This window comes from Dipteris shenzhenensis, chromosome 1, assembly GCF_047967505.1.
Source record: "Dipteris shenzhenensis isolate YYH24624 ecotype China chromosome 1, Dip_SZ_1.0, whole genome shotgun sequence".
Lineage (NCBI taxonomy): Eukaryota > Viridiplantae > Streptophyta > Polypodiopsida > Gleicheniales > Dipteridaceae > Dipteris > Dipteris shenzhenensis.
In genome coordinates, this window is record NC_141596.1 from 44,717,244 (window position 1) to 44,861,422 (window position 144,179).

General features: G+C 42.6%; 4 protein-coding genes across 8 annotated transcripts in view; 1 reads left to right on the forward strand and 3 right to left on the reverse strand.

The window, feature by feature from the left end:
• Nucleotides 1-14,468: 14,468 nt before the first annotated feature.
• On the reverse strand, nt 14,469-17,004 carry LOC147905907 (FRIGIDA-like protein 3). Its single transcript, XM_087375376.1, has 4 exons — nt 16,904-17,004; nt 15,808-16,787; nt 15,261-15,436; nt 14,469-15,092 (listed from the first exon to the last, which is right to left on the reverse strand). The coding sequence occupies exons 2-4, from the start codon at nt 16,781-16,783 to the stop codon at nt 14,598-14,600; spliced, it is 1,647 nt and encodes a 548-aa protein (XP_087231502.1). The 5' UTR covers nt 16,784-16,787; nt 16,904-17,004; the 3' UTR covers nt 14,469-14,597.
• A 13,886-nt stretch (nt 17,005-30,890) lies between these two features.
• Nucleotides 30,891-50,366, reverse strand: LOC147905908 (ATP synthase epsilon chain). The gene is made up of 2 exons (XM_087382277.1): nt 50,047-50,366; nt 30,891-31,126 (listed from the first exon to the last, which is right to left on the reverse strand). Exons 1-2 carry the CDS (start codon nt 50,243-50,245, stop codon nt 31,086-31,088), a joined length of 240 nt encoding a protein of 79 aa, XP_087238403.1. The 5' UTR covers nt 50,246-50,366; the 3' UTR covers nt 30,891-31,085.
• Nucleotides 50,367-66,254: 15,888 nt separating this feature from the next.
• On the reverse strand, nt 66,255-81,247 carry LOC147905909 (T-box protein). 3 transcript variants are annotated; one of them, XM_087375406.1, is made up of 8 exons: nt 81,107-81,247; nt 80,577-81,075; nt 70,909-70,986; nt 70,655-70,797; nt 70,478-70,544; nt 66,729-66,777; nt 66,483-66,575; nt 66,255-66,379 (listed from the first exon to the last, which is right to left on the reverse strand). In XM_087375406.1, the coding sequence occupies exons 2-8, from the start codon at nt 81,057-81,059 to the stop codon at nt 66,297-66,299; spliced, it is 996 nt and encodes a 331-aa protein (XP_087231532.1). In that variant the 5' UTR covers nt 81,060-81,075; nt 81,107-81,247; the 3' UTR covers nt 66,255-66,296. The 3 variants fall into 3 exon arrangements, with proteins under 3 accessions (XP_087231532.1, XP_087231515.1, XP_087231524.1); XM_087375389.1 differs by having other exon boundaries at nt 66,670-66,777; nt 70,474-70,544; nt 81,107-81,246; XM_087375398.1 differs by having other exon boundaries at nt 66,670-66,777; nt 70,474-70,544; nt 80,577-81,246.
• A 21,445-nt stretch (nt 81,248-102,692) lies between these two features.
• Nucleotides 102,693-144,179, forward strand: part of LOC147905910 (RING/U-box protein) — a 42,501-nt gene continuing 1,014 nt past the window's right edge. The window contains exons 1-12 of one of the 3 annotated variants that reach the window (XM_087375432.1): nt 102,693-103,112; nt 103,224-103,306; nt 103,419-103,509; nt 117,611-117,699; nt 117,860-117,929; nt 118,087-118,199; nt 118,433-118,498; nt 123,175-123,996; nt 124,583-125,360; nt 125,661-125,780; nt 125,976-126,050; nt 126,191-127,246. In XM_087375432.1, coding sequence (XP_087231558.1) covers nt 102,993-103,112; nt 103,224-103,306; nt 103,419-103,509; nt 117,611-117,699; nt 117,860-117,929; nt 118,087-118,199; nt 118,433-118,498; nt 123,175-123,996; nt 124,583-125,360; nt 125,661-125,780; nt 125,976-126,050; nt 126,191-127,246 — 3,483 coding nt within the window. In that variant the 5' untranslated portion in view covers nt 102,693-102,992. Of the gene's footprint in view, nt 103,113-103,223; nt 103,307-103,418; nt 103,510-117,610; nt 117,700-117,859; nt 117,930-118,086; nt 118,200-118,432; nt 118,499-123,174; nt 123,997-124,582; nt 125,781-125,975; nt 126,051-126,190; nt 127,247-144,179 lie in introns of all 3 variants that reach the window. The other 2 variants (XM_087375416.1, XM_087375425.1) reach the window with 2 other exon arrangements.

Here is a 144,179-nt window from a genome sequence, read left to right on the forward strand (position 1 = left end):
ACAACAACAGCCGCACAGCTCTTTACCAAATTGACATTCTAAGGTTTGCCATCGTTGGAATATCGTTTCAAAAAAAAACAAACCCGATTAAACGACCACCGTTAAAGAAGATCGTTTGAATGTTAGGACAACAACTTCCTCAGCCTTAAACCAATGAGAGGAAACACCCACAGGAGATAGAGGATTGAAGCAAACAATCACAAGAAGAAAGGCCACTGAATCTTGAAGCTTCCACGATTGAAACACCGCCAAAGAATAATATGCTGCAGCAACATGCACCGCCAAAGACACAAAACCCATACCAAGAAGCTCCAGAATAAGTTCCCTCAAGCAACGATCCGCCAGAGACAGGAAGCTCTAACTATAGACTGCCAGAACGCATGCATATCCACCCGAGCATCTCATAAATCACACAAACAGTAGAGCCATCTTATATCCTGCAAATCACCCAATGAACGCTTCCTTCATTGTCATGTGCACTTGTGTCAGTATAGTAGCCAATAGGGAGTTAAATATTTATTCTAAGTTACAGAATGCACATTTTTCTCTCCCAGAGGGAAATGACTACTAAGGCCTACCCATTGGGGGCAGGCCAAAAAGAGAATATGGCCGGCCCCTTTGTAGCACTAGATTCTATAACCTTGTATTTATAGCAATCAAAATTATCGACGAAAACCTAACTTGAATCCCCTCCCCATGGTCCTCCACATGGGGAATGGGCCGTGGTCTCCATTTTCAAGTCAAAAAGTGCTCAACCCATGCGATGGCCCATTCCCTTATACATCATTTGTGCAAAAGTAAGCTCTTGATGTGGATGCCATAGCCATGTAGCTTTCTCCCCAACCCTACCCTACACTATGCTAACCTCTGAAGGGGTCACAACACAAGCCTTTACTCATGACCTAACTTAATGATGGTACATCAAGAGATGACAATACATATATATATCCACACACATGTGTACATACACACATACACATATGCCTACACATATATCTACATACATACATACATACATACATGCATGCATGTATACACCATAAGTTTTAGACGAACTCCTAGATAGGTGTAGCTAACAAAGACACCACACACCTACTGCCACTGGGGGCAAGGTGGCACCTAGCTAGGTGTGTGGTGCCTCATCTACCTAAGCTCATGATTTTGAATACTACATGGGGAAACAAAGGGACAGGGTCCCTTTTCCACCAATGAAAATGTCTGAGACATCTTGTGTCATAAGCTGTTGTTGCAGGTGGCTATAACCATCTATCGACCTACAGTTGCTTCAAAGAAGAGCAAGAGATATGTAATAAAACTTTTTATGGTTTCCATTCGAGAATAGATGGATCACAATTTTGAATTATGAATTTAACACTAAAATTCTATTATTGTTCTTGTATGCCCAATGATAGTTACCATAGGTTGGGTACAAGAATAGGTTGCCTTAGGGAGGGTTCAAGTAGGGCGGCAACGAAACTCCTTTTGGGAGGATTGTGGCCAATGTATGATGCTCACACACAACAGACGTGTGCATGAGCACTTATTGAGCAAGTAAGCAAGCACATTGGAATATTGGCCATCTACAGCCACCGAATTCTGCAATTGGATAGTTGAGTCGTTTGGGCGGATGGGGGGGTGCCAAACAAACCTTCCTTCCGCTGGACATGCCCTTTGGTCAAATTGCTAAGGACCACATTAATCAACACCCCTTCTGGATGGATGGCATCCACACTGTTTGAGCACAGCCTCAAGGTCTTTAAAATGCTAACCCACGAGTGCCCATTGTTGGGACACTCAACAAAATTTGGATGGCCGGGTTGTTATGGGCAAAGCCTTTATAGATACACTACCCACCCGAAGAGGCATACTATAAAAAACTACATGTCCGTATATTCAACAAAGAACAAGGACAAAGAAGTACATAGTAGCATTGCAAAGCTACAAAAAAGCAAAAGAGTGGCTCCCATCCATCAGCAGCCAACATCGAGGCTACCCATGGATGGGCAGATTGAGGGCTTGATCTTTCTTTTTCCTTAGAACATATTAATGCTTGAAAAATAGTCCAGGAAAAGAAAACCTTCTGACACCCAAGAGATCCCCTAGGAGGCACTGTTAATGACACTCCAACTACTAAGGATACAGGCACCTCATTATTTTAGAATTGTGTATTCAATTTGGTGTTTTTTAAACAATAAGTGTGGACATATACAATATGAATTTGTTGAGCCAGGTGTGGGGAAAAGATATAGGGTTGAGTTTATTTTTTCAGGGGAAATGGTATTTTTTAAAAGCTATAATATTTCATTAGGAAATGGCCCAATCCCCACTAGGCAAGTGGTGACTTGTAATGTCTAAAATACAAGGTCTAGAATGTTGGACAACTAAATGCAAGATTAAAGCATAGGCAACTCTACTAAGACTTGCCATTTAGGTTCTATTATTGTTTCACACAATTTTGATCTTCTTTACAAAATCCAACATAATGCTCTTGGACTGGATTGTACAAAGTCTTTGTAGGATGACATGGATAACAACTATACACCAGTTGAGAACCTTGTCTTCCCATTGCAAGCTAACTTTGGTTGTTTGAGATCGATGGTGGCAGGTGAATTGGTGTACTTTTCTACAAGGTTCGCATGATACCTCCTTTAGATGCTATGGTTGGATCTAGGTGCCACAATACATTCTACTTGCAAGCTATTTAGAATTTGTCTTGACATTGGATGGAATTAGTCCCTAGTAGGAGGACTACTAAGCCATTACAGTGTTTGGCACATTGTAATGGACTCTTGGATGATACTTTTTTGTTGTAGTCTTTGATAAATAAATTAGGAGCTCTATGCAAGAACAGTAACTTGGGAGCATCTTTTATTATGAATTTAATGTTCTATTGTGCCTTAGGCAATTGTTTCAATCACTATTATGGGGATATGTACTCTACTGTTTGGTATAAAGAACTGCCCTTTCTTGTTACTATTTTTCAATAATTTTGGTAATCCCAAGGCAAGGATGTAATGGGATAGTTGCAACCATGATTGTTAAAGAAATTATGGTAATTTTTCAATAAAAATTGATAGAGGTAACCTCTCTACTTGAGATTTATAAGCATCAATGTAATATTTTGTTGCATTTATTCATTGAGGTATTGATAATGCAATATACTTTTATCACTGAAATACTTAGCTTGGTCGTGCTTGCAATTGGACTTTGATCCACCACTTATCACAAAAAATGGGTTGAAAAATGGATTATGTTGGACTGGAATGGTGTTGGAATTCTTAGCACTAGTAGGGTAGTTTTGGATAGGTTAAAACATACACCTAAGATGTGTGCACACACATGCACATGCACGTACGCACACACATGCATGCATATATGTTCTTGAATTAATTTAGATACATGGTCTCACCATATAAGTAGACATGTAAATTTTAGCTTATGATGTTTTCATCCATGTTGACCTTTTTGAAAATATGCAATAAATTCTTTCTACGTTAAGTGGTATGGTGCCCTATGAGCTAGATTGTATGAGTATTTTTTTTAAAGATGCTAGTTTGGGAGAGACTTAAATGAAATCATATGGTCTTCACACGCAGTAGTAGGCTGAATGAAGAGGAGGTGGACTACTTTTTTATTAGCCTTGTCTTTTAGTGCTAGCCTTTGGCATGGCTGAGTCTTCCCTTCACCTTTAGAGTGTTGATAGAAACTCAATACGAAGACCTTTGTATAAATGGATGCTCAAGTATGTGTGAGTGTGTGGATGTGTATGTGTGAGAGCATATGTTTATACTATGGTCTACACCCATTTCTGGGTGCTGATAACCTCATAGGGGATGTCATAGTAGCTAGTACCTCTTGTGTGATGGAGTTTATGGTTTTCAACCTTGTGAGTTGCTATCATGAGATTAAAATAGCACATTGTGTTGTGCTTTTGGAGGATAGGTTTGGGCATGTTTTGGTTTCATGGCACCAAGATGGGATGAAAGCTACTGATATATTGGAGGATGCATGTGAGATGAGGGAGTTAGCAACTTAGAAAATTATGGCAAGAGTTAGGGGCAAAAATGCAATTCTATAGACATGAAATAATCCAATGGATAGTTATAGGGTGTAGAAATACCCTTGGGAAAGATATAAAGGCATCAAAATGAGAACCAACTCACATGATCTAGAGGTGGATTAGGGAAGTTGGGCAAGCCCTAAAATGAGCAGCATGTACTCCTAAGATGTCGAGCCTATGCACACATCAAAGAACAACAAAGACAATCTGAAAAACTTGTTACAACGGCCAGCTACAAAAAAAAGAAAGTTATCTAAAAGGAGCTTCGGAACAATGCAACAAGATACTTGGACTAGCACACAATCTAGCTCATGAAGTATAAACTACATAACAAGTCTACATTTTCTTTCATCGGATCTGAAAGATCACTACTTGTTGATAGTGATCATTAGTCCCATAGATCCTAAAGGGTATCAAGAGGACTTTACTACAACCATGTCATATCATTCTCTCTCTCTCTCTCTCTCTCTCTCTCTCTCTCTCTCTCTCTCACACACACACACACACACACACACACACACACACACACACACACACACACACACACACACACACACACACACACACATCACATCCCCTTCATGAGGTTTGTGATTTTGAAGTTATCGATATTTGGATAACCCATGCAAACATTATTGGCTTTGATCCCATGTCATTGAAAGAAATACCTATTGATTTCTTATGCCCGCTAGTGGGATTAGACATATTATATTATACCCCTCAGATTATTTGTTGACCAACTATGCATGCCCATGATCATGGGAACCCTTCTATACTTTAAACTATTCAAAGTATTGATAGACCATGAAAACATGTAATCGTATTGAAGTCCCTCAGGAAATATTTGAGTACCCATTGAACTTCCATGGGTAAGTGCTAAAATCCAGGTCCACTGGAGTAACCTCTAGATAATGAGACCCTACTAGATATTTATTTCTTATAGAGATGATAGGCTGGCCAGCATTGAGGAATGGACTGTCCATTGACATAACGTGTAGTATGGAATACATAGAAGGGTATAAAGGAGAGTGGTGGTGAGAGTGATAATTTAATGACCATGGCTGGCTGCACATCTTTTGAGATCTTAATGGACAAGAACATCCATGAGTACAAAGAATGAATAGTGAAATTACATCCACTATTACCCAATTAACTGAAAAGCTAAGTGGAACAAAAATCGATACGGGGATAGCTCACTCTCCAATAGCTTAATGATTTGCAGGGAAATTACAGTTTTTCCCAATGTAATCTATTGGAGAATTGATTACCTTGGGAAGTACATCTTCCCCTCCATTTCAACCTTGGTAATTGTTCTACTACCTTATGCTTGCCTCCAACCGCCTCCCCATAACTCGACCACCTTGAACTCCTTCTCATCCCATGGTCTATGACCGTCTGACCACTTACCTCCAGAGATCGTGAAAAGAGCTCTAGGATGGAAGACGTAGGAGATAGCACACTCTTTGACTTTTGCCAGTCCACTATCCAACTCGAACCTACATTAGAAACGCTCTTGGGATGGTGGCAGACTTTGGGGAGTTGGACCTTAACTAGGTAAGGGCTCTCACAAGATCTTGATGATAGTAAGTAAGTGCACACAAAAAACTTAGGAGATCTGCCAACCCACGACTTTTTGAAGCGTTTGTGCCTGTTCTGGACTTTCGTTCATTCCTAGATTAGACTACAAACCCACTACTATGCAGTTTTGCATCACAAAAGCTTCATTGAGACTAATCACAAGGACGTTTGGCTCGTAGGCCAGCTACATGTGCTATGCGCTATTTGGTAGCTCTTCACACTAGATGGGCTTTAGTGCTATCTAGTATGCACATTCACGGAAGAAATCGTAGGAAACAAAGCTATAGTCCTCCTCTATAGATTTGGATTTCAGCTTCCCAATAGAATAGAATACTCCTTTTACTATAGTTTACTGCAAAGCATCCACTATAGTGAATGTCACTGCTCTTTTCCGATAGATATTGTGTCATTGATGGCCTGTAGAATAGTTGTGTTGGTGTAGGCAGAAAGCTTGCAAAGTATGAGTGGCTTTCTGGGACTATTGTCGAGCACCCCTGCTTATTAATACACTCTGGGAATAAATGGAACCTTATACTGGGCTATATAAAACAAAGTTCTTCCAGATGGTGGAGCTCTGCGAATCTACGGTGCTTGTAGCTAAGAAGATGAGTCGTAGGTTCACCAAGCTCCTTATCTCCAATGGGTTCAAACTGGATGCGATTTGGCCTACAAACGGCCAAGATATGAACCCTTGAAGATGGAGCAAAAATGGCCACTTTTTTAATAGAGGGCCTTTTTTTTTGGGGGGGGGAGGGGGGGGGGAAGAGGGGGGGAGTATTGGTTAGCCTCACCTAAACTAATTTTCCTAACTACCTATGATTTGTTCCCTTTTTTTTCCTTTTTTTTTGTGGTAGAGAGGTTAGCTAACCTAAACTAATCAAAAGTAGTTAGTTATAACTAAAGCTAGTTACTATATTCTCTCTCTACCTATCACTCTACCCTAGATTCTAGACTCTAAGCTCTTGATCTTATATACTAAACCCTAAAACCTAAATCCTTAACCCTAAAACAATAATCATAAACCCTAAATGCTAAACCCTAAACCCTAGATTTTTAACCCTAAACCCTAAATCCTAAATCCTAAACCCTAAACCCTAAAAACATAATCATAAACACGAAACCCTAAACACTAAATCTTAAATCCTAAGCCCTAAATCCTTAACCCTAAATACTAAACCCTAAACCCTAACCCTTAAATACAATCAAAATTTTATGATTTTTGTCAATTTGTGCAATAGGTTTGATATATCCTCCAAACTGTTGCAAGTCGAATAGGTTAATGGTGCACTCAACCTATTATAAATATCAAGGAATTTTCTTGATTTGTGCAACAGGTTGGATATACCCCCAACCTGTTGCTTGTGTTTGTGTGGAGTTTATGAATGTTGTCTATACCACTTGCATAGGTCTCTGGTTTGACGAGATGATTTGGTTATGAGGTTTGACAATTTCTTTTACTTTTTGTGTGTCTTATGTATTTTTTATTATCATGTTAATTTAATCTGTTTTAGAGGAGGAGTTCTTTCCAAATAATTTTGGCCGTGCAAAGGGTCCCATGGGATGGTGTGATTACTAGTTTGCTAATTTGTATAGATATTGGAAAATAGTTCAAGGTGACTTCTTTAACATTAGTTTCAGGTGTTCTAATTGTTAGTTTAGACCTTGGTTAAATGTTGTTATAGGTCTTTAACTTTTTTTTTCGCTCTTCTAGTTGTTGCAAGAAATCAAGGCGAGAAATATCATGCAATGCATGATATAGCTCATGGAAACACAACACTATTTTCACCTCTTTGACATAAACCAGCTCTAAATGCTAGATCTGAGCAAATGCAACGAAAGGATGATTGAGGAAAGGAAAGCCAAATTCAAGGATCATTTTGGAGCTCGCCCAAGAGAGATGGAGATCCTCTACTACTATTCCACTTTAGTATGGAACTCGCTTGTGAAACACCACATGCCACACAATTAGCCGACGACCCATAGTAATGCAAGGCTAGAACAAATGAGCACTCGATGCAGAAAGAAATGGGTGCTCAGATCATTCCATCTTCACTCTGTTATATTGTTGTCGCTTTGAGCTTTGGAGATGGCAGATCATTGACTGTCATGTCACTGTCTTTCTAAGTAGTGTAGACTTGTCAACAATCTAGCAAGCTATTTTGACAGCACTAGACAAGCAAAGGTTTCGCAAGAGAATCCATAGTTCCTTCACAACCTGAGTGACAAACCATAGACTCCAGGTGGCAGGGTCTCCCTCCAAGTGTTCGTCTCAAACTGTCGCATCACAGATAGCCTAAGCGCCTGCAGGGTACCAATGTAATTAATGTCTCACGTAATCCAATTCCATACAAGGACAACAACAAAAAATTGACATTGTGAGCAAGTTGGCTCTTACAAACCAGCCTACATGGCATGAGCATCCGACAAGCAGAGGCAGATAATGGTGTCCAAGTTGGAGGTGGATTGTACTTGTCCTTGCTTTGAGAAGCTATGTAGGGCATATGAGTACAAGGAATGCAAAAGCTGCTAGCAGCATATTGAGCTTTGAAAGCGTCTGGTGATTCTTCTTTTTTTTCCCGAGAGAACAACAACTATGCTAGCGTAGGACCGAAGACCAATGTTGTCTCCCGTAAAAGTCCCACGTTAGCTGAGATCAAATCTCTACAGTTGAATCAAGCCATTTTCAGAATAGGAATACGGTAATTCCATGACCTAGTCCACAACAAGTACCTCCCAAACTCTCACAACACATTTTTTAAAATTCCAATCGCCTCCCCAGGACCTTTCACGTGGGGGAATGGCTCGTGGTGGCCCATTTCCGAGTCATAAAGTGCCCGGCCAATGGCTTGCGGTTGTCGGTCGCTCATCATTGACTGGGCACTTTCCTTGCAGGAAAGGTCTCCCTTGGCCCCCTATACGTCATGGTTAGCTTCCATCTTGTAGGAAAGGCCACCCTTGGCCCCCTATACGTCAGGGTTAGCTTCCATCTTGCATTTCCCTATGTCCTCACAATTGTCTTTAAACAAATGGTTATAAAATCTCCTTTAACCTAACAAATTGTATGATAACTTTCCTTAATTTCTTCATTTGTAAGGAGCGTCGTTTGGTGAGATATGGTGCCATGTGCACATATTAGAGGCTAAGGTATGGTTAAGGAATGTATTAAAGTAGCCACCCTAGGATGTGGACTACATGATGTGAGGATGTGGATTGAGGACATCCACAAGGAGAGATGTGGATCAGAGGATCCCATAGGTGTTGACTATTCAAAGGGCTCTCTCTATATAAGAAGCCTATTATGTATTGTTGATGATATAGATTTGCAATAGATTGATTCGTAGTTTCTCATCATCTCTTTCATGAAGTTTCTTCTATGCTTTGAGCCTCCATAGTTCTTATGCTCATCTAGTTGCACTAGGTTTAGCATGATCTTACATTCTTTGACATGGTATCAGAGCTAGTTTAGCTAAGCCTAGATTTGTTTCGGAATGTTTCTATATTGTAGAGAGAGAATAGAGTCCATCCATTTCTATGCATTTGAGAAAGAAATTTCAATCATTTCTTCCATATATTTTAGTTAGTGTGAGAGAAATCTTAGAGTTCTTCTCTAATTGAGAAAGGTTGCCTTGAACACGGCATAACCTTCTGTCCTCTAGAAAAGTTTGTCATTGACTACATGTGGGTTGAATGCTTCAACAGCCTTCTGCATTCCTATTCCGATTGCAATAGAAGGTTGCGGAGCCAGAATTCAAGGAGGCGACATGTGAGAATCGTGAAATTGGGAAAACCTAGGACACTGAAGATCAAGCACCTCCCGAAGCTTCAATTTTGATGGATCTCTCCTTTTGCTCTATTGGCTAAGTTAAGGGACGCATACGTTAATCTTCTCTTGGCTGCTTCGTTGAAACTCAACTCCACAGATGCTCCAGTGTGATGGGCTCTACCTTTGGAGCAATTCAGCGTGGGCAGTGACCTAGCACATCGGCCAAGCCCGAGCCCAGACAACCTGGCTTTGTGCTCAACGACAACACCTGCTTCACCACCCACGGCCAACGACCTACAACGCTAGCGCATCTACGAGCGCCTAGCACTTCTTCAAATGGGTTTTGTCCTCCAAGCTTCACTGCAATAGCTTCATGGCATGGCACAAGCATGGAGGCTTGGGATCATCCAGTTGGTATAAGCAGTTTTGCTGCGAAACTATTGGGTTGCCTCGGGTACATGAGCTCTGTTGGTCGTGAAGTCAACCACATTGGCCATGGTTAGGTTATGGGGTTAGTTAAATGCATAGTGCACAGAGGCCCTTACTAAGCACAGTTTGGAATGCACCATATGAACCCCTGTGCCACATCATCAATTGCCCCTCTTTTTCACAAAAACTTCGACAAGCCGTAACTTTCAATCCATAAAGAATTTGCATGCGCTCCAAAAAGGAAAAATAATCGATTTTTCGAGCTCTACGCTCTGTTAAGTCAGAATCATTGTTAGCAATTAGCACTACTAGATTTGAAAGTTTTTTTAACTGGTAAGACCTTTGCAATGGCAATATGCACCCCAATTGTTGAGAAATTCACTGGGGAAGGATTTCCCACCTGGTCTACACAAATGAGTTATCTCTTAATGCATCAAAAGCTTTGGAAGACTATAAAAGAAGATATACCCACTGTACAAAATGATGCCTGGAAGGAAAAAGACAAAGCAGCACTATCACTCATTGGCTTGCACTTGGGTCCAAACATAATTCATCATAAGACTGAATTCTATGGTTTGCACGTGAGCTTCAATGAATCCATGGCACAATTTGTCAACAAAATCAAAAGCATTATGAGCCAACTAGAGGCATAAATGCAAAAGTATGGGAAAAAGATGCACTTGCAATCCTCCTTAAAAGCATGCCTACAGAGTACAACGCACTGACAACCACTTTAAAGAATCTCCCAGATCCAAAGTTTGAGGAATATGTATCCTCTCTTCTTGAAAAAGAAAGAGAGTTGAAGGCATCGACATCAACATCTACATCAAACATGCAACATCAATAATTAAGAACAAGCATTGTTCAGTAAAACATCAACGAAGTGTTACCATTGCGGAAGGATGGATCACTATCAAAGTGACTCGAGACTGAAGAACAAACCAAAGTGTCACCATTGCAAGAATCTGGGACAAAAGGAAGAAGATTGCATATTGAAGAACTAGCAGGTCAACTACGTGGAGTCATCATCAAGCCATGAGCAGAATGACAAGAAACAACATGTATTGAGAAGCAAAAACCTTGCCGCCTTTAGCTCGCATGTTTGTAAATCAAGCTTGACCACTTGAGACCAGGGGAGGATTTGATCTTGTAACTCACATCTGACCACTTTGCAGTAGCCAATGGATCATGGCATCAAGGGGAGGTGTTGAGATATGGTGCCATGTGCACATATTAGAGGCTAAGGTATGGTATAGGAATGTATTAAAGTAGCCACCCTAGGATGTGGACTACGTGATGTGAGGATGTGGATTGAGGACATCCACAAGGAGAGATGTGGATCAGAGGATCCCACAGGTGTTGACTATTCTAAGGGCTCTCTTTACATAAGAAGCCTATTATGTATTGTTGATGATATAGATTTGCAATAGATTGATTCATAGTTTCTCATCATCTCTTTCATGAAGTTTCTTCTATGCTTTGAGCCTCCGTAGTTCTTATGCTCATCTAATTGCACTAGGTTTAGCACGATCTTACATTCTTTGACATCATTGCCCTTCCATTTGCATAGCTTGGATGCCTCAACTTTACATTCATTGACCTCCCAACATTCACTCTTTCATACAACTATTTTTTTCAATATTTTGTAGGGATATGGATTGATGTGCATGCTAGATCACATTGAAATATTAAAGAGAAGAAGAGAATCAAGGGAGATATACTATCTCAAACATTTTGATGGAATTGGAAGAACAAATCTCCATAGTTACAAGTACAAAGCTATATAACCTATTAGATTTCAATTTGTTAGTTGTTTCTATATTACAAAAGTCTCCCACATTACAAGCACCTCCTTAGTAATGGCACCATGTCTCACAAATGCTAGACATAAATAGACTTTTACATGTCACAAATGTGGTACATGTGCAATAATTACATTTAGAGATATAACAAGGGAATAATAATTGCTAATCTCATTGCAACTTGCACTCTTATAAGAGGGAGTAGCATTGAAAGGAGAATGTTGTAGTGCTCCCTTCAAATATTTTTTCATAAGTGTCTTATTTATAAAGTATGGTGTGTATTGGCTCTTTCCATCCCTTTGATTTCATTTAATTTTGCTAAAACATTTAAAACTGTTAGTCTTTTCAATTCCTCAACTAATTTTTTATTAAAACCATGGTAATTTTTAGTTGTAATAGCTACATAAATACTGTGGAACATGTAAGCATACATTTTCCCCCCTTTTTGATAGCTAGATGTTTTTATCACACAAAAAATGATATTCAAATGTTCATAAATTTTTACATCTAAACTCTTTAACAAGGAGGCTTTTTAAAGTTAAAAGATGCTTATTTGTTAAGAGCCTTATCAACAAAAATGTGTTTAGAAAACATGATGTAGCTTTGTAAGATAAGGCTCTTTATGTGCCAAGTTGTAGATTGATTTTCTTTTTTGTGATCATATAATTATGTTATGTGTGCCAGTACCATGGGTATACGAGCTAGTTACCAAAGCATAACTTCATCATATGTAACCAAGCATATGGTTAATCAATGATTACATGAACCAAGTGAAACCTTGAACCATGAATCTTATGCCAGAGTTAGAAAGCTAGGTAAGTTACTTATGCTAGTGAGTTAAATATATTAGCTAATCAATTAAATGCTTGTAGTCAATGAGAGCACGTCGATGAAGTGGTTAGAGAGAACTCTTTGACCAAAAACTGTAAGCTTGGCCAAGTACTTACTACTATTTCTTCAGCTCCAAGTCAAGTTCTTGGTAGATCAACTCTAAGTCAAGTTCTTGGTAGATCAACTCAACAATTGAATTAGTTGCCCTTTTCAAACTTTTACCACGCATATTTGCGTCCAACCAATAGTTGAGTCTGTATTGCATTTTCTACTTGTCAAAAAATGATTATAATATCTTTATCCAATCAAAATTTCATTTTAACTTAAAAACTTTGTTCTATTTATTTATTGACAATGTTATTAAAATAGAATAATCTTAAAATATAATGGTTATAGGTGTTTTATAGGGCTGAAAACTAATTTTTTTTGCATTTTTTTGCAATAACACAAAATACTCATGGGATAACAAATTTTAGTTTTTTCCCATTGAAGTGTAGTATAATAATAGTTTCAAACACACCTTGGTCTCATTTATGAACCTAATGCTCTGAATCGTATGAAACTTTACGAGACATACTCAATGGAAACAACTAAATCTATTTATTAGCACTACCTTCCAAGCAACGCTATCGTCACATTTTTCTTTAAAAAGTGTCCCACACCATTTTTTGCCACGTGGCCCCCTTCTATTTTGGTTCTCTCTCTCTCACTCACACACACTTTCTTTTTTTAAGAACTCTCTGTCTCTCTCTCTCTCTAACGGAGTTTGCAAATCATTAGAACTTTCCTATACACAGGCTTCCATCACAAGTGTTGCAAATTAATCATTCATTCATCTTGATAATTATTTTCCTTTGAGAGAACCAATTGAAGGTAGTGCTCACAAATACTTGTACTCACTTGTTCATTTCTTAATATCATGGCAAGAATACTAAAAATTTGAGAAGGCCATTGGAAAAACAATTACCACTCAAAATTTTCCAAAATTTGGCTCAACAACAATATCTTCTTCTCTTTAGAAGAATGTCATTCACAGTCTACTTCAAGCATGAAAGTCAATACTTTTTTGAAGCAATTCATCAAGCATAGGGTAATGTCTACTTAGAACAAGGTGGGGATCCCACTAATTCCACCAAACTAAAATGTCTTTCTTATAAATGAATTTGCAAAAGTTCGTTCCAACATGGAGAGATGCATATTTTAATAGCTTCGCAATAATGCATAACGTGACTCCCTTGAAGTTCTCTCTCAAGGTCTATCATAAGAAGGAAGGAGAAGGTTGCTATTGTAGCCTCCTAAATGTGTATGTAACAAGAAAGGCCTATCTTTGAAAGATATTGATATGAAGATAACAATTGAGAAGGGGACATTACACTTTGAAAGATATTGATATAAAGATAACAATTGATAAGGGGAGATTACACGCAATGACACCAAGAATGGAGAAGAGAAATCACTCAAAATCAGGATGATTAATGCAAAGAAAATTAATGGGAAAGGGAGAGTTTGATAGTAACCAACAATAAGAATGCCAATCAAAATCAAGAACATTCCAAAATTGAATGTGATAACTTACATTTCACACTACCATCATTGTGCTTTGTTGGGTATGCAAGCACCATAACATCCATATATACTGCATTAAAGAGCTCATACAAGATTTGAAGTAAATGAACTCATACAAGCTCTCCCCCTCAGTCAACAACAAGCCCCACACATTATCATATTAATGTCTATTCATTCACAAAATATGATGAAAAGGAGATTAAATCGTTAAAAGACATATACAGCCTAACCATATCTACAAGTACTTAAAAGCAGTTTACGAGAAAAGCAACCAAACACAAGATCCTTTTTATCAAGCCCCATATGTTCCCTGTTAAAAGCCTCCCTCCTACCAATGGAAGCATTAATCAAGGCTGCTTGACAAAATTATGATTGCTGTAGCCTGAAGAAATTTAGAACATCATAACATTGCTTTTGGCAACCCAAAAATAAGCTTCCATATTCTAAACCGACATTTCCTTAAATTCTGTTTTAAACGATTCAGATGGCAGGTAGTTAATACTTGACTACTGTAGCCTGAGGAAATTTACATCCGTGTTCACCTACCACAAAAGGTTGTGCTCCAAACTTAGTGAAAATACGATGGTGCATAGGCAGAGGAACTGAGGAGCTCATCTCCATACTGGTAGCTACCATATGAAGCAGATGGATTAGAATAAGCAGAGGCTGAATAAACTGATGGACCAACCAAATCAGCAGAATAGGGGTAAGACAGTGAACCAGGACCTCTGCTATCAGCTCCATATAAAGACCCATAACTAGGTTGGGGTCGTCTCTCGTAAGTGGTTTGACTACCAAGCCCATAAGATGAGATTGCAGCCCCACCAAACCGTCCTCGATCCGATGTTGCAGCATGACCTTGGCTTCCACTTAAGCGTCGTTTCTTGGTTTGAGGTTGGATCTTGCCTATGGTAGCCGCTTTCTTCCTGTCTGCCTTTGCTTTCTCCAACTGCCCTGCACGTCTCTGCAATGGCTCAGTGGGGTACTGAGAAGCCAGATTGTACTCCTCAATAGCTCGCAAAACCGCTTTAATGGCAGACAGCTCCTTCATCGAGGACTCATTCTGCTCCAAACATCAATTGAAATAAAGAATATTTAGGAGCTGCAAGACTCTGAATTGAGAAAAAATAACAAAATTGTACCATGCAGTGGTATTTCCTTACACCAGTTACAGTTCCAGTACTTCTAATACAACGATATAACCCTCAAAACTTGAGCCTGGGAGTGAAACCTGAGCAGCAGCTGGGTTTGCTGCATTCTTTGCCAGAGACTGGGCACCCTTACGGGACTCTTTGAGATAAGCCTTCAACATTTGCACGGGCTGAACTTGGTCCATGATCCCGAAAAAGTGTGCAAAATTTAACGCTTCGATCTGTTTCCCATCCTTGTTTAAGCTGTCCACAAGGTCTGACATCCAAATTTAATCAGAACGTTCCAATTTCCGCCCCGATAAAATTGACAGCACAAACAATCAGTCAAATAAATTTAGCTTGAATAACAAAAAACACGCACACCCCTCAACACAATAGAGCTCGCTTCGGTATGAAGGTTAATCATATACTGTCTGCCAAGGTCGATACAAAATGACCTGGCACCACTTCACGTAAGAGGACAAAGCAACATGGCTTTAAAGATAGAATTAAGAGGAGGGTAGCCCCATCTCAATCAAAGCCATCAGGAGATTGCAGTCTTTTAACACTATACCGTGTTTCAGACGTGAACAACGCTCGAATCCGGGCTTGAGTCTTAGTCCACGACTAATTGACAAGAGAACCTACCTGGTATTTTAGCCGTCAGTCCAAGGGACCGGCAGAGAGCAGGCGTCTGCTTACGACGAGCAACAGCAGAGACAAGTTTCAACAGTTCGTCATCGTTAAACTCCGACGCAATACCAAACGTTGCCAGCAGCTGGAGAAAAGCCTGAGCGTCCAGAGAATTGTCATTCGCTGCATCTGCGTGGATATCCCTCTTGGATCTCCAGAGATTAGCAACCTCCTTAGCTGAATCCTTAATATTGGAGGGCACCACGGGGTTATCCACTCCCAAATCGGGATCAGCGAGCACCTGCGCGAGGCACTCCAAGAGCAAAATGCATGCACGACGGTTAGCAGAGGCTCCCGTCTCCTTAGCATGACTGGGGTCGAGCTCTAAGAGGTGGTACCCCTCCAAGGCTTTCAAAACCAAGCGGGAAGGATCAATGGCACTCTGAAGTGCCAGAGGCATCTCGTTCCGGAGAATCCCTATCTCCTTACGACGATCGACAATATACTTCACGAGCCCTTCGCCATCCATATTCTCGCACAAGGATTTAATCTCTGGTCTCACCTCTCCCGTTGCGGGTTTTGCCTTGTCTTTAGGTGCTCCGTTCGCAGCCTCAGCTTTAGACGTAGCATTTTCTGACTCGATGGTAGCAGCAGAGGTCTTGTCCTCGAGATATTTACTGCGCTCGCCTTCCAAAGCAACCAAGGCAGCATCTTTCTGTTCCTGGACCCGAGCTAGCGACGCCTGCTCTCGAGTCGAAATGGTCTCTTCCCTTTTCTCCAACGCTTTGGCCGACTCATCGTTCTTCTCTTCGAACGCCTTCTCCTTTTCGGCTAATTCCTCGAACTTCAGCTTGAGCGATTTGTCGATCTCAGAGACGTAAGCCTCCAAATCTTTCCACTCGGAGACATAAGCGTTCAGAATGTTCTTACAGGTATCGATTTCGGAGAAAGCCTTGTGGACGCGGTCCTTGGTGGAAAGGGCAGGCGCCATAATTCTGAGAAAGTCCGAACCGAATTACAGGAAGGGGATGCAAAATGGAAGATGAATTAACATGCAGAAGATGTGGAATTTACGGATTAAAAGCAAAGACCAGAGATAATCTTGACATACCTGAGCTCCAGCAAAGAACGCCAAGATGGAAGAAGATGACGGTTTAGGGTTCTGTAACGGAAGTGGATTTCACAAAAAATATAAACCGGCTCGGTTTGCGTTTAGGGTTTGGTAGAAATTGTGCAGGGCTTAATTGTGGATTGTGGGTTTTGTATATCTGAGTTCAAGACCCAGGGTCAACTCGCTTCTGTACAACGCAAAAAAAAAAAGTCATAAGACCCCACATGTGCTCGTGGTGCTCACCCAACCCCACTAGCCCGCAAAAATCAAGTCCCCCTACCAGTGGCTAAGACTGTGTCAGCAAAAATCTCTGTGGCAGCTTGGTGATTTTCCGCCATTCCAGCCCAACGCTGGACTGGGATATCTAGTGGTAGCGCAAAAAGGGGTGGTGGCGGCTAGTGTTAGAGAATGTGGCACATAGCAATATAGCAACTTAGCCAATCAATTGACTCCCCATTGCCAATAGTGGTGCGAGGAAGCCCTCTAAACCTATGCTAAGGAGATTTCTACCAACCAAAACCACATAAAACTGTGTATTTAGCAATGCCTTTACCTTTAGGGAGGCAGTGCTATAGTGGAGAATTGGATTCTCCTCTAAGTGATTGTTTAAAAAAGTTAATGTTGGGTAATTCTAAGGCTAAAACTCCCTTTTAGTAGCCCAAATGCACTAAAAAGATTATTTGCTCCCTCAAAAGCACCGCTTACCACTATATCATGTGCACTTGTGCAAGTCTCTTGTTTTAGTCACATGATGGTTTAGCGGGGAAGAGGTGTGTGTGAGAGAGAAAGAAAGAAAGAAAGTCCACAAGAGAAAGAAAGAAAGAGAGAGATAATCATTCAAAGACTATAAGGGTGTGTGTGTGTGTGTGATAATCGTTCATAAGGCTTTGCATTTCCTCTGTGTGTGTGTGTGTGTGTATGTGTGAGAGAGAGAGAGAGAGAGCACGCAAAGAGATGCAGGCTGATCGTCGTCGCTGACGAAGGTGGGAGTTAGCAATGACCTACTGTCAGAATGCAACCTTTATCTTCCACCTCTAAATTTTTCAGTTTACAAATTTTCTTATGAGCTTTTCTTCCCTTTCATGGATTGTCATGCGGTGTTCTTTTGAATGGTGTTAGACTAGCTTTTTTATGCTTTGTTGTTTGCCTTGCAGTAGTTTCTTTTGATGCTGTTGGACTTGTTATACAAGAGCAACTTTTCTGCGGTTCTTTGTTTGGGCATTTTCGTGTTTTTTCGTGTTTGGATTGGCTTGTAGTCATTTTAACCCCTGCCTTGTTTGTTTAGTATGTGCTTTTCCACATGTTTCATTGGGGATTTGTGAATTACTCGTGAGGTGTGTGTGGTTAACTAAGAGTAGCGATTCACTTACCTACTCTTTTTCTTGCTGTTATCTTCTCCTAAATTTTTTTCGACTGCTCTAATCGTGCAAATCATCCCTATTGTGTACCCTTTTTGGGGCTTTTCTTTCCCCTACACATCACCTTGCTACTTCCCTACTTGCGATATTTTTTCTACAAGGGTGACGCTACGGCATCCTCTTCCACAGTTGTTGCTGCTGCTGATAAAGCATATGGTCGATGTGATCTTTCTCAAGAACCTAACCATTGACATATTGATGCTTCGAATGAAAACTTTCCACGTATGGATGCTTAAAGTGTGCCTCATGCCAGCTCAAATGCGCAATTTATTTATGATGTGCTATATGAAGATTTTGACCAAGCCTATGAAATGGGGCGAGTCTATACCAACTAAGATTGCTTTGCCTTCTTTTTGTTTCTCCAGTTTGGCAGTAGTCAAAAAATACCATTCTCATATCTTTCCTAAGGAAGATGCCTTTAGCGAATGATGGATAAAATCTCTCTTGTCGAGATATGTGATTGAGGGCTTGTATTCTGCTGCACCACTGGGGTTTTATGAAGTGCCCTTATTGAGCCTAAACATTAGAACGTATTACTTGAGACGTCACCATTGATGTTTGGCACACACGTACATGTGTTATCATGCCTCCTGCAAGGGATTATCAAGGTCCTAGATGCCATCGTTGCTCGAGGAGGTAGAGGTAGTTAACGCCCTTGAATATATGCGAAAAGATCTTTCTTTCATTGTTGCCTCTCTTGGTAAATTGGTTTGCCCTCCTTGTTTAACAGAGAGTCAAATAGATTTTGCATTCTACAGGACACAGATAAACCCAATATCCCTTTTGTTGCTATAGAGGTTGAAAATGTAAACATGGTGCTAATATCTTGAACTCAAATGAGGTGTATTTACATGAGCATGTTACAGATATCACAAGTTTAACCATGTGCCCTACAAAGTGCCCTCTTTTGTTGCATCAACCTTCCCCTATGGTGGCAATGGTACAATCGCAAGTTAATGGCTAGTAATACAATACATGGAGAAACATATATGAACTTGCATCTGGTTTGTGGTTAGAGATTGCAACTTATCTGTTGCTCAGCAATGCTTTCCTTTGTGGAGATTTCAATAATGCTCTGAATTTGGCTGACAACACAACACATCGATCTTGCATGCTAGCACCTCATGGGCTGATATGCTTTTTGGCATTCATGCTTATGATCTTTGGATTTAGTCAAAGCCCCATGACAAAGGGTTTACATTTCATCACGATGCACATTCACAGTATTGGGGGGCTGACATGATAGGCGGTAACTGATTCATGCTAACATGATGATTTCACAGGTGATATGTGGGTGGATCACTCGCTCCTACTTTTTGATCATTCACCCCTTTAGACATGACTCTATTTTTTGGTATGAGTACGGATGCTTCCCATGCAAAAATTGATAATCGTTAACAAAATTTATATGGAACATCGTGAGTTTGTTGAGATGGTAAAACATGCACTCATGCCTTTGCTCCTTCAAGCTAGTAAGGATATGAATGTGGACTAGTACTCATTTGCCATGAGGATCCAATATGTCATAAAACAGTATGGCTAACAATAGATAGGGGAACAAAGACAACATGTGGCAATTAAAACAGAAAATACAAAAAGAGTCACAACTATGTCAGTTCAAACCATTGCAAAATGTTGAGAGGCTTGATTTTCACCAAACAAAAATGGCAAATCTAAGCACAACAAAAATCTTTGAGGATAAGGGTTGCTCATCCAAAGGTTTCTTCATTGCATGTGAAAAGTAGTAGTGATATAATTTTTTTTATTGCAAAATTGACATGATTCAAATGGTGCAAAATTTTCAATGATGTGATATAGTCAATTCTTTACCTGATTGGACATCCATAGAGTGCAATGGGCACCTTGCATTCTTCTCTTGCAATGTGAAAAGAAAAGTTTTGTGGCCCAAGCATTCTAGAAAAATATTAAATGAAGAGGAAAAGGATCTTTGAATGGGGAAAAAGGAACATGCTTTATGTTAGTGGGAATATAATAAATGAAAAGGAAAAGGATCTTCAAATGGGGGAGTAGAGACATGCTCTATGTTCGTGGAAACGGCATTTTCCATGGTCATTTTGGAATGGAAGATCCCCTTGCACCCACATTCATACAAGATGTCTTCACTTTTGTCTGCAAGATGATGATCAGAATGCTAAAGAAAAGCTGATGTAGGCATTGAAGAAATTTTAACTCTTCAATGGTATGAGAAGATAGCTAACAAACGAAAACATAAAGCGGGGGTAGAGGAATTAACATATTAGAGATGGTTGTGATCGTGCTCTATGTTAGTGGAAATGGCCATTTCCATGGTCATTTTGAAGATGGAAGATCCCCTTGCACTCACATTCATACAAAATGTCATGACTTTTTCCTGCAAGAGGATAATCAAAATGCTGAAGAAAAGCTAGATGTAGGCATTGAAGTAATTTTAACTGGTGAATGGTATGAGAAATAGCCAACAAACAAAAACATAAAGGTGGGTAGAGCAATTAAGATGATGGGAGATGGTTGTGATCATCCTTTGCTTGAGAATTAGAGTAGGACTCAAAATAGCACGCAAAGGAGTACGCCTTGTAGATCATTGAAAGAAGAGCATCGAATTCAATCCACAAAAGTGCAAGAAAGATCAGAAAGAGAAGACAATGTGAGAGAAGAGGTGCTATTCAAACTCTTCCATAGGTTATTATTCAAAAATTGTGAGTATTTATTTCAATATGATATGGGCCAAGATGACAATGTCCCATATCGCACCAAGCAATATTTTCCCCAAATTTTCCTATTCTTAATACTTAATACTTAATTATTAGTATTAATAGTTATTATAATTAATTTACATTAATTATTTGTCCTTTTTTTTTGGAAAAATGATGGTCATGCAACAATGTGCAAGTGGGTATCACATGGGCCAATATAGCATCGCTTTCTTGCCCGCATGCACATGGCTTGTTGTTTGATGGGAAATTTTCCTTTCCTCATGTTTTCTATGTGCCTATGCCTTTGTGCCATTTAAGACGTACGTGCTACTTGCCCATAGGAAGTCTACACTTAGGAGGAGAAGCAAACATCAACTTAGTGATTAGTTTGTGCTGCGACACGGTGCATCGGCATATGAAGATACTTACATAATATTAGAGCATGCAAAGAATATGCAAGAAATGGACAAAATACAAAAGATTTATAAATGAAATGTTGTTGTTGTATGAAAGGGACTCTCAATTTGTACTTGATTACAAGCATATTGTGCTTTGTGCTAACACTGCTTAGACAATGTGTGTGTGTGTGTGTGAGACAATAATCCAGCTCTATGGCTCATCCATGTTCATCTCACCTCTTGTATGGATAGGAATTTAACTAAATTGAACTATTTTTGTTTGAGGAGCTTTAAAAAGCATCCAAGTGCATCTTCACAAGCATCAATTCTTGAGTCACATATTTGCATTTTTTAATGTAGCCTCGAACTCCGAAATCTAGTTCTATGGAATTAAGATTGCTACTTGCTAGATTAGTTGTTTGGCCAATCTAACTAGTCTAAGGTAGTTGTGGGGCGTTTGGCTTTGACATGAGGGAAGGATTCATCGAGTCTACGTCTACATCTACATCTGCATCTGCCAAAGTCATTTTGTAGGGAAAATTGTAGAAAAGAGAGAAAGAGGGTGATCCCAAAATATGTCCTTGCAACAAAAACTGATGGGGAGCAAAAATTCAGAAGGCATAATAGTCGAATTAGCATTAAGAGTCAATAAATCTATGACAATCTTTAAATTATGGATCTCATGCTCTATGCAAAACTCCTAGCACCTTGCCATACACTAAGAGTCTTTTAGAAATGAGGCAGTTGTAAACTGGCATGCAAAAGACGCAAACGAATCCAATGTCCTTAAAAAGTTACATTAAGGATATATCAAGCAAATCAATCCACATTTGGAAATCTCCTAATGATTGCCATAAAGTGCTCTTGGGCAAATCACAAATTTTGGATCACCTTCTACTCAATTGCAATTGGTCATGATGCTGAGTTGTAGCAAGCATCACATCTAAATAGAGCCCAAATGCAGTAAAATAGCAAAAGCTCTTCTTCTACAATTAATGTCGATGAACCAGTGTTAAGAACATGCAAGAATTGACCTTTGCAAGTGTCAATAGGTAGGACTATGCAAGAATGCCCTAACAATGGAGTAAGTGCATAAAATGTCAAGCAAATGCAACCAACATCCAAATCGCCACATTAGCTTCAAGAATGTGGGTGGCTGCTGTTAACAAGCACTTGGAGCTTGCACAATAGGTAGAGGTGCTAGAAATGTAAAAACATCCCTAGAACTGTGACAGCAGCACCAAGATGCTTTATGCAACCATAAGCTATCATAAGAGATGCAGACAGCTTAGCTTGATTTGCAAGAGCATGCATGAATTCTTACAAAAAACATGCAAGAATGAACAAGGAAGTTCGAACATGCATGCAACCCCAGTCTCAACAATAGAAAGTAGAAAAACCTAGACAAATATGAAAATCAATTGAAAAGCAAAAATATCTTTAAATTTAAATATATATTTTAACTTAGATAAATTATACTATTTTTACTAAATAAAATTTGACTTTATTATCTATCTTAAGTGGTGCATTGCTATATCAACTCTCTTTCTAATAATTTTTTACTTAGGAATGGTCGTGTTAGGACAAACTAAGATGAAAGACTTTAGTCTCCACATCAAGTAGTTGTAGCTTCAATAAAGAGAATGTGAACTACTTTTTAATTTTTATTCTCTTTTAGTGCTATCCTTTGTCACAATTCAGCCTACCCTTTACCTTTGGAGTGCTAATAGAAACTCAATACAAAAACCTTTGTGTACCTCAGGTGTTTGTGTGGATTTGTTGTTGATATATCTTTATAATGTGGTCTATACCCATCATTGGGCATTCATGGTGTCATTGGGGATGTCATATAGCTAGTACGTCCTTGCTATGCATGATAGAGTTTATGCTTTTCAATCCTATGAGTGACAACCATGAGATTGAAACTACTATTTGTTCTGTGTTCAAAGGATAAGATTAGGCATGTCCTTTGGTGGAGGGCTCACGGGGCAAGTGTGTGTGTGTGTGTGTGTGTGTGTGTGTGTGTGTGTGTGTGTGTGCGTGTGTGTGCTGGGGTGTGTGTACGTGTACCTGTGCATGTGTGTGTGTGTGGAGAGAGAGAGAGAGAGAGAGAGAGAGAGAGAGAGAGACTAACATCCTTAGGTGGCCTCGCAAGCCTATGGGACAAAGTACACCAATTGAAAGTAACTCATACAAGCCTCAAAGGGTGGAAGCAAAGCGCACACTAGGGCCCTGGTTGCTATTCTTTTAAGTCCAGGGATGGCTGGAGTACCCAAGTCAAAATGAAGGGTAAGCAGAGGGAAGACACTTCCTAAAGATGCAGTGAAATGTCACCTACATGATAAGCATCATATAGGGACATATGCAAAGAATGCTTGAAAAATGCATAAGTATCGAGAGGGTAAGTCAAGGATATGTGATGGTTTCTATCATACACAAACAACATACACACATGCACACACACCATACAGAGAACACACAATACAGGGCCAAACACTTTCCTCATACGAGAAACATTAGTGTCATGACTCTAGTCAGGAAAAAATGAACAACATAGGCCAGCGACGAGCAGGAACAAAAGCCTACTCTCTTGACACAGACAAACTCAAATAAAACCAATGAGAAGGGATAATTCACAAAAGAGGTCCTTTAAATAGGGTAGAGGGAAAAAACACATGACTAGAGAGAGAAGCTTTGTGGGAAAAGGGAAGCCAAAAAGAAACAAGATTGGAGGAAGCGAGAGAAGAAAGGGGCTAAAACGGTCTAACACCTAAGAGACCATGCTTAGACACCCAAAAAATGGGAGAAGACAAAGGTAAACGAACTAAAAAGAAGGAGAACTTCATCAACCAAATAAGGAAGCCCCCAAGCCAAAAACTTGGAAACTCCAACGGATGCAGCAGACTACCCCATTGGATACTCCACCGAGCAAAGGCAATGAGCCAAAGCTTAAGCTTAGAGAAGGCCCAAGTGATGAAATGCAACAAGGAAAGGATAGCATGCTGGACAAGCCTGAGGAGAAAGTAGCAGGAGCAAAGAAAGAACACTCAAATGGCTAACAGTAGAGTAGGTAAAGGAACAATGGGCATGCCCAAATTCCAAACAGATAAGGAAGCTTGAGCAATGATGCAGAGGAGGTGCCTCCATTCAGGAAGAAAGTGTAGGGGGGATGGTCCCATGGAAGACTTTTCGGGAAGGAAAGCGTTCAAAATCTCACAAGCAACCAAAAAACATGAGCCATATTTCGGGCATTTTTCGACTTGGAAAGTCCATTCCTCCACATGAAGGGCTAAAGGATTTCCTTGGTTAGAATAATTGTGGGGGGTTTAGTCTCGTTCGTCGCCATTTGGGGGAAGGTTTATATGGTTGGATCAGACATCGAAGATTTAATTCAATACCAAAATCAAAGAGAAGAAAACCATTAGAAGAATACTCTTTTTGTACTTACGAGCATGTGCACCTCTTGGCATGTTAATTCAATATATTTAAATGATATGGTGCTTCTTCAAATGATATAGTATAGTGATCAAAGCCATAGATGTTTCATGCTAGGGAGATTCTATATAATGAGACCAAGTTTGGATACTCTTGTTTGCATGTAAGAGCATGCGAGCTTGTTTTTTAGGTCTCCTTGGCAAGTTGATTTAACCCATTTAAGTCTCCAAAATCCATTGGCAATCTTTTAGTCATTGGTCCAACTTGATTTTTGTTAAATCATACTATCATGTGGCATTTGACAATCCAATTCCAATTGTTATATTGGCATCTCCTTAAAGGATACTTTAATGTGGTCACTACCAGTGCCATGCCCTCTTTTTGGTACGATACTAAGAGGTACTCTTTCTCAAGTCTAGTCATTATTTACCATGAGAAATGTGTAAGGTGGGCACCTTTAGCTAATATCATATAGTCATCATCAGTATCATCATATGCATCTGTTGCTAATATAGTGATCATTATTATTGTCTTTAGCCATGGTACCATATATCTACCTCTAGTATAGTTTCCTCTACTAAATTGGATCCCTCCATCTACCTCATCAATATCTTTCTTTTAGTTAGCCTAGTTTGCCTATTTGCTAAGAATTAAGTGGTTCCTGTAAGCTTTTTGAAATACACTACTACCTTGGGTGTATTGAGTGGCATGAACGACTCCAAAGGGTCTTCAGCAAAATTTGCTAGTGCAATGAGCACAAATACTTTGGTGTAATGTAAAATGATTGATGCATTCAGCCCTATTGGTGCCTGACAATAGAGAAAGAACGATTGAAGGCCGCTTTGGGAGGCATTTCAAGATAAAGTAGGCTTAGATTACTCATCATGCACCATACTATATGATCAAAGCATAATGTAGTAGCATCATATGTTCCGGCATCCTAACATCTACATTATATGTAAGGACATCTGACATGTAAGATGTCTTTTACATATTTGAAATTAGTTTTTTGTTTTTAAAATTCTACCTTTACACTTTCCAAATATTATTTCTTGTTGGTTATGGTCATTCATCATCATCGGGAAGGCTTCTAAGATTTCTAGATTAATAGTACTCCTACTCTCATCTAAGCTACCTAGTTTTTTCGCATTCTACCCTTAGGTCCTTTGTGAAGCAAGTAGATTCAAGAAACAACCAACTGAATGGCTTAGTTTCATTTATCATCATCGGGAAGGCTTCTAAGATTTCTAGATTAATAGTAATCCTAACCTCATCTAAGGAACCTAGTTTTTTGCATTCTACCTTAAAGTCCTTTGTGAAGCAATAAGATCACCAAGAAACAACCAAGTGAGAATGGCCTTGAACCAAAGATCCAAAGAACCAAGGGCCACAAGCATGGTGGTCCAGATGAAAGTTAGTTAAATGTAATTGATTGCAATTAAGTACGATTGGCATCATTAAATTGAGTTAAAGTGCATGAAGATTGCCACCCTCATCTTCCTGTACACTTTATCATATACTCACCTTTGAAAGCTTGGACACACTACTATCTCTATGCTTCTACATGGTATCACCTTGTTATCTAAGAATAGTGAGTCTACTTAATCGATATCATGTACCCACTTGTTGGAGCTTTCAAAATGATTCGTTATCCATGTTGTGACTGAATTGGTTTGTAATTGTATATGATCAAATTGTTTACAATAGCCAAATTCTACTTGTCATGCCACTTGCCCTTTGGACAGTGGCTCATGATGATGCATCCTCCACTAGGAACCAATGCTATGCTAGTAGTAGCAAACTATAGCTTGCACAAGGCCATGTGTCCGCCACAAAAAATCGACAGGGTGGTGGTAATAAATACAATCTACATGGTGCTCCTAGGAATTCATGATGCCATTTGTGAAATTTTGATAAGCGCATCAATTATCAGTAGTGGTAGTGAGGGAGGATACATAGATAGCTCAAAGCATTGCCAAGAGAAAACGAGTGCTTGTTAGAAATACATTCAAAATACTCCAATAGAAGAAAAAAACAATTGTGTAACCTTAGAGGACTATGGCTTTATTGTGACAACCATTTCAAAAAAGAAGATTAAAGTAGATTGAGATACCCTTCATCATCTTCACTAACAATACATCCAACTATAATTACATCCCTAAAATACTAAATCTCATTTATGAAGTGCACACTACTACTTCTAACTTGGATATCAGATGCTGGAAAATAATGCTCAAAAAAGAAAAAGGCAAAGCCTTTGTTGCAAACTCTTTCTTTGCCCATTTTTATCTTAGGTTATTTTATCTCCTTAAACAACCTTTAAACAAATGGCTAATCTGAAGCTCCATTCCTTTACACTTGCATTAATCTTAAGCACCTTCAAAACAAATAGCTAAGCTTAAGCACCATTCCTTCACGCTTGCAATAAAGATATAAACCTATAAATTTTCATAATTAGTAGATACTAATTGCATAGAAGACCACACAAAGTTATTGATACAATATCATTCATTAACTTGTAATAACCATGCAAGTTCAAGTCTTGACCTTTTCATCCATACCTTATCAAATGTGTGGATTACAAGAATGGTTGATTGATTTATTTTCCCTTGTATGACATGATAATATCATACATGTAGGAATTCTTACATTATTTCATGCATGTAGGAATAATTACATGCATTTTATTTCCTTGTATTACATGATAATATCATGCATGTAAGGAATTCTTACATTATTTCAATTCTTACATTATTTCAATTACATCATTCATCTACATATTGTCTCTTTTCATCAACTCTTAGAGGCTCTTCATGCTACATTTAAATATCTATTTCTAAATAAGTGCCCCGTCAAAAGCTTCCAAACATTCAGCTCTTTGTGTATTGAAACCTGTAAATGGATACACCGAATAGTCCATGCGAGGAATCATTATAGCTTAAACCACAAAGAGCAAATGTTATTGAAAAGGTGTGATGCCACTCCCAAAACACCACGTCATAGAATATCAGTAGCTCATAGATGCCACGTTTTTCAATATCCAACTCTCATGTTTCCAATTATTTTATGAGTTACTGTATAGCTCATAGATACTGCGTATTTCAATATTCAACTTTCATGTTTCCAATTATTTTATGAGTTAGTATTGAGCTGGTCCAATCATGAAGAGTTAGTGGATAGACCGGTTTCAATCTCTACTACAATATCTGTTAATGAAATCTCATATATGAAATGTTTCAAGTGCTATGAATGATGAGCATTTCTAACTCATGTTCACAATAAGAGCATGCATGACATTTAGGGATGATTGTTTCATGGTAATTCCTTTAAGAATTAGCTAAGATTTGCTTAGTTTCAAAGTATATATTCTATAGATCTTAAAATTTGATTTGAAACATTCTTGCCAAATTTTGAAAAAAATAAAATTGGTTGTTTATTTTCAAAGGAAAGAGAGAAGAGAACTAACCCAAGAGTGGCATGCCCTTTCTTGGTCATAACCAATGGGATGCAATACTTATAAAGCACACAAGCCAACAATTGTCAATAGAGCTCTTCATAGTGAAGGTTCACACGATCCATGCCTAATCTAAGGTGCACATGCTCTGGATCATTCCTAAAAAACAGCCATACTTCATATGTTTTCATGCTCAATAATCAATGGGCACTAACTACATGTATGCATTATGTGCCATGTGCCACGGGTAGTTTTGCTTGCCATTTCTTACAATACATGTCCATCATTTAGGATGCCAATGGAAATGACCTAAACATGCATGAACCAACATCCAAACAAAAGTCACTTAACAACATGCAAAACAAAAAGATATTTGCATATTGAGCAATAACAAAGTTAAGACACTAAAATCACTACCAACTTGAAATCATGTCTCGTTACATATCCATGTTGATTCATCATTCTACTATGCTTTAAGCCATTGATTTGATCCTTATAGTGCATTGTTATAGTTTACATACACATTGGAAAGAGCATGTATAACTTTCCTAGATTTAGGGCATGGTTTGAGTGAGTGAAAGCTTCTAATGCAAGAAAGTACAACCACTATAGGCATGCCTTCATCATTTATTCCATCTTTTGGGCATTTTCAAATTTCTCATGGAGGGCCGTATGCTCAGACAGCGGACTCACATTGGTTGGGCACAGTGGAACAGTGGTCCAGCAGGGTCCTTTGGCCATTGGAGCAAACTACCTATGGAGACGGAGGCGAGGCTTGATGCCCTAGCGCATCTGCGAGGGATAGGGCAACGGATGGGTGAGATTGACTAAGCCATTTCGGAGTCCTGGTGGAAAGGACTTCACGTTTAGAGAGACAGCAGATGGTTGGGGCAGTTTTCCCATACTAGTGTTTCCTCGCGGATGTTGATGCAGCACAACATCACGCACCCCGGCTTCTTCCATGTAGAACTTGGAGGCCTACTTCAACCACTCACTTAGAGTGATCTTGCGATGGATGGAAGTCTTCGTGGGATACTAACAGATGATCTGAGTGGTGGGACGTTTGGGGAAGGAGTGGCACATTGACCCTCCCAGTATTTCAAAGCAAGACACCTCTAGATGGCACCTTTGGCTGTGGGAGGGTAGACCCCTGAGGGAGGTCTATGGGATCCGAAAGAGTGGTTTTGGCCCTCCAAGGGTGGCCTAATTCAGTAGGGGGATGAAGTGCCCTTCTTTTCCTACAGCACATGGATTGGCAAGAGGCTTCAGATGGACTCGTCGAGGTGGACCCCTTCGAGGGAGAGACATTAGGTGACCCAGAGAGTACACTCGGATGTGCGCTCTAGATTTTGGACACAATTGTGGTCCAACTTGTGGCCGAGGAAGCTCTCTTACTTATTCTAACTGGCCGCCCATGGAGGCTTGCCCATCGGACCGTGGTTGGAGCAGATGCAAGTGGACGGACAATGCCGTTGTTGGTCTAACGGTGTCCTGGAGACTATCCCGCATTACCTGTGGAGCTATCGTAGCGCACCAAGGATCTGGATGGGAGTCCTCAGGATCATGACACGTATGCAAAGTCTTCATAGAGACCACCTGGGGGATGGTGGCTTGGTTGACACAGGGAGGATACACGTTTGAAATTGATGAGATCTCCCCCACCTACCGGATACAAGGTTAGAGCATCCAAAGGATCGCACTCCACGAGACAATCTCCCCTGACAATCTATCTCCTCCTCCTAAGGAGGACAGTGTTTGGGAGGTAGTAGCCAACATCACAGCTTGGAACATTTGGGTGGCTCGTTGCCATCTTGTGATGGGTGAGCACCCGGTTCCACGCGCAGCTACCCTAGTTGCCATATGACAGGATATCATCTACGCTCTATGGTCCACTTGGGAGCGCAAGACTCCAAGCTCTAGGACGACTATCGAGAGGCGTGATCGTTTCTGCAAGGCTTGACCTGTTGGTGTTTTCTACATCTTCACTCCGCGAGGGATTCGTTGGCTGTATAGTCCCCCTACTTGGCTATTAGCCCTGGTTCCAAAGATCCCCTAAGCAGTGAGCTGGGGTTTCTCAAAACGCTAGCTTTTCATTTAGCTTTTTCCAGGGTTTTTCCATACTCAGCACCTTCGGGGCTTGTATGAAATCTTTCAAGCATTAATAGAAGGTTCATTTCTTTGGAAAAAAAAACAAAGCAAAACATTAGATACCATTGTCTAGATGTGATCACCTATCTTTGTATTGATAGAGGCACACCAAATAGCTCATTTTATTTCAAGAATTATTACATGCGAGTGTGATTGGATCACACTTCCATGTAATAATCTTGCATTTGACAAACAACTTAACATGATCTAAACTAACAAATCCATCAAATTGCAAGAAAGTAACATGTTCAAGCTAAGATAATGTACTTTGCTCCATGTCGTCCCTTTAGAAGTGCTGTTTCGACAAGTACAACCTGTCATTGGAGGTGTGGCAAAAAATTGCACCGCAAAAAAAAAGGGAGATTCGATATCAAAAATTTGAATGGATTCGAAATGGTCAAGCTTTACCAAAAAGTCGAAAGCCAACATGACAACATGCCAAATATGAAAAATAGATCACATCAAGAACCCTAAAGGAGAAGGCCCAAAATGACATTAATGCAGCACATCACAACCTTGAACAAACACCTCCCCAAAACCACCTTGCCCATTATACTAAATGATTGCGTGAGATTAATGTCTTTGGCAAATGACATACTTAATCCATCATTTTATTCATGTTCTCTGAAAAAGCAATCACTTTCCCGCAGCAGCAGTGGCTGTGACTTCACGAACATCTGCAAAACCATATCAGTGCATTAGTATTAAGGACTTAATCATACACTTTTTCTTTTTTTTTGGGGGGGGGGGTGGGGGGGGGTTTTGTATGCTCAACTGAAGTAAAAGCAGGAAAGGTGGCTTTCAACGGGTACCATCAACTCCACCCAATGATGGTAACACTTATTAAGACATTGCATTGACATAACACCACCCAATCTGGGTGCCAATCATTGCACAAGGTTGTGACCATCAAGCATCACCGGGAAAGCTATATTTTACTGGCCATTGAGGGAAATAATAATTTGTATGATTTCCTTACATGTTTGCTGTAGTTTGAAAGATCTATTGAAGGATACAGTTGACATTGTGAGCAATCCAAATCTCGTGATGAAAGCTTTCAATATACTACACTAATGACTAGTTTTGTGTAGGCTAGTCATACGGACAGGATAATATGGTCAGCATGCTGTCCAAGCGTTGATAATGAAATCATCATTATTCCTTGGCATTTTTAACACATACAAACAATTCCAAATCTATATGCATTCATATGCGATGCCTCTACTTACTCAAATCACCAAAACGTATACCTCACGAGTTGAGCATGTGTTCACTCCATATGAATCAATGTGAATCTAAAAAAAAGCTTGTCAATAGATTTACAAATGATTTTCTCTACCATTTAGGAGGTTTGTTCTCCCATCCAAAGGGTCCTCACTTTCTTTCTCTGTCTTGAATGTTCTGTCTATTGCATGGAAGATGGCTACACTGATGACATCCGTTCTATCCCATGATCTAATAAGTTTCCATTTACGTTAGGGCTTACACGGAGTTGCATTGGAAGATTCCTGCTAGTATCGCACTACATCTATGAAGGTGCTCAGAAATTACAGCCATCTTCATACTCCCATTCCCCTTTTATTTTGAACAGTATCCCATAACATTGCATTTAAGGCATAAAACAAAACCAAAGAGCCCAAATGAAATTCAAATAAAAATTATCTGCAGTTGTGCTTCAGAACTTGTTCTGTTAACAGGAGCTAGGATGACTTGTAGACCAGATGCAGCAGCAAACTGAAAACAAAACCTCACATGTACGCATTCATCATTGCACAATAATAGAACTGCAGGGGCACCTTCCAGGACATTGCCTCTACCCTCATCTAAGCGGTTGAAGGCCCTACATGAAGAATGACAGAGCACCTCAGCCATGTCTATTGCGGTTCTACTGTATATACCTAGATGAATCCAGGAACATTCTGTCACCACAATGTAAATATCCTAAGTCAAAGTATAGTTGACCATTTATATGATCATAATTAAAGAGTTTTCATATGTGTTGATTATGGTCAAAGAGTTCTTTTAACAGTCAAAGAATTGACTACGGTCAAAGATACTTGACTCTGGTCAAGTAAGCCTGACTTCGGTCGGGGAGACTTGATTTATTAAGAAGAGGGTTAACTGCGGTTAACCAGAGAACCATAGAGCTAACTACGGTCAGAGTGTTGACTTCGGTCAATGAGACTTGGCATGCGCCAAGAGGGTTAACTACTAACCAAGTTGTGCCAACTTCGGTTGGAGAGATGTGCCAGCTTCAGTTGGAGAGACTTGGCCATAATTAAGGCGCCACGACCTTTGGTCAAAGCTCCTTAATTACGACCAAGAGGGTTGACTTCGGTCGACCAAGAATTGTGTTCTATCATCTATGTTTTGTTCACATGCTTGTTCAGTGGGGACGCCCACATGTGACTAGGATTAGTCCATAGTTTATTATATGCATGCAAAGCGCTAACAATTAATGGGTGCCATGGTAGTGCGCTTTAATAAATTATTGCAGGTACTATGAGGGGCTAAAGACCCAAGTAATTTGGAGCGTAGTGAGTATTTCGGAGGCCACCAGCCTGACCACATGTAATAGGATTTAGTCTAAATTTTTGACAAGTGGCATGTTGCCATTTTGGAATGAGCTTGAAGCTCTTGTAAAATGAATTCACGTTTGAATTTGTATTGGACAGCTCTACGCTGAGCTTGTATTCCTTCTTCTCTCAAGTAATAAAATCCTTCCGGGGGGTCCAGCCCGACGATTTGTCTTGGGCCCTAGTACTGTGTAGAGTGAGAGAGTGAAAGAGAGCTTGAAAGAGAGAGAGAGAGTAAAGGCAGGTAGAAAAGAAAAACAGCCGGGAGTTTGCATTGGTATCAGAGCGTAAGGATATCATTTCCTTCCTTGGAAATGACAATATAAGTCAGCAATTCAATCGCCAGCAAATAAATAACCAGTTCTACCAACCACTAGGAGTTTTGGGATATGCACGAGAGCGCTAAAGCTTTCAGTAGCTCGATAGAGAAGGCAAAAATTCCCATCCGCAGTAGGGACTCGTTGCCTTGGATGATCACGACGCTTCTAAATGTAGAAAGGGAAATTTTTAGTCGAGACGAGATAAGTAGCAGGTGCTTCTTTGTCAAGCTATTGTCCTCTCTGCTACAAGGGACCCTTGGCTGTAGATGATTGACGAAGGACCCTACGTATGGCGAAGGGAAACCGGCCAGACAGGGGTGCACAGGTAACGTCTCCACGCAAGCACATAATCGATGGAAGGATGATGGTGATCATCCATAGCAAGACACCTCCACGCAGAGCAATACAATCTTTATGCAAAAACATTTCCTTCAAGATGGCACACGACGTGAAGCTTCTGTCCAAAAGCAAGCGATGCTCGGTGCGTTTTTGTGATGTAGATTCGTCATATGCTGGTTAGGCACACGCAGAAGGTCCCACGACACGCGACGCTGATGGTCTCTGGTAGGCGCGACGCTGGACGCCGTAAGAAAATCCGTCACCTGTCTTCAGCCCAAGGATTAACCTTAGGGTGACGTGGCTTTTGTGACGTGGCAGACACGTATACAGAGCAGACGTGGCAGCTGATTTGGCAGATGTGCATGCTTGTGTGACACGTGGTAGATGACCTGGCAAGGATGATGTGGCGTAAGCATGTGCAGAAATGACATGGCAGGCAGATGACGTGGCAAAATTGACATGTGGCAGTGCAGAAGCAGTACACATGGCATCCAGCTCAGAGCTGACGTGGTGCACTGACACGTGGCAGCCAGCCTGGAAGACCTATGGTTGGTATGACACTGGTCAAGTTAACTGCAGTTAGCTGACCCTGGTTAGAGATCTGGTCAGAGGACAGCCTAACTAGACTAGACTGGCCCAGTTAACCAGTTTGGTTCAGTTAGTGGCCAAGTTACAGACTAACTAGTCTGTCAATCTAAACAGACCAAAAACCAGCTAGTCTGGTTAGTGTAACCAGCCGGTTACCCATCCAGTTACTGTCACACACACACAAAAAAAAGAAAAAAAGAAAAAAAAAGAAGATAGTTGTAGAGACAGTTCTGGCCATCAATTTTCACCTATCTGTGAGACTTTTACTGTCAGAAAAGCAGCGGAAACATAGTAAAATAAGAGATTTGCCACAAGTAAAGAAATGCATGCCTTTGTGCTCAGAAAAAGGGAATCAGATGCATTCTCAGTGCTTTTTGCAGTATCCAGAAAAGGGGCAATACAGTTGTTGATGCTTTGGCAGCATTGTGGGTTTATGCTTTGAGTTAACAGTCAAAGCTTCGTATGGTTGGTTTGCACTTGACTGGTACAGCCAGTGCATGGTGGATAGCTAAAACAGCCAACTATGTTAGTCCCCAGGAAATGGAAGGACTTCAAGAAAGCTTTCTATAAATAGTTTATTCCCAAATAGTTTCGGGGTCATGTCCTTGGTTGGGAGAGCATTCATATGGAAGCACAAGATACAGTGGAGTCTTACAATCAGAAATTTTGGGATGCATACTTGCAAGTTTCGCCTTTCAAGACTCAACTCAGGAAGTACAGGGCCAGACTCACTCCAAAGATACAGGCCCAAGTGAATACCAAAGATATTAAAGAAATATCAGATCTCATGCATTCAACCAATGTGGCTAGTCTATATGTACATGCAGGATCCTACTAGTGTGACTTCACTACAGGCAAGGTTACCGGGGGATTAAAAGCCAGCGACCCCCAAATTTGAAACAAGAGAGTTTCCCAAGGCTTAGAAGAGGGGATTTCAGCCTCAGAAGCCAAGGGGAAACCAGGTACAAAAGCCCTATAAGAGAAGACCACAATTTACCCCTGAACAGATTGAAACTTTCAGGAAAGAGGGTAAATGCTTGAGATGCGGCAAAGAGGGGCATGTGGCTGCCCAGTGCCCAGAAAAGCCTTCTACTTCGAAGGGAAACGAGGCAGAGAAGCCACGGGGACCGTACAAGCCAATGGCAGGAGGCATTCTTGACATACTGGGTCATGTTTCCCCAGAGAAACAAGAATTGCTGCTATCATGGGGCAAAGTCAGAGACCAGCAAGAGCTGATTTTATTTGATCCAGGGGCTACTGATAACTTTATATCATAGGATCTAGCCTTGAGGCTGGGATTAAAGACGGAGGAGTTGGGCAAGGCTCTGGATGCCGATCTGATGTTCTGTGGGAACCCTGTGCCAATCACTCCCTTGATAGGGAAGCTCCGTCTTCATGTACAGAGTTATGTGGATGAGGAAGACTTCTTCATTTCTCCACTAAAACATCATGATGTAGTCTTGGGTATGCCTTGGTTTCATCACAAGGCAGTGAAGTTGACCCTTCCTGAAAGAGTGCTGGAGTTTGCACATAGGGGCAAAGTACATCGTGTGGTTGGTAGGAATAGAGGGGAAACTATTCCCATTGTATCAAATAGTTCTGTCCGAAAAGAAATAAAGTTTGTTGTTTCAACTTACATGATTTTTGTAAAAGAGAGAGATGTGGAAATGCATGCTGAAATAAGTGAGGCAGATCAAAATAAATTTCAATTTCTTGAAAATTTCAAAGATTGTTTTTCTGACGCTTTGCCAGGGGAGTTACCCCCTGAGAGACTTGAGGATCATGGCATAGAACTCATTCTTGGCAGCGAGCCACCCAATAAGCCCCCGTACAGAGTTAGTGCAACTCAGCGAGAGGAGATTATGACTCAGGTGCACGACTTGTTGTCCAAGGGCCTGATTCAGCCCAATTCTTCTCCTTTTTGTTCCGCTATACTGCTAGTACAGAAGAAAGATGGCTCATTCTGTATGTGCGTCGATTACTGCGCACTGAACAAAATGACCATCAAGAATAGATTCTCTATTCTGCGCATTGATGATGTGCTGATCAGTTGAATGGCGCTTCAATTTTCAGCAGGATAGACTTAAAAAGTGGCTATCACCAAGTGAGGATACAACCTCAAGATGTGCACGACAGCGTTCCGCACTACTTTTGGGTTGTATGAATATCTGGTGATGCCTTTTGGATTGACAAATGCCCCAGCTATCTTCAATAGGATGATGGATCGTATCTTCCCACCCTATAGACAGTTCACAGGTACCTTCTTCCATGACATAATTGTCTTTTCTAAGTCCAAAGAAGAGCACAAGGAACACCTTGCTACAATGTTTCAAGAGCTGAAAAATCATCAGCTCTATGCAAACAGCAAGAAAAGTGAATTCTTTCTGGAAGAGATCCATTACTTGGGGCATATAATATCCAAAGATGGGATATGGATGGATCTGGCAAAGATCCGTGCCATTCAGGAATGGCCAGAGCTGAAAACTGTGCATGAAGTTCGAAGTTTCCTAGGCCTGTGTTCTTATTATTGAAGATTTATCAGGCATTTTGCAGATATAGCCGCTCCACTCCACGATCTTACTAAGAAAAGTGCAACTTTCAGATGGGGAATTCCTCAAAAGACAGCATTCATCACACTCAAAGAGAGGCTGACCACAGAGCCAATCTTAATAGTTCTAGATTTGTATCAGCCATTTGATATGGATTGTGATGCTTGTGGGGAATGTGTTGGGGCTGCATTGCATCAGAATGGTCATGTAGTGGCTTATGAGAGCAGGAGGCTCCGGGATGTAGAGATATATCTGGGAATCTATGAGAAAGAGTTGCTGGCTGTAATTCATGCCATTCATACATGGAAGCATTATCTTTTGGGTGCAGATTTTACTGTTAAGACAGATCACCAAAGTCTGAGATACTTTTTGACTCAGACAAATCTTTCCGAGAAGCATATGAAATGGGCAAATATGCTGTCAATGTATCATTTTCAGATTGTCCATACTCCAGGAGTTTGGAACAGAGTGGTAGATGCTTTGTCCCAAAGACCCCAGGTCAACAATGTGACTATTGATTATCATCGGAAGATATGAGAGACCAATATGTTAATGATGCAGATTTTGGTGAGATTTTACAGCAAATGCAAGAGGGCCAGCTCACCAGTCAATATTCCCTGAAAGATGGGTATCTAATGAAAGATGACTGCCTATGCATCACCCAAGAGATAAGGAAAAGGATTTTGAAAGAGTGCCATGCACCTCCCTATGCTGAGCATAGAGGAATTACAGCAACAACTCAAGCCTTAGAGAGGTATTTCTTTTGGCCAGGGATGCAGAAAGATATACATCAGTTTGTTACTGAATGCCTTACGTGTCAAAAAGTGAAGTATGATAGACGGAAGGCACCTGGCCTACTTATGCCTCTTCTCGTGCCTCGGGCACAGTGGGAAAGTATTGCAATGGACTTCATTTTTGATTGCCAAGATCAAAGTCAGGGAATGATGGGATTTGGATTATCATTGATAGATTCAGCAAGCAAGCTCATTTCATTCCGGTTCACAAAACCATAAAGGCAGATCATATGGCTAAGCTTTTCATGGCACAACTCTTCAAGCACCATGGTATGCCTAAGTCCATTATCAGTGATTGAGATCCCAGAATGACCACTCTATTCTGGAGAGCCTTATTTGATAATATGGGGATGAATATGAATTTTTCTTCTTCTTTCCATCCCCCGACAGATGGTCAAAGTGAAGTAGCAAACTCTACAGCATTGGATATGCTGAAATGCTACATGGGTGAACAAGGTTCAGACTAGGAAAAGTACCTACCATTGGTGGAGTTCGCTTACAATAATATAGTACACAGCTCTACAAGGAAAGCCCCCTTTGAGGTCATCTATGGGAAGGTGATTCTGCCACCTATCCTAAGGACCAAAGATGAAATATTTGCAGCTGATCAGTTTGTGAGAGACCTCCAGACAGCTTTCAACCAAGTCCAAACAGCAATTGAAAGGTCTCAAGAGAAGCATAAAGAGCTGCAGATAAGCATAGGAGACAATTAAATCTCCAAGAAGCGGATTGGGTACTTTTGAAGTTCGAGAAAGCTAGGCTCCGCAAGTTTAAAAGCAAACAGAAAGTGTATGCAAAGTTATCTTCCAAGTACTATGGCCGTTTCAGGGTTACAAATAACGGTCAAAGAATTGACTACGGTCAAAGATACTTGACTCTGGTCAAGTAAGCTTGACTTTGGTGGGGGAGACTTGGTTTATTACCAAGAGGGTTAACTACGGTTAACCAGAGAACCACAAAGCTGACTACAGTCAGAGTGTTCACTTTGGTCAACGAGACTTGACATGCCAAGAGGATTAACTACAGTTAACCAAGTTGTGCCAACTTTGGTTGGAGAGATGTGCCAGCTTCGATTGGAGAGACTTGGCCATAATTAAGGCGGCACGACCATTGGTCAAAGCTCCTTAATTACGACCAAGAGGGTTGACTTCGGTTGACCAAGAATTGTGTTCTATGTTTTGTTCACATGTTTGTTCGGTGGGGACGCCTACCTGTGACTAGGATTAGTCCACAGTTTATTATATGCATGCAAAGCGCTAACAATTAATGGGTGCCATGGTCGTGCGCTTTAATTAATTGTTGTAGGTACTATAGGGGCTAAAGACCCAAGTAATCTGGAGCGTAGCGAGTACTTCGGAGGCCACCTGCGTGACCAAGTGCTACAAAGACCCCAGAAATTGCCCTTAGAGGCATGTAATAGGATTTAGTCTAGATTTTTGACAAGTGGCATGTTGCCATTTTGAAATGAGCTTGAAGCTCTTGTAAAATGAATTCACGTTTGAATTTGTATCGGACAGCTCTACGTTGAACTATGTATTCCTTCTTCTCTCAAGTAATAAAATCCTTCAGGGGGGGGGTCCAACCCGACGATTTGTCCTGGGCCCTAGTAGTGTGTAGAGTGAGAGAGTGAAAGAGACAGAGAGAGAGAGTAAAGAAAGGTAGAAAAGAAAACAGCCGGGAGTTTGCACATTCCCAAACTCATCCTCTAAAAACACAACATAGTGCAGTTTCAATCTCACAATAGTCACTCATAAGATTGAAAACCATAAACTCCATCACGCATAGCAAGGACTAGCTACTATGACATCCCCACTGATGTCATCAGCGCCCAACAGTGGGTGTAGACCATAGTATAAAAATATGCTCTCACACATACAAATCCACACACCCACACATACTTGAGCATCCATTTATACAAAGTCTTCGTACTGAGTTTCTGTCAGCACTCCAAAGGTGAAGGGAAGACTCAGCCATGACGAAGGCTAGCACTAAAGGAGAAGGCTAATCAAAAAGTAGTCCAAAATCTCTTCATTCAAGCTACAACTGCTAGTGATTTCATTTTAGTCTCTCCCAAACAAGCAATCAGTCTCTTTCAACTCCCAACTATGGAGCCCACACTACGCCCTTCTTTCAATTTGGAAAGCGTCTTGGAAACCACAGGTGGCTGCCACCGCACTCATCCTCTAGCCACATGGTTACCTTGACTAACTTTGGGTGTAGGTAACCCTTAAGTAGCTAAGATATCCCCTCACTAACTTCTAATGCTCACCCCAAGGCCCTAACTTAACATTCATATGCTAAGCTTATAGCCATAGGTCTAATCCATGATTTACTACACCTTGGCCTAGTCCTAGGGCAATAGTCCTAGGGCAAACCAACAACCTTTTCAAACCCTTTCCCATGTAGCATTCCATTCTTCCACTCGACAAAGGGCAGCTCCTTTTATGGACCTCTTGAAGGGTTGTACATCTAGGGGAGGTGAAAGTCCAAGAAGCCTTTTTATGGTGAAAAGAAGCGCGGTTCATTTTTGAAGACAAGAAATTTGCATTGACTCATGCCCCTATGATGGTATGGCCTTATTTTTCAGTCATTCATTGTGCAGGTAGATGCTAGGGGCAAAGACTTGGGGGCTATTCTAAGGCAGTAGCATGGTCTAATAGCTTTTGAGAGCAGAAAATTTGATGCCAAAGAGCTCACCTACCATATTTATGATCAAGAATCGTTGGCCATCCTACATGCCTTCAAAAATTGGCATCACTACTATGGGAGAAAAGTACATGCAGATGAAATAGAGTATTTGGAACACATTGTGTCTCCTGAGGGAATTCGGGTTGACCCTAAAAAGGTCAAGGCCATAATTGAATGGCCAATACCCAAAAATATACATGAGCTGAGATCCTTCTTAGGGATGTGTAGTTATTATCGCAGATTCATTAAGAATTTTTCACGTCTTGCTTCTCCACTAACAAATTGTTGAAGAAGCATTCCTTGTATGAGTGGGGAGAGGTTCACCAAGTAGCTTTTGAGGAGCTTAAGAGAACATTGGTCACTGCACCACTATTAACACTTCCGGACATGGACAAAGAGTTCTTTGTTGTATGTACGGATGCAAGTGGTACCTCGATTGGGGCAGAAAACTTCAAGGGGCTGAATTGAAATATATCACGTATGAGAAGGAGTTACTGGCAGTCATTCATGCTTTAAAGTTATGGAAGCATTATTTATATGGTTCTGCTTTCAAGATTAAGACTGACCATCAAAGTATCAAGCACTTGTTTTCTCAACCCATTGTTTCTTCAAGGCAAATCAAATGGGCTGAATATATTCAATCCTTTGGGCAACCAAATATTGAATATCAGCCGGGAAAGGAGAATTTAGTAGCTGATGCTTTGAGTAGACGGCCCCAAGTTAATCACATTTCTGTGATTAAGGAGAAATCATTAGGGGCAATGGTTGAAGCTTATCCTTTAGATGAGGACTTTGCTGACAATTATGGGAAGATTCAACGTAATGAGGTCGGAGGTTTAGAGGCTTATTCCATCATGGATGAATACTTATTTTTGGGACGTGCCATATGTGTACCTAAAACATTTCGGTATCTAGTCATGAGTGAGTTACATGCGAGTCCATATTCTAGACATAGAGGCATTAGAGGGACCATTGACAATATTGAGAGATACCCCAAGGTTGGTCAGTTTGAGCAGATTTTCACTGTTATAGATAGGCCGAGTAAACAAGCTCATTTTATTCCCTGTAAAAAGGAGTTGTCTGCTCCTGAAACAGCAAAGTTATTCATTAGGGCGGAACCAAACTGAATTTTACTACAGCCTTCCATCCTCAAGGAGATGGACAAAGTGAGAATGCCAATCAAACCATAATGACTTTACTTCGAGCTTATGTCCATGACCAACCTAGAAGGTGGCCAGAGTTCTTGTTACAGTTTGCTTATAATAACATTGTACAGACTTCCACCAAGAAAGCCCCATTTGAAATCATCTATGGGCAATGTTTACCCACTCCAATAACACACTTGGGGGAGCGAATTTTTACTGCTGACCAGTTTGCTGAGGATATGTCACAGGTGATTGAGTAGGTAAAAGAACATATTAAGAAGGCCCAGGTTCAACAATCCAAGGCAGCCAATAAAAAAAGAAAAGAAGTTTATTACAAGGAGGATGATTGGGTTTTAATGAAGATTGATAAAAGAAGAATCAAGTCAGTGAGAGGAAGTACAAAACATGTCAAGTTAGCACCAAAGTTTTATGGTCCATTTTAGATTTCAGCAGCTTTATATCCAAAAGAAGGATCCAGAGCATATGAGCTGAAATTACCAGCCCACTGGCATATGAAGAATATCTTTCATGTGAGCAATTTGAAGAGATACCATGGCGATACTTCTGCGTTTTTGGATACTAAGCATCAAGAAGAACCTGAACTTGAAGATGGGACTGAAGTTCTTACTCCGGAACAGATCGTGTACCATAAAGAGAAGAGTACTCGTGGAAAGAAGAGATATATGTATTTACTGAAGTTTAAAAACCAGCCAGCTAGTGATGCACAATGGATGGAAGAAGAGTTCTTTACAGATTTTCCACAGATACTCGCAGATTATAAAGAGGCGATGCAATTGCAGAAGTAACAAGAGAAAGTGCACGTAAGAGGAAGAGATAAGCAATAATCCAGAAGAAGACTTCTGCTCATTCAAGCACGAGGGAGTGTCATGACAAGAGAAATGATTATTTAGTTAATTAATAGTCATTAGAACCTTATTATTGTTTAGCGCCAATTTGATGGTGCGGTTATATGTTTGTATTTATGATCGATCAAGCGGTGTAAATAGTACTGCCAAAACTATGTAACATTGGCCAATGATTAGTAATAAAGATGTGCACACGCATGTCTAGGTCATAGGGGCAATAGGAAAAGGAAAGGGTGCATTAGAGTGCATTGAATGGTAGGTGCATGGGTCATAGGATAAGGGTAGGTGTAAATGGGAAGATGGAACTTGAGTGATCTCAAGGGACATTAATGAAGGGGTATCACCCTTTCATTGTAAATCTCACGTAGCATTCTCTCTTCCACATTGCATTCATCTGCCATCTCTCTCCCACCTTGCATGTAGGTCGAAATAGAAACAAGTACTCTCACGAGGGCGCTCTTCCCCATTGGAGGGCCAATTGGCATTCAAATTCTGCATGCATTGCACACATTTGCATTCTCGAAAAGTCTGGTTTTTCACAACATTGCATGGTATTGCAGCTCCTAAATTGCAGGTCATTTCAGCAAGGCAGTTGGCCAAAGAGCTCAAGAGGGGCAGCGCCATATATGCATTAAATGTGTCAGTAACTAAAGAAGGTCGCACTCCCCGTGTTGATGATTGTGATATGCAGAGTTTGCAGATGTGTTTGCTGATTTGCCACCATAGTTGCCTCCGAGAAGCGATGTAGATCATGCCATAGTCTTGGAACCTGGCAATAAGCCAACCAATAAGGCCCCATACCGACTCTCTAAGGTAGAACGGGAAGAAGTGGCAACTCAAGTGAGGGACTTACTTCAGAAGAGTTTCATCACTCATAGCACTTCTCCTTTTGCATCCCCTGTGCACCTGGTGAAAAAGAAGGATGGTTCTTACCGTATGTGCATTGACTATAGAGACTTGAATAAGGTCACCATCAAAAATAGGTTTCCAATCCCCAAGATAGATGACCTGTTGGATAAACTCAAGGGTGCTCAGTTTTTCACTAAGATTGATTTGAGGTCCGGCTGTCATCAGATTAGAATGAAAGCTGGGGATGAGCACAAGACAGCCTTTCGCACACAGAGAGGACTGTATGAGTTCAAGGTGATGCCTTTTGGATTGACCAATGCACCAGCTACCTTCCAAGCACTCATGAACAAGATTTTGCAGCCTCTCCTTTTCAAATATGTGCTGGTATTTTTTGATGACATCCTCATTTACAGCAAGGATAAGCAGGAGCACATCAAACATGTCAAGCAAGTGCTGGAAATTTTGAGGTTGCATCAGATTTATGCTAAAGCCAGCAAATGCACTTTTATGGCACAAGAGGTTGAGTATCTTGGTTACATTGTGAGCAAGGATGGCATTCGAGTGGATCCTGCAAAGGTGAAATGCATTTAGGATTGGCCGCAGCCACGCAACCCTACTCAGTTGAGGGGATTTCTAGGTCTTGCTTCCTTCTACAAGCGCTTTATTCGCAAGTTTGCCAAGAGGGCAGCCCCTCTGACAAACCTTTTGAAGGAAGAATGCTTTTATGTGGTCTACAGATGCACAGCGCAGCTTTGAAGATGCACAGCGCAGCTTTGAAGACCTGAAATTCACCCTCACTCGTGCTCCTATGTTGGTATGCCCTGATTTTTCACGTACTTTCATTGTGGAGGCAGATGCCAGTGGCAAAGGATTAGGGGTTGAGCTAAGACAAGAACACGGGGTAATTGCTTTTGAAAGCAGGAAATTGGATTCCAAGGAACTAGATTATCATGTGTATGATCAGGAAATGTTCGCTATCCTCCATGCTTTCGAAAAATGGCACCACTACCTGTACGGTAGCAAAATCAAGGTTACGGATCATAGGACACTCAGGTATTTCCTTACGCAGCCCAACTTGTCAATGAAGCAGAAGAGGTGGCTGGCTAAGATTAAGTCTTATAATTTCGACATCAAGTACAAGAAAGGGAAAGAAAACGTGGTTGGGAAAGAAAACGTGGTTGCAGATGCCTTATCCCGTATGTGGGCTTGCAGTTTGTCTGCCATTTCTACCATCTACCAAGAGTGGATTCATGGTATTCAAGAGGAATACATGCAGGATTCTAAGGCAGCTCCCATATTTGTGGAGTTACAGAGGCCATCAAGCCAGGGGCATGCTGAATTTAAGCTGCAAAATGGGCTGTTGTGGTGCACGGACAGAATTTATTTGGTGCCACATTCAAAGTACCGACTGCTGGTCTTACAGGAAATGCACTCATCTCCTATGGCAAGACATGCGGATTTGCCCTGCCAACAAAATAAAGTGGACAACCGGTTACCCGTGGGTCTCTTGCAGCCATTACCTATTCCAGAAGGCAAATGCACTCACATTGCTATGGATTTCATCACAGGGTTGCCTTCCACAAAGTAGGGATGGAATAGCATTTTTGTGGTGGTTGACAGAATGACAAAGCAGGCCCATTTCATACCCACTAAGACCCGTTATTCAGCATCACAGGTTGCTTGGCAGTTCATTGAGCATGTTTTTAAGCATCATGGTTTCCCTCGGGAGATTGTCAACAACAGAGATGCAAAATTTATGGGTCACTTTTGGTAGGAGTTATTTACAGCAGTGGGTACTTCTCTTACACATAGCACTGCTTACCACCTTGAGACGGATGGACAGTCAGAAAGGGTGAACAAATGGCTGGAGGAGTATTTGAGGCATTTCTGTCATGACACATAGAAGTCTTGGGATAAGTGGTTGGCACTTGCTGAATTTTGTTACAACAGTACCAAGCACATCTCTATTGGCATGAGCCCGTTCGAGGCTATGTATGGATGCACAGTGGGTATGCCATCTTTAGTTGCAAACATGGCTGTGAAAAATCAGCAAGCAAGAAATGCCTTGGGGAGAATGGATGCCCTTCTGCAATTGGCTAAAAAGAATATGCAGGATGCCCAAGCCAAGCAGAAGAAGTATGCGGATGAACGCAGGAGGTATCTGTCTCTTGAAGAAGGGGATTATGTGCACTGACGCCTCCATAAGAACCGTTAGGCCTCGCTGAAGGGTAACACCAACACGAAGCTTGCTTACAGGTATTACGGTCCCTACAGGATTATCCGCAAAGTTGGCGAGGTGGCGTATGAGTTGGAACTACCCAAGACCACCAGGATTCATAATGTTTTCCATGTATCCTTACTGAAGCCACATGTCGGATAGCATGTCCAAGTCCTTCCTGAGCTACCACCTATGGATGATGAGGGCCACATACTCTATGTTTTGGAGCGCATCATGGGTTTCAGGGATCACGTACTCCGAAACAAAGTCTACACCAAGTATCTTATCAAGTGGCAGGGACTCCCTGAGGATGAGAACTCATGGCAGCCAGAGAGCACTGTCCAGGACAACCCCTATCTCCTACCGGGATAATTATTATTTGCTGTTTGCTGCACCTATTAACAGCCCGCATATGAAATTTTGAGGGAAAAATTCTATGGGAAGGGATGGCTGTAATGAAGGGGAAAAAGAGGCCAAGTTAGAAGCCCTTTAGGTGGTAAATGTGGAGGGACTATATAAGTCTCCATCCACCCCCTACTATATAGCTTTTGATGTGACATCTAATCTTGTCTACTCTCCCTTCCTCCTTCCTGCCTACGCTCACACTCTCTCCTCTCCCTCTCTCTATCTCTCTATCCCCTCATCCTTCTCTCTCTTCCTCTCTCCTTTCCCTTCTCCTCTCTTCTCCTACCCACGGGTCTCTTGCAGCCATTACCTATTCCAGAAGAAAAATGGACTCACATTGCTATGGATTTCATCACACGGTTGCCTTCCACAGAGCCGGGATGCTATAGCATTTTTGTGGTGGTTGACAGAATGACAGAGCAGGCCCATTTCATACCCACTAGAACACGTTATTCAGCATCACACGTTGCTTGGCACTTCATCGAGCATGTTTTTAAGCATCATGGTTTCCCTTGGGAGATTGTCAGCGACAAAGATGCAAAATTTATGGGTCACTTTTGGCAGTATTTACAGCAGTAGGTACTTCTCTTACACCTAGCACTACTTACCACCCTGAAAAGAGGCCAAGTTAGAGGCCCTTTAGGTGGAAAATGTGGAGGGACTATATAAGTCTCCATCCACCCCCTACTAAGTAGCTTTTGATGTGACATCTAATCTTATCTACTCTCCCTTCCTCCTCCTTGCCTACGCTCACACTCTCTCCTCCCTCACTCTATCTCTCTATCCCCTCATCTTTCTCTCTCTTCCTCTCTCCTTTCCCTTCTCCTCTCTTCTCCTCCCTTCCTTCTACTATTCTCTCCCCATCTCCAAATCCGCCCTTCCCCCCTTCTCTACACCTAGCACTGCATACCATCCTGAGACTGATGGTCAATCTGAAAGGATAAACAAATGGATAGAGGAATACCAAAGGCATTTTTGTCATGATACCAAAGGTCGTGGGATAAGTGGCTTGCACTAACTGAATTTTTGCCACAACATCACTGAGCATCTCTCTATTGGAATGAGCCCATTTGAGGGAATGCATGGGTGCGAGGTGGGGAACGCTTTCATTGGTTGGAGACGTGGTTGTGAAAAATCGGCAAGCACGAGATGACTTGCAGAGGATGAAGGCCCTTCTAAAGAATATGCAAGATGCCCAAGCTTTCAAGTAAGGGGGTTATGTGCATTTACGTCTCCACAAAAATTGTTCTGCTTCACTGAAGGGGTAATACTAACACAAAGCTTGCTCAACGGTATTATGGCCCTTACAAGATCATCCACAAGATTGGGGAAGTAACATATCAATTGGAGCTACCGCGCATCTCCCAAATCCACAATGTGTTTCATGTGCCTTTGCAAAAACCACATTTGGGTCAGCATGTACACATTCTTCTAGAGTTGCCACCTATGGATGAGCGCATTGTAGGTCTCATAGATAGAGTACTTCACAACAAGGCGGCTAGAAAGCATTGTCCAAGAGCACCCCTATCTTTAGGCTGATCAGCATCAATTTGCTGTCTCAACACCCTTGTGTGACAGCCACTCATGTATTCACTTTTGATGTGACCTTATCCCACTCTCCTCTCCTACATTCCTAGTCTCTCTCTCTCTCTCTCTCTCTCTCTCTCTCTCTCTCTCTCTCTCCCTCTCTCCGGCGTACGCTCAGCCCCCTCTCTGTTGGCCTCTCCATCATATGCTCAGTCCCTCTCCATCATACGCTTAGCCTCTCTATCGTACCCTCGGCCCCCTCTCCATTAGCCTCTCCACTCAACCTCGCGTTAGCGTTAGCCTCTCCAATTAGCCTTCGCTCAGCGTCACTAGCATACGCTCAACCTTTCCGTTAGCTTTGCTCAGGCCCTCTCCATTAGTCTCTCCACTCAACCGCTTGGCCACCTCTCGTAGGGAGTAAACCCTAAGACACCCCAGCTTGCGCTGAACCCTTGACCCAGGTTGGGGGTCAGTCTTAGCAAAGGGGCTCCCAACACAAGCCACCAGATGAAGTTCCTAAAACTATTTACTACGACCCCAGCCAGCAAGAGCCCTCCTATGCTTCCATGTATTCTCTACAGCAAGAACTCAGAGATGCAAACCTTCGCATTGCCTCTCTGGAGAAGACGGTTTTGGAAATGAAGAATAAGGGCAAAGAGGAAATAATTCAAGAAGTTCTACAGCAATGTAATGCAGCAGCCCCCGCACCACAGCTTGTGACCAAGGTACCGGAATTGGTTACCACCCAGCTCAAGTCTACCCCCAAGCTTGTCAACCAGGTGCATGCGTTGACCTGTAATAGCGCCATACCTGGCCTACTCAAGGCAGGCAGAGGCGACGTGGCACTCTCCATGTTCACTCGAATGATGAAGAAGAGGCGCCTCCAAAGGAGCTAAAGTGGGCTGCATCCAAACTATGTTGCACAATATTGAATGTTGATCCCTGGCCTCCCTGCTGCTCTGAATGCAGCCAATACTGAGGTACTGGATGGATACAAAGACTCCAGCAATAGGCCTTCAGATAGGGCTAAAGCCCTTCTAGGTTTAGCAGATGCCCAACCCAGTCAGCCTTACTGCCTTAATCTGCCATGTGGGAGGCCCGTTCTGGCCCGCCTACTGTAGTACTGCCTATTAAGCAACTAACAATCCCCAATTTCTGAGGCAATCTATACAGCTTACAGGCCAGCCAAAAGGCCAGCCACCTCAGCCAAATAAGTGGCCAGAAAGCTCACCTGGTCTGGCCGACCAACTGGCAAGCCCACCGACCAGCTGGCCGACCAACTAGGTCTGGCCTATAAAGGCACAAGCCCCTACACTCCTCTTGACAGGACAGGACCTGCAGCTGCTCCTCTTCTCCTCCATGCTTTGCTGCAGCCCCGCCTGCTCCACTTCTACCTCTCCTCTTCAGATCTGCTCCTCTCTGCCTCCTGGCTGCTGCCTTCTCTCTGCCTCTCCTTCCTGCCTCCTGGCTGCTCCATCTTCTCCTCCAGATCTGCCCCAACTTCTGCTCCTCTGCTCCAGATCTGCTCCTCTGCTTCAGCTCTGTCTCTTCTGCTCCTCTGCTCCAGATCTGTCCCCTCCTGCTCCAGATCTGCTCCTTATCTTCATCATCATCGAGCCACACGGAGGACTGCGTTACACTCCCTCTGCTGCTATCTTTTCTACAGTTTCTCTACATGGAATCATCTTTCTGATTCACCTCAGCCACGGTCCTTGAGACACGACAGCTTGAGGTTCTTGTATTCAGTTTTTCATATTACCGACAGGCACTATGTTTTCTGAGTTCCGTTCTTCAGTTGTGTCTGAGTATTGTCTACTTTTTGATCGCTCCACTGTAAACCCTATCGTTTCTCTATACTGCCGACCTGCCTTTGCAGACTGCTCCTGTGTGGACCAACTCCTGCTGCAGACTGCCGACAGGCCATGCGTTCTGCCGACCTACTACCGAGCCTGCAAATGACCCTTTGGCAGCCCTTGTTGGCTGCCTCTTCTGTTAGCTCTGCTGCCCATCTTGTGGGCCTTTCTGCCTTGTGCAGACAATAAGGTTGCCAAGACAATGGGCTTCTGTTGTGGCTGCCACATGGGCAGCGATATAGGCTGTCACATAGGAAACACCTAGAGGCCACAAGTTTCCTCCAAACTAGGAGAGGACTCCATGTGTGGCGAGCCTGAGAAAAAACGCTCAGATGTGCAACTTCCGAATGCCCAAGAACTCTTTGCTGAACTTACATTGGGACCATGAACATGGCAGGAATGAGACTCCAAGGAATATAGAGCATACAATGGCTGCATGTAAGTGGCCACATGAAATTGTAGCGTAACCGTGCTTCATCCATGAGTTTTCTGCGTCTCTTACTTTAAGCTTCGACTTTATGTCCATTCCATATTATTGATCCTTGGAGCATTTTACAAATGCATGGGCCGTCGTCCCTAAAGGCTCAGAGCAAAAATCGATCAATGATGGGAATCACTACCGGCAAACTCCGATTGCCAATTGGCAATAAGTAGTATCCAAGTGCTTCAAAAACACGAAAACAAGGGCCCCGGACGAAGATCAGAGCACGTTCCTCATTGTAGTTCTGGCACGATCACAGCATCAAGGCCGCGTAGAAACTTGTCACAAATGAATCTATACACGAGAAGGATCTAAAATAGTTACCCAAATGCGCGAAAATCAGCAATGTGACCGTGTCACGAGAGAGAAAATAAAAACAGAACCATGCAAGACACTCACCAGATTTGAGGGGTTTCCCATCTTCCCACATGGCGACCTTGTAGTAGACCTGTTCACGAGAGGCGACCTGAGATTTGTGAGGCTCCTTGAGACATTTACGGACCATGGAAGCGCAGGTGTTGACGTAGGTGATGTAAGTCATGCCCGCGGCTCGCCAGAAGGAAGCCGCTCCCTGAGTTGCTCCCACAGCTGCAGACATCCTGTCCAAAACCCTAGAATGTTTCGCTTTGCCTGCACAGTTGAGTTGTAGGGGACTCAATGCAACTTAAACAGTGTTTACAGACTATGCTGGGTTCACAACCTGACTTGCAAGAGGGGCATCTTGAATGAACCCATTGGTTCCCATTGGTTGCCTCTTCAAGCCCCCCCTTGGCGGCCCCGCCCCCTACCGCCCAAGGGCTGGTCACCCTCAACTGCACCCATCGGAAGCTTTGGTCGGCGCATTGACAGCCAATAAGCCATATTGCATCATGAGCCTAGTTCGGTTACACCGTGGCGGACTCGTCCGGCACTTATGCTTGGCTGTCGGTTGGTGTGAACTAGGCCTATGTCCGCCCATGGTGCATTCATCCTCGTCCGGCACTTATCCTTGGCCGCCGGTTGGTGTGAACCAGGCCTATGTCCGCCCATGGTGCATTCAAGCAGCTCACACACTAACTGCCCATCCGTGGTGGATAGGCAGGGCGTAGATGTACATGTCTATGACGTGGCATCATAAATTGGAGGCGCAAAAGGGCGACGACCCCAAGAGCTTGGACAGCCTCCCCGGATTTCATGTTGAATGTGGGATTTAATCCTTGACCGACCAATCGAATGGTTGAGTGCTCCAACCACATGGGCCAAGTCACATTTTACTTCTCCTTTTAGTTATTTTCATGTGTCCAGCCAGTGTGTAAACACATTGTGCCCATCCCTTCTCTGGCATGGACGGGCACTTAGGCTACTGTGGGCATGCCCAAGGATCATGTATGGGCAAGAAAATCTATAAACACCCTAGGGAGGCCTCGGCTTTTGAGAAATTTATGGTTTGCACGTGCCACAACATTAATACGTAGAGGATCCTAACCAATTCATTAGGGCGGGTCTCACAAGCATCCTCATAGCTTGTTCCCCACTGTAAAAGCTAGGCGGCTCATTTATGAATGGATGCGTGGGTTGCTTCCACAAAAGTCCGCCCAACAACAGCAACCCCACTCTAGAAGAAAAAGCAATCGTCTACCTAGGAGCATGGCAAAATACCTGTTGAAGCTCCTACCAAGAAGAAAGGGTGGAGCTGCCACCATGGCTGTGACTGCAGGAGGGAAGAAGAAGATTTCATAAGGTGACAATTGGGGAGCCAGGAGATGGGCGAGATGAAGAGGCAGCCTAGAAATGAGGGATTCCCCTCCGTGACTAGGCATGCCAAAAAAGAAAAACAGGAGTGCCCATCTGCCCATTCATGAAAGGGTTGCATCAGTAGGGGGCTTTTCCATTGGTGGGGCAAGCATCTTGGACTTGGCATCCAAATGATTGTGAAGCCCCCTTTCATTATCTGGTCGCGACTTAGCATGTGCACATAGAAATGGACTTCGAAAAAAATGTAGTATATGACAAAGGTGTTAGAATGCTTTGGGGCCAAGTTTATTAACATGGTTAGAACTATGGTGGGGGGGAATGGCGAGATGGTGGTTTACCAATTTGAGCTCAAGAGGTCCATCAGGCACCATTATTGTATGGTCTAGTTACTATTCTATTGAGTACTGTAGTAACGGAGTTGCAAACAAAAGGAAGTTCGAGGGTTTAGATTCAATGGGTAGGGAGCATCTCGTTTTGTAATTATGTAATGTAAAGATGACATGAATGCATTGTAGTCCCTAAGCTTTGATGAAGGTCATTAGTTCGCTTTATATGACCTCAAGCTCAAAGTGCAATTTGCCTAAGTCCCATGTTTTATCACTATCAACAATTTGGGGAGGGTGGGCCTTGTTGACAAGTATGCATTGTCTTGGATTGCTCCAGAGGTTATAGTGAGGCACCTTGAGTTACCTGTCAATATCCATGAAGAGGTGTGGGTGTGGAGAGGAAGCTCTTAGTGTGGACTTGCTTCTTGAGACTATTCATTAAAAGGGTAACTAGGGAAAAGACAAACATTTGTGATATTTGGAATGGCATGAGAAAGTGATGTTCCATTTCTTAATGAATAATATTGCTAGTATGGTTAATCAAGGCATTGAAAAAGCTAGTGCCCATATTGGGGTGGTCAAGTCTACATGGTGATGCTTGTTTACTGAACACATGGCAGTCTCGGATGAAGGAGAGGAGATATTTGGCTCATTACTCGACAACAAATTTATGAATGGGAATAACAAAAGGCGAAAGCGCTAGTCATAGGTAGGAGGACGATAGATTGGAAAGCTTTCAAAATTGAGATGCAAGTCGAAGGAGGTGAAAATGGTGAGAGAGGATTGGCATACAAATATGATGAACAATGCTGAATGTCAGTCTAAGCAGTGGATATGAGTGGTAGGATGTCATTTTGCAAATGATTGGTGGCAATGGTTCCGTAAACTATTGGTGTTTGGAGTGGAGATGATTGGAAAATTGATTGTTTAATGGGGAACCTAATTTACTCGAAGGATGTTGGCGGAAAGGTTGGAGAAGCTGTGGCGATTGATCAGAGCTTCAAAAGCTAAGGATTTTTATGTGAAGTCGATGGGGAATTGGCTACATCTCATAAACAAGGTGACATGGTTCAAGATTTGTTATACAAGGTGTGCACTCTATAAGGGGGAAAAGGGGAGTACTATCCATTTGTTTTGGATTTACCCAGTTGCTAATGTAGTATGGAAACATGGTCCAAAAGGGTCAAGATCACAAAAAAAGGAGGCTATGTTACTAACATGATAGCTACCCATGGTCCTCGATGAGAATTTAGCCTTGGGACAACAGAAGCAGCCCCATCTTTTCTTGGTTTGGAGGATCTACATTTACCCTTATTCTGGAGGAGGTCTCATGAAGAAGATCCTATTATGGGGAGGAGAAGTCTCATGAAGGAGGTGGACTTGCTCAAGCTAGATGAAATATCCGTGTATCAATAATCTCCTCTCATATAATTGCAGCCAGATAATTGCAGCCAGCTTGCACAACTCATCAATTCACAAAGTTAGCAAGGCAAAGTTCCAGCACCAATGATGCATAAATATATGCACTAAATTAGAACAAACGATAGGGGTGACCACATTATCATGCCAACTAACATAATGGGAATCTTGAATTCCATGTAAGGTGGACTTTGAGCTTGTCCTACTTGCAATGTTGTAGTCACAGTGACAATTTGTCATTGCATTTACAGGTGAGCTACTATTGGAATTTTTTCACTCATCCTAAGGGTGTGCACATTCCCCCTTAGCCTCTGCATCTCCTGTATGGCTGATAGCAAGACCATAAACAGGCTCCTCTAGCTTTGGTACTCGCTCTTTGATCTCTTTACAAGCCCCACTCTCTCTTGGAATGCTTGGGATTGCTTCCTTTAGTGTTCAAAGGTAATGGAAAGATGTAGGCTCTTGTATAAAAATGACCAATATAGAATCCATCCCACAACTCCATCCTCCTCCTAGCTTGAATCAAAATTTTGTCCAGCTCTCATTGTTTCTCATGGAAAAAGCACTTGTCTCTGACTCACCTTATCCTTTTGGTTGTCTAGAAAACCCTTGACACATTTTGAACACCCGAGGGGTTCACAATGAATGTCATATGGTATTATGTGAGTGAAAGGGAGGGGGGCTTTGGGAAGGAGGAGCTTAAGCGGTACAGTAGGGGCAGCCCCTATTTATATTCTCTACCAAACTTAAACTTAAGAAGGGGGTGGGGAGCACCTAAGGTGTGGCAAGATAGCAACCATGGTGGTAGAAAGCCTAACGGGCAACATGGTGGCACCTCTAAGGTTGAGGGTGGGGTGACTGAGGAAATGGACCCATTAATGGAATTTGTTAGTGGAGAAGAATGGGTTAGTAGGGGCTTTTTAAATTATCCCCACACACATGAGCCTATATTTAGTCCTTTAAATAATTAGTTTCATCCTTTGCCCTTCTGGTTACACATGGCGATTGATTTCTATTATTGTCAACCAATGGGTGCCCATGATGAGTTTTAATAAGTTCTTTAGTTGGTTGGTTTCATCCATTGCTCTTTTGGTTAATACATGATGATTGATGTTCACTATACTAAGTTCCTGCATTGAGTTACCTTGCCAATTGGGGAACATGCTATTTATTCTAGACCCTAAATTCTATAAGTCTTACATGTACATCATATAATTTTAAATAAGGGGATCATATTAGTCTCATAAGGTTTGTAAAAAGGGGGTCTTTGCACATAGTGATGTGTCCCCTTTACATTGAGTGACCCCCCTACGTTTGGACACATGTTTCTACTTCTTTTTCTCTCCTCCTAGGTCTAGACTTCAAGTGCCCTAACATGGGACTTTGTGTTCATAACCTATTCTTGTGCTACCCTCCTCTTTGTTAATTTTTATACCCATCTAGTGCAGACACTCTTAGATTACAACCTTCTTTTCTCATTTCCCCCTGCTCAATGCCTTTTCTATCCTATCCTTTAGGCATCTTATTTACTACTCGATTTGAGCATGGTGCTAAGCAATGCACCTCTCTCTCTCTCTCTCTCTCTCTCTCTCTCTCTCTCTCTCTCTCTCTCTCTCTCTCTCTCTCTCTCTCATTCCAATTCCTTCTCACGTCACAATCCTCTCCTTCTTCTTGCTCCAACTCTTGCTTTGTGGAGTGCTCTCTAAGGTCCTAGTCATCATCAAAAATTTCACTTCTTGGTCCATCTTATTGCCCTTCATCCTGGTGTGCGCGGCAATATGGAATTTGTAGGGTGTTCACTCCTCAACAAATGAGGCAAATCAATGAATACAACATGGTGGGGCAAGGGGAAATGCACAACTTAGAAAGTGAATGATGACCAGAGAGAAATAGAGACATGCACATGAATGTGAAATCGCCTTCTTCTATCATTTAGCCAAAATCGGCAATCACATACAACTAGTGTAGAGGCCGCACTTCACATACCGTTTGGCTTTGCTAGGAAGGATGACCCTAACTTCTAGGACTCTAGGACTTGATATGCATGACCTTTTCTGACATTCGCGATGGGTACTATTGATCGCATTTACAACTGTTCGCACTCTCCCGTCAGGGATCCTGTATTCATCAATGTTTATCTCTTCCTCAAGTTTAGATCATTGATGTTCAAAGCCATCATCATCTATCTCATCTTTGGGTCCAGATTTTGCATGTCATAGCCATTGTCATCTAACTCTTTCTTAGAGTTTGGCCCCTCTAATGCTGTAATAGGCTCAACTGAGTTTAATAGCTAGGATCCTTTGCCACCTTCCTTGTCACATAACACCATCTATGGGGGATTGGGCTTACAATGTTGATAGGCAAGTAAGATCTGCTTCCCATGCTACCATGGCCTTTTCTCAATTGCTCTTCGATCAACACCTTGATTCGCTCACTTTGTTAGGTTTGCTATTTGGTCAAAGCATTTGCATTTGGCCTTAGTTGATCCTTGGGATGTACATTATAGCTCAACATTTTCCCAACACTTATTCAAGCCACCTCCTTGTGTCTTTGCGTTAAACCAAGAGCTTGTCGGTGTTTCTCAAAAAGCTCTTTACTGAGTGGTTTGGTAAAGTTGTCTACTACATTTTCTTTGCTATCACAATGTTGCAGTGTGATGTCACCAAGTGATACTCTTTCTCTAATGAAGTACTCTCTGACATTAATGTGACCTTCCTTACATCAGTTTAAGACTAAGAGACTTTGGGCTTAGATTTGAAGTCTCGAATCAATGCTTGTCCTTCATGGAGACTGCCCATATTCCTGCTTTCTTGGCTTCTTTCTCTTTAGTAAGTTCAATGGATCTTTGGTTCAGTTGAGTAGGAGTGAGTTCTTCAAATATCCATATCTTGGACTATGAGGGGCCGCGACGAAATGTGCCCCTACCTGGCTATTTGACGGGCGACCACAACCCATACAATGAGCTATGGCAACGAAGGCACAGGCAGGGAAGAGGATCACGGGATAGCATGCCCCCACCTTGGGGCACATTGGACTTCGTGTTGCCGTACGTCGGCCTAAGCCATGGCAGGGAAGAGGAACGGAGGAGGCGATGGGGGGGTGTGGTGAAACTCATAGGTAGAGGCAGCTCTCCGATTTGATCAGCCTTCAAACACACTATTCAGGTATGTCGATTGCACAAAGCATTATATGGTTTGAAGCAAGCACCCAGAGCATGGTATCCCAAAATTCATGCACGTCTAATCATCCTTGGTTTTCAGAACATCCCTAGAGAGAGCACTCTATATGTGATGTTGACTTGTTAATTCTGATTTTATGTGTGATGGTATGCTTGACTGGACCTTGCACTCAGCATCTTGTAGCCTTTAAGGATGATTTGTAGGAGTCATTTGGTCTAACAGATTTGGGCAGCTGCACTATTGTCTTAGCATTTAACTTGCTCAAGTTGAGGGGGTATTATGATGAGTCACTCCAAGTAAGTTGGATAGCTCTTGCAAAGATTTCAATATGAGGACTGCAAACCAATTTCTACACAAGTTGAGCCTAGTTTTCATTTCTCCATGGATGATGTTGTTGGGCCACTTGATGCCACTCTTTATCCACATGCTAGTGGATTGCTCATATATTTGTATCACACATGGCCAAATCTTCAATATGATGTTTCCCAATTGAGTAGATTCATGCATAGTCCCAGTACACACATTGCCAAGATGTGATGCATGTCTTTAGATACTTGAAAGGCGCTTAAGGTTTGGCCTCCTCTATGGCCACGATTCTTCACTTACCATGCATGCTTTCATAGGCAGTGACACTGGGCTAGATGCTCGGACACTAAAGTGTCGCACAACACAATAATTTTATGTTTGGAGCATCATGCATTTCTTGGTCAGCAAAAAGCAACCTACATTTGCTACTTCTAGGTGTGAAGCTGAGTACAAGGTAGCTTTTAAAACCACGATGGAATGTATCTGACTATTACGGGAACTACTTGCAGATCTTGATGTTGGCCAGACATCTCCTACCACTATCTACTGTGACAATCAAAGTGCTTTAGCCATTACACGAATCTGGTGTTTCAGATGCGTACTCAACAAATTGAGGTCCATTATCAATATGTCAAAGAGAGCAAGGGATATTCAGGGGATGTTCATTTAAGTTCCTACAAAAGACAATGTGGCAGATATCTTCGCCAAGGTGCTTCCATGATCCAAGTTTGAAGCTTGTCGACAAGCTTCACACTTGATTCCATTTGTTTCATGATTCTGCCAACCTTGTACCTCCATAGGTTACTATATCATCTTAGATCAACATGTGCAACCATGGCATTAGTTCCATGTTTTGAGACAGCATGTGACATTGTCATACTGCCTGAGTGGTTTGAATAACAGTTTTCAAATTATTCTCAAACATCACCTTTGAGTCCTACACTCTAACATGGGGAGTGGCTCTTTGGGACCTAGGGTTTGGTGCCTTTGCTGTAAATGAGTTAAGAATCAAGTGACCATGCCTTCTTTATGCAACGACATACAAATCTTAGTGGAGTTGTCCTTACTTCTCGTCTCGACTCAAGACTTCAAAGGGAACTCGACTTGGGAGGTGGTTTCTAGAATTACTTTATGGCAAATATGGTGTTCGAGATGTGCTTAGGTCATTAATGGACATGCAACTAGTGAGGCAGATATACTAGCTTCCGTTTGGGCTGACTTGCTTTTATATGCGGAGTTAGTGGAGAGATGCACTTGGACCTTTTGCAACAGGTCGAGAGATTGATAGCATGCATGAGGACCTAGGATTGTCCCTTGCTTTTTCACATTATGATGATGTGGCATTATAGACCACTCCCATGGTTGTTTATATTCACATTGCAGAGGCCACAGATAGAGTTCTCACTCTCCCACCTCTATTATAATTCTTTTGTATGGAATAAATTACATCTTGATATCAAAAAGCACAGCATAAAGAGCTTCAAAATACAAAGATCATTTATCAATAATGGAAAAAAGGAAAAGAGAACGTACAAACGTAGATAGTCAATATGCGAGCAAGTATGCAAGGCACATCCCGATTCAACTTCAATAAAGCCAAAACCAATTTTACCAAGAAGCGAATTAGCTAGATAGAAAGCACCAAAGATGATGCTTGGATAATGGCACCTGTAAGGCCAAAACTGAATATGGAAGTGTTGGAGCATAGCGTTTCTTCAACATTGGAGATGTACTACAAAGCGGCCATCTAGGCATTACATTACAATTCCATGCAACTCAATAAGTTTGTAGAAAGCTTGCTTTTTGCTCTACTTGCGTTTGCTTAGCATATGCATCTGCTTTGTTTGGTTTACTCTTGTTTAATTTTTACTTTGTTGGTTTTGGTTCTGATTTTACACAAACAGCCTACTATGTAGTGACACATGTCTTCATGAGAAGCTAAGGATACGTTTGATTCCTGGAGGTTGCTTTGTGTAAAAGGTTGGCCTCAAATATTTTCTTTACAGACTTATTGAGCATCATTCGAAGAGAGATTTCAGATGTTTCTTGACATCTATTTAAAAACAGCCTTATAAGGAACCACAATAAACATTATTTTGTAGTGACACAAAGATATTACAAATGAATCTAGAAGATACGAAAGTTGGATAATTGTGCTCTCTGTAACTATGGACTATTCAGCAGGTACTTTTGCTGACATGCCTTTCATGTTAAACGAGACAGTAAGCTTTCTGCAAGAACATAGGGCAGAGTTTCTTTGAGATGTACTAGAGACATATCATGCTTTGGACAAAAGAATTTGCCAACTGTGGGAAGCAAACTTACGGAACATTCTAATGATTACAAAGATAATGTAATATTGAGTAAACAATCTTTGTAATCATCATAATGCTCCTCCTGCAAGTACGATATACACAGTATACTCATTATTTTCAGTTATACATTTGGCTCATTACTCGACAACAAATTTATGAATGGGAATAACAAAAGGCAAAAGCGCTAGTCATAGGTAGGAGGACGATAGATTGGAAAGCTTTCGAAAATTGAGATGCAAGTCGAAGGAGGTGAAAATGGTGAGAGAGGATTGGCCAACAAATATGATGAACAATGCTGAATGTCAGTCTAAGCAGTGGATATGAGTGGATGTCATTTTGCAAATGATTGGCGGCAGTGGTTCCGTAAACTATTGGTGTTTGGAGTGGAGATGATTGGAAAATTGATTGTTTAATGGGGAACCTAATTTACTCGAAGGATGTTGGCAGAAAGGTTGGAGAAGCTATGGCAATTGATCAGAGCTTCAAAAGCTAAGGATTTTTATGTGAAGTCGATGGGGAATTGGCTACATCTCATAAACAAGGTGACATGGTTCAAGATTTGTTATACAAGTTGTGCACTCTATAAGGGGGAAAAGGGGAGTACTATCCATTTGTTTTGGATACCCATGGTCCTCGATGAGAATTTAGCCTTGGGACAACAGAAGAAGCCCCATCTTTTCTTGGTTTGGAGGATCTACATTTACCCTTATTCTGGAGGAGGTCTCATGAAGAAGATCCTATTATGGGGAGGAGAAGTCTCATGAAGGAGGTGGACTTGCTCAAGCTAGATGAAATATCCGTGTATCAATAATCTCCTCTCATATAATTGCAGCCAGCTTGGACAACTCATCAATTCACAAAGTCAGCAAGGCAAAGTTCCAGCACCAATGATGCATAAATATATGCACTAAATTAGAACAAACGATAGGGGTGACCACATTATCATGCCAACTAACATAATGGGAATCTTGCATTCCATGTAAGGTGGACTTTGAGCTTGTCCTACTTGCAATGTTGTAGTCACAGTGACAATTTGTCATTGCATTCACAGGTGAGCTACTATTGGAATTTTTTCACTCATCCTAAGGGTGTGCACATTCCCCCTTAGCTCTGCATCTCCTGTATGGCTGATAGCAAGACCATAAATAGACTCCTCTAGCTTTGGTACTCGCTCTTTGATCTCTTTACAAGCCTCACTCTCTCCTTGAATGCTTGGGATTGCTTCCTTTGGTGTTCAAAGGTAATGGAAAGATGTAGGCTCTTGTATAAAAATTACCAATATAGAATCCATCCCACAACTCCATCCTCCTCCTAGCTTGAATTAAAATTTTGTCTAGCTCTCATTGTTTCTCATGGAAAAAGCACTTGTCTCTGACTCACCTTATCCTTTTGGTTGTCTAGAAAACCCTCGACACATTTTGAACACCCGAGGGGTTCACAATGAATGTCATATGGTATTATGTGAGTGAAAGGGAGGGGGGCTTTGGGAAGGAGGAGCTTAAGCGGTACAGTAGGGGCAGCCCCTATTTATATTCTCTATCGAACTTAAACTTAAGAAGGGGGTGGGGAGCACCTAAGGTGTGGCAAGATAGCAACCATGGTGGTAGAAAGCCTAACGGGCAACATGGTGGCACCTCTAAGGTTGAGGGTGGGGTGATTGAGGAAATGGACCCATTAACGGAATTTGTTAGTGGAGAGGAATGGGTTAATAGGGGCTTTTTAAATTATCCCCACATGCATGAGCCTATATTTAGTCCTTTAAATAATTAGTTTCATCCTTTGCCCTTCTGGTTACACATGGCGATTGATTTCTATTATTGTCAACCAATGGGTGCCCATGATGAGTTTTAATGAGTTCTTTAGTTGATTGGTTTCATCCATTGCTCTTTTGGTTAATACATGATGATTGATGTTCACTATACCAAGTTCCTGCATTGAGTTACCTTGCCAATTGGGTTAACATGCTATTTATTCTAGACCCTAAATTCTATATAAAATAAGTCTTACATGTACATCATATAATTTTAAATAAGGGGATCATATTAGTCTCATAAGGTTTGTAAAAAGGGGGTCTTTGCACATAGTGATGTGTCCCCTTTACTTTGAGTGACCCCCCTACGTTTGGACACATGTTTCTACTTCTTTATCTATCCTCCTAGGTCTAGACTTCAAGTGCCCTAACATGGGACTTTGTGTTCATAACCTATTCTTGTGCTACTGTCCTCTTTGTTAATTTTTATACCCATCTAGTGCAGACACTCTTAGATTACAACCTTCTTTTCTCATTTCCCCCCGCTTAATGCCTTTTCTATCCTATCCTTTAGGCATCTTATTTACTACTCGATTTGAGGGTGGTGCTAAGCAATGCACCTCTCTCTCTCTCTCTCTCTCTCTCTCTCTCTCTCTCTCTCTCTCTCTCTCATTGTGGACACTCTTAGATCACAAGTGTCTTTTCTCATTTCCCCCCACTCAATGTGTTTTCTATCATGTCCATTAGGCATCTTATTTGATACTTGATTCGAGGGTGGTGCTGAGCAATGCACCCATCCTCTCTCTCTCTCTCTCTCTCTCTCTCTCTCTCTCTCTCACATTCCAATTCCTTCTCATGTCACAATCCTCTCCTTCTACTTGCTCCAATTCTTGCTTTGTGGAGTGCTCTCTAAGGTCCTAGTCATCATAAAAAATTTCACTCCTTGGTCCATCTTGTTGCCCTTCATCCTGGTGTGCGCGGCAATATGGAATTTGTAGGGTGTTCACTCCTCAACAAACGAGGCAAATCAATGAATACAACATGGTGGGGCAAGGGGAAATGCACAACTTAGAAATTTAGCCAAAATCGGCAATCACATACAACTAGTGTAGAGGCCGCACTTCACATACCGTGTGGCTTTGCTAGGAAGGATGACCCTAACTTCTAGGACTCTAGGTCTTGATATGCATGACCTCTTTTGACATTCGCGATGGGTACTATTGATCGCATTTACAACTGTTCGCACTCTCCCGTCAGGGATCCTGTATTCATCAATGTTTATCTCTTCCTCAAGTTTAGATCATTGACGTTCAAAGCCATCATCATCTATCTCATCTTTGGGTCCAGATTTTGCATGTCATAGCCATTGTCATCTAACTCTTTCTTAGAGTTTGGCCCCTCTAATGCTGTAATAGGCTCAACTGAGTTTAATAGCTAGGATCCTTTGCCACCTTCCTTGTCACATAACACCATCTATGGGGGATTGGGCTTACAATGTTGATAGGCAAGTAAGATCTGCTTCCCATGCTACCATGGCCTTTTCTCAATTGCTCTTCGATCAACACCTTGATTCGCTCACTTTGTTAGGTTTGCTATTTGGTCAAAGCATTTGCATTTGGCCTTAGTTGATCCTTGGGATGTACATTATAGCTCAACATTTTCCCAACACTTATTCAAGCCACCTCCTTGTGTCTTTGCGTTAAACCAAGAGCTTGTCGGTGTTTCTCAAAAAGCTCTTTACTGAGTGGTTTGGTAAAGTTGTCTACTACATTTTCTTTGCTATCACAATGTTGCAGTGTGATGTCACCAAGTGACACTCTTTCTCTAATGAAGTACTCTCTGACATCAATGTGACCTTCCTTACATCAGTTTAAGACTAAGAGACTTTGGGCTTAGATTTGAAGTCTCGAATCAATGCTTGTCCTTCATGGAGACTGCCCATATTCCTGCTTTCTTGGCTTCTTTCTCTTTAGTAAGTTCAATGGATCTTTGGTTCAGTTGAGTAGGAGTGAGTTCTTCAAATATCCATATCTTGGACTATGAGGGGCCGCGACGAAATGTGCCCCTGCCTGGCAATTTGATGGGCGACCACAACCCATACAATGAGCTATGGCAACGAAGGCACAGGCAGGGAAGAGGATCACGGGATAGCATGCCCCCACCTTGGGGCACATTGGACTGCGTGTTGCCGTATGTCGGCCTAAGCCATGGCAGGGAAGAGGAATGGAGGAGGCGATGGGGGGGTGTGGTGAAACTCGTAGGTAGAGGCAGCTCTTCGATCTGATCAGCCTTCAAACACACTATTCAGGTATGTCAATTGCACAAAGCATTATATGGTTTGAAGCAAGCACCCGGAGCATGGTATCCCAAAATTCATGCACGTCTAATCATCCTTGGTTTTCAGAACATCCCTAGAGAGAGCACTCTATATGTGATGTTGACTTGTTAATTCTGATTTTATATGTGATGGTATGCTTGACTGGACCTTGCACTCAGCATCTTGTAGCCTTTAAGGATGATTTGTAGGAGTCATTTGGTCTAACAGATTTGGGCAGCTGCACTATTGTCTTAGCATTCAGCTTGCTCAAGTTGAGGGGGTATTATGATGGGTCACTTCAAGTAAGTTGGATAGCTCTTGCAGAGATTTCAATATGAGGACTGCAAACCAATTTCTACACAAGTTGAGCCTAGTTTTCATTTCTCCATGGATGATGTTGTTGGGCCACTTGATGCCATTCTCTATCCACATGCTAGTGGATTGCTCATATATTTGTATCACACATGGCCAAATCTTCAATATGATGTTTCCCAATTGAGCAGATTCATGCATAGTCCCAGTACACACATTGCCAAGATGTGATGCATGTCTTTAGATACTTGAAAGGCGCTCAAGGTTTGGCCTCCTCTATGGCCACAATTCTTCACTTACCATGCATGCTTTCATAGGCAGTGACACTGGGCTAGATGCCCGGACACTAAAGTGTCACACAACACAATAATTTTATGCTTGGAGCATCATGCATTTCTTGGTCAGCAAAAAGCAACCTACATTTGCTACTTCTAGGTGTGAAGCTGAGTACAAGGTAGCTTTTAAAACCACGATGGAATGTATCTGACTACTACGGGAACTACTTGCTGATCTTGATGTTGGCCAGACATCTCCTACCACTATCTACTGTGACAATCAAAGTGCTTTAGCCATTACACGAATCCGGTGTTTCAGATGCGTACTCAACAAATTGAGGTCCATTATCAATATGTCAAAGAGAGCAAGGGATATTCAGGGGATGTTCATTTAAGTTCCTACAAAACACAATGTGGCAGATATCTTTGCCAAGGTGCTTCCATGATCCAAGTTTGAAGCTTGTCGACAAGCTTCACACTTGATTCCATTTGTTTCATGATTCTGCCAACCTTGTACGTCCATAGGCTACTATATCGTCTTAGATCAACATGTGCAACCATGGCATTAGTTCCAAGTTTTGAGACTGCATGTGACATTGCCATACTACCTGAGTGGTTTGGACAACAGTTTTCAAATTATTCTCAAACATCACCTTTGAGTCCTACACTCTAACATGGGGAGTGGTTCTTTGGGACCTAGGGTTTGGTGCCTAAATGAGTTAAGAATCAAGTGACCATGTCTTCTTTATGCAATGACATACAAATCTTAGTGGAGTTGTCCTTACTTCTCGTCGCGACTCAAGACTTCAAAGGAAACTCGACTTGGGAGGTGGTTTCTAGAATTACTTTATGGCAAATATAAATCGTCTTAGATCAACATGTGCAACCATGGCATTAGTTCCAAGTTTTGAGACTGCATGTGACATTGCCATACTACCTGAGTGGTTTGGACAACAGTTTTCAAATTATTCTCAAACATCACCTTTGAGTCCTACACTCTAACATGGGGAGTGGCTCTTTGGGACCTAGGGTTTGGTGCCCTTGCTGTAAATGAGTTAAGAATCAAGTGACCATGCCTTCTTTATGCAACGACATACAAATCTTAGTGTTGTCCTCCTTACTTCTCGTCCCGACTCAAGACTTCAAAGGAAACTCGACTTGGGAGGTGGTTTCTAGAATTACTTTATGGCAAATATGGTGTTCGAGATGTGCTTAGGTCATTAATGGACATGCAACTAGTGAGGCACATATACTAGCTTCCGTTTGGGCCGACTTGCTTTTATATGCGGAGTTAGTGGAGAGATGCACTTGGACCTTTTGCAACAGCCCGAGAGATTGATACCATGCATGAGAACCTAGGATTGTCCCTTGCTTTTTCACATTATGATGATGTGGCATTATAGACCACTCCCATGGTTGTTTATATTCACATTGTAGAGGCCACGGATAGAGTTTTCACTCTCCCACCTCTATTATAATTCTTTTGTATGGAATAAATTACATCTTGATGTCAAAAAGCACAGCATAAAGAACTTCAAAATACAAAGATCATTTATCAATAATGGAAAAAAAGAAAAGAGAACGTACAAACGTAGGTAGTCAATATGCGAGCCAATATGCAAGGCACATCCCGATTCAACTTCAATAAAGCCAAAACCAATTTTACCAAGAAGGGAATTAGCTAGATAGAAAGCACCAAAGAAGATGCTTGGATAATGGCACCTGTAAGGCCAAAACTGAATATGGAAGTGTTGGAGCACAGCCTTTCTTCAACATTGGAGATGTACTACAACGCGGCCATCTAGGCATTACATTACAATTCCATGCGACTCAATAAGTTTGTAGAAAGCTTGCTTTTTGGTCTACTTGCGTTTGTTTAGCATATGCATCTGCTTTGTTTGGTTTACTCTTGTTTAATTTTTACTTTGTTGGTTTTGGTTTTGATTTTTACACAAACAGCCTACTATGTAGTGACAAATGGCTTCATGAGAAGCTAAGGATACCTTTGATTCCTGGAGGCTGCTTTGTGTAAAAGGTTGGCCTCAGATATTTTCTTTACAGACTTACTGAGCATCATTCGAAGAGAGATTTCAGCCGTTTCTTGACATCTATTTAAAAACAGCCTTATAAGGAACCACAATAAACATTATTTTGTAGTGACAAAGATATTACAAATGAATCTAGAAGATACGAAAGTAATTGTGCTCTCTGTAACTACGGACTATTCAACAGGTACTTTTGCTGACAGGCCTTTCATGTTAAATGAGACAGTAAGCTTTCTGCAAGAACATAGGGCAGAGTTTCTTTGAGATGTACTAGAGACATATCATGCTTTGGACAAAAGAATTTGCCAACTGTGGGAAGTAAACTTACGGAACATTCTGATGATTACAAAGATAATGTAATATTGAGTAAACAATCTTTTCTTCATGATGCACTGTATAATGCTAGAAGCCACAAAAGAACGTGTGTTTCTTAAAGAATGATTGCAAGAGATAGATTACAAATGTACAAGGGTTCTACAGCCAATAATATAATTTCAAGAAGCAATCGTGCTTCTGTCTACTCAACTTCAGCTGCATCTGACATCAGCAGAAAAGAAAAGGCTTGAGAACAAGGCGCAAAATAATGAGGGTTGAAAGAGTTACAATGGCTGCCCGCATGCAATATTCCATGCTACTTCGAGGTTAAAATCCATCACATGAATTGTGTATTCCTAACAAATGAAGATCCGTTCTTCTGGCTTATCATTCATTGAGCTTAAGTAGTTGACATCCACTACAACAGCACCAAAATCATCTGTGAAAAGATAAGCTCCCTTTAGCTACGTACAAAAACTAGATAGAGTAACATTGGTTCAATTTTTCATAAAATAGGACCACATTAAGCTTTGTCGGTATACCTTCGTAAATTGTCCGCACAATATCTACATAATCTGGCACAAGATCTTTATAGATTATACCCTCTGGATGAGCATCAAGGACTACTAGAGATCCTGCAGGAAATCAAAGCAGGGGAGAGTTTCAACTTGGACTACTGCTAAATTTCTTAAGACATGACGGTCACGTGTTTTTTCCAACCATTCATACCAGGAGCAAGCCATTTCGGTGTGCCACTACGATCTGAACAGTTTGGCAGAGGAGCTAACCATAAAATGTTGCGAAGATTGACGCTTTCATCGTACTCCAAGGTTGAACCTATACAATGAACTTGTTTTATAAATTCTCCACGACATCTCTCTCTCTCTCTCTCTCTCTCTCTCTCTCTCTCTCTCTCTCTGGAACACGAAGCCAGACATAACAACGCATTGAAGATTAGGACTACCTGAAGGCTAGACTCTTTCAGTGGAACTTTCGCACATGTCAAAGCAGCCATGCCTAGCATTGAATGGACAGTTGATGAGGATGATGATGATGATGATGATGATGGAGCTACTAATATTTACGACTCTAGAGGGCATGCTATCATTATGATCAAATCACAAGATTTACCAATCAAGTTTCTCAGCCAATATTATGTAGGTACTCTATATAACTGGATTTTATTTTTGCACTCCTTCCCTAAGCAGATGTACTAGAAGGTTTTTTGCTGTCCCATAGGCCAGTTTTATATATATATATACATTGGTCAGAGGACTGTGACACCCTGATGGCCGATGTTGAAGAATTCATTACCGAGATGGATATCAATCTCACCTTTGGGGCAGCCTGGACAGTGGCCAAAGCTGATCCACCGACATGACCAATGGTGGTCAGATTCCAGATTGCAGCGGACAGATGTACTTTCATAGGTATAAGGGCAACATTGAAGAGGACTAGGACATACTTAGATGATGACCTCACGCTCTTGCAGCAAGAGCATAGAAGGGAGGGGATGATCCAAGTGATGACAGCAAGACAAGAAGGGAAATGGGCTGCATACAGAGACAGTAAGGTGATCCTCAGGGAAAAAGGAGAAAGAGGAGGCTTGGGCAAGGATTGGGCCATTGACCCAAATCTGGGTTTGGAGGGACGGGAGGGGGCGAGATGGCACCTTTGGTTATGGGAGGGCCGGCCTCTCAAAGAGATTCAGTGGGACCCAAGGGAGTGGTTTTTGCCAGTCCGGATAGGGCGCTAGGACAGAGCTGAGGAGGTGCCCTTTTTCTCTTACACCATGCGGATTGGGAACCGACTGCGGATGGAGGCGTTAGCCTTGTCCCCCTCACAAGAGCGCCGTTAGTTGGAGCAGCATGTTCCCTTGGAAGTGATTTCCCACTTTTGATCAAGTCTATGGACCAACCTCAGGCTCTGAAAGGTCTCCTACTTCTTCTAGATGGTAGCGCACAGAGGCCTGCCCATTAGCCCGTGGTTGGAGCAAATGCGGATGGATGGTAGATGCCTTCTTTGTGCAGACAAAAGTCTTAAAGACGATTCCACATTGTCTTTGGGGCTGCCTGGCAACGCAAAGGATCTACCCTCCAGATTTTGGCCAACACGCAGAGGATGGAGCGTGACTTCACTTGGGGGATGGTTCCTCTACAGCCAACAAGATTCAGAACCAGCACATTCTCAAAATAGAGGCATACGATGTGACTCCTCCCTCTCGCCTACGCTCTTCACCTTCGCCAGAGAACCACTAGTGTTTGGGAGACGAGTGTCCAACATCACTGCTTGAAACATCTGGAATGCTTGCTACATGGGAGGCCATCAGGTCCACCTGGTAGCCACCCTGGTCGCCATCTGGCAGGGTACCATCTACACCCTGCGCACCATATGGGGCGTGGGATTCCAGGTTCTAGAGCAAACGCCGAAGAGCAGGAGCGTTTCTGCAAGGCTTGGCCTGCAAGTGTCTTCTATATCATCACTGCAAGAGGTATTCACTTGTATAAACCTCCTCCCTGGCGGTTAGCCCCTATTCCAAAGATTCCCTAGGCGATGAACTGCATTCTTGGAAAACAGGCTGGTTTTTCTAACAACAAGTTTTTTGTGTTTTTCTCCTTTTTCCCATAATCAGCGTCTGGTAGGATTGCAAATTTGTATGGTTGATTCGTAAGTTTTAATAGAAGGTTCTTTTCTCTTTAAAAAAAAAAAGAAAGTTGGAGTGATGATATCTTGGATGCTCTCTTCTGAGCTCATAGATGATGTCAATCCATATGGCTGTAAAACTATGTCCTTCATTCATGGAGAACAAGATCAACGTGTTTTCAATAGCTCATCTCATGTGATCTCTTTGTTGCTCCCGCTTTGTCATCCTCTCTCACTCTCTCCACCATGTTTTCCTACATGGTATCAGAGCATCTTTGATCCATTTGAGAGCAAGACTCGGGGACATCTTCCATTTTGTTTACATAGTGTCTACTCAGGGCCAACATTCAAATTATACTCAGCCTGTTCTCCCTGCCAGATCTGCCCTGGATTGCCTCCTTGGGTTGCCCAGTATACTAAAGGAGACACCATTGTTTTCAGCCTAATTTGTCCTATTCCAGTAGCTCAGCAGAAATATGCCCCAGTTTTTTTTTGCTTGCTAGCTTACTGCCCTACGTTGTGTTGTTCCTCAGACCAGCAGGTGTTTCCCCCCTCCTTCCTTGTCGCTGACACTTGGTTTCCCCCGCAACTTGAGTAATTTCTAAGGTCTTATTACGGAACATCTATGTAAATGGCTGCCATCAAGCAGCTTGTTCTGGCAGAGGAACCAACCCTTAAGTATCTTATTTTTGTTGAAATACGGCCTCAATATACGCCACAAAAAGAATTTGCAAAAGAGTGGTCAGGCTCGTTGAAGCCTTGTGTCGATGTCGTGGAGAAAAAAGTCAGAAGCAAATTGTTGGACCCGTATACCACAAGATTGGTATTCCTCACGAGAATCTACTCTTTGTTGACAAGAAGGTGGAGTCTTTAGCATGTGCTGTGGAGACCCACGTGCCTCAAAAGATAAAGGACGTCTCATATACGGTTTTTGGAATCGCCAAGCAAATTCTAGACTATTTGATATTTGTGGCAGCAAATGTGCTTAAAAGTAGCTTTGTGGAGACTCCTAAGGCTTACTATGCCGGGATGCGAGCCAGTAGCAGAGGCGTGGTTTTACTTCACATGGATAAGGAGGGACGTTATGAGGCTTTGGACAAGTTGCCCATGCATAGGGAAACCTCTAAGGAGAAGATAGGTGCAATTCTCATCCAAAAAATCTCATGAGGCCTGGCTGCCTTGAGACACATCTATTGTACATGTAGGCTGGGGCTACATAATCAAATCCCATGCATCAATTGTGAAAGTAATGTAGATAATGTATATACCTAGATGAATCCAGGAACATTCCCAAACTTATCCTTTAAAAACACAACATAGTGCAGTTTCAATCTCATGATAGTCACTCACAAGGTTGAAAACCATAAACTCCATCATGCATAGCAGGGACTAGCTACTATGACATCCCCACTGACGTCATCAGCGCCCAACAGTGGGTGTAGACCACATACAAATCCACACACCCACACATACTTGAGCATCCATTTATACAAATGTCTTCGTACTAAGTTTCCGTCAGCACTCCGGAGGTAAAGGGCAGACTCAGCCATGACGAAGGCTAGCACTAAAGGAGAAGGCTAATCAAAAGGTAGTCCAAAATCTCTTCATTCAAGCTACAACTGCTTGTGAAGTCTAAATGTTTTCATTTTAGTCTCTCCCCAACGAGCATCTAAATCTAAATCTACACGAGTTGGAGGATATATTTAAATGGCTAGGGGCAAGGCTAAAGGACCCCTAAAATCACTGGACGACTTCGATTTTCTAGGCAGCTGCACCTGTTGCTAGCATGCATGGAGAGGTAATATTTTGGGAGGGAGGGTGTGCACTTGTAACTCTTCACGCAAGGAAGGGGATGCACTTGGAAACGAGAGCAGTAGTCAAAGATCTCACCTACTTGACAGTACCCAAGATGCACTGGAAAATTCTCTTTGTTAAAAGCTGGATATTCCCTTGCATGAAACCTGAAGACAGACAATTAATTACTTGGTGCATTGTTCATTTCCCCTATTAACCCAATTGAAAAGAAATTACCCATGAATTGATATTTTTAGGAAAAAGGCGAAGATCTCACAGAATCCCAATTCTTCCTGTATTTTCAGCCAAAAACATATGACCATGGAACAGATCAAAACGATTAAGTGTGACATTGAAGCCAAGGTAAGGTGCCAGAGCAGCGATTGCCTCGAATAGGAAAGCCATGTATTGATTCAATTCCTGGAACAGTCAAGACATATGCAATGAATCAATGGCTGAAATTTCACAAACTAAGCATTTGAAGGTTTCAGCTTCAAAATTAGAAAGTGAACAATCATCTTGTCAGTGAACCTTCTTATTGAAGCGATGCCCATATGTATACTTTGCCAGCTGGCAGTGCTCTTCAGCTGCTCCCTCCACATCTGGGACCTGCAATCACTGACAACAGCTTCAGTTTCCACATCACAGATGGGCTTAATCTACAGCCAGCTTAAGCTTGCATTCAATGAGTAGATAAAAACATCTACCCTTGGTTACTAGAAACAAGTTCTGCCTCCTGAACTTAGCATCCACCAAATACACTTATCAACACATACTAGATACGTGCTGAAACAACCAAAGAATCATGCTTAACCGTGCAAAGAGTACAGCAGGGTAGCACTAACAGCTAAAATACTAAGACTATTTCAAAAACCAATAAAAAAAGCATATACATCCTACATGTCCATGACATTCACACCAGCCAAACCAGTTCCATCTATCAAACTGCAGAGCTTTGCTGTGGAGAAAAGCATTTCTATTGAATTGGAATTGCAGTATAAAAGGACATTTCTCACAGAAAAGGATGACTGCAGGACCTGTGCCTCCCCATAGCTCCAGCCTTCCACTTCTCAAATTTCTTGCTCTTCACACTAAGTTTTTGTTTTGGAGCCTTCTTCCAACCAATCCTATAGAACAGATACTAACTTCAGTGCTTTGGTGCATGCTCTTCCTTTGTAGAAATTAACGCCATCAACCTTACTAGCATATTTGTTGTTCTTCTTCTGACTACTCCTATCAATCTTTTTAAACTTATTTTAGGAAAAACACTCATTCTACATTCCATTAATGGGAGGCACTGTTGTAATATGCATCCAGATCTTGTTACGAGCTGTGATTAGTTCAACCATCAAATCAGCTTCTTTAAGGTGAGACACAGTGCCTCAACCATAATTGAAAACTGTAAGAGGTTCATTTAGAATTTTTTGAGTGCCCATATGTGTGCAAACTCTACGACACTTGGTGCTGCCAATTTCATTTAAAATTGCTAAAAAAACTTAAAGTCCTTAGTACAGATTTATAACTCTAACAAATTGAGAATAATAGCTATGTGAGATGGAGCCAAAAACTTACCTTACTTGAGCAACAATAGAGAGTCAGTAAGGCTCTCAACATCAGAGTCTGTGTGATCCTTACACCCCCTCCACTGTCATAGATGCTACTACCTTTGAGACCTCCAACTCAGGGATACGAGAGCATGGCATTGAGGGGGCTTGCCCCATAGGGACGCGACCCCATCAGAGACCAGCCCCTAGTGATACAATTCGAACATACCCAAGTTCGGCTAATGGCACTATGCAAGTGCGCAGCTCTACGCGATTACCTACAGGTCCATATGGTTAAGGTCTTGCCCCCTTGATGGTAGAGGATAGACAACAGCAAGGGGATGCTGCATGTAGGGAGGGAAAGTGGGCAGTGGTATGGGAGGGTGGATCTTGACTAGTTCTAGATAGGCGCCTATTGACACACCCGCCTAGGAAGCGAGATCTAAGGACCAAGACCTGCACTGTTTGGAACTGTAATGGAACTTTGTGGTCAAAGCCAAGGAGCTTCTTAGAGTCATACACAAGATAAGACAGTGTCTTCTACACAGAGACTCAACAAAGCCCAGGGCATCCACTACCACCAGCCTGTGGATATACAAGGGAGTTAGCCTATCATGATGAGACTAGAGAGAAAGGTAGCTTACGGGAATCAAGCAATGTCATAGTTCTATTCCGATCATCTCTCATTGGGATGATCTGCAAAATGCCGGTGACGTGCTTTTCTTCTCTCTATGCAAATCTTCTGCAAACACTCTCTCTTGTTTCAAGCTCTCTCTCTCTCTCTCTCTCTCTCTCTCTACAGACACACAAGGGCCCAGGACAACATCGGGCTGGACCCCCCCCGAAGGTTTTTATTTATGAAGAGAGAATCTGTTACAAGAGTTCAGTGTAGAGCTGCTGCAACATGCCAAGTGTCAAAATATCTAACTAAAATTTAGTACATGCCACAAAGGGCAATCTCTAGGGTCTGCGATGTTCCTTGGTCACATGAACATCTTACTGAGATCAACACTCTTGATTATGATTAAGGGGCTTTGACCAAGGGTCGAGGCGCCTTAATTATAATCAAGTCTCTCGAACCGAAGTTGGCACAACTCTCCAACCGAAGTTGGCACATCTTGGTTAACCGTAGTTAATCCTCTTGGCGCATGCCAAGTCTCATTGATCGAAGTCAACACTCTCTAACCATAGTCAACTCTGTGGTTCTCTAGTTAACCACAATTAACCCTCTTGGTAATAAACCAAGTCTCCCCGACTGAAATCAAGCTTACTTGACCTGAGTCAAGTATCTTTGACCGTAGTCAATTCTTTGACCATTAAAAGAACTCTTTGACCATAATTAACACAAATGAAAACTCTTTAATTATGATCAGATAAATGGTCAACTGTACTTTGACTTAGAATATTTACATTGTGGTGACATCCCCTCGGCTTCTATTCAGTTGACCTCAACTGAAAAGCTTCCTTGTAAACATCCAAAAGCTGTGGATGATCAGACAACATGTCTTCATCCATCCACTTGACCGAAATCAGGCTTACTTGACCAGAGTCAAGTATCTTTGACCATAGTCAATTCTTTGACCATTAAAAGAACTCTTTGACCATAATTAACACAAATGAAAACTCTTTAATTATGATCAGATAAATGGTCAACTGTACTTTGACTTAGAATATTTACATTGTGGTGACATCCCCTCGGCTTCTATTCAGTTGACCTCAACTGAAAAGCTTCCTTGTAAACATCCAAAAGCTGTGGATGATCAGACAACATGTCTTCATCCATCCACTTGGCATCCAATGCCGTGTAATTCTTAAATTTTACAAGATACCTGTAAAATTCCTTGCCCTCAGGGCCTTTGCGTACAGTATGGTACACAATCTGCTCTAGTTGAAGGAACTCCTCGAGCTCATCCACTTCTGGTGGATCCTCTGATATTGGCTCTGTAGGCTCTGGCCTGAAATTTCTTTAGAAGACTCACATGGAAAGCATTGTAAATCCTCCAATGCTCTGGCAATGCCAACCTATACGCAATCTCATTTATTCCTTCTGTAACCCTGAAAGGGCCATAGTATCTAGGAGATAACTTTGCATACACTTTCTATTTGCCTTTAAACTTGCGGAGCCTAGCTTTCTCGAACTTCAAAAGTACCCAATCCCCTTCCTTGAGATCTAACTGTCTCCTATGCTTATCTGCAACTCTTTTATGCTTTTCTTGAGACAATTCAAATGCTATCTAAACTTGGCTAAAAGCTGTCTGGAGGTCTCTCACAAACTGATCAGATGCAAAAATTTCATCTTTGGTCCTTAGGATAGGTGGCAGAATCACCTTCCCATCAATGACCTCAAAAGGAGGCTTTCCCTGTAGAGCTGTGTACTGTATTATTGTAAGCAACTCTACCAAGATTCGTCGTCCCCATATTATTAAATAAAGCTCTCCAGAATAGACCGGTCATTCTGAGATCTCGATCACTGACAATGGGCTTAGGCATACCATGGTGCTTAAAGATCTATACCATGACAAGCTTAGCCATATGATCTGCCTTTATGGTTTTACAAACCGGAATGAAATGAGCTTGCTTGCTGAATCTATCAATGATAATCCAAATCCCATCATTCCCTGAGTTTGATCTTGGCAAATAAAAAATGAAGTCCATTGCAATACTTTCCCACGGTGCCTGAGGCACGGGAAGAGGCAGAAGTAGGCCAAGCGCCTTCCGTCTATCATACTTCACTTTCTGACACGTAAGGCATTCAGTAACAAACTGATGTATATCTTTCCGCATCCCTGGCCAAAAGAAATACCTCTCTAGTGCTTGACTTGTTGCTGTAATTCCTCTATGCCCAGCATAGGGAGGTGCATGGCATTCTTCCAAAATCTTTTTCCTCATCTCTTGGGTGATGCATAAAAAGTCATCTTTCATTAGATACCCATCTTTCAAGGAATAGTGATTGCCCCTCTTGCATTTGCTGTAAAATCTCACCAAAATCTGCATCATTAGCATATTGCTTCCTCATGTCTTCCAGGTCCTGATGATAAGCAATAGTTACATTGTTGACCTGGGGTCTTTGGGACAAGGCATCTGCCACTCTGTTCCAAACTCCCAAAGTATGGACAATCTGAAAATGATACATTGACAGCATATTTGCCCATTTCATATGCTTCTCGGAGAGCTTTGTCCGAGTCAAAAAGTAACTCAAACTTTGGTGATCTGTTTTAACAGTAAAATCTGCACCCAAAAGATAATGCTTCCACGTATGGATGGCATGAATTACAGCCAACAACTCTTTCTCATAGATTCCGAAGTCTCCTACTCTCATAGGCCACTACATGACCATTCCGATGCAATGCAGCCCCAACACATTCCCCACAAGCATGACAATCCACCTCGAATGATTGATACAAGTCTGAAACTATTAAGATTGGCTCTGTGGTCAGCCTCTCTTTGAGTGTGGTGAATGCTGTCTTTTGTGGAATTCCCCGTCTGGAAGCTGCATTTTTCTTAGTAACTGCGCTAGACTTGAGCCTATTGACCTTTCTCCTTCATCAGAGAACCCGCACAGATTTCTTCCGTCGAAAAAATCATCCGTCAGGCGCTAGAGTATATTAACCATACACGGTCACGGAAGCCTCTTCCATCGCCGTTCACAGGCATGTAATTCCCTCCCAAGAACCAGTGCCTGACAACCAATCTGTGTTCGCATGACTTCTCCCTCCGCTTCCCTGTACCTTCACAAGGCCTAACCGGCAAAAGCGCCACGCTCACAAGGTCACACACCAATGACAAACAATAGTGCACGATTTCTCTCGGGCCTTTCTCACCTCTGTCACTCACGACTCACGAAAGAAAACTTCTCTTTCTGCATACGTGCATTCCCAATGGACCGTGCTCTTTTCAAAAAAAGAGCAGGCCTTGTGCTTTGATACCAATGCAAAACGCCGGTGACGTGCTTTTCTTCTCTCTGTGGAAATCTTCTGCAAACACTCTCTCTTGTTTCAAGCTCTCTCTCTCTCTCTCTCTCTCTCTCTCTCTCTCTCTCTCTACAAACACACTAGGGCCCAGGACAAACGTCGGGCTGGACCCCCCCCGAAGGTTTTTATTTATGAAGAGAGAATCTGTTACAAGAGTTCAGTGTAGAGCTACTGCCCAAATTTCAAAACGTGCATTCCTTTTACAAAGAGCTCATGGCTCAATAATTTGGCAACATGCCAAGTGTCAAAATATCTAACTAAGATTTAGTACATGCCACAAAAGGGCAATCTCTAGGATCTTCGATGTTCCTTGGTCACATGAACATCTTCTGGTCGCTTGCTAAGCTCCTTAGCGCTTGGAAAATCAACCCTTCTTGGTACCTGCAACAATTAATTAAAGCGCATCACCATGGCACCCATTAATTGTTAGCGCTTTGCATGCAAATAGCAAACTGCGGACTAATCTTAGTCACGGTGGGCGTCCCCACTGAACACATAAACGCACAACATAAAACATTTCTCTGATTGACCGAGATCACCCCTCTTGATCATGATTAAGGGGCTTTGACCAAGGGTCGAGGCGCCTTAATTATAATCAAGTCTCTCCAACCGAAGTTGGCACATCTTGGTTAACCGTAGTTAACCCTCTTGGCGCATGCCAAGTCTTGTTGACCGAAGTCAACACTCTTTGATTGTAGTCACAGCTCTGTGGTTCTCTGGTTAACCGCAGTTAATCCTCTTGGTAATAAACCAAGTCTCCCCGACTGAAATCAGGCTTACTTGACCAGAGTCAAGTATCTTTGACCGTAGTCAATTCTTTGACCATTAAAAGAACTCTTTGACCATAATTAACACAAATGAAAACTCTTTAATTATGATCAGATAAATGATCAACTGTACTTTGACTTAGGATATTTACATTGTGGTGACATGATCTCTATGGGCAACGCGACACACACACTAGATTCCTATGGATCCGGATCAAGAGCGTGTCTTCGTGAGACAGCTTCGTCACAATTTGCTATTTTTGTCCAAAGAACTCACATTTTGCCAAGGAGCTCCGAAAGGAGGGTGAAGCATCACCGAATACAGCCCTACACCCTGACATCATGGATTCCTTGAGCTGCGGGGAAGAAGTTCTTCTTAGAGACTTCAACACCAAGACTGCAAACTAGCACGTATTAGCCATTGACTTTCAACATGACTTGATCATGTTGCCTAACATTGATCTAGATCAAGAAAGTTCGACGCGGGGAAGAAGTTCTTCTTAGAGACTTCAACACCAAGACTGCAAACTAGCAGGTATTAGCCATTGACTTTCAACATGACTTCATCATGTTGCCTAACATTGATCTAGATCAAGAAAGTTCGACGGGCTGACTTATCTTCCGCCGCATGGAGGAGGTTCCAAGGTAGTTGATATTGAACTCGAGCAAAACTTTGCAGGAGTACTCAGCCTTGAGCACCCACTGGGAATGTGTCATTCTCACGAGTAAAAACCTCTGAGCAGGTCTTATCCAAGCTTGTTTCTTAAGAGATCTTTAAAATAGTATTTCTTCAGGAACATGGTTTTTGCACTTTTATTTTCACTAGAACTAGATTCCCTTATCATAAAAATGTATAGAATTGTCACTCATTCACTTTCTCACATAAGTAAATTTTCTTGTTCATAGACATCCTTCGTATTCCTATAATTACCTAACAAGAGTGTTAAAAAAAAAATCTTTAAGAAACATCCCTCACAATCACTCTCAATGTAATAATATTTTACATATATAACTACTTATTAAAAAAATTTGTATCAATATGACAATAGCTTCCTAGTGTATCTTGATTCATGTAAAGATTTGTGTAAAAAATAGGCATTCCTATAATACTTTACATATTTCTAAGGAAAACTATGTTTTCTTTTCCATTTTTGCCACATTTTACATAGTTGGAAGCTTTTTTGGCCTTTGCTCGGATGCTCGCAAGATTTCGCTCAGATGCTGGTTGTTCCCACTCAAGCCTACCACAGAGGCGCATGGCAGAGAGGAAGAGTTCCCTACAGAGGGTGCAGCAAAACAGAGCTGGGTACCTTACCTCAGAGGTGGTTTCCAAAGGTGTTGGTACATACGTGGGCAAGTTTTAGTAGTTAAGATTCATCTATATGTATCTTTCTATTTTGGATATACATCTGAGTACTCTTTCAGATCTTGTCACATGCACCCCTGCACTTGGGTGCAAGGTGACAACTGGCCACATCGACAGTGTAAATAGATCCCTAATATAGGAGATTTTATCGTATGCCGTGACACATTGTGAGCCCTTGTCAGGGGACAGTCAGGCACGAGCTACGTAGGTCAGTCTCTCAGCCTTAGGTCAAGTCAGAACTCAAGTCCAAGTGCCCACTGGAGAACAGTAGGTTAGTGTTTCCATCTTAGGGTTTTAGCCACATCTAGGTCTCAGCCTAGGGTAGGGGCCTAGAAGGGCCCCCAAGGGCTGGACCAAGTAATGGGGGGGGAGCAGCCAAGGAAGGAGCCCCAGAAGGGCCCTAAGGCAGCTCCACAACAAAGGAAATGGGCTTGGGGGAAGGAAGCTTTTATAAGCTGCCTTCTGCCCCTCCCTAGGCCACTCGGGGGGCTGCATTTATGGCCCAACCAGAAAGACAACCAGCCGACTGGCTGGTCGGCTATTTCTGGCTGGTTGGGGCCAGCCAACCAGCCCCTCCAGCCCCCTATATAAAGGGGGCCGCCCTCATTCCTCATCCAGCTCCCCTCAATTTCAGCCTTCCTCTCCAGTCTCAGAGCAGCCTCAAGCCCTCCAAAAATCCCCTGCAAGTCAGCAAGTTCAGCAGTTGTTAGAGTGATTCTAGGAGAGTGCCTACGCAGCTCCATAGCCCGGGCTCGGAGTGGAGGTTTGAGGTTTCTGTTTCAGCAGCTTTCTTTCCAATTCTCAGCTCTATCTTCAGCTCTCTTTAGCTCCATCTCAGCTTCCACATAGTTCTCTCAAGCTCCATAACTCTCAGATTTCTGGATACTGACAGCCTGATGAGCAGAAGCAGTACCTGCAGAGCACCGTTGTTTCCATTGCACCCATATTGCAAGGCATGGAAAGAAAGATTGCCCCAAATGGTTGCCCGAAAAGGCTGTGAAAGAGCTGACTTCTACTGTCGCCACTGATCTGGCTCTCCCAACCCCGACTGCAAACACAATTTTACCTACTTTGAACGTCATACCCTCGATGGGCTTTGAAGGTCAGAAGGAGGGCAGGCATGCTCGCCGAGCAAAAGAAGGCCCTCATCAGAGCCTATGGCACAGCTAAGGGCAAAGATTCGTTATCTTATTTGAGTTTAAAAGACGCTATATTTCCTCACCTTACCTTGTGGGCGTGCCCGCCCCGTGAGTGAGGGTAGCGTAGAGTGAGAGGGCTTGTGTTTGTGGGTGTGCCCACCCCTGTAAGTGTAGGTTTGTGTTGCTTTCCAGTGCCTCTTGCGGGCCCATGCAATGCCACATTGGCCATGGAGGTTCCCAGGAGAGGTGTGGAGGAGTGTGGCCAGATCTGGCCTAAGGGGCTGCCATGGATGTGCCCTTATAGGGACCCCAGGTGGGGGCTGGAGAGCAGGGTGGGCCGACCTGCAGAAACCTTGGCTGGGTACAGCCCCCCCCCCCTTTTTTTTTTTTTGGGAGGGGGGGGGGCTTCTTGTAGGACCATGAGAAGCCCTAGTAGTGGTCGACCCACACATGCAGGTCGGCCCTACAGCAGGGGGTCGGCCACCCTCTAGACCAACCGACCAGGCAAGGGGGACTGCCTATATATAGGCCCCCCATTCTCATTGTTCATCATCACTTGGTGGAACAGCAGTTCACTGCAGACGAGCATCTCTTGGACGGCCTGGCAGAGGAGCAAAGCCATTCCTGTTGTGCACCTGAGGAGCAGGGTAGTGGAGCAGTTCATCCACTCCCTAGTGCTCCCTTCACTTGCTTGTTGAGTTGTGTGTTCCGAGCTCTCGAGCAACCTGTTGTTTCCGAGGTTTTCTCCTAGTTGTAGCGGGGTTTTCTCCAAAGATCACTTGCAGTTCTCCTGTGCCTCTCTCTCCTCTCTCTCCTTCTTAGTGTGTGTGTGAGGCGTGCTCTCTCTCTCTCTCTTTCGTTCATTTCCGCCGCACTTCTCACATGGTATCCGAGCCACAGTTGGCTCGAGACTCGAGGGGGGGAGGGAGTGTTGAGCCAACACAAAGAGAGGAGGATTAGGGTGTTGTTTGAAGGTGTACTATGAGAAACCTGATGTTAAGGAACTCAGTTTCAAGTGATCACAAAAGCAGCTTGATTATATTATCGTTGTATATCTATTTTAATGGCATCCAACGGACATGATCTTGAATCAACGGGAATACCGAGTCCTAAATCATCTATCTGAATGATATCCGACTATGTAAACTAGAAATCATCACTAGCTATCGGCTTGTAGCACTGCCCTTAAGGCAGCGGTAGTGGAACGGATTTGAGTTTTCCTTAAGGTCAGTTTTAAGGAGCCGAAAAATACTCCAGCTTTAGTGTCGGAATACATGTCTCTGCTTTTTGCGCATGCTTTATCCCCACCTTTTGAGTGTAACCTTCCTTTCATGTGAGTGTTCTGTGCCCTCCTGTCCCCTTCTTCTTAATTCAGCAACTAAAGGAACTAAAATCCAACGAATGCCACTCACCGGATACCTCTCGGCATTCAGAGAGTTCCACACTACCGACTTGTCTCCACCCCACTCTACGGATTCCCGTGCCAGCTCTGACACCGCGGAGGGAGGCCAGCGGATCAGATCATCGATCGAGTGCCGGGAGAGGCGGGGGGGGAGCTTGTGTAGACTGGCAGGGAGAGGTTTAGGGGCAAGATGAGGAGTGGCATCCGGTGGAACGAGGAAGCGCAAGCAAGAGAGGAGTTGGCGGGCAAGGGAGGGGTCGACGGAGGCGGCGTGGTGAGAGCCACCCAGGAGGGAGAGGAGGCTGGCAGCAGTGGCATGAGAGGAGGAGGGGGGGGAGGAGGAGGAAAGGTGTGCTGAGAGCTTGAGGTGGGCAGGGCGAGGAAGGGAGAGAGGTTGAGGATGGTGAAGAGAAAGGGGCAGAAATCTGCAAGCTTGAGAAAGCAAAGGCATAAGACACAAGCTCAAGACCATCAAGCACTCGTGCCTTCTCATTCTTTCAGAATTGAGCCTTCTGAGTTCTCATTCTTTCAGAATTGAACACAACAGAATGATTGTGCAAGGATGCTCTTGGTAGCCTCGTGGTCAACGCTCGAGTGTTAGGGATCCCACTAAGAGGGCCTCCCGGGCCCTTCCCGCATCGCGCGTCTACCGAGGCTTGGGAGGCCGCCGCTGATTCGCCTGAGCATCCCAGGATGTCTGCCGAGCAATATACTGCATACCCTGATGAAACTTTGCAGCCTTTCTCAACAAATGGCATGGACGTGGGAACGATCTCATCCAATCAATGTCTTTGAGCATTGGAATGCTCAACTGCATGCCTACAAACAGCCTTGCTGGGCTAGCTGTCTAAATGCTAGAAAAATATATCTCCAGCATTGCTATCACCCATGGGGATGCAATTATTCCATGCTAGTGGGGCTGGCATGTATGCGTGGGGAAACCCTCTAACGCCTTGCCTTTTGGAATGTTATTGTAGGTAACTCGATAAATATTTCCAATAACTTGTAAAAGGGAATGAAAGGTGTAAATTGAAAGGAAAAGGAAAGAAAAAAAATCAAGTGAACATGAATGAATATGGGGAAAGGTCGATGAGTGAAAAGAGAGGAGAGAAAAGAGGTGAAAGAGGGGATGGACCATTAAATATGAGTGGAGACGGTCGATCAGTTGAAGGCTCGACAAAACTGAGGAGCGCATGGTCGACACGCGGCAGGAGCATGCAGGGGGTTGAGGGTTTCATTGAAGCGACCCCGGAGAAAACTTGTGACAATACCTCAATCTTGTTCAAAGGCCATGAGGAGGACGTTGCTCCGTAGACACCAAGTGACATAACCAAGAACGCAGCGCATGCTTCAAAGGAACCGGTTGATGTTGGAAGGCCATCATACGTCAAAGTGCTTACAAAGAAGCTTCAAGGAGGGTTCTCTCCAGGAGGAGATCAAACGAGTCTTGTTGGCAGAGACGACTAGAAGAGTTAAGGAAGCTGAGTGAAACCATGGTTCGAGGCAAGCAGGAAGCATGGTGGAGGAAGTCCCAGCCCGCGAGCTTGAGAAACTTTGCAGAGGAGGGCTCTGCCTCTTTTTTATCGGAAGAATCCTCTCATAGCTGGACGAGCTATGTAAGTTCATGCTCTACGAATGCAAGCTCAGAGGAAATTGCTATTCAACAAGGTTCTTGGGCAGAGGGTTTTTTCTGCTACAATGCATCTGTGAGGCAATACAAAACGAGCTCGTTGGCAGAGCTTTCTAATTTCCCAGGGCTCCGGTCTTGGTGCTTTCATGGACTCCAGACTTTAGTGTTGATTGTTTCTTGCTCCACAACTGCCCGGTGTGGGTAAAGTTTACGAATCTCCCACCGTGGTTGTGCAACAAACTCGAAAAGGTGGCAACCACGTTGGGTAAGGTGCTCCAACTGCCCCCGGCATCTCTTCCCCTAGAAGGCAAAAGGAATGTATGGATCTAATGGGGTGGGACCCAACCGCCTCTAGACTTCTTGGAAATCAGGTTTTTGGATGGATCATCATTTGCACAGCAAGTCAAGTTTATCCCCTTTCGATATGCTTGCCATGTATGCAAGTATCTGGGACACTTTACCGAAAACTACCCACTCAAACAGGTGAATACTGTGCTCACCTTGGGTGACAAGATGGATGATGTGGAGGTCCCAAAGGATGATGGTCTAGCTGATCAGATAAAAAAGTAGGAGATGGACAAATAGAGGACCGATACTTTGTCAAAGCATCCTCACACGAGCCAGAGCGATACCGGCGATGCCTCTTCTAGTGTTCAGGTCCTATCCCAAAGTTTGGATGAATGGAGAACCATGGGGAAGAAAGGAAGGTCAAAGCCTGAGAAGCAGGAGTCCATGAATTCCAAGCATGCCAAAGGTGATCAAATTTTGCTACTTCCAGGTACGGCATCTAACCTCCTGAGAGCAAATGGATTTTACCTGGCTGTTGAGGTCGATGAGTCGGCACCGGAGGTCGCCCCTCCTGATGGTGGCGAAACCAAAGAGGAGGATATGCCAGAAGCAAATCATCATAAGCGAATGTCTGAGGAAAAGGGTAAACAGAAAGCGAAGGGTAAGTCTGATCTTAGTGTGCAGCCCGCAGGCTAGGACCCTGTCAAAATGCATCAAAGAGGTGGCAAGGGGTGCAAGTACTGGGAGGCAGAACCAGTTCAATTTTTTTAAAAGATGCCTATAAGGCTTTCACACATTAGTGATACGGTGGGGGGAGTAGTAAAGTTCTGTGGTCCAGTGTCTCTGTAATGTCATGGAATGTTAGGAGTTGCTATAGTCGAGTGAAATAGAAAGGTTGTCTGTCTATTGTGAGAAGGCTCAAATTGAGTGTGGTCCTGCTCAAAGAAGTGAAATGTGGATGCGAAGATAGTTGGTGGATAGCTTTTGACCTACATGGTGTTTTCTAATTGCCCTAGAAGAGGGAGAGGGGTTGTGGCAATCCTAGCTCTCAAAACCTTACAGCCTAAGGAACTATTCAGAAATGAGGAGGGGTGGGTGATAGGAATTACAATCTCTAGGATGGGTTCGAGTTTAGAATTGCTTCAGTTTATGCCCCCAATTCATCACAAGAAAGAATCAATTGCTAGCATTACTTGATTGTTGTTCTAGTGGAAGACCACTTGCTATTAGGAGGCGACTAGGATTGCATAGAGAGCTCACAAGATAGATCCCATTCAGGCGCAGTGATCTCAGGAGCGAAATGTGAGGCGTGGGAAGAGCTATGTGTAGGTCATAGTTTGGTGGATGTTGCGGAACTAATTACCGATGGTCTATCGCATTTCACCTAGAGTAGCAGGAGAAGACGTGAAAGTTTTGAGGACGTAGTCTAGATAGATTTTACATATCAGAGGATGCATGGTGGATGGAGGCCCCATTTTAAGGCGGGGTGTGTGGCATCCACTGCACTTTTAGATCATGTGTCGGTCATGTGGAAATTCTTTGTGCCATGCAAGGTGGATAGATCCAAGGATATTCCTATTAAATTTAATTAGAGGTTGCTAGGTTCTAAGGAGTTGTGCAAGACAATAAGGAAACATTGGCGACAAGTGGCGACATCCATTGATGAGCCGTATTTGCACTTGGATATGGCCATTCGAAGCATCCTCCAGGTCGTAAAAGAGGCGGACTTCCAGTACAAGGCAAAGGAGAAGGTATGATGGACTTCCCTCTTGCAGGTCCGTGAATCCATGAGAGCTGCAATCACTAAAGCGCTTAAGGACCCGTTCATGGCAATAGTCCTAATGGAGATGGATGTGACCATTCATGAACTGTAAATGCTAGCAGAACAGGCACGCATGAAGAGTAGGCAATTATGGCTAGCCTTGGGAGATTGCGCATTGAAAGCCTTCTTTCGGTCCAGAAAAATGAACCAGTAGAGAGAATTGATCAATCAGGTGGAGGATGCACAACGCAATCTAAAGACTGAGTTTTGGCATGTGGCGGCCCTCTTTCAGCAGGAATTAAGTGCCATAGTTGGCGAGGGGGTAGTGCAAGATCTAGAGTAGGTTGACAATGTCAATGCTCTGATGGACGGTGTGAATCCTTGAGTTTTTGAGTTTCAAAAGAGTCTCCTAGCGAAACCATTTAACACGGGAGAATTTGAGGAAGCATTTAAGGCTATGGCTAAGGATAAGTCTCCAGGCCCAGACGGGCTGACAATGGAAATCTTTAGAGAGTTTTGGGATGTGCTGGGTCAGTATCTAGTAGACATGGCCAATGCGGCGGTTGACAAAGGTTCATTGTCCGAGGATGTCAATGCAGGCCTGATGAAACTCTTTCCAAAAAGGCAATCCAGAATTAAGGTTGGGGATTGGAGGCCGATCACTATGTGGAACACGTCTTATAAGGTAATTGTGAAGGCCATGGTGATCAAAATCAGGGACCTTTGTAGCTCAGTAGTGGATGTAGAACAGAATGGATTAGTGAAGGGGAGGGATATTCATGAGAGCATTTTAAATGTGGCCTCCACTTTGGATTATGCTAGCAACACTAGGCGGGCTGAGGGCCTACGATAGGATCCGATGGGACTACATCCTGTGGGTCTTGGAGAGACTGGGGTTCAGGGAAGGCTTCAGGAAAAAGGTGGAATGCCTCTTGGCAACGTCGTTGCAATCCTCTACATTAACAAAGAGCTGTAGGAAGGTTCTGCCTAAAGAGATCAGTGAGATAGGGGTGCCAACTGGCACCTCGCTTGTTTGCTTTGTGTACAATTCCACTGCATCATGCCTTGAAGGCAAAGGCACGAATTGGGGACATCCAAGGGATGCATTTACCATTAGGGATCCAATTTATGTGTCAACTCTTCACGAACAATACTATGTCCAGTACCCATGAGAACAAGTCGCATGTAGAGAGCCTAATGAAAGTCATCAACACCTTCTGGATAGCCTCAAGTTCTAAGTGCAGTTGGAACTAATTGTTCCTTCTCAAATCAAGCTTGGAACCCCCACCTGACTGGCTAACTAGCTTGGGAGTTACCATCATCTAGCTTGGGTAAGTGATTAGATATTTGGGAGTGCCATTGGGGCTAGGGGTCACTCTCTGACGTAGATTTGAATGGTTCAAGTCGAGAATAAAAGCGAAGTTGAGAAGATGGCACGAGATGTCACTCGGGTGGAATGCTAGATACATAGTAGTTCAACACATTCTGGCAGCAACTGTGACAGATGTAGCGTTGATCTGGTAATTCAAGAAGACACTGACAAGAGATTGAAGCCCTATTTAGGGGATTTATATGGGCTAAGGAACCAGGCAAAAGGAAGCTACATTACATCCCACAGGAGCCTCTTAAGGCACCCAAGATGCTCATAGGGTTGGGATTGCCTTTTATTAGGCTTAGGAATACAGCCATTGTAGGAAAATGAATGCCTTGGATGTTTGACAGTAAGGCGCTGTGGATAGAGGTCGCCAAGTTCTTTATCATCAATGCCATAGGCAAAGGGGTTGGGCAATGGACGGACCTTAGTTGGTATGACAAACTAGTGTCACACTTTCCTCTTTGAGTAAAGGGTTGGGATTCGGTCGCCGGTTTGGTTAGCCTGGAAGGATTGTTGAGTCTCTTGAAAGGGAAGGGCAGGAAGGGATTGTGGGGCGACGGGAGTCTACTCGAGTCTATCTGGTGGCACATATCATTCAGAGAAGAGGATGCCTTTGCATGGCACGATATAGCCAGAGTGTGGAATATGTATAGGAAGAGCATTTGTTGTTGAATGCTAGTAAGGCCAACTATTTTACAATTGAGGATATGTTGCACCTTATAGATGGAGAAAGAGATGTCCTGCAAGCGATACTCGAAATAATCTCGAACAATTGGCAGTCTAACTGCGTCGTAGACAACAAAGGAAGGGCAGCATAATGGACCTGAGTCAAGATCATAAGTCCTCTGCTAAGTTGTTGTACAAGCATTTACCGACACCAAGGGGCTGATCAATGATCTGAACAAAGAGTGGAGCTCAGATGGGGAGCGCATGGTGGAAGGCGTGTCTCAAGGACAGCTGGAAAGGTTGCGCAGTGGGGAAGGCAAAGTTCATCCTCTAGAAGATCATCAATCAGTGGCTATCGGCGGTCAGGGCCAAGCCTAGCAAAAAGAATACAAGTAGATTTGGGGTGAAGTCTATGCGAAAGCACCATGGAAGATTTGTGTCACCTATTATGGAGGTGTCCCGTGACCAAGGAGGTTTGGAAGAAGGTTGTAAAAGTAGTGCGCCAACAATTTGGCCTTATGGTTAGCTTCAAAATTGGCCAGCAATGGAGACTCCCAATACTCGAGGACACGCAAAACTCCCGTTGATGCTGGTGGTGAATTGGCCCTATGTCAAGGTTGCGGCAATCCTAGGCTTATGGGAACTCCATAATAGAAACATCTTTCACCACATAATCCAACTAGCGTTCAGAGTCTCGACGATAGTCGCGGTCATCATAGTTTACCTTAGGGATTTCATTAGAGCCCTAGAGAGTGTCTATCCCATGTTTAGTCATGCACTTATGATTATGGAAGCCTCCCTTTCTGTGGGTTAGGGGTCCTTGTGCTGGGTATAGTATAGGCCTGGCGTCTACCTCTAGTAAGGCTAATTTTTTTATAGGGTCCTTTTTCTTTAGAGGACCAACCCCCCTCCTTTTCAATATATTCAGTATTTTTTTATTTTTTATTTTAAAGAGGGGATGTGGCGAGAGACCCTCATTTAAAGAATATTTTATAAAGGTGATGTCATACAAGCTAAAAGAAAAAATAATTCACTACCCCTCATGTAAGGCCAAAAACTTAATCCACACAAAGTGACAAAGAGAAGCATGCCATATTAACCTACGGTTCAGTTGTGTCCTAGTCATCTTTTATAATTGTCACACTATTTGTCAAAAACTTTTTCTTAGTATCATTTTGAAGTGAGAAATGTTCTACAGACACGTGTTTCATAAGTGAATGGGAGTACTTAGTTTTTTTGGGGGCATATGTCACATCATTGAATATATGTTGTTGTCCATTGATGTTTTCAAACTATATTAGTTTACATTATTGGTGTTTTTATTGTACTTTCATACTGTATCATCCGTATCCTTTTTTAATGGTTTTAAATTATTCATGAAATTGTTTTCATTGTCCTCTCTATGCCCATATTCATGGTAGCCTATAGTCTCCTCAATTTGTACATGATTTTTTTGGCCTTATTAGAATGATGTTTTGCTGTATAACTAGATATTGCACATTGCACGTTCTATCGCTTTTTGGTTTTTGAGTTCTTTTATAGAAACTAGTTGACCATTCAATTTGTCATCCTTTTGCTCTTACAATTCTTTTTGGTTGTTTAATATGTTCTTGTATTCTTGGATTGCATGTGTGAATTAGTGTATCTCATATATTTCATTAAGTATAGTGATTGTTCTTTTATTGATTTCTTTATTCTTTTGTCCAACTATAGGTTTAATGGAAGCTATAATTATTTGTCAATCAGTTGTTTGTTATTGTCATACTATTTATAAATAAAGTTGTTTTTGTAATGGAATTTTAACAAACATTGTGCTTTTTCAATTCTAGAAAGAGGAGTCCTTTTTTCATGAATGGAAATAATATTTTATCACATTATCTTATTTTATTTTGATAATGGAATTTGTAAATGCATATTTTATCATTGGATTACTTGCATTCAATATAAATTCTCCTTTCACATGTAGCTTGCTAGTTTTTTTATGAAATTCTCTCTCCTTCTTATTGAATAATTTATCTATCTCAGCATCGATGCCCGATACAAGCTCTGGGAATCTTTTAGTTTTATTTTCACATATTCATCCTCACTACCGTGAATTGTCACTGACATCAAATTGACTATTTCTACTGTGACATTTTATTGACATCCTATGCATGTGTAAGTGTTATGGAATCCCTTTTGTATTATTGTTTGGCTTTTGCAAGTTTAGAAAATGTATTAGTATGGTTGACTAAGTTGACCAAACCTTAGTTTACCATAAATGTTTCATAATAATCAAGTTCCAAACAATCATATTACTAAATCATGTAAATACAATTTGAAATAGTCCTTTGTAATTAACATGTGATCAATCAATAATTTTTTAAATAAAAACATATAGTTCTTTAGTTGAAACGTATAGCTTTTTTTCAAACTAAGGGAGTATATAGGAGAGAGAAGGTGAGGGTCCATCTTTTAACGACTCACTATTGAATGTAAATATTTTCCCCCTCCAATGATTCATTGCATAGGTTTACCATTATTTGTGAAATCTAGCATGTAATTGGATGCACTCAAATCATTATATGTGAAATAATGTGAATGTACTACTTTTAGTATACTCACAATCCTTGCAGCAATACATAATGATTGTTGAGACCATGCTCATAGAATCCTAACAGAAGACCACCAATCCATGCAAGATTCTATTAGTAGAAGATTTGGTATCCAGCTCGAATATGTACCAAACAAAGGAGGAAGACACATTAATATGTCATGTATACTTCCTCTATTAGAATTTGGACATACAAGTTATAATTTATCCTCATGTGTAATTCATATAGCTTGACAAATAGCTTTTTGTATTATAGGCATTGGTATTTTAGTTTTCAAGATAGCATGGCTCCATTTTAATTTTTTACAAGCATAGGAGTTTGTTGAGGGTCTAAAATCTAGAACATTGACAACCTATACATGGTATAGTCTTCCTTCCACTCCTCTTCCTAGGATGTCATGAATTCTTAAGGCTTTTAAAGGAAAGACAATGTTTAGAGCACATCCACTTTCATATCGAGTATAGAGTTCTACTTCAACTCTATCTTGTTGTAGTTTTGAGTTGACATTAGTATTTGAAGCAATCAATGTATCAGTAAAGTGCTTCAAGCTACTACATATCAAAGATCTTATTAGTCCTTTTTCTTTGATGTTTTTTCTATGGATCAATAGTTTCATTTCTTTTTATTCGAATACTTATCAAACTCTTTTAGACCATCAAATGGTAAGGAAATATGCTCATCTTTGATTAACTATAGCCAATAGTTAATCATATCCTCAAATAGCTGAGGATAAATATAATATATTGTATGTTCGAGGTCAAGAAAAGTAAATCAAAGTGTATTAAATATTTGCTCTGGTAGTTCAGCTAGAATGTATTGCATATGCATAGCCTCCTAAATTTCTTCCTCGCTCATGTTTGCAATATGTAATAAGGTTTAATTTTTAGAAGGAGTTGAGTCATTTGCCATACTTCCTTGATGCCATGAATTGAAGTTGAAACTTGTAAACCTATCAAAAACAACAATTCCAATCTAAATCTCATAAATTTATTTTTCTACATACAATCATACAACATTCCAATATGAAATTAAACTATATAAGCAATATTTTTTCCTTCAATAATACTAAGCTAAATTGAAATTGTAGCATGAAACAACAACACTAACTAATGTAAAGTGATACCACAAAAACAAGAAGATCTAAATTGGAATTTGTTAAACATACAATAATTAGTATGATCAAATTAGTATAATGTATGTGTAACAAATGATTGATTCGTTTAGCATTGGATTTGTCTACATTTGATGATATGAACTACTAATTCTATATTTTCATAATGTATTAATGCAAATCAGCTTTTGAGTATTTGAGACTATCACCATAGTTTTGCTAATGGAACATAGCTCTGAGATGCATACAAAAAATGAACTAAAAGCTCTCTTTTATAAACAATACTCATTGTATTTATATAAAATTTTGTTCATTAGTTATACAAAGTTTATTATTAAAAGTACCAATGTATAGGAACTTCAAAGTCACAATACATCATTTTGAGAATTGCAATGTAGAATTTTCTTATTAGATGCAAAGCCTATTATTAAAAGTAGAGTAACTTTGGATTCATAATAAATAACTTCGAGAATTGCAAGAAGTGATAATATTATATGTTTTTATAATTCTAAGTTATGCGTAAATTTTGCTATGACCACCACAGATCTTATATATAATAACTAAAACATTTTGTTGTGTTTTAATAATAACAAGATGCAATAGCTATCGTGTTCGACAAATAGAGACATAATCTACTTATATTTTGGAGTATTCTATCATTTCATATTTCTTCGCAACAAGCTTGCAACTTCAAAATGAAGTCATATTTTGCAATAATTTATTAGTACATTTTGAAAATGGAAAGTAAGCATTTTAGTATATATTTGATTTATTGAGGCTCATATGATTATTTTTAAGTAATGTATTAAATGTCAATTATTATAATAGCATAATAAATAATAATATAGAGTAATAGAACTATTATAATAGGATAATAAAGTATTAAAGTTACCATTACATATGGAATTCATATGCAAATCTTGACCTTGGGTCAAGGTTACTATAGTGCAAATTGGATCAAACACCTTTAAGCCATTGAGTTGCTAGTATGAGTAACATATGCAACCAATATGGTCAGCTCTAGAGACACAATTAGCAAGCTAGCTCAAATTAAACATCAGTTAAGGCAAGAATGCATGGAGCATAGAGTTACATTACGAGGGGTACATCCATATGATGTAGAGAGTACAATATGTTGCCACCTTGCAAACCAACGATGCCCAGTGTAGCCGCTTCCTAAAGGTAATGAAGATGCACTTTTGTGTCATGTTTGTTGTCATGCAGTTTTGGATGCATCTATTGGATTCTATGTCATATCTTGTGGGCCTTATTTGGTTATTACAAGCCATGCAATAAATAAGGCTTTTCCCACTTTGTCGGGTTGAGTTTTTAGCTCCTTTGTGTATGTTTTTTAGGATTTTGCCCTATTGTATTTTTAAGCTCTTGTAAATTGCAAACCCCTATATCTGGCATTTGCCATGTATTTGATTATATGATACCCACATATTTTTTAAGTTCTTAATATTGAGTCCTATTGAGCCATCTTATGATACCCACATATTTTTTAAGTTCTTAATATTGAGTCCTATTGAGCCATCTCTAGGTCCTAGTTCTGAATACTCTCTACGATCAATGGTTGCCTTATTGTTTGATTTCTAGTCCCACTTAACTCCGGTCCTATGCAGTGTAGATATAAATGGAATAAAAGAAAGTGAGAGACCGCTTTCTAGTCCCACTTAACTCAAGTGGAATAAAAGAAAGCGGTCTCTTTCATATTTAGAGAGAAGGTGCAACTTATATCCCCAATGTGCCACCAAGCCCCTCTATGCATATCCCAAATTTGGTCCCAATAGTGCATGCCCTTTCTTTGAGAAATATTCATCCAAGCAATAGAGGAGCCAATCATCATAACTGATCTACTCCACCATATGGGCTCCACTAGACTAGCATCACCCCTCAAGCCTCCTGCACCTTTCCAAACACAACACTCTTCCAAGCACAACCAAGCCCGCAACTAGATGCAAGCCTTTGACCTATAAGGGGAACTTTGAAAACAGGATCTTGTACCAAGGAAGGTCTTTCCAAGCCCTAAATTTGGGGCTTTTGCCACTTTCCATTTACCAACATGCTAGCACCACCCATGGCAAGTCAGAACAAAATAGCTTGGGGACCCATTTGCCTAATAGAGAGACATTCTTTGATGGCCACATCTAGGAGACCATTCCCTCCTTGCTCCTTCAGGGCCATGAGTGGATCCCAGAGAATGTCTCTTCCAATGGAAACATTGGCAGTGCCAAATCAAAGCCATATAAGTTGTGGTCGAAGAGAATACATGCTTGATTACCAGAGCCTACGCATTGTGATGCCAAAAATTGATATTTTTTACTTGGCATTGGTATTTTTTTTCTCTATGTTTGAGAAGAGTTTGAGTATCAAGTGATAGCCTAGCGGCTCTCACTTATTTCTATTTTCTAAGATATCGTATGGGATTGAGAGGATGAGTGGAATGGATCATTGTAAATACCATGTGTATGAATGATAAATACCTTAATATGGGGTGAGAGTTATTTGTGTATGGGATATTATGGGGCTTTTAGAAAATAGGAAGAGTGAGTCATATAAAGAGGTGGGATCATGTCCATGTGTTTCAATAATATAAGAGAGGCCACATGCCAAGCATATGGAAGGCATGTGGAGGAGGGTGAAGTCAAGAGGAATCCTTCTAGAATTCTTGTGTGGAATAAGGAGGATGTGGACATGGAAAAGAGAGGGTCCCTATGGGCTCCATGTGGGGAAACTCTTGACTTTCTCAATATTTTAAGAGTCTTGAGCATCTTTTGATGGGACACATGGCAAGAGTAGCCAAAAAGGACATGGATGGTGACATACGGGCTTATGTGATTGATGGGGAAAGGAATCTATAGGCAGCAATTGTAAATGGGTGAAGGACGCTGACAAAATCTCTATAAAAGGAGCCCTCCTCTCCCTTGTTCATTATCTCTTCCACCATTAGGCCTCATGTTGCTGTAGCTCTAGTCTCCTCAAGCCTCTTCCATGAGCCTTCTCTCCCTCTTGTAGATATTCTCTTATGTAGACTCTTAAGTCCATCTCTCTCTAGTTCATTCTCTCTCTACGAGTAGTCTTGGAGCTTCCACTACCTCTTGTACATATGAAACCTCTTCTTCTCCCTTGTGTTTGTAGTATTTTGAGTTGCATTGGAGTGGAGTCTCACTCTATTGACAATGAAGATCACTTCGTATTCCCTCTCTTGAGTCTCTCTTCCCTCTTCTTTCTGTCACAACCTTAAAAGTTCTTTCTATTCGGCTGCTCATTGCACACACATAGTCCATCCATTTACCTAGCCACCAAGGAAGTTACTTACCCTCTTCTAGGCAAAATCCATGAGTGGTGGATCGTTGATGAAGGTGGAGTCTTGAGGGAACATCCTACTCAGGCGAAATTAGCATGGGTGGAGGGCAATTTTTATGACAGTTTGACCCCTTGTTAGTGTTTTGCTCATAACTTTCCGATCGGTAGGTCTGATTTTGATGAAACTTATATCTACGCGAAGCTCTCTTCAAGACGCATGTCTCTTGATTAGATCTTGAATCAGATACTACTACAAAAAGTTATGAGTCTCTGTGTTTGACAGTGTGTTTTCATGATAGTTTTTACCCCTGTCTAGTAAACCGCCCATAACTTTTTGGCCGCTTCTTTGTTTTTTACGAAACGTATATCACAGCGAAGCCCATCTCAAGGTGCATCTCTATATTTGTTTGAATCTTTGATATCATGCCTCTACTAAAAGTTATAGGCCTATGTGTCTAATCACACTTTGCAGAGTGTTGTGAGCTAATTGTAAAGGTATCTATGAAGGAGGTGCAATGTTTCCTCGGAAACTACCAATTCGACCCAATCAGCCCCTTCAAACTCCTTGATATATACAGTTCATGTCATGCTGGGCCGCAAGATCTTCTTTCAGCAATGTATCGCTCTTCTCTTTGGCGCAGACCGTTTGGTGCAGACTGGCTTGCTGAGATTATGGCCTTTGTTGATCCTTTCCTTCTCCCTATGCTTGAGTACAACATCACTTGGGATGTTACCATCTTCATTCTCATCTAAGGGAGGAAGGTATGGTGTGGTATCTTGGCATAAAAGCTTCTTTTTAATGTCCCTTTCTCAATGATGAATATCTTTGTCACTCAGTTCAAAAGTAGTAGGAAGTAAAGAGGTGCATGAATTTTATTACCCCCAACTTCATGTCACAGCATTTCAAGCCATGCGAAGCCTTCAATTTACCCTTTATGCAATCCTTAAGCCATTTGAATCTTTGATGGAGGATAAGGCCAATACCCACCAGGGCATGCAAATAGCAAATGATTTCACCTCTTTGCGACCACTGTACTGGCATTGAGTCAGCCCAAATCGGCGAAGGATCAATGGCCAGTCCTTAGAGCATATGATTTACTCCAACTGAACTTGAGGCCTAATAGAAGCAATTCATCATATTATTAAGCACTTTCACTTGCCTAGGATCCTCTCTGCAGAAGGCTAGGAGTTCATTCATAAACATATACGATAATTCCTACTTCCTAGATGGTAGTTGAGCCCCCACCAAATCACCATTGAACGTCAATTGATTAAGCTTGTGAATCATGGGAACCAAACAAATTGCAAATAATAGTGGTGCCAAGGACAACCTTGACTTATGCAACAACCCTCTACCCCTCCATTCAAATAGAGAGCTATTGAGACATTATCAAAAAGCGAGGCCACCATCCTAATGAAGGAATCCCCATATCCAAGTCATTCAAAGACCACAAAATTATAATCCGACCACACAACACAATTGTAGGCTTTGTCCTAGATCAATACCCAAGAGGATACAATTTTGACTAGAGGTAAGAGCATAGTCCAAAGCTGCATTGACATTCAAAATGTTATCAAAGATGTCCCTCCCTTTTGCAAACCCACTTTGCTTCTTATGAACTAATGGCAAGCATACTTCCTAAATTTGAAGAGCCATGGCTTTGGCAATAATCTTGTATGATGTGTCAAGCATGGAATCCTATTTTGACATTTAGAAAACAATTTGATAAGACCTATATTGGCATCAGAAGTTGGCATCAGAAGATAGGGCTCCTCTTTACGTCGAGGCATTGGCCATTTGGACTAAATCCTTACCCAAAACATCCTAGAAGGCTAGGAAGAATTCAGCAGTCAACCCATTGGGCCTCGAGGCCTTATCTTTCTTCATTTTCCCTAAGACCTCCCTAAACTCCACCAAAGAGAAGGGAGTAGAAAGTTGCCTTCACTAATACTCAGTAACCCGAGGTTCCAAACCCCATAGTAGATTGGAGACTACATCAAACCAGCCATCATCTTGAATCACAGGGTCACCCACAAGGCCACTCAAGTGTTTTTTTAAAATATCAGAGATGTGCCAAAATTTGATTTCAAGCTTCCCCTCTAAATCAAGAATTCTATCAATTGATTCTCGCTTATACTTCCTCTTCATCACCTAAAAGAAAATTTAGAGGGGCAATCCCCAAGCTCGAGCCAAGCCTGATGATTGTACAATTTGGCTTGACTAGCATCCTTTAGCTCTCTAGCTTGAAGCTCTTGCTTGAGTTTTGGTAGGAGAGTAGGCACCACTTGATCATCAGGGAAAGATGAGACTTCGTGTCTTAGAGAACCCCTCCTACAAATGAGGTCTTCTATCCTCCACTTAGTAGCACGATCCTTTTTGGCCCAAACCTTAGCTTCCTGTACCACAACTCTAACAGCAACATCCCAACGAGTACATGGATCTTTATGGAGCAACCTAGCATGCAGCCAAATTGACTAGATTTTCCCACAAAAACGATTTAGAGGCCATGTGTTTATTGTTGAACTTAAAAGAAAATCTAGAGATCTACTAGGAGAGAGTGGGATGCTAAAACTCCACATCACAAAAATGTGATTAGAAAGCGAGGTAATATTCATATATTGCCCCCCAAAGGAGCGCTCATTCACTAACCTTCACCAGTAATGTCAAACCTATTGAATCTACTAGTATGAAATTCGGATCATTTTCTCCTATTCGTTCAAGAGTAGCTTTCAAGCCCCTCAAGGTCTATCTCTAAACAGTTAGTGAGACCAAAATCCAGACACAACTCCTCCCAAACTTCATGCTTAAAGCCAAAGAGTAGTTTGGAAGGGTGTGATTGATTTGCATCCATCTCAGTAAAGTTCCAATCGCCACCAAATAACCAATTGTTGACTGATGAGCTTTGAGATCCATCCAATAATGGAGTCAATCACCTAATGCATGAGGTGCATAGCTGGAAGGTTCGGCATATCTCAAAACAACCACTCATCAATACTAAAGGAGGGGCTCCAAGAGATGACCAAGACAATGGCACCATAGAACATGAAAGATCTACCAACTAACTCATCCCTGAGTTGTTTGGATACCATACGCAACAAGAAGAAACCCCTACCAAGGAATCTTGCAGAGAACCCAATCAATAGGATATTGCACTCAAAGGAGAGAAACTTTTTGAGATTAAGTAGGGACAACACTCTTACAGTGAAGAAGCGATAAACCCCAGCTTTAGCCAACCTAGTGAGTTTCGGCTTGACATCTCTGAGCTCAATCTGGCATGACACTAAGTGCTTTTTTTGTGACTCAAACTAGGTTTCTTGGCAACCTCCCTTGCCCTCCACTCAACCTCTACATGTAAGAGTTTTGCTTTCACTCCATCATTAGCGCAGAGAAGATACTTCTCATGTGCTTCACAATAATATCTATGTAGGAGGGAGTCTCGCCTCCTGTTAAGTCTTTCCTTTACCTACAGGGATGACTTGTCTCACTAGGATTCTCATTCCCCATGGTAGTCTCAGCATTAGCCACCGATCCATGAGTCTTATTAGGAGCTTATCAGTCGACATATCCTTGCTATCTCTACTCACACCAGATTGATCAACCCTAAGGGCAATTAATAGAGGGAGCAGAGATCGTGCACTAGCTTGCAACCCAAAGCTCTACCAAGATCCAAAAAACTTCATCTTCATACTTAAAGGCTGTAGATTTTCAAACAAAAAGCCAAAAAGCACGAACATAATCTCTCCACTACAATTGGTACCTCACAAGGATATAAAGGTAGGATTCCATTCCAAAAAGTTGAGTTAAAAAAGCCACTTGAATCTTGGATATCTCACATTATCCCTTTGTATTCATTGGCTGGTTGATGTCGTTAACCCATCCTCTAATACACTAGATATCATAGTAATGGACCATTTGAGCAGCCACAATGAACACACACACTCTCTCTCATGATACAATTGTGGTCCCCCTTACCCTAACATGCCAAGTGCTTTTCTTATGGACTATAATCTTGCTAAATAAAGAGTGCCTGTGGCTCTCACAAGCTTTCTATATGGAGAAAATGGGCAAGAAAGCTAGCCAACAATAGATGTCCCAATACCACTAGTATTACTATCTAGACTCGTGGTATTAATGCATGCACGTCGATAACATTGGGAACCCCACCGGTATATAGACTTGTACCATCAATATCATGGGATACTAACACTAGGATAATGCTTATTATCGTTGCTATATTTATCCGGTTCACTAATAATTTTTGTAGGTTACCAACGTGATCACATATTTTCATGCATTTTTGGACCAAACATGACATTCTTGAATGATAAGTTAATGCAAATTTGAAAATGTAAACAAAATCCTTGAGAGTGACTTCTCCAATAGCAGGCAACCATGGCATTAACAAGCACATGATAGGGAAACCTGTCATGCATGGGCCATGTCCTCGTTTCCCACTTGATGAGAGAACTCGCTTTGAAGATGTGGAAATATGACATGATGTTCGTTGAAGTGACTTTTGCCCAGCTTTTTAATTTTTTGGTTCATACGTTCATCTTCCATCAGGATCCCTCATTAAGTAGGTAATTATGTGCCTAAGAGACACTGGGCCAGTGTATGAATGATGATGCAGAGAAGACGTCCCTAGATGATTTGAAAATGTGATTATATGGCATGTAATATCTTTTGAAATAGAAGGTTGTGTGTTCATATGAACTTATTTGCATTGGATGAATTGCGAGGACAATTGTTGAACATTATGACTATTTTGAAAAAGGGATGAGAAAATCTTAAATGTGATAAAATGTTAGCCATAAATATTAGAAACCATGTTTGTGATTTTCTTGTAGGTGGGTCAATGGTTAAGGTATGGTATAGCAACTGGAAAAAAGAAAAATAATTTCTCTTTATGTTGGTGACCTTTGCACTTGGAAATTTGTTGAGTGAATGTTGTGTTTATGGTTCCACAACCATATCTTTACCCCTTAGTAAGTGTTAAAGTACCCTTACACGTGGAAACACATGCAAATATTGACCATGGATCAAGGTTACTATAATGCACATTTAATAATGCATTTGCAATCCATTGAGCTACAATATGAGGACCATATGCAACTAGTATGGGCATCTATATGTGAAATGACAATGTTGCGATGAAGTGCCATGATGGATATTTGATGATATAAATCTTGTATATGCTCCACATAGAGAATGAGAAGAGTAATAATATAAGCTTTAGTTCATTATCCATGTTAAGACATGCAATGCTGATATCCGAAGGAAAGGCAGATGATGGCCATATCCGTGGTAAAGGAAAAGATTTGATATTAAAGAGATATATGTTTGCGAAGGCTGCTAAGCCAAATGCTAGAAGTAAAAGAATTTGTTTGATGTTACAAAAAACATGTGGCAAGTCTTTGAAAGGAACAAACACCCATGCTTGCCAATGGACACACTTATGAGAAATAGAAACATGTGAATGGATAAACAAAGAAAAAGGAAAGCCCCTTGGTTTATGAGGTGAAATTAGATCCTTTGGTTGGCAAAACTAGATCCTAGGTCTTTAAGTTCCTTTGGATGGGAAGTAAGTTCTCTTGGTTTAGTTGGATGGGAGCTAAGTTCACCTAGTTTGTTTGATGGAGACTAAGTCCATCTAGTTTGATTATGTGAACAATTCATTTTGTTGGCTACATTGGAACTAAATCCATCCATTTTGGGTACATGAAAAAGAATGGATTGCTAAATCTATGCTCTCAAACCATGGCTAACCAAACCATGATCCAAAACCATGTCTTATTGAGCCAAAGTCATGACTTTTCCCTATCAAAACGTGGGAGGTGGTGGTTTTGGCCACCAAATTGAGGACTATTAACTTGTGTGCTAAGTAGATAAGATGAACAAACTCATTATCCAAATTAGTGTGCTAATTAATAAGTCGTCCAATTGGATAAGGCTACTAAGTAGTTGGGATGCTACTAGATAAGGCTGACCACCAATTAGGATGAAACCAAGTCTGTCCAATTACCCCAAAACCATGGTTTTATAAAACCATGTTTTGAAGCCAGGGCACCAATACCATGTGCCATCAACTTGTAGGATACAAACAATCAGTGGGATAGATAAGGAGCTAACTAAGCTTCTTTTCAACCAAAATTCACCTATAAAAGAAGGCACCCCCCATTGCCTTAGAGGACACTCCAGCAATGCCATCACACCCAACTGCAGCTAGGAAGGTCTCTTAATTAATTGTTTTGCAAGAATCATCAATTTCTTTAAGTTGCCCCACCTTGGTCATGCAAAATTTGAATTAAAATACACTAAAAGGTAAATTCTTAAAATAATTTTGGATATTTAACAAGTTGTATGTCTAGATTTATATATTCTTAAATGACTTCCAATATAAATTCTCAAGGGAAAAAAAATTTTCCAAACAAAATTTAGCATGTGCCAAAGCATTCCATACTGTAACATTACTAGCATTATAGTGATGCTATGTATAGCAATGGACAAGTCAATATAAACTTGCTCCAAGGATGTGTATTGGAATAATACATCATTGTTGACAGACTCATTATTGAAAATTGATTCTTGCATATTGCTATGTGTGGCAATGGACAAGTATGTAGAACCTTGCTCCTCGAAGGAAGTGTATTCTACATTTTTTTCTTCACATTAATGTTGATTTCAAGCTCTTTCTCTATTTTCAAATCTTTATTTCATTTGGCAAGCCTCATTGCTTCTGGATCACAAGTCCATGTTATGCATTTGCCCTTGGGGAAATTTGGCTAACTAGGCAAAGCTAATGGCAAAGATCTTGAGGTATAGTGTTGCCCTGGCTTCTCACTCTACATGTTCAAACACATATTGGCAAAGATCTCAACGCACTAGTGTTGACTTGGCTTCTCACTCTACATGTTCAAACACATAATGCAATCCAAGTAAATTTAAATTGCACTTATATTAACTTCTAAAGGTTGAGCAAGACTAATTTTAGAAAACATGTAAATATTCACATTTTCTCTAGCAGGCCTACACGAACCAAAAAAACCTTGTATGAAAGATACATCAATTAAGTTAATGCAAACCAATAAACAACAAAAAATTCCATTGTTCTTTCACTAGAGCCCATTGCTAGGTGTCTCACATAAGAGATCATTGAAAGATAAACATCAAGCATGAAAATGTATTGATGTCTTTTTTTACGATGTTCCTTTTGTTTGTGCAGGCTTGTTAGACAAAAAATATATTTTCGTCTAACAGGCTTGCACAAAGAACATCGTAAGCAATAGACATTGATACAACTTCATGCTCGACGTTTATCTTTCAATGATCTCTTATGTGATACACCTAACAAGAGCTGGGCTACGCAAAGAGCAATGGGCATTTAGTCCTAATAACTTTTGAGAATATTGCTCATAAGAAAGTTCTCGCTCTATACAATTTTCATTTTTGATCTTATAAGTCCTTTATTTTGGCATGGGTGAGTCCTAATGGCTCGCATAAATAAAATCCATTAATTAACATCACCGCTGCCATTAATATTAATACAATTAACCTAAGCATATTGCAAGCCTTTGACTCATTAATCAGACTAATCTAAGCCAAGCATTGGCATTATTAAATCAACATAATAAATTTATTAAATCCACATCTAATAAATTTAACCGTTCAGTAACAAAAGGAATGCAATTATGGATTGACACTTCCAATTCGCACTTCTTTGCAAAAAGTCTTCACATTTTATTCTTTATTGCCTTTATTTATTTACAATTGTTTGCTACCTCAAAAAAGTCGTGAGGTTTTCACATATTCAAAAAATATATTCACAGAGATGTAGGACATTATGCTTCAGCTTATGCGTATTCCCATTCTCGACTTGTTGATCAGAGGCATGAAGTCAGGAATGCGAGGACCAATGTTGCTAGTGTCTTCACTTGCAAGGGGAGTCATCACTGGGTCTTTGCCAGCTCTATGTTTTGGAATTGAAGCAATACTCTCAGCCTGGCCGGCAGACAAGGGACTCTCATTCGCCAAAAGCATTTTTGAATCTAGCACATCGATAGGTGATCCCACAACTTCGTTTGGCAGAATGATACGTGGAGATGGCGCTAAACCCATATCAAAATATCTCGCTGCATGCAAAACACCTTTGATCTGCTGGTTTGCTCTAGGCTAGCTTGTGGTTGAGTCATTGCTAAAGAAAATACTACTCACATCACTAGCAGTCAGCGAACTAGGATAAATCATCGATCTCCACAATGACTGAGCTCTCCTGGCATCCATAGAACTGGCCGGAGTGGAACATCTTTAGAAGACATTTGCTGAGTGGCATTCCCAACCTCGATCCAAGCTTGAATTTCCAGTATATGAAGTAGCAATCAAACAAGTTACCACTACTCAAGCACACCTTGTTCTTCACTTCGTCAGCGCCATAACGAACGTACAACTCCATCCCCGAATCCAGATCATTGCAGCTAACATTCCTCATCACGCTCTGGAAATGAGGCTCGGCATAGTCCTTCAGGCAGTAACCTAGCATACCGTGAAAGGTATGCAGGTTCCTTTGTCTTAAAGCCCTGCACATGATTACACCACCTCTCTGGGCGATTTGTATCCCAACCTATATATCTCGCGATGAGTTTATTCATTGATTGAATGCTTCGAGTAGAGATCCGGACAGCCATCTGAAAATGAAGGGGGCTCAATGCACCTCCCCTTTCCACAGCGCAGAAACCATTCATGCAGGCCTCCTCCAGAAATGTCTCTATGCGACTGAGCAATTGTGTGTCCACATCATCTCCTCGTACGTTGACCGTAATGCTCAACTCAAACACCTTTGCACCCTCTGTAGTCTTCTTCGTCGTCTTGGGTGGTCTTCCTCTCCTACTCTTTTTCTTGAAACACGCAACACCACAATCATTAGTTCAAAGCTCTCACAATCAACATACTGACAATCGAGATACTCACGTAGCTTCCTCAGGTACGCTCTCTCCATCCTCCCGTGTTTCTTGCAAAGCCATCCTCGCCATCGACTTCACCCTCATGCTCCCCGCAATCGTCGTAATCCATGGCTGGAATGCTAACTTTATTAGCACCACCTCCATCATGAACTCGACGCACACCACCTGAAGCATTATGCCCACTAAACTATGCGGGATGGCAGCAATTAAAGACCACCCCGAAGCCTCTAGAACGTTCAACACAGACTGCCACGTGCCAGCCCATGCTGACAGACACGTGGCCGGTCATGCAACCACTTGGCCGGTCATGCAACCACTCCTTGGCCTCCCTTTTTGGGTCCTCTAATACCACCAACCACCCCCCGCCGCCCCCCCCGCGCTAACTCTAATTAATTGATTTTCCAATGAATTCTCGCGGGGGGGTCCTATTATTCTGCCTAAAACGATCCATAATCTTCTCACTCGTACGCCTAGAATGTCCTAGGTCCTGCTGAATGGGATTTGGTTGGAAGTCAGATCGGTCATGATTGCATCAAGAGTGCTGATTGGCTCAATTGTCATTATCATGGGAGTGTCCGGTACACTCTGGTGTGACTAAATCCTTGGGAATTCAAAGCCCATTGCAGGTCATACTACTGCATTCAATGATGCTTCAACAAGAAGCGATTTCTGATTCAAATCATGTGCTAAGAGGCCTGGGATTCGGACAAACTCGCTTCGCTGTTTCTGTGGAATGAAAAATCAGAGTTCATCATATCAAGGCACTCAATTTAGTTTCTCTGACATGGACAAGGAGTCTCTTCTACTAGACGGCACGGCAGCGATGCATGAAGAGGCTTCGGCTCTCACTCTGGTCAGAAACGCCAAAAAAAGAACAAAGAAACAAATCAACAATTTGCTTCTAACTCGATTTCCCATGTATTGATTTATGTGATAATGAATGTGCACTCCTCATGATTTTCAGGGTACCATAAATACTAAGGAGAAATGTGGCATATGCTGCACGCCTGTTACAACTCGTGGAGTCCTTGATTGTTGCAGCCATGTGTACGTTGCATATTTATAGCTATGGATGCTCATCGAGAATTCTTTTCGGAGTTGTGGTAGATCTTCCTCGTGTAAAATCCCACACTAATAGAGCATTGCTTGGGGAGTGCAGCTATTGCTTCAGTTGCATAGATAGCTGGTCAGCGATTACAAACTTTTGCCCCCTCTGCAGATTGCAATTCAAATTTATAACCTTCATTACCGTAAGTGTCCTGGCCTGCCATTGTGACTAGGGTTCTGATCTCTTTTGCACAAAGGTTGCACGCATATAAGATAGACTGGATTTAAGCTCTGTTTTTTCCTCACATATATCAAGCTATATTGAAGTGGATTTCTATCTTCTAAGTATCTAGATTCAAGCTAGCTTGGCTTTTGGCGTTTGATGAGCTGCAACGATGATTGTAATTTGCTGCAAAAAGTTGGCTCGTAATATGGATGCTGCAATGGACAGATCAACGAGGGTACCTGCTTACAAACTGCAGCTGAATAGATGATGCAAAAACTCCCTGAATGCACTGAGATAATAAAAGAATTTTCATTTTACTTGTTTGGGTGGCAGAAAGGGTATGGTCGGCCTGTAACCGATAGAAGGGCACTGTACAATATATCAAGGGTCCATAAGCCTTTAACATCAAATATCTCGAATTTGATTGACTCTCTACCTGATCATCCAAATTCTTTTGAGGAATATATCCTCTAGAGTTTTGCGAACTTAATCGTACAGCCAGTAGAATTTATTGTAGTCTCTTGGATCTTAGCATTACTTAGTCTTCTTTACGTTTAGAAGTTGATATCTATGATAAATCACAACAACCTGAGTATGCTGTATTGAATATCATATGAAATCCTCACATTAACTCAAAACATCTCTGGTATTGGTGATTACTTGTGTCTTTGTACAAGTAAGAGTGCCTTTATCTCACAATTTAGTGTTTCAATCCTATTACTTCTCTGAAAAGGCTATAATACAAGGAAAGTAATGAAGAACATCCGTTTTGTTTCTAAGTCGCAAAGTCCCTGCTTTTCTTTGTTCTTATGCTTGTTTTATAAAAATTTAATCTGTAAGATTGGATGTATTCTCGTCTTATAAAGGAATACCTATGAACTCATCCTATTCTCTATGGAGTGAATTATTCCACAGCTGAAACCTGTTGGATAAAACTTGATGCTGATGGTAGATTGTGTTACAATAACAGGCCATCAAGATAAATATTAAAACCTGCGAAATTTGTACTCTCAATGAGAAAACCTTCTTGCACAAAGAATGACCCAAGCAGACATATGTCTCCACATGGACATATGTCCATCTCTGGAGTTAAAATATGCCCTACCAGATCCTGTTGAAATTGGATGGGAACCCTCAAATGAAAAGACAGTGAATTGACTGCTAGTATGGCCATGTCTACACATGGCCATACGTCCATCCTTGCTGTTAAAATATGCGCTACAAGACACTGTTGAAATTGGATGGGAATCCTGGAATAAAAAGATGTTGAATTGACTGCTAATATGAGTAATATGCAATTGTTCTATAGCTTGGATGCAAAACGTGCAAGGCTAGAAGCGAGCCCAAGGGTACATGTTTCTGTTAATTTGCATAGCGATGAGTGATGCAGCAACAGTTTTAGTGTATGAACAGTGGGGCTGGAAGTCTGATTGGTTTTGGTGTAGCATGTTGAATTGCAAGTCAGAAGATACAGGACTGACCAGAGCATGTATTGAGATACATTAGCCTTCTCCTTTAGTGCTAGCCTTCGTCATGGCTGAGTCTGCCCTTCACCTCCGGAGTGCCGACAGAAACTCAGTACGAAGACTTTGTATAAATGGATGCTCAAGTATGTGTGGGTGTGTGGATTTGTATGTGTGAGAGCATATTTTTATACTATGGTCTACACCCGTTGTTGGGCGCTGATGACGTCAGTGGGGATGTCATAGTAGCTAGTTCTTGCTATGCATGATGGAGTTTATGGTTTTCAACCTTGTGAGTGACTATCATGAGATTGAAACTGCACTATGTTGTGTTTTTAAAGGATGAGTTTGGGAATGTTCCTGGATTCATCTAGGTATATACAGGACTGACCATAGCATGTATTGAGATGATTCTCATCACAAGTTCAACAAGTAAAACCAAAGTTTGTTTGCTTACAAGGCCTTTGTGTATGTACTTTCTAGCAAGGCAGTGAATGCAATGCTCATTCTTTGAAGCCCTAGTGGCTAAAGCGGATTGTACATGTGGATTGAGTTTTCAGGTAAAGGCTGAAAGTTTCCCAAGATAGTCAAGCATAGTCAAGCAGAAGGGGCCTGCTAGAATGTTGCATATGGATAAGTGACAGAGGAGAAGATCCAGAAATGGCTGGACATCCTGGAGAGTAAGGTTCCTCGTTCAGAAGGATTGGGGTTTGTTAGGTGAAGATTTGATATAAACTTAGGGTTAGAGGCTGAACCATACCTTTAAAATCCTTTTTTATTCTCTAACCCAAGGAGCAAATTAAGCAATGCCAAGGTTCAAACCGAGTTGTCGAAAGAATTGCACATGTGGAAGAGTTCAACACCTATGAGCTCAAGAAACAGAATTCCAGGCTCAATAGTCTGCATATGAGATTTGACAACAAGCCCTTGAAGCCATAGCTGAGACCCAAAGACATACCCTCAAGGCTAAGATAACACACTGCTGCAGCAATGCAAGGCACAAAACAAGAAAACCGAACACCTCGAGACTGAGGCAGCAGCAAGACCAGCACCTGCAGGTCTAATTGTAGTGATCGAGGACTGAGATAGACTCCACACACAGCTAGAGCAGCTCCAAGCCAAGGGACCTGAGCAGAAAAGATAGCTGCTTGAGATCCATGACCTTTTGAGCCAGCCTATCTGCCTTCCCGATGAACACACCTCTAAGTTCCCTTGGCACCAAGATTTCCATTACCCAGATGATGCCACATGGTCATAAGGACCCTGTTCCAGCACAACCAATTCCATCACTCCCAGTTGATGGGCCACCCCCTAGAAGCTGTGAGTCCGGCGTCCATGGGCACAAAGAATCAGGTCCATGAGCCTTAGCAACGTTGGCAGCATGCAATTTGCCAAAATCCATCATTTTCTAGGATTTCGACTCTAAGCCAACCAGGCCAGGTCCGTGAGGACTGCACCTGCTGAGCAGTGCCACTCCGAGCATTCTGTGCATTCTGAGCACCTACTTGCACTGGAATCTCCTGATAGGAGCTCCAAAGGGGCCCCCAAAGGCTGGCCTAAGATGTGGGGAGGAGCATGAATGAAGAGCTTTTTATAGGCAGCCGCAGCTCCCTGTGAAATACGTCCAAGGGCCTTGTTTTGAGGGCCAAGGACCAGCGGACTAGGTCGGTTTTAGCCGACCTGCCAGTGCTGGCTGGTTGGCTGGGTTTTAGGCCCTATTTAAGGGCTCCTTTGCCTCCTCATTTCCTCATTCAGTCCTAGCTTATAGAAGTTCCACTCCAGCCCTCGTGTGCAGCCCCTGTCCTCTCTAGAGGTCCCTTGTACAGCAGCAGTAAACCAGCAGTACAGATCGGGCTCTCTAGGAGGGTGTACATGCAGCACTTTAGCAAATGGAGGGAGGGAGGTTTGGACCAGCAAATGGAGGGAGGTTTGGTGTCTATTGCAACAGCTCTTTCCAATTTTATTTTACAGTTTTCTCAGCTCACTTGCAGCTCTCATCTCTCAGCTTTCACTCAGTTCTTCTCTTAGTTTCTGAGCTCCATATCTCGGCTCTTCCATCCTCAGTTTCACCTCCGTTCACACCTCTCACTCACGCAGTTTCACTGCATGCCCGTGGAGAGCACTAGCCTCTTCGATAGCCTCGCACAGTGGTCTACAGTGTCAGTGTGGGCAGCACTGAGGCCTTGGTTGTGGCTGGACTGTTTCTCAGGCTTTGTGGGTCAGCTGACAGTGTTCAAGGTGTCAGCCTCAGAGTTGCATTACGTGCACTTTTGAGGAGTGTCTTTTGTATTTTCAAGTTCTCCAAGTTTAAAGCAAATTCTCTTCTAGGGGACCCTTAGTGGATACAGGGACCCAATCGGTCAACTTCATTTTTCTAACCCTAAACCTTTTCTCTTCCTCTCTGTGGTGCATACACAAATACGTCTCACAATAAGGTTTAAAGAAGGTCTTGCTGCGATCACACGATCATTAACTGTTGGATGTTACATTGGTATCAGAGCTTTGGTTTGTAATCCAGCTTGAGTACCGTGAGTGCATGTTTGTAATCTAGCTTGAGTACTGTGAGTGCATGTTTGTGTTGAGATCTGGAAAGGCCACACATCCAAGCATTATGGAGCAAGACTTTCAAGAAGATAAAGATAGTCAGAAGAGTACGGTTCCGCTAAGCACTCAAGCAATGTTGGAGAAGCTTATGAATGAAATCGACTCCTCTTGTCCCAGCTAGAAGAAAACTCATGGCAGCTGGAAGAAAAAGGAAGACAGTTGGCGGAGACAAAGAAGCTGTTACGCTCTAGCCGAGGTAGCATGACCTCGGAAGAATCAGTCGACATTTCCCTTATAGGATCTATCTTTGTAATATATGTGTTTGTGCTTTATGTAAATGATCGGGAGGGATTAATGTCAAGGTCCTAGGTGAGGGTTGATAGCACCAGACTAGATAGATCTGAGACCAAGGGCCTAGTGCAAAGATTGTGCCTAGGGGCAAGGAATTAAATGCATCCCAAGAGAGGGGTGAAATGTTGCATTAGGAAGGCCCTATATGGATGACATGTGGCATCTAGATCTATCTAGGGATTTGGGGTCTGTCAAGGCTAGTGAGAGAAGATAAGGATTTAGTTTTACGTGATTTCGTACACAGCTCTATCTCTCTTGCTTGGGAGTCTTGGCAGAATTGGCTGGGAGGAAAAGAAAGGTGCTACTCCCGTGATATCTGCAGTGAGAAAATCAGAGATAGGTGACAGATAGCTGACAATTGGTATCAGAGCAGAAGGTTGGAGAGGAACGTAACGTAACGTAACATTGAGTGCAGAGAGCGAGTCTCGGGCGATCCTGGCAAGAGAACAGGGTTACGAAGGGGAAAGGTGTAGAGCGTCGGTGACGACGAATAGTGAAAGAGTAGTTGGACGGTTTGTGACGTCGTGACGCTGCGCTGAGCGGGAGACCTGAATATACCACGCTGAACGGAAGGCGAAGGACTGTCGCAGCCACCCGTCGAATTGCTGGTTTCGAAGATCGATTGACAAAAACCTTAGCAGAAAGGCGGCCACTGGTGGTGTTTAAGGAATTTATAGAAGTCATTCGACGGGGAGCGCAGACTGGTCGTGAACGTTTAAGGATTGAGTTTTTTACGGCACAGGAGACGTGAAGCGCAGGCAAAAAAAAAAAAAAAAAATCGTTGACGAAACTTGGTGGAGCGCAAGTCGACGGGCAGACTGCTGCGGAACCATGACGGACACCTGGGGGTCTAACGAAGAAATTAGCTGACAGTTGGTTGGCGCTAACGAACCTACGTTCCGTGGGCTGGGAGATTTAACGACAGAATATAGTTGACAGCACGCCGCCATCTGTTTCGCCGTAGCTTTGGCCCTCCAAGCTCACGTAAACAGATCGTAGTTGGGACTTCTTTGGCCACTAGTTCCGCTTATATGCTGTAGCTAGTTGATTGCAAATTGCTCGGGCTGCAAGCTGTGGGATTCGAAGTTCAGGGAGCACTCTATCTATTTTCCCTTTTGGTTTTCGTTATTCCTGTTTTGTCGGAAGCAATTAGATTTTCTTGGTCATCAGAGGTCGCAGTTGATGATGCTATGGCAAGAATAAATTATGCTTGAACAGATTATGCCTGTGTGTTTCAGTCGGAGTCAGATTGCAGGAATTTCCTTAGTATAGGGAAAAGCGCCCTCTGTGAGATATGCCTGTATTAAATGCTTGATTAGTGTGAATGTGGGATTGCAGGAATTCCCTAGTATAGGGAATTGTGTTCAGAGTGTTAGTACCCTGAATTGTGTCAGCTTGTGATTACAGTGTTCTAGGGGTGTTTTAAAAATTATTTAAAAAAAAAAAAAAAAAAGCCCCAAAACAAAACACCTACTGAACTAAATGGAAGCAGAAGAAGGAGCTTCCAGGAGGGACCCTGGTGAATCAGGAGTCCGGCCGACCCAGCAGGGATCGCGCCCAGTAGCTCACACTTTATCTGGCAGGATTGCATTGCTGGAGGATGCCTTGCAACAGTTGTTAGCGCAGCAATTACAAGCCAATGCAGGGCAATCTGAACTTAGGAGAGCGTTACAGAGTATGTCTGCCAGACCTTCTCGAGAAGAGAAGGGAAAGGCTCCAATGGAACTGGAGTCTAGTGTCCATACGGTCGAGCCTAGGAAGGCTAAAGTGCCGAATATTGCGAATTACAGACCGGAAAAGTATTCTGGTCGGATGAACGACCGTAGCTCCGATGTCATTGAGACCTGGTTACACAAATGGGACGAGGCGTTCGCCATTTGTGAGATCAGAAATGACATCAAAAAGATCCGCGAGGCCACCCATATGTTTAGTGAGGCGGCGGATCGGTGGTGGATTAAACAACAAAAAGATGGCATAGCATCCACTACCTGGGAGGGGTTTAAAAGAGAGTTCAGGAAACACTTCTTACCTCCTGACGAGGGATCCCGAGCTTGGGATCAATATAGGAACCTTCGTCAGAGAAATTTATCAGTGGCAGAATACACTGATAAGTTTCGAGAGAGTGTAATGAAGGTTGACGAACCCCTGCCTCAATCAATCCAAGTGAAAGATTTCATATTTGGATTGAATGATCGAATAAAAATGGAAGTTCGGGCTAAGTACGCGAACACGCTAGATGATGCAATAGCTATAGCTCTGAACTACGAGGATGCCAAGGGCAGCAAGCCAAGTGGGTTTGCACAGGTCGGAACCCAGTATGGGTATCCGAAGAAGTCTGGGTTTAAGAAGAAGTGGGCTAGTAGAGGGAGTGGTTCGCAGCCGAGTGGTCAAGCCAAGCAGGCGAGACCGGCTGAAACTCCTAAACCGAGTACCACCATTGGAGTGAAAAGGAAAGTAACTCCAATGGCAGCCCGGGCTTGGTCTAAGTCTCCCTTGAACCCGGAACAAAGGGAAAAAGCGAGGAGAGAAGGCTTATGCTTTGGTTGCCTTCAACCTCATCAGTGGAGAGATTGTCCACGTAATAAAGATCGTCGGATGGCTGAGATGGTGATCTCAGAGTGCGACGTGGAGATGCAGGGAAGTCCCAGAGCGGAAGAGATGCAGATTCAGCTAGCGGGATCTTCTCAAAGGTTAGTACCTTGTTTGTTCTGTGTGTCTGTTACTAAGTTAGTGACGAGTGCACCTGATAACATCCTATCTAAGCCCGCAGCAACGGGGTATACAGTCTTCAATGATACGGAGTTAATCAAAATGAAAGGGCAAGTGGCCAGTCATGATGTCATTGTGTTGTTTGACTCAGCGTCAACTCACAATGTGATTAACTCCAAGCTCGTGAAGAGGCTGAAATTAAAGACAAGTCCATCTGACTATGCGTATACAGTCAGGATGGCCGATGGAAGTTCAACTGAAGTATGGGACCAAAGGGTTACCCAGTTAGAGCTTCGGATTCAGGACTATGCTGAGAAGTTTGATTTTGAAATAACCAAGCTTGCTCATGCGGATATAGCCCTGGGAATGGCATGGCATTCTAGGAAGAATCCAGCCATTGATTGGAAAAAGCACGTATATCAATTCAAGATGAATGATGTGCTTTATGTCTTGCGAGGTGAAAGAGATATACCTCAGGGACCGTTGGTTTCCGTGATGGAAATCAGAAAGGCTCAAGTAGAGTTTTTATACCTTTGCACAGCATCGGTAGAGTCGGTGGATGAGTCTTCGGCTAGCACTGATGTTATGCAAAGTGATGAGATGGCCAAGCTGGCTAACCTTATAACAGAGGAGTTCTCTGAATGTTTTAGGGATGAACTACCTTATGGGTTACATCCAGAGCGGAAAGTTTAGCATAAGATTGAGCTGATCCCGGGGGCAGAACCTGTAAATAGACCTCCCTATAGAATGAGCTTTACTGAAGAAGCGGAGGTGCGTAGGCAACTGGAAGAATACCTCAAGTTGGGGCAGATTCAACCGAGTTTCTCACCTTTTGCTTCGCCAGTGATATTAAAGAGAAAAAAGGATGATACGTTTCGCCTCTGTATAGATTACAGAGCATTAAATAATATCACTGTTAAGCACAGGTATCCGATGGCTCGGATTGATGATTTGCTAGATGCATTACATGGAGCCGTGATTTTCAGCAAGATAGATCTTAAGTGCGGCTATCATCAGATCCGGATTAGAGCCGAGGATGTGCATAAAACCGCTTTTAGAAGCAGGTTTGGTCATTATGAGTTTTTGGTAATGCCCTTCGGACTTACCAATGCTCCAGCGACCTTCGTCATGCTTATGAGCGATTTACTACGTCCGTATATCGGAAAGTTCGTAGTACATTTTATTGACGATATCTTGATATTCAGTAAAAGTGTTACTGAGCATTGTGAACACTTAAGGATAGTGTTCAGTACTTTGAGGAAAGCCAGTCTTTACCTGAATAAAAAGAAAACTATACTGTGTATGGTTAGGCTTGAGTACTTAGGGTTCATAATTACTCCACAGGGGGTAGAAATGGATCCGAAGAAAGTGGCTGCGATACTAACTTGGCCAATCCCTCAGAGTCTGACCGCGTTGCGATCATTCTTGGGATTTGTCCAGTTTTATAGAAGGCATATCAAAGGATATTCCGGAATAGTATCGCCATTGACTGATCTGACCTCAGATAAAGTACCTTTTATATGGGGACAGAATCAACAAGAAAGTTTTAACACCATAAAACAAGCTGTGGTCACAGGACCGGTGTTAAAAATAGTTGATCCCCAGAAACCGTTGTTCCTAGAAACCGATGCAAGTGGCATTGCGGTAGGAGCAGTCCTCCTTCAAGAGGGAAGGCCAGTAGCCTTTGAAAGCAAGAAGCTTTCTCCCTCTCAAAGGAATTGGCCAACTCATGAATTAGAGTTGTATGCTGTTATCCATGCTTTGAAAACATGGAGGCATTATCTGTATGGTTCAGAGTTTTATGTGGATGTGGATCATGATACTCTGAAACATTTCTATAAACAGCCTGACTTGAGGGGCCGCCAAGCTAGGTGGGCAGAGCTCATGCAGGAGTTTAATTTAACGATTTGGTACCGAAGAGGAAAAGATAATAAGGTTGCTGATGCGTTGTCTCGCATTATGCACAACCTGAGTTTCACGGTATTAGAGAGTGCTCTAATGACCGAGATCAGAGAAACTCAGAAGGTGGACGAGTTTGTCCAGAGCTTATGGCCTAAGGCTCATGTGTTAAAACCCGGGGAAAATGAAAAGGATGACCTGGCATCCAGAAAAGGCCAAACGTATGCAAGATATACCATAAGGGATGGTATGCTAGTTAGAAATGGCAAGGTTGTAGTACCTGGTCAGAATGATCTCAGGCAGAGAGTCATTCGACAATGCCATGATAGCCCGTGTGCGGGACATCCAGGAGTCGAGAAGACATATGATCTCGTGAAGCGAGATTTCTTTTGGCCAAAGATGAAAAAGCATATTCATGAATATGTGACACGGTGTTTCTCGTGTCAGGTAAGTAAGGCCGAGCGGGTGAAGCCACCCGGACTTTTACAGCCCTTGGAAATACCACTAAGTAAGTGGGAGAGCATTTCCATGGACTTTATTGTAGGGCTACCTGCAACACAAGGAGGGTATAATTCTATCCTTGTGGTGGTTGATCGTCTAACCAAGATGGCTCACTTCATTCCGACTAGAGAGTCTGTTAGTGCCCCGCAAGTAGCGGATTTGTTTATTAGACATATATTTCGTCTGCATGGATTGCCTAGATCCATAGTGTCAGACAGAGATGTTAGGTTTACAGGTCACTTTTGGACAGCGGTATTTGAGACACTAAGGACTGAGTTGGGAATGAGTAGTGGGGATCATCCTGAGACGGATGGTCAGACGGAGAGAGTCAACCAGACTTTAGAGGATATGCTGAGGGCATATGTGTCATCGAGGCAACATACATGGGACAAGTGGTTGCCATTGTTGGAGTTTGCCTACAATGATAGGAAACATTCATCTACGGGGTTCAGTCCGTTTGAACTGAACTATGGTTATAGACTAGCTAATCCAACTATAGTTGGAGTACCTCAGAAAGTGCCTAGTGCCGCGAACTTTGTAGTTCAGATGCGGGAGATGCTAGCAATTGCGAGAGCTAACATCCGCCAGGCTATGGATAGAGCCAAGGTGTATGCGGATGAAAATCGGTCTATAAGAGTATTTGAAGAAGGAGAAAAAGTTTTTCTCAGAATTCCTTCGCACTCGAAGTCATTGACTTCAGGGGAGTGTGCTAAGTTATCACCTCGATACTGTGGGCCGTGGTTAATTCTAAAGAGAATAGGCAGTGTAGCCTATAAATTAGAATTGCCACAGGGGTGTAAGGTGCACCCGGTTTTTCATGTTTCACGCTTAAAGAAATTTTTACATACAGGTGACTCACTAATCGAAGGTGTGGTTTTGTTTCAGGAGATAGAGGATATTGCAAGGCGCAAACCAAGCGCAAACCAACAAGAATCCTGGACCGAGGAACAATGCAAATACGAAATCGGAAGATACCCACGGTGTTGGTTGCATGGCATGGTCAGCCTCTATCCGAAGCTACCTGGGAATCCGTATATCAGTTGCGGAGAGTGTTCCCAGACTTTATCATCGAGGACGCTGATGTCTGAAGAGGGAAGGAATGTTACGCTCTAGCCGAGGTAGCATGACCTCGGAAGAATCAGTCGACATTTCCCTTATAGGATCTATCTTTGTAATATATGTGTTTGCGCTTTATGTAAATGATCGGGAGGGATTAATGTCAAGGTCCTAGGTGAGGGTTGATAGCACCAGACTAGATAGATCTGAGACCAAGGGCCTAGTGCAAAGATTGTGCCTAAGGGGCAAGGAATTAAATGCATCCCAAGAGAGGGGTGAAATGTTGCATTAGGAAGGCCCTATATGGATGACATGTGGCATCTAGATCTATCTAGGGATTTGGGGTCTGTCAAGGCTAGTGAGAGAAGATAAGGATTTAGTTTTACGTGATTTCGTACACAACTCTATCTCTCTTGCTTGGGAGTCTTGGCAGAATTGGCTGGGAGGAAAAGAAAGGTGCTACTCCCGTGATATCTGCAGTGAGAAAATCAGAGATAGGTGACAGATAGCTGACAGAAGCAGCTCAAAGAAAAAAAAGAAATACGGGAGTAAGACAAGAACAAAGTAGAGGAATGTTGGATTTAGAAAAATTGCTCTTATTGATGCGCCAAGAGCGCAAGCATGAGGAGGCAATTAGACGCGACCAGATGGTCCAAGCCTAGAAGCAACACAGACTCAACCGAGAAACCATGTTGCTCTAGTAACTACAGATTTTGGCCACTATGTAGGCTAGCATGAGCACAATAGTTCTTGCCACACAAGCCTTGACATCAACCAAGGTCACTCCACTCACTCGGTCCATGCCGAACTTCATGAAATATATCGGTAAGTGTGACCACCCAGCTAATTTACAGTTTATTCATGAGTTTGTTGCTCACTTTTCGTTAGCATGCATTCAGGATGAACGAGACAAAGTTTAGAGTGAGCCCATTACAAAAGTTCGTGGCTATGCCATTTGGTCTCAAGAATGCACCGCGAACTTTTAACAAAGTTATGTCTTGGGTGTTTGCTGAGTACATAGGAGTGTGTCTATTCATCTTTTTGGATGATGTTTTAAATTTTTTAAGTACAGCGGAGCAACACTTAAGAGATGTGTGGAAGGCCCTTCAGCTTTTGCGCGATTGGCTCTATCTCAATGCTAAAAAGAGCGAGTTTGGGCTGATGGAAATACAATATCTGGGCTTATTATCAGTGTAGATGGCACCCGCTTGGACCTTGAAAAGATTCAGGCCATCACAAGCTGGGCAGTCTGCACGATGGCTCAGGAGATCCGGTCCTTTGTTGGGCTTTGCTAGGCTTACAGCTTTCACATGCTTGGATTCTCCACCATTGCAGTATCCTTAACAAATTCACTAAAAGGGGGTTAAGACACACCGATAAAAGATTTTAGTCACCTTACAGAGGTTGGCCACCACAACTCCAGTTATAAAGATAGTGTGGGGTGGTGATTTAAGCACACGTAATCTATGCTTGTAGAAAAGCCACCCATCTTGCATTGAGCAATGACCAGGTGTGAGAGTCCTGGCTAACTGGTACTACGTGCCGAACTCCAATGAATCTGCATATTGCGCCTTCATACAATCAAGGTCTTTCCCTTGGATCTCGAGCACAGTGGCCCCTTGAAAATGGTGTGGCCTTATTAAGCTCTTGGTGCACTAGTGCATCCCCACTCACCCCACTCATCATTTTGTTGGAGAGTAGACCTCTACATCGAGCTGTAAAGCATACCATCCCTCTGAGCCAAGTTACCATCGTCCATGTGGATACTCAATGTGTGCGCCATAGTCACGAAATACTATTGAGTGTGCATCTCGAGATCTCTTAGACTATTGGATAGTGCCACCGGGCTAACTCTTGAACGTCTATTCTGCATCAATAATGTGTGCCATCTCATCCCATCTGCACATCCACATGCTAATGGGGAGGCCTCCATGGGCCAAAATACATATATCTCTCTTGGATGGTGGTTGGATTATAGAGTCACCTACCAATGTGGGTGGTGGTGGTGTGGCAGGACATTGGCTCAGGTTTGCTCAGGCAAGGACCACGCTCTTCGTCCCACTACGTAGAGTGCCCTTCCCATAGCTAGAGTTGCCATAGAGCATGGTCCAGGCACCTAGGTTGATAACTCATCACTTGTCTTGTTGTCCAACCACTTTGACCATCTATCATGCTACCATATTAAGAGAGTGCTCAAAATTGTAATGTCTCGGTATAGGACACGAGGCCCTAGCCGAAGTACTGAAGTTGCCTTTATAGTGCAAAACAAAGGGAGGTCTTTAATTATGTTTGATAAATTATTTGACTCTAAAAGCACCTCACTCTAAGAGAATTGTCCCTATCAATGCAGCGATGGATCCTTATTTGCATGGCTTAGTCCCTCTTATCAGGTGTTAGGGATGGGTGTGTCAATGTTCACTATTCATTGTCTAGCTCTCCTTAAGTGCGCTATATTAGCAAATCACTAGCAACTGTGCTATTTTGTTCCCAAGGACCTGGCTGGGCCATTGTTGCGCTATGTCCAACCATCGTACTTATAGGCCGTCCCCAAGATGGCTCCCTCTGATGTAGATCTAGGAGGCTACATGATTGAGAGCAAGTTTGAGGAAAAACAATTGAATATTAATTGATGTCAAATCAAGTACATGAGCCCTATTTTATAGGCCGAGGAGCGTTGTCTTTACACAGACTTACTTCATAGATGATGTCAGTGAGGTGACATCACACATAATGAAATCTAATCTTGACCCTGTCTAGAGGCCAAGGGTAACCCAACAAGCTCATCTACAAGGAGGGGATGGGAGGGATGAAGAGACGTGGAAAAAGGCATTGCAACGAGAAGGAAGGTAACGGAGCAGGGAGACGTGAGAGGAGTGGAGGGAAGGAAGAGGGTGAGGTGCATGGTGTGGTGGGTATCAGTGCAAGGAGGAGAGTCTACTATCTAGGAGCTGAGCTGCTAGATGTTGTGAACTATTATTGCTCATGAATGTCAATGAGAAATTGAGGACCCAGAAAATAAGCTTTGCTAGACTCTATCATGTCAGCTTCTTTTTCTGGCTACTGCTATGATCATCAACTCTTGAGTGCGTGGAATTTTCAGGAATATGTGACCTTAGTTGTGTATGATGCTTTCATTCTATGCTATGCATTGCTAAGTCTGCTGCTTGAAGTATCTTTGAGAGGAATTTTACAAATGAATAGTTTATATTTGTGCTTAAAGTTAACTTAGAAAGAAATTTTCTTTGGTAATTTAAATATTACTGAATTGAAGACTTTCCAATGTTGGTATGTTGGATAGCACCTTGGACTTCACAAATTTACTTGATACGGTAGTCTTCTTATACAATTTGTGGAAAAATTGAAGACAAGCAATACCTACTTTTTAGTCATTCAAGCAGAAGATCTAGGTCTGCATCTACTCAGGTCCAGCTTCTATACATGGAGGATATGTGATTTGTACTTACCAGAATTTATACTCATGCTTATGGCTTGCAGATTGCTATAGTTCTCTTATATTAACATGTTTCACTGTGCTTGTCCAATTGACTGATGTAGTATACTGCCAATGTAAAGGCTGCAGACAGTCAAGCGTCAGGTGAAGATGGTAACCACGGAGATTTTTTTGATTTTATTGGAGAAGACAGGTTCAAATTCCCTCTTAAGCCACATTATTTTGTAGATTCCTTTAGAAAAGTATCTGAACGATGGCCAATATTTTGATGTTGCTTTTGAGTCTTCCAACTTCCAGTATCCTTGCTATGGTTTCTATTGATTTCATCAAAACCTGTTTTGAGGGATAAACAGGGATCAGTGGAGTGATGCCAATGAAGAGGATGGGTCACTTTCCTTCCCATCTTATTTCATTGATGAAGATGTATGGCTCCATCCGTGCTATTCTAACTTCTGCTCCATATGATGGTTTTTGTTACCTCGCTTCTTTAAGGAAAACTTTATTTTCCCTTAAATTTTAATGCATTTCCAGTTCCTTTCAGAACAAAAATAATTGGTCTTTTTCCTTTTTGGCTTTGTAGGCAGTTGTTTGCCTTGATGGAGATGGTTGCCGAGTCCGAGTAGGTCTTGCAGCAGAAGATGGGGAATCTGGTTTTGAGGATACATCAGTGGCATGCGACTCCTGTGATTGCTGGTGCAACATCTTTTATTGATTCTCATTGATATGCAATTCTTATATTGCTTTTGTTGAGCGTTAAGGATCAATGTGACGATGTTGCAAAATTCCTTTGTTGAGCGTTAAGGCGTTAAGGATCAATGTAGTGATGTTGCAGAATTCAAAGAAGGTCATGTTATGGAGCAAGTTGAGCAGGAAAAAGTTACCGGAAAAGTTTTGTAAAGCTTATTTTCTGTGCTCTGGACATACAGGTATCATGCAACGTGTGTTGGATACAAAGCTGAATCTCAAAGTGGAGGATCCTGGCTTTGCCCAAGGTTTATTTGCACTGTGGACATTTGTTTTTTGTCTTTCAATGCTTTTCCAGTCTGCTATGGGTGTTAGTCGGTTGCATTCAGCGTGAAAATATTCAGCATTGAAGGGCATTTAGAGAAGGCACTATAAATGAATTCAGTTCAATCAGCTTTGATGCCTCAAAGCTTGTTGGAAAAAAAGAATACGAGAAAAGTATCCTGATTGAAGTAGTTAACTATGTAAGTATGGGCAAAAGAGTGGCAGTGCAAAATGGGGCTTTGTTGATTTGCAACCCTTCAAAGAATTTTATTAACTAACCAGGCTGCTATCCCATCTTGATAAAATCTTCATGGTAGGTAGGACAGGATTGATATGTATGCTAGTGATCCTGCATTACAAGGGCTAAGCAAAACAATCTCCAGCAGAAAGGGATCAGGGTGGTTACCTGGTTGGATATGATGATCTGAGTTCCTTGAATCATTCAGAGGTCAAATTGCAGAGGGGGGAACATACAATAAAAGGTGGCCTCATTCTCATTCGTCTATCAAATTTCTGTTTTCCATAAAAATTAATATAGCCCTAGCAAGGACACGATCTGTGACGTATTCCTTTCTCTATACCTTAGACTTATGGATGGTTTGATGAATGGACACTTGTGGAAGGGTATGCCCTTTCGACGGGACACTTCCTATGAGGCACAACCCTTCACAAGAGACACATTCTATTGAAGAGACACTACCATTGTAATGTACCCTCTCGTTAGGGTCACACCCTTCACAAGGGGTACAGACCTCTTCATGCACATACACTTTGGAGTACACACGTTTTCATGTGTGACTCTTCACTCTCTATATAAGAGAGACCCAACTGTATGGACGATACACTACAGACACTCAAGCAATACACAAATATTCCATTACAGTCTCTTTTCTGTGCCTTAGCACATTTCTAAATATAGTAAATCTAGGATTTCTTACAGTGGTATCAGAGCTAATTTTGCTACTGCTTGTAGGAAATGCCCCCCACCTTCTAGCACCTTTCTGATTATCTACTTCCACTAGAAGGATATCCATGCACTTTGTGCATGGAAGAGATGGAGAGAATGAGCGTAAAAAATTTTAGTGCCAACCCCACCTAAGTCATCAGTGGCCTCTCTATCTTCCTCACATCATGAGTTGATGTGAATGGACACGACAAAAATTGTGTCTTTTGCTTAGTTTCGTAGTGGAGACTCATCACTCTATTGGGCACTCTGTATAAGAGCAATCAGCCTACGCTTGCAGCCCACTCAATGGCAGCGCAAAGGCATCATGACATTAGGCTGCAACATATCAACCATATTGGCCAATATACATCCACATATCCCCTCAATCATAGCATCAAGAAGCTCCAACTTTGGGCATCCACCACAGGATCAGTCTCAACTAGAGTGCAGGCAATGAGTAAATTTCCTATTTATGGCATCAAATATTCCTCAATAGAGCATAACCACACCTTCGGTAACAAGGCATCCACTTGTCACAATTTAGATAAACTGATTTTCTGTTTGTACCTACAGTTCCTACTCCTAGGCACAATCTATGCCAATCCTTGCAAACGAAACTAAAAATGGAGGAAAGAAAAGGAAATGGAAGGTGTCACCCAGGGGGGCTGAGACTCCTGCTGCACCTGTTTGGGAGGGTGCTGGGTCCTGGCCTGCTGATTCTTCTTGCTTTGTGGGGGTGGGGGGGGAGGAGCCCAGCCTTGGCCGCGGGGGCAATCTCTGGCTAGATCCATCTCCTGCAACGAAGACACTGGCTTGGTAACCGAGAAATCTCCACTCGCTGGCGAAGTGTACCCTCCTCAAGGGTCTCAAGGAGGATCAACTTTGGGAGGGACTCCGGGCTCTCAATCACCAGTTTGATCCTGGGGACCCCATCATCTGCTGCTACCACTGATGTGGCCGAATCTGGCGGGGACTCTAGCACAGTGCCAAACGCTTGACCAATGGAGGGGAGGATGGCTCTATATTCCTTAGGGAGTCTCGGGAAGTAGAGCGTAATCAGAAAACGAGGAACATGGTGTGTCATGTCCATGTCCTCCACTGTAAAGCCATGGTACCAAGGGACGAGGTACACCAAATGCGGGCCAAGGAGTGTGGGACTCTGCTCCACAAGTGCAAAGATGGTAGCGGGGGAGCTCAATTGGATGAGGAAGACGCCTCTTCCGTAGATGGTGACTTCTTGAATGTGGTCGCCATCTAGTGCCAAGATCGCCTAGATCCACTCTCGCACTTGTCTCCTTGTGAGTGTGAGGCCTCACGATCGCCTTGTCCTGGAGGGATTGAACTGCTTGCTGTATCTGTTGCTTGTCGGTTGGAGAAAGAAGGACCTTAACGGCTGTGGGATTGGAGGGTGCTGCCATAGAGCCTATCTGACCAGACCAAGGGTCACCACCAAGATTTTCCTCCTCCGAACAAACACAAATGCCCCCGCTGTAAAGGAAGAAGAGGGAGAACCGAAAGGAAGGAGGCGAAGAGGGGGGTGGGACGAGGCAGAGAGGAGGACATGAGGCGAGGAGGGGCGGAGAAGGCGGGGAGGAGGAGGCAAAGAAGGGAGGCAGGAGAGAAGCGGGAAGAGGCGGGGGGCAGTCGGGGGAGGCGGGGGCGGAGATAGTAGCAGGGGGGGCGAGAGGAGTAGTGACGGCGGAGGGGGTGGTAGAGGAGGAGGTGGGGGCAGCGAAGGTGGCGGAGGAGGCGTGGACGGTGGAAGGAGGTAGCAGAGGTGGAGGTGGCATGGACGGGGGAAGAAGCGGGATAAGGGCATACCCAAAGAATGCATCCACACTCTATGTGATCTATAAGGTGATTGAGTCACGAGAGCACTTTGCTTTCAAATCCTTGTGTACTACGAGATTTGAGGTTGTTACCATTGTCTTTTGAGAGATTTTTGCTGACCTTCATTCATGAGGTTGTATGACACAAAGATCATCTGCTCAGGGCACACATATGAGATCAGGGTGCTCAGCGAGATTCCACTCAAAGTGTGATCATTGAGTTTTTCCAGCCAGATAGCACGGACCAGCAAGCTCTAGTAAGATGGTGTAGCTGAGGCCCAGAGTGAGAGACACAACAGAGCCATTAGTGGGTCGGTGCAAAGATCAGGCTTGGGGATCTTCCCTCTATGTTCACTAGACCAGAGGTACAACCTATTGGTGTGATAGTGGCACTTGTCCGAAGCAGCGCCATAGCTATGAGACCACAGTGGACCAGACACATTGATCGTCACCATTGCTCTATCATGGGTTTTGTGCCCCCGCAGCCTCGTGCATCATCGGGACTCCTCATAGGCTCGACGACTCCACCAACATCCAGAGGACCACCTTAGTGATGCCACACCCCAGTTTTCATTCTGTCCATGGGCTTAGACATATTTTGTACTAGTGTGTCTAGGTTTTATGTTGTACCAGTCTTGGGTGTAGATGCTCGCTTAGAGGCTCCACCCTTTCAGCTCATCGTATATGGTATTTTCAGTGTCATAGACCCTTCGGTCTTTCAAAGGCTTCTAATAAACTTCCCTTCTTTCAAGGTCCACTCATCTCATATCTTGGCTTGTATATGGATGGACACAGCACATACCTTGATGGCCATCTAGCTGAATATGCAGGGATCTTTCAGGGCTGCTGTTGCTAGGAGGACTGTTTTCCTCAAATTTGTATGGGATACTTGTTTCGCAGTTTCAATCACTTCAGTAGCCGCTTTGGTTGATTAATTGTTTGGAACTCAAACCCATGTTGAATTGCAAAATACGGCTACAATAACACCGGATCCGCCTAGTATATTTGCATTGCCTCATGGTGAGGGAATTTTTTTGACTGGTCACAGTGTTACTTATAAATAGGCTGCTAAACCACCAACAGGGAGGAGAAGGATAGAGATGAAGCCACTTTTTACCTTTCTCTAGAAGTGGTAAGGTTTTCATCAAGCAGCAAAGCTTACAAATGGTGGATGAACTCGCATAATAGTGGTCTAGTCCCTGGTACTTGGTTGGGCATTGTGAAGATATTTCTAAAAGAGTTTCTTCTAGAGAATGAGCAAGAAAAGTCCTTGAAGATGCGGAAAATTTCTGAGTATGGGGAAGTCCCCATTTAATCAATACATTGCCAAGGCTATTATCACATTAGAAGACCTCACTACGTTCCAATAGATTTGGGGATATATACATGAAGGGCCAGCTATGTTTTAAATGTTGCAGCAAGGAGCATATAGCCATAGATTGCCCTAATCAGCTTGAAGGGAATAATTATTCACTCATACCTTGGCATGCTCTTGTCATATTAGTGCCCTTTTGTGATAGATATTTCATGGATTCTAAGTGTCTAATTGAAGGCAGGTGTTTCAAAAGATACAGATCTACATGGGTGATAAACAAGAAAAGATGATATAGGTGCATGCTGGTAAGAGAGGTTATAAATGGGTCCTGAGGAATATCTGCAAGGGAAAAGTAGTGGATATTCCTCAAGTAAGAGGGATCATGACTGCATATCATTGAGACAGACAAATTACGAAAGCGTCCTCATGTGCTATGAAATTTTGTCTGAAATGTCTTGTTGCAATTCTACACTAGGTAATGGGTGCATGAAGCATATCATGGGATGCTAGAGGGCAGCCTAAAGGAGAATTGCCTTTGTAATTAACAATTCACTTAATTTGTGGATGCAGGTGTGCTGGTACTGGTGTTTTGGATTTGTTTGACTCCCAGTTTAGCTTTCATTCAAATTTACCTTCTTCAGAAAGGAGTTCTTCCTTGTTCAAGTTTGCAAATGAGAACAATTCCCGGGAGGCTGGTTGTGCTGTTACAGTAACTGATGCAGGAGAAACAGCTGTGGTGGTTTCCATGGATCCTGCAGATGGTCTTTCAGATAATGGGAATGCTCTGCCTGTAGTGGCTTCTTCGCATCTATGTGGCAGTGAAATACAAGTTGAGCCTTCTGAGCTGGAAATGGACAGCAGTACAATAGAAGTTGAGCCTTCTGAGCTGAAAATGGATAGCAGTAGTTCGTTTCTCAGGTTTTCCTTGCTACAATCTTCTGAAGCAGTTTCTAACAGGTCTGATTCTGGTATAAAGGTGGCTCAGAACACATCTACCTTCAAAGGCGATATTGATAAGGATATGAACCAGGAAAGAACGGATGAAAAGCTTGAAATATCTTGTTCTTCACATTTGTTCCTTACATCTTGTCCTGGTGTTTTGGCGGCGAGTAATAACACCTTGGTTTCAGATGTGGAATCTAGTCCTAGTCATACTATCCAACAAATTTCAGAAAAATTTCATGATGAGCCTGTTCCAAAGAGTGAACATGAGGTTGTAAATGCAGATGTACTGGATAGTTTTGACACCAAGCTTGAAATGGCCACCGATAAGGAAATTGGACGTGCTGTAGAGAAGGAAGAAGGTAGTGTGAATATCAGACAGGATGAATTTCAAGGTATTTGTGGCAAGAGGATTAAAGATGCCAAACGAAAGTTGAGATCAGAGGACAGGTATAAGTTACTGCTTTTGAAAATTTTTGATCACATTGGTCCTTAATTATATGTTCATAAAGTTGGTCTTAAAAGTTAAGGCTTGCTGTCTCTGTAGTTATGGCTATTTCACAGTTCACTGATCATGGCACATATGTATATGAAACACTTGCACATTCCCATTGCTCATACATACATGTAAGCTAATGAAATATTACTGAAATGATAGATGTTTGTAAAATTCTTCTCTACCTATAAATGTGGTGTATCGTTTTTCTGGAAATATGGTGTGACATGCATTGTATTACGAGTTGCTGATTCGTGATAGTTTCTGCATCTGTCCTGAATTTTACTGTCTCTAAAGCATTGATATATGTGCAAATACGACACCCTATGATAAGAATGATGTAGACTTCTTTTGGAACCTCACAATTTAATTCAGATCTGAATAGAAAATCGAAACTAAAATTGTGCTGGTGGATAGTCTCGGTTACTTGTCAGTAATGGCAGATAGTGGGCAAGCTCTTTTGGTAGGAAAGTGCTAGGGCTTGGGTGCTGTGCATGTATTTCTGAAGATATGGGCTTTTGTACACTCTGTTGCATGCAGGGAGTTTTTACCCATAAAAGTTTCACGGCATAATCTATCCAAAAGATCTCCGAGTAAAAATGTAGGTCCTCAAACAGGAGAGGAGCTAACAGAGGAAGAGCTTGTACAGCCTATTGCTACAAATAGTATAGTGCAAGATGGTTTCACAGAGGTAAAGTTGGAAACAGTCATGCATGAACCTTCCAAAACAAAGGGTGGACCTTTGGATGAGTTGACACAATTGGTGCAGGGTCCCTCTCTCAGAATCCAGAGGAACAAGAGTCTTCAATATGCAACTGCAACTAAAGAAAATAAGCACATCAATGATGGGGTAAGGACCAGAAAAATCGTTCACCGAGGGAGTGACCTAGAGGGGAAAACTTCTGTAATAGTGGATCAGGTACGGCGGCATTTAAAGGAGGCAACCGGTCCTGGTGCCTCGAAAAATCTAGGAGAAGTTAACGTGACAGATGCAAAATTTATTGCCGCATTCAAAGCTGCAGTTGTGAGCTCTCAAGTTGGGATGAGACAATATTTGGCTCCTAAGCAGAGGCCAACCATTCCTAGGAAGGGTGTAAGTAACAAAGATGGAGTCCGACAGAGTTTGGCACAAAAGCTCTATGGTGCCAGTGGAAAGCGGCGCCAAGCATGGGATAGAGACTGGGATATTGCCTTTTGGAAGGAGAGAGCATCAAAGGAAAAGAAGGCGAGGCATGAAGCAACAAAATTGGATATGGATGTGGCATTGGAAATGGCATTGATTGAGAAAGCAATAGGAGATTCAAAAGAAAGCAGCAAGGTAGAGGTTGATTCACTTTTGAGTAGAATATACCCTGCAGATGCTTCTCTTTTTCCGAGGCAGCCTGATATAAAGCCTCTTGCTGAACAGCTGAGTTTTAAAAGGAACCCTGTACAAGCAAAACAAACTGAAAATGCAGGTCATACAAAGCCCGAGAAAGGGGTCACACAACAATTGAAAGTTGCAAATACAGGGAATATACCAGCCTTAAGAAAAAAGACAAAAGATTCAGATTCCATAAGTGAGAAATCAGATTCTAGAAGTCTTAGTACATGCAGACCTGCTGTCAATGGTGGTCAGGACTTGAAGGCTGACAAACGAAAATGGGCCCTTGAAGTACTTGCAAGAAAGACTGCGACTGGAGCAAAAGGTTCAGTTTTAAGAGGAGAGAAGTCGGCACAGGATGGGTTACCGTTGTTGGTGAGTATGTTGATCTTTGCCTAAAGTTCAAACATCCTCCAGAAAAATGAGAAGTCAGTAGCATGCTGGCTGTTCGAATTAAACTGGCTTTCTTTTCTGTTTGACTTTCATTTCTATTTGTTTCAATTGCTCACAATTTTCTTAATTGATTTATATTCTCCCCTTTCTATTTAATGTCGGCCAACATTGTTTCAGGCAGAGTTACCTTTGCATATGAGGCCGGTACTTGAATATGACCGCCGCAGTAAAGTGCCAACCGCAACTAGGCAGGTACTCTGTTTTCAAAGTACCTTTTAGCTCTGCACGTCTAACTCTGGCTTTTGGGAGCTTTCTGGGATTGTGCAAAGCTGACTCCTTCTGTTGTAGGCCTTGTTAAATTTCTCCATGCTGAGGGAAGCCACTTGCTTCAGGTACATCTCGATCGCTTTGTTGATTATTATCTGCGGAGAGCAAATCTAAAGAGTGTGGGAGAAAATCCAGAATGCAAAACTGCTATCTTAGCAGCAGTGTGCAAAGAAGCGGCTATTTATGATAGAGCCAACACAAAAGGTGTCTATGTGAACTTTTGTGTACAAGCTCTTTCTTTTTCCTCAAATGTGGAAAATGAGGTAGAGCTTACTGGGCAAGATACAGCAAAGGCATCAATCACAGAAGTTCCACAAGTGACACAAGATGAAGACATGGCTGTTATCAGAGCGTGGACAGCAGCTGGGCTCATTTCAGATTCGCCATCTGAAAGCGCATCTCATGAAGAGGGTTCTAACAGTTTATGTGCTGAAACAAGCCTATTTGATCGCGAAAATAATCCTTCTTCAAACATCTGCCGAGAATGTGAATGCGATCCAGAAATGGAAGCCAAGGAAAATGATCGTAGTAGTGCCAAGCAAAATTTCCAGTCTGTCACTCACTGTCATAGTGATGCTGCAGCAGCAGTACTGGCAACTGCTGCCAAAAATGCATCTTGTCAGCTTCTACCTTCCAATACTAGGTTGGCCTGTAATGAGCTTTATGGAGCAGAAAGGGAAGATGGTGTATCAGACGGGCTGACTGCAGTGGAGGCTTCTCAAGTGGTCAACGGAATCGACAATGAAAGGGACATGGGAGATAGTTTCATTCCTGAACAGAAAGAGAGTCCTTCCATTGGGAAAGGGAGGGAAGAACCTGGCGCAGAGCTGGGACATTTGATTGGTGTTGAGAATAAAAATGCTTCAGAAATAACGTCCAAAACTGTGAGCAGCAGTGAGGTCCAGATTGAGGCAACAATGAGCAGTATTGCAGCTGTTCACATAGGAAAACAGACAGAATGTCATGAACCCATGATGCCATCCATAAGTAGTGAACCTCATTGCTCAACTGTTGACACAAATATTCAGGAACCACCTTTCATATCTATAAGAGAGGCAGAGAAGGAAGCACTAGAGGAGGCACCACAGACAAGTGTAAACATGGAGGCAATTTGGAAGCAGGCAAGTCTCTGTAAAGAAGTAATTCATCCCATACTAAAACACTCACAAGTAGATTACAAATCACTAGCTACAGAAAGTGTGAACTCAAAGCGTGCATACACTGCATACAAGACTGCAAGTCTGATTGTTTCAATATGCTTTGTTTCTAATCAGAAATTTATTGTCAGTTGGCCTCTGTTTTAGCCATGATGTTCGTTGATAGCTTCTACTTTTCTTGTTGGTGCCTTGTTTGTGTACTAACAGGCTGTGGGCCTCTATCTGAATGTGGAGTTTCTTGTTGCTGACTTCTGCTTTTGATTCTGCGTTTCTCTTATTGGCACCTCACAGTTCAGCTTAAAGTAATTTATATTTTCAAAATTTGCATAAAATCCCTAAAATTAAGAAGAAAGAAATCTTGTGGAGTTGTGCAGAAAAAAGCTTACAGTGGCCAACCCAATCAAGCACGGTTCAGCGGCATGTACTGCTAAGAAATTGCTAATTCGGGGGCCATCATCCCAGGACCTCAAAGGATTTTGATCTGGACAGAGGCTCCTTGAGCTCATCATCCTCTCTCTCCAGATATGACACAGCAGAGCTCCAGAACAACTTTTTGGCTAAGAACAGAGAATCCACTGGGAGACTGAACTTTGGACCTCAAATCATGCTATCTCACTGCCTATTGTCTCCCAAAGCTTTATTAGCACTTGTGACTGGATCTTGAGGGCCATGTGCTGCTCCTAAGCAGCCATTTCCTGCAGCCGAATCTTCTGCTCACATGGCAGCCAGCATGATCCTCATGTGGCAGCCCTGCTACTCCTGTCAAATCTGTCCCTGTGGCAGCCTTCTTTGCTGCCTATGTGGCCTCACAGATGTTGCTGGTACATGTGCCCTATGTCCTCCTTATTTAGGGGACTCACAAGTGGGAGGTGACCTATATTCCTGTCATAGTTGTCCCCGTTGCAGCCTTCCTTACTGCCTATGTGGCATCTCTCTGTCTCAACAGATTCTGCTGGTACACCTCCCCTATGTCTTCCTCATGTGGGGGCTCACACGTGGGGAGGTGATCTATACAATCCCAACAAGTTCTTATGCCGTTAGCTATGTTAGTCAGTATATGGCACTTCCAAAAGCCAGTCATTGACGGACAGTCAAAAGGATCCCCAGATACATCAAAAGTACCATGAATTTTGGGATCTTGTCTGGACAGTCCAAAACTCCACAGTTTGCAATGGTTTTACGACATTGATTAGGTAAGCAGCAAAGACACAAAGCCTACTATAGGCTACACTTTTCACTCAGCACTCACATTATTTTGTGGGTGAGCAAAAAGCAAAATACTAATGCTTTTTCTTTCACTAAGGCTGAGTATATGGCAGCAATGTCAGCAAATGCAGCAATATTTGAAGTGATTGTCTTCAAAGATTACTTGGTGATCTTGGCATACTAGTTGATTCAAAGCATGCACCTAATGGATAGTGTGATTGGAAGCATTCAAGGCTTTTTGAAATGCTTCGACGAATCATCTCTAACTCACTTGGATGTTGCCGCCATTGTGTGCGACTCCTCTGCCTGGCCTTAGTTCTGCTTTTGGGTCTTGCCTCTCTCACAATTCTCTCGGAAAATTGTGAGATCTAAGGAATCTCTCTGAGTCTTATTCAAGACAAGATATAGCTTTTTACATAGAGACCCATCAGAGCCCCCAGAGTGCCCGCGCCCTTTGCCTGTAATTAGTGGATACACATGGGAGTCAGTATACCGGCATGAGACTCGAGGATAGGTGGAGTGCATGGATTGGGAGGAGTAGCAACACTATACTGATCATCTCTCACTGGGTTGATCTCCGTTGGGAGGCATGACATATTTTTTGAAGCCCCTCTCGACAGGACCTCTTCATTTCAGTATGCTACTTCCTCCCCTAGACCTCACACTTTGCTGGAGATGTACGCAGGGAGGGTAGACTTCACTATACACAGCCCTACACCATAACATCATGGGTTTCTCAAGCCGCAAGGAAGAGCTCCTTGTACTTATCTAGAGAAGTGGTCACTTGGTGGTGCACAAACCACTACAATACAGATATGGACATAGCTAGGCATGATTGGGACGAGTTTCTCAAAGACATCCGGACTCAATTTGATATCTAATTAAACATTGACGATAGCAGCAAGTTGGATCTGCTGTCCTTCCTTCACAAGGCTGCACCATGCCACCCAAATGTTCTAGGTTATAATACTGGCAAATGGTCTCCCAAATTTTATCCTTACAACAACTCGAGGGTCACTACTTAGGAAGGAGGACCAATGTAAGCCCCCAAGAAAACCATCCGAGCTGCCCCATGCATCCTTTGTGAAAACACTAAAAAGATGCAATGTACTAGGCCATGGCAAGCAATACCAAGTTGACCATCAATGCTCTGCTTATGAGGGAGAGTAAGACAGAGCTTCAATCCAAAAGCTTACATAGAGAATTCTCTCTAGGATTGGAGCCACCTATTGCTTAGCAAATCTGTCAACAACTACAACCTGGTATCCAAGATAGCTTATGGTATGACCTCTAGGGATCCATTGAAAGTCAAAAGTCTCACTGCAAGGGAGAGATCCCTTGTATAAAAAGAGAAGCCCATTGATTTGTGTTGGGACTTCAACGCAAGAATGGATCTGTGTCAGGTATCACTTATGGGATTTTGCGATGACTTTTTTTAATTGCAAGATGTTGGTCTAGATGAGGCAGGGATATCTCGAGTATCCATAGACAAGCGAGCCCCAGTCACATCTTATGGGCACGCTTTCTTGGACATGGGAAGGATACATGATTTTGTCATTTATAATGGTTTGGGTGGATGACCCTTCTCGGATAGATTCGCTTGCTTTCCACACGGGGGGGGCTCCAATGTAGTTGATTACCTCATGGGATCCCTTGTCTTCGCCTTGCATTTTACTGATGTCTCTCTCTCGCCGGCACCATCAAGAGCTGATTACGCCCATTTCCTCGTTAGTATATCCATCCCCTACCACACGATGCACACCACGATACCGTCCACACACACTACATATCATGACATCCACTTTGATCATAGCCTCTCCCTTGAGTATTTTGCATGCCTTTCTACTCTACTCACAGATCTCAAGGACATCCAGCTCCAAGAAGGTCGAGATGTTCTGATCACCCGCTCTATGAGGCTGCCCTACATACCTTCATACAGCACTCGCCCACCACCTCTCAGCTCGGTACCGTGCAACAACTAGTACAATGATGAGTGTAAAGCTGTATGTCGTTAACTCAGATTTGAGGCTAAGCAGCACCTTTTGAGAGGCAAAGATGATACACAATTATCACCGCCTAGTCCATTGGTAGAAGCAAGCTTTGGTTGCCAAAACAAGCAAGAGTTAATGTTTAGTCACAACTGTAAGGACTTTTGGCATAAGTTTCCCACGTGGCGATCCCCCTCTCCTCTCATGGATACCACACTATGGCATTCTTATGTATGCACATTGTATGACATTCCTCACAAGCCATCACTTGAGCTCTCATAGTTACCCTGTCCCACCTCTTGCACACTTTTCACCACCGATGGCATTTAACACACAGCGTGAGATCATGTCGGTAGTCATGGCACTCTATGAGAGGGTCTCAAGTAGGGTTCGGATGGGTACAGGGTGGATAGAGATCATTAGCACTATCAGTGTCAAACAGGTTTGTCCGTTATCACCAACCTTGTTTGGCCTATACATTGATGAGCTTTTGAGACCGTGATCGGGACACTAAGGGGGCAGGTTGGTGTGTCACTGGTTCCTTGATCCAGATCTTCCTCCATGCAAATGATGTGGTCTTACTCTCATCTTTAGCGGAGGGCCTCCAATGACACTCGGTGCATTCCATATCTTCTGCAAGACACATGATTTGAAGGTCAACCTTGGTAAAACCAAGGTCATGATCTTCAGCACACCCTAGGCAGCCATGCATAGAAAGCAGTTCACGCTGGATGGTTTACCAGTGGAGATCGTCGCATCCTACACATACTTGGGGATTCCTTTCTCTTGCCTGATTTTCATGATGCAACTAGTGATCCAGGTTCGATTGAGTAGATTGGGCTGAGCGGAGAGCCTCCAATTTTTCTTACTGTCACAGGTGATCCACAGTAGGCCATTGGTTCCACATCAAATTATTCTAGCTGAGTTTGAGGCACCTCCACTGCAGCTTGATGCAGCCTTTCTAATAACCATCTACCTCTACCGAGTCAGGAATTATGGTTTCTTGACCTCAGCTGGTGCAGCTTACCATGGCTGACCCTCTCTTTATCGATGACTTTAGTAGCTGAGGGCGATCAGAGGTGTTGTTTGAGAGTCTGGGGCTCCATATGGGCAGGTTACTTCCCTGTTAGTATAGCTTGAGGCCCCTTTTGTTCCACTCACTTACCACGAGGCTAACCAGGTTATCTGGGAGGATCTCTTACAGCTATACATATTCTGGACTTGGTTTGCCGCTAGCGAGCCTCCTATGAAGCTCAGCTTGTACATGGATCACTTATGGATCGATATTAGAGGAGTGATTCATTGACCTGCCAGGTATACATGGATCAACTGTTCCGCCGTGCTTCTGGTGCTGTCTAGGCTGCTGTTCACCTCAGATCTGCTCCATATTGCTTTAGACTGCTGCACAATCTGCTTCAAACTTTTCTCGGAGCTGTGGTTCAGTCCCAGACTTTGCACTTGACTGCCCCATGGCAGCCGTGATCTTTGTGACCTAGTCACCTCCTTTTTGTCCATCAAATCTGCTCCAACCACCTTCCAAGTGCCACGTAGAGTTACAACCTCCTAAGACAACCGGGCAGCTCCCTTGTGCTGCACGCATGGCAAACCATGTGCTGCCCATATGGCAACCTTTCATTCTTCGTTAGATCTGCCCAAATGGTAGGCTCAATCACTGTTGATTCAGGAGCACACATCAACATATATCTGACACCAGTGTCTTCTCCTCCCAAGGAGAGGCCTCGAGATGTGGTCCCCTGTAGCAACTACGAGCTGATGGGTTTGCATCTTAGCTTCTAGGCACTCACCCTTGAGGTTTTCGACCAGGGTGAGCTTATTCTAGGGTAGGTAGTGTGGATCACTTTGCGGATGGGTGACTCCAGGATCGGGGTCCTAAACGTGTACGACCTAGCTTGCAAACAACATCGTCCTTCGTTGTGGAGGCAACATACCGAGAGCCTCCTAGATGTCAACTTTTGGATTGTTGAAGTCACGTTCGAGGAGGACAAGCAAGGCGGAGCCGCCTTCACAACGATGCCACGTTCGAGAGGGGAAGGTGGGAGCAGTCCATCCTCGCCGATGAGTAGTTTTGACACATTTAGGGAGGTGGAGTTCCTAGACTTGCCGGCAGTCTTTGCGTTTTCTTTAGCTAGCAGTGGCATGATGGTTTGCTAGAGCAACTAGACAGGCTCTACATTGGGGATTGGGCGAATCAGAGAGGAGCTGTCAGGAGAGAGAGGACAGAGATGGAAGAGAGCGAGAGCAGGCAAGGACGATGATGTAAGATGATTCCCCGGTCGTGCTTCACTTAGAGCAGCCCTTGGAGGACTCCCATAGAAGGGGGGTTTGCTTCAAGAGGAGGTTGTTCAATAGGCCGTGGCAAAGATTTGGCAGCAACCACAGAGCCCCCCTGTGGAAGGGTGGGCGACCTGGGTGGCAAACGTGATTCCGAGAAGCATGAGGAGCTCTAAACCTAGGCTCTTCATCGTTGTCACACTCTCCGAGAGAGGAGAGAGCACTGAGACAGAATTTGGTCTCAATAGAGCAACTTAGAGAGTCATCGTTGCTTTGAGACCAATATGAGAGTGAGAGTGCGCTGCTCCAACTTCAGGCTGCGGAGATTGTTCAAGCGGATTTCTCTTATCATTCCTCTAGGATATGGTTGGTTCATGTAACCTGACGTCTCTATTCTCGCTTCTATTTACTGATCACGGGAGTAGCACCATGTCTATCCACCCAGCCAATTCTACCAAGGCTACCCAGCTTGGGAGAGAGAGAGAGCTGTATCAATATCACGTAAAAATCACGATTCTTCATTCTCTATCAAGCCTTGACAGACCCCAATTCCCTAGATAGATCTAGATGCCACATGTCATCCATATAGGGCCTTTCTAATGCAACATTTCACCCCTCTCTTGGGATGCATTTAATTCCTTGCCCCTAGGCACATTCTTTGCACTAGGCCCCTGGTCTCAGATCTATCTAGTCTGGTGCTATCAGCCCTCACCTAGGACCTTGACATTAATCCCTCACGATCATTTACATAAAGTGCAAACACATATATTACAAAGATAGATCCTATAAGGGAAATGTCGACTGATTCTTCCAAGGTCATGCTACCTCGGCTAGAGCGTAACATTCCTTCCCTCTTCAGACATCAGCGTCCTCGATGATAAAGTCTGGGAACACTCTCCGCAACTGATATACGGATTCCCAGGTAGCTTCGGATAGAGGCTGACCATGCCATGCAACCAACACCGTGGGTATCTTCCGATTTCGTATTTGCATTGTTCCTCGGTCCAGGATTCTTGTTGGTTTGCGCCTTGCAATATCCTCTATCTCCTGAAACAAAACCACACCTTCGATTAGTGAGTCACCAGTATGTAAAAATTTCTTTAAACGTGAAACATGAAAAACCGGGTGCACCTTACACCCCTGTGGCAATTCTAATTTATAGGCTACACTGCCTATTCTCTTTAGAATTAACCACGGCCCACAGTATCGAGGTGATAACTTAGCACACTCTCCTGAAGTCAACGACTTCGAGTGCGAAGGAATTCTGAGAAAAACTTTTTCTCCTTCTTCAAATACTCTTATAGACCGATTTTCATCCGCATACACCTTGGCTCTATCCATAGCCTGGCGGATATTAGCTCTCGCAAGTGCTAGCATCTCCCGCATCTGAACTACAAAGTTCGCGGCACTAGGCACTTTCTGAGGTACTCCAACTATAGTCGGATTGGCTGGTCTATAACCATAGTTCAGCTCAAACGGACTGAACCCTGTAGATGAATGTTTCCTATCATTGTAGGCAAACTCCAACAATGGCAACCACTTGTCCCATGTATGTTGCCTCAATGACACATATGCTCTCAGCATATCCTCTAAAGTCTGGTTGACTCTCTCCGTCTGACCATCCGTCTCAGGATGATCCCCACTACTCATTCCCAACTCAGTCCTTAGTGTCTCAAATACCGCAGTCCAAAAGTGACCGGTAAACCTGACATCTCTGTCTGACACTATGGATCTGGGCAATCCATGCAGACGAAATATATGTCTAATAAACAACTCCGCTACTTGCGGGGCACTAATAGACTCTCTAGTCGGAATGAAGTGAGCCATCTTGGTTAGACGATCAACCACCACAAGGATAGAATTATATCCTCCTTGTGTTGCAGGTAACCCTACAATAAAGTCCATGGAAATGCTCTCCCACTTACTTAGTGGTATTTCCAAGGGCTGCAAAAGTCCGGGTGGCTTCACCCGCTCGGCCTTACTTACCTGACACGAGAAACACCGTGTCACATATTCATGAATATGTTTTTTCATCTTTGGCCAAAAGAAATCTCGCTTCACGAGATCATATGTCTTCTCGACTCCTGGATGTCCCGCACACGGGCTATCATGGCATTGTCGAATGACTCTCTGCTTGAGATCATTCTGACCAGGTACTACAACCTTGCCATTTCTAACTAGCATACCATCCCTTATGGTATATCTTGCATAAGTTTGGCCTTTTCTGGATGCCAGGTCATCCTTTTCACTTTCCCCGGGTTTTAACACATGAGCTTTAGGCCACAAGCTCTGGACAAACTCGTCCACCTTTTGAGTTTCTCTGATCTCGGTCATTAGAGCACTCTCTAATACCGTGAAACTCAGGTTGTGCATAATGCGAGACAACGCATCAGCTACCTTATTGTCTTTTCCTCTTCGGTACCGAATCGTTAAATTAAACTCCTGCATGAGCTCTGCCCACCTAGCTTGGCGGCCCCTCAAGTCAGGCTGTTTACAAAAATGTTTCAGAGTATCATGATCTACATCCACATAAAACTCTGAACCATACAAATAATGCCTCCATGTTTTCAAAGCATGGATAACAGCATACAACTCTAATTCATGAGTTGGCCAATTCCTTTGAGAGGGAGAAAGCTTCTTGCTTTCAAAGGCTACTGGCCTTCCCTCTTGAAGGAGGACTGCTCCTACCGCAATGCCACTTGCATCGGTTTCTAGGAACAACGGTTTCTGGGGATCAACTATTTTTAACACCGGTCCTGAGACCACAGCTTGTTTTATGGTGTTAAAACTTTCTTGTTGATTCTGTCCCCAAATAAAAGGTACTTTATCTGAGGTCAGATCAGTCAATGGCGATACTATTCCGGAATATCCTTTGATATGCCTTCTATAAAACTGGACAAATCCCAAGAATGATCGCAACGCGGTCAGACTCTGAGGGATTGGCCAAGTCAGTATCGCAGCCACTTTCTTCGGATCCATTTCTACCCCCTGTGGAGTAATTATGAATCCTAAGTACTCAAGCCTAACCATACACAGTATAGTTTTCTTTTTATTCACGTAAAGACTGGCTTTCCTCAAAGTACTGAACACTATCCTTAAGTGTTCATAATGCTCAGTAACACTTTTACTGGATATCAAGATATCGTCAATAAAATGTACTACGAACTTTCCGATATACGGTCGTAGTAAGTCGTTCATAAGCATGACGAAGGTCGCTGGAGCATTGGTAAGGCCGAAGGGCATTACCAAAAACTCATAATGACCAAACCTACTTCTAAAAGCGGTTTTATGCACATCCTCGGCTCTAATCCGGATCTGATGATAGCCGCACTTGAGATCTATCTTGCTGAAAATCACGGCTCCATGTAATGCATCTAGCAAATCATCAATCCGAGCCATCGGATACCTGTGCTTAACAGTGATATTATTCAATGCTCTGTAATCTATACAGAGGCGAAACGTATCATCCTTTTTCCTCTTTAATATCACTGGCGAAGCAAATGGTGAGAAACTTGGTTGAATCTGCCCCAACTTGAGGTATTCTTCCAGTTGCCTACGCACCTCCGCTTCTTCAGTAAAACTCATTCTATAGGGAGGTCTATTTATAGGTTCTGCCCCCGGGATCAGTTCAATCTTATGCTGAACTTTCCGCTCTGGAGGTAACCCATAAGGTAGTTCATCCCTAAAGCATTCAGAGAACTCCTCTGTTATAAGATTAGCCAGCTTGGCCATCTCATCACTTTGCGTAACATCAGTGCTAGTCGAAGAATCATTCACCGACTCTACCGATGCGGTGCAAAGGTACAAAAACTCCACTTGAGCCTTCCTGATTTCCATCACGGAAACCAACGGTCCCTGAGGTATATCTTTTTCACCTCGCAAGACATAAAGCACATCATTCATCTTGAATTGATATACGTGCTTTTTCCAATCAATGGCTGGATTCTTCCTAGAATGCCACGCCATTCCCAGGGCTATATCCGCATGAGCAAGCTTGGTCATTTCAAAATCAAGCTTCTCAGTATAGTCCTGAATCCGAAGCTCCAACTGGGTAACCCTTTGGTCCCATACTTCAGTTGGACTTCCATCTGCCATCCTGACTGTATACGCATAGTCAGATGGACTTGTCTTTAGTTTCAGCCTCTTCACGAGCTTGGAGTTAATCACATTGTGAGTTGACGCTGAGTCAAACAACACAATGACATCATGACTGGCCACTTGCCCTTTCATCTTGATCAACTCCGTATCATTGAAGGCTGTATACCCCGTTGCTGCGGGCTTAGATAGGATGTTATCAGGTGCACTCGTCACTAACTTAGTAACAGACACACATAACAAACAAGGTACTAACCTCTGAGAAGATCCCGCTAGCTGAATCTGCATCTCTTCCGCTCTGGGACTTCCCTGCATCTCCACGTCGCACTCTGAGATCACCATCTCAGCCATCCGACGATCTTTATTACGTGGACAATCCTTCCACTGATGAGGTTGAAGGCAACCAAAGCATAAGCCTTCCCTCCTCGCTTTTTCCCTTTGTTCTGGGTTCAAGGGAGACTTAGACCAAGCCCGGGCTGCCATTGGAGTTACTTTTCTCTTCACTCCAATGGTGGTACTTGGTTTAGGAGTTTCAGCCGGTCTCGCCTGCTTGGCTTGACCACTCGGCTGCGAACCACTCCCTTTACTAGTCCACTTCTTCTTAAACCCAGATTTCTTCGGATACCCATACTGGGTTCCGACCTGTGCAAACCCACTTGGCTTGCTGCCCTTGGCATCCTCGTAGTTCAAGGCTATAGCTATTGCATCATCTAGCGTGTTCGCGTACTTAGCCCGAACTTCCATTTTTATTCGGTCATTCAATCCAAATATGAAATCTTTCACTTGGATTGATTGAGGCAGGGGTTCATCAACCTTCATTACACTCTCTCGAAACTTATCAGTGTATTCTGCCACTGATAAATTTCTCTGACGCAGGTTCCTATATTGATCCCAAGCTCGGGATGCCTCGTCAGGAGGTAAGAAGTGTTTCCTGAACTCTCTTTTAAACCCCTCCCAAGTAGTGGATGCTATGCCATCCTTTTGTTGTTTAATCCACCACCGATCCGCTGCCTCACTAAACATGTGGGTGGCCTCGCGGATCTTTTTGATGTCATTTCTGATCTCACAAATGGCGAACGCCTCGTCCCATTTGTGTAGCCAGGTCTCAATGACATCGGAGCTACGGTCGTTCATCCGACCAGAATACTTTTCCGGTCTGTAATTGGCAATAATAGGCACTTTAGCCTTCCTAGGCTCGACCGTATGGACACTAGACTCCGGTTCCATTGGAGCCTTTCCCTTCTCCTCTCGAGAAGGTCTGGCAGACATACTATGTATCGCTCTCCTAAGCTCGGACTGCCCTGCATTGGCTTGTAATTGCTGCGCTAACAACTGTTGCAAGGCATCTTCCAGCAATGCAATTCTGCCAGATAAAGTGTGAGCTACTGGGCGCGATCCCTGCTGGGTCGGCCGGACTCCTGATTCACCAGGGTCCCTCCTGGAAGCCCCTTCTTCTGCTTCCATTTAGTTCAATAGATGTTTTGTTTTGGGGTTTTTTTTTTTTTTTAAAAAAACACCCCTAGAACACTGTAATCACAAGCTGACACAATTCAGGGTACTGACACTCTGAACACAATTCCCTATACTAGGGAATTCCTGCAATCTCTTATGCACACTGACTAGGCATTTGATACATGCATAACCCAAATAGCGCTTTTCCCTATACTAGGGAATTTTCTGCAAACTGACTCTGATCGGAGCACACATGCATACACACAAGTATAGTAACCGCAAACTCCTCTATACTAAAACAACAAACTGTATAACCAAACTGAAATTTTATAGTGAAGGAAAATTCGATGCTCCCTGGAAGCTCCACGCAATCCGAGTCCCCAAAGACTGTAGCCTCCACGTATGATCTGCTTGCACTGATATAACCTTCTTTTTTTTTTTTTTTTTTTTTTTTCCTGTTTGGAATGTGTCGCAGCCTGAGAGAAACCTGCGTGATCTTTGACGAAACCAATCGGTTATCTGTCAACCTACCATCTACCTTGGCTAGCCTTACACTCAATCTGGGTTCCCAAGGTTTGCTGGATCGTCACAGCTACGAGCAGATTGCTGGTGTCGCAGATTGCTGCACCCACGCGTGCTACCGAAGCAGACCCCGGCTAGCCAGCATCACTGTGTCACTTCGAGGACCTTGGCGATTTCCCACTGTCCGTCGTCAATCGTATGCACGTATGGAACCTTCGTTCAATTAATCCAGCGCCCACGGTGCGTAGGTCAATCGTCCGTCAACGCCTGTCGTCGCTGTCCTACGGTACCTCCAACTCCAACCACGAGTAATCAACACCCCTCTCTTACGGGAGCGCCATCCAACACGGACCACATCGACCCTTCGTTGCGGAGGCTCTTTGCGATCAGTGCGTCACCTACGCCAACTGTCGCAGCAGAACGTCCATCGAAGAAGCCCGTCACGTATAGCCTTTTTTCACCACCAGCGATCGTCGACAGGCCTTCCTACGGCCCCTGCTCCGTCACCACGCTTCAGCCCGTTAAGTTGCGCTGCCCACAGGTCTTACACTCCATACCTTAAGCTCTGATACCAAATGTAACCTGACGTCTCTATTCTCGCTTCTATTTACTGATCACGGGAGTAGCACCATGTCTATCCACCCAGCCAATTCTACCAAGGCTACCCAGCTTGGGAGAGAGAGAGAGCTGTATCAATATCACGTAAAAATCACGATTCTTCATTCTCTATCAAGCCTTGACAGACCCCAATTCCCTAGATAGATCTAGATGCCACATGTCATCCATATAGGGCCTTTCTAATGCAACATTTCACCCCTCTCTTGGGATGCATTTAATTCCTTGCCCCTAGGCACATTCTTTGCACTAGGCCCCTGGTCTCAGATCTATCTAGTCTGGTGCTATCAGCCCTCACCTAGGACCTTGACATTAATCCCTCACGATCATTTACATAAAGCGCAAACACATATATTACAAAGATAGATCCTATAAGGGAAATGTCGACTGATTCTTCCAAGGTCATGCTACCTCGGCTAGAGCGTAACAGTTCAGCAGGGTGCTAGGATGACTAGTTAGTTCTTTCAGACGATTGGCCCCCAATTAGCAAGGACAGAGCTTCAATGGCTTGAGATGCGAGTGGTTAGGTGCACTCAGTCTTGTAGTTGATCTTAGAGATGACCATAGACTTCTATCAGTAGCTGCTCCAGTGCAAAGAGGAGTCCCGCTAGGCTCTTGTAGCCTGGGAGGCGGTCTAGAGCCAATCCCGACGGTGGTCTTCCCGACTATGAGCATGAAAATGGAGGTGCCTTCACTAATGAGGAGCGTTTGGAGGCCCTCAAGGCCTTCCCTCCTCAGAAGTACTCTTGGAAGGATGGATTGACACTATCCTTCTTTAGGTGCTTCTGGGGGCTCCACCCCACCTCGGTTGGCTTTCCAACAGATTTTTGGCTCCAGGTCCCTCCCATAGTCCTTGAGTCGATGGTGGATTTGTATGATCCCGCAGGGGGGGGGGGATATGTTTGACATCCTTTAGTGGAGACCCATTACTACACCACTTACAAGATCTTAGCCAAGGTCTTGAGCTTGCAGTTGCGTCCCCACCTTGCTGACATCGTCCACGACATGCAGATATGTTTTATCTATGAATGTAGCATCTTGGACAAAGTACACCAACCGAGGAGGTGTGGAGGTTAGGAGGTGGGGAGGGTTAAGCTTCCGTAGAAGCTTCCTAGTTGCTTCTTGGAGAAGCCAAAGCTTCAGCCCCATTCTATGTGGCACACTAACACAATGCACCGTAGCAGAGTGCACCAAACATTGCACTAGATGCCATACTTGCATGTGATTGGCTGCCCTTAGAGTAAGTGAGATGGTGAGTGAATGTCTGTGTGACATGTGCCAAGGCCATAGAATGATGTCAGGTTGCAACCATCCCCTTCTATGATGGATGTATGCTGGGGCTTGCCACATCATGTGGCCCCTTAAATATCCCAAACCCTTGTCCCTAACAACACGTTACCTTGGGACCTAAGGTCTACATACCACTCCTTTTGACCTTTTATTAATCCTAACCTAAAAATTACCCTAAGGGTAATTTAGTGAACTAAGTCCATAGGTCATCACTTTTTCGCACATACCTCGGCCCTAAACAGGGTAGAGAACGCTTTTTTAGGTTGATTGACTTTGATGTAGCTTTACATTCAGGTCTTGATTTTGTCATGCCTATTGCTTCAAATTTTTATGCCTCACCTTCTTACTTAAACCCTGGCACTCCTGCTAGAGATGATGCCAGGGAGAGAGTTTGGCATATTATTCCAAGTTTTGTAAGACGGGATATCAGGGTTTTACTTCATGCAGTTTTCACTAGTCTAGCATTTAGGATTGCTCTTTTGGGCCTTCATAAGGGCAAATGTTTCTGGTTTGGATGGCATCCCTCTCTTTCTTCATTACTTTTTGGGACATGATTGGTGGTCATATTACCTCAGCTTTGCGACTCTAGTGCTATGCTTGATTCAATTACAAAGGGTCTCATTCATCTTATCCCAAGGGAAAGAAAGGGGGTGGTTTGCAGAAATTTCGTTACCGAATGGAACCCATCACTCTCCTTGGCAAAGGCAATCAGCTTGTGAGATCTTATTCATGATATACATATTGGTTTGTGCATGGCTAGAGCATTTTTGATAATGTATTTTCCTTTGGGAGGATTCGTATCCATGGCAACCAACGTTTGGTCATTCTACTCTTGGATTTGAGAGAATCTTATGATAGAGTAGATTGGGGTTTCTTGGAGGGTACTTGCTGCATTTGTTTTTTCAGATGCTTGGATCAGAGGGATTTCCACCTTGTACAGAGCAGCCCTATCTTTTCGAGATCTCAGGCATATATTTTTGGGCTGAGACTTCCTCTCAGGTAGGATGAGGAGCTTGTGGCTAGTGAGCTTGCAGATGACATTGCTTGTTTTTTGGATGCCACTGCCGAGACTCTCACCTCCTTCAGGACAACCTTGGATTTATTTTGTACAGTAGGTGCACATATCAATTGAAATAAGTCTAATGGCTTTGGATTGGCGAGGATGATACCGGGGCTGATTTTAGTTTCACTTGATTCAAAGGATCTCCGTTGGTTATTGGGTTGTCAAGTTAGTATGGGCATCTCTTTCTTGTAGCAGCTGGCTCTTGTGTTGGGGAGCATTAGGACAGAATTCCTCTTATTGAGTTCAACTAAACTCGTAGTTATCAACTAGACCACAACTTAGTGGGTTTGTTCTTGTTGGTGCCACTATAGGGACTACATCACTCATATTAAAAGGCCAATCACGATTTTCTTATGGGGTGGACTTGATGGATCAACAGATGCCACAGCTAGGGTAGCTTGGTAGACTTTCATTCTCGCAATGTAGGAAGGGGGCGTTAATATAATTGATCTAGGTTTGCCATGTAGGGCTTTGCTTTGCAAGGTCGTGATAAGGGGACTTAATGCCAGGACAAGAGCCTTGGAGAGATTTTTATGTATCGGCCCTTGTATCCCCTTAGGTGGTGATTGGATGGACAACACTAGGCGGATCTTTATTTTGGCACACCTTAGGATGCCTTCCTCCCTTCTTGGTATGGTTGCCATTTTGAAAGCTAGGACAGCTTCAGAAATTCTCTTCGAAGGATCCCTTCTTCCTCACAAACAGAGATTACTAGGCAGCTTGTCATGTGGAATGAGTTGATTCTTGACGATTATGGTAGACACATAGGTGTTTCTAGTGATAGGTATTGGTCTTGGTGGGAGAGAGGCCACGCTTTTGTTGTGGGCCCTTGAAAGGGTTTTAAAAACCCTCGATAAGAATGCAGGTTTCAGATGCTTAGTCACCGTGCAGAGGAAGTGGAACAAGAACTGAGCAGATTAATGCACCCTTACCCATGAACTGGGTCCTTACAGACGAGAGATGCCACGATCACATTAGATGGATGGGAGCTTTTTCGAGGACTCAATGACAATAATACTGTTGCCACTCAGGTTTCTCATTGCTGTTCTTCTTGTTGGTTACTTTCTTCTTGCAATACTTAGCGTAGTGCCTGTTCAGTTGCAGTAGAAGCACATGACCTTCTTCTCCTTTGAATTTGAAGAACCACCTTCTAGCTAGCCTGTCTTTCTTGGAGCTGATGGATTTTCTTTGCATTGCCCTTTCCTTGGGCATTGAGAGCCTTGTCAGCGTTTGTGCCATCATACATCTTCATCAGAAGCTCTCCCTCAAGGATCATGGCCTTGAGCTCCTTAAACGTGTTTGGGTTTCTCTTCTAACTTGTAGTCAATACTGTGACAAAGCCTATGTAGCTCCGAGGTAGCTTACTCAGTACAAGCCTTGCCAAGTTCTTGGTATCCAGACCATCGAGGCTAATTAGTCTTGAACCACCTCTTTGACCTCTTCACCCTTTGCCAACTTTTGTGCATAGAGTTGGTTTTGAGGTCCAAGATCCTCCTCGAGTTGTCAATCTCGTATTGATTCTTCAGTATGTTGAATGGATGGAGATGATCTGGACAGCCATATGCTGTCTTCCACATGCAGCCCTCTCATCCTGATGATGGAGTGGCTGCTCAATGATGCACATGCATCTCATGTTCACCTAGAGTGTCTTGCTCATGGCTTTTCCTCATTTCATGGCCTTATTGGCGAGCAACTAAGCTGTGGTGAAGTCCAATAGATAGTGGAGAATTGAACTCTAACAACCTTTAGGGACTAATGTTTCTCGTCGAGTTGTGACCCTCATTCCATCGAATGTGCACCATTCGACTTGATCGAGTCTGGCTTAGACGAGACACCCAGCTGCTCAATGATTGATTTAGTCCACTGAGTCTTCATCGTCTGTGTGGAGACAGGACTATGCCTAGCAGCTTGAGCACTCTCTTTCACATCCCTAGCTCTCAGCTGCACAAATGTTGCTTGCGGTAACTACAAGTTGTGAAATCCCTTTGGTGCAATAGTTCAATGCAAAGATTAGCTAGAGCTTGCTGCCTTAGACTTTACTCTCAGGAACCACAGCTCTTGCCAAGTATCAAGAATTAGAGCTCAAAACTGTTTGTTGCGCCAAGGCCAGTTCCAGAGTGGAGGTCACTGTAGGGTTATTCATTACATGAAAGAAGATAAGCTAAGTCCCCGTATGGTGCCTTAAGGCCATCAAACCACTGTTTGTGCCACAATATGTGGACCCAGCCCAGCTTTTTAGAAGATCAGGGGCTGTTGCCCTATTTTCTTTGTTAAATTTTCTCTGCTAGGGTGAATCTGAGCTGTGAATCTGGATGAATCCTGCAAAAACCTTGACCTTGACATGGTGATTGAAGCTAACTTGTATATATTTTGT

Excerpts from the sequence above, each read along its gene's own strand:
- LOC147905907 (XM_087375376.1), bottom strand. The coding sequence starts at position 16,783 with ATGGCGCCTGCCCTTTCCACCAAGGACCGCGTCCACAAGGCTTTCTCC. Across the intron at positions 15,437-15,807 it reads ACTGACGGCTAAAATACCAG|ACCTTGTGGACAGCTTAAAC; the intron begins GTAGGTTCTCTT and ends TTTGGATGTCAG. Across the intron at positions 15,093-15,260 it reads CAAACCCAGCTGCTGCTCAG|AATGAGTCCTCGATGAAGGA; the intron begins GTTTCACTCCCA and ends TGTTTGGAGCAG.
- LOC147905908 (XM_087382277.1), bottom strand. The coding sequence starts at position 50,245 with ATGTCTGCAGCTGTGGGAGCAACTCAGGGAGCGGCTTCCTTCTGGCGA. Across the intron at positions 31,127-50,046 it reads TGGGAAACCCCTCAAATCTG|ATGTTCGTGAAGTCACAGCC; the intron begins GTGAGTGTCTTG and ends ATGGTTTTGCAG.
- LOC147905909 (XM_087375389.1), bottom strand. The coding sequence starts at position 81,059 with ATGAGAAGGCACGAGTGCTTGATGGTCTTGAGCTTGTGTCTTATGCCT. Across the intron at positions 70,798-70,908 it reads GGCATCGCTTCAATAAGAAG|GAATTGAATCAATACATGGC; the intron begins GTTCACTGACAA and ends TGACTGTTCCAG. Across the intron at positions 66,576-66,669 it reads ACCGAAATGGCTTGCTCCTG|GATCTCTAGTAGTCCTTGAT; the intron begins GTATGAATGGTT and ends GATTTCCTGCAG.